The sequence below is a fragment of the Leptosomus discolor genome, chromosome 3, assembly GCF_034619465.1.
Source record: "Leptosomus discolor isolate bLepDis1 chromosome 3, bLepDis1.hap2, whole genome shotgun sequence".
NCBI lineage: Eukaryota > Metazoa > Chordata > Aves > Leptosomiformes > Leptosomidae > Leptosomus > Leptosomus discolor.
In genome coordinates this window covers 41,686,631-41,830,809 of record NC_141393.1, presented here as the reverse complement: position 1 = coordinate 41,830,809, position 144,179 = coordinate 41,686,631, and the positions used below count along the sequence as shown (strand labels likewise).

Sequence of the window (144,179 nt, the reverse complement as noted above, 5' to 3'; positions counted from 1 at the left end):
CCCAGGTGAGCCTACAAGGTGTCATGTGGAATTGCCGCCACGTGATGCCTATGTTTATGCTGGAAGGAAATAAACAGGGTAATCACGTATCATCAATTATATTGCATGGAAATCAACTAACCGGTTTCCCTTCCAACCCTGACTGTCTTGGAAGGAAGCGAAAGGACATCCTTATGTTGTACATCAGCCCAAAAGATCAATTCCCAGATATCTGGGCACTGTCTCCAAAACAACTTCAAACCTCCTTCTTCGACGCGTATAAAGTGAGACTGTAAGTTCATCAGAAAAGTTGACGCCTTTCCTTTCCAAACACATACAAAGTCCAAGTAACAAGTCCTAAACGCATACCTAGAGCCTCTGCGTACCATCCCAATACAATCATCAAACGGAAACAATATAATGCAGAGAAGCCCACAGACAGCTGTGCTACAACTTCTCCCATCCACCCCAGCTCCTCTGTAAAGAAACAAAGGATAAATTATGTAGCCTAAGAGGCATTTTGGGTACATGTAGCTGTTCTTGCAAGATTGTCACATGCTAACAGAGGCGCAGATGTCATTAGATCACCTTTACATATGCTCTCTTTCAGCAGAGTGGAACTAGAAAACTTGTATTTCCATAGGTACATCCATTTTTAAACTTTTCATAAGCATTGCCACTGTTTCACTGTTCCTACTCTCAGAGTGTCAGCCAGTAGGAACCAAAAAGCTGTTTATATTTGGCTGAGAGGTATTATTAACAGGTCAGGCTTCCTTTGTTCAACCTTAGACTCTCTTGCAGTGGTATGTTGTGCAATCTCACACCTATCACTGGAAAATATTTTTTAGAGAGTTCCTTCCCTTCCATTTAAAAATAAACTAGCTGAAAATAAGTCTTGGCCAAACATTGACAGTGTTGATGCAGATACAGTGGGTAGTTAGAACTGCTGGGCATCTGACGAAACCATTATCAGAGGGAAACATAATGGAAACAGACTTCGAAACAGGCTGCAAGTGCCTCAGATTTCAAAGAAAAATGGGAGTGACAACAAAAGCAATACCAGAAGCAGCTGAACCAGCAAATCAACACTCACGGATTTTCTTTCTTTATAAAGTGCTCCCAAGAAAGTTATGCACGCAATAGAATAGAGTGAATAGAAGGGGGAATAGAAACAAAAATGGTTTTAATGTTTAGCTAAAACTATTTCCCCCTCCCTCACCTTAAGCATTGGCATTTCGACTCAGAAATGCCTCTGGCACGCTTTTTATGTAGTTATGGTACTTTTTCTCACATTCTTCTCCAGGATTTTTCTGAAAAAGCAGGAGCAATACATCATGGGAGATATAATCTGCAGAGAGACTGAGATTAAGCTGCAGGACTGACAGTGAACTGCAGCAGTAATTCTGTTTTGGATTTTCCAACTGAGGTTCAGAGTTTGGAAACCAAAATTTTGCTACTGAATAACTAAACTTTATGGTAGGGACACTTGCCCTAGATATCTTTTCTTTCAAGCAAACTTTGGTACTGAATGGGGAGCTACCAAAAATCTGTAGCTCAATATAATAGTGAGGACAAGGTCAGCTGACTGACATGAGGTGTTCTCCTTTCGCTGGGACTGATGTCTCAAAACCCATATTTGCAAATATGATGACTAAGGTTAAAAATGTCCCAAAGTCTCTGTCTCTCAGGAAGAAGCTAGCACTGATAATCTGTACAAATTTACTGCCTAAATATACACCTAAATAAAAACAGATACCTGTAGAGGTTCTTTGTTTTTATGGTGAGGACGGAAGAGTTATGGCTAAGCAAACGGCACAGAAATAAAACACATTGGTATAACTAAGTAACAAAAGTAGGGTGCAGTAAGTTGCTTCATTCCCTCATAGGATGGTTTACAGCAGCCAATTTGAAGGAAAGACGTTGATGCTGCTCAATAACTCCATAACATACAGGGACAACTCACTGGAAGAGAATTTTTACACCACACTGTAAATGGTTCTTCATGTGCCTGAGAATTCCGCCCAAAACCTGTAAACCTCAGCCATCGTTTTCTGAATTAAATTCTGGACCTACAGGGCATAACACGCAGGTGAAGATTACGTTTTGATTATTTCGGTTTATTTGTTAAGCAGAGCGTTCATTCAGCCTGGATTAAAAGTTTACGTTGCAGCAATGGTTTATCCTGACATAAATACTATGACTCGGATGTGCTGCCAACATGCGCTTTGCTTTTGGCAGCCAAGTCTTCGCTTTTTACACATCTTTTCTACAAAGATGTCACCATTGGTTTCTCTCACATCAAAGTAAGCCACAGAAAAACATACAGCCTCCAGACCGTCTTTTATCACAAGACTACAACTAATCCTATTTTCACAGTGAAATTAAATGAACTCATATTCTGACTGGAGTCCTCCAGGACTCCCAACTGATCTAGCAGCCTGCAGCAATTTTCCTGTGAGTAAGAATGAATGAAGGCATTAAGAACAGAGATATCTGACTTACAAGGAACAGTTATACCCAAGATCCCTTTTGTCTAGTTTTTATTCTTGAACTAAAGGCAAGTCTTTAAAAGAAGTTAGTCAAGATTAGTCCTGAACAAACAGGAAGAGATTAACACCTTTGCCAGGGAGGCATTCAAAAAGATTTGCAATTTAATAGCAGAACACAATGCAAACACCAGTACTAACATTTGTGAGTGGACTTTCTCTGGCTACCACTGGAGCACTACTTTATTGGCCGCTGCTGAGGATACAATCATTCAAAATCCCTGGGAGAGAAGCCGTAGTCTCATGTGGACACTCTCACATGTCTTTTCTGAATGTGGACTATCATAGCCACGTTAAATCTAGCCTCTCTACTTTACGTTGGCCTCCCACATAACATCAAACTACATCTTGATTCTTGGTCCTTATCTACAAGGTAATCAATGTCCTAGGTTCAGCAAAAGGACTTTCTGAAGCTCCTCTCTGGAGACCATCGCTGATAAAAGTTCTCAAGCTCTGTGAATCTTGCCTGTGGGCCAGGCTTTCCTTGGCATTACTCGGACTCTTCAGACTGAACCTCCATGGGAACTATGACGTACCGCAAGCCTTATCGCATTGAACGTACAGCTCACCTCAGCAGCACTCATTTAGACATGTGTAAAAGGACACAGATGCAAAAAATGAAACAGGTCTCTGTTCTGAAGGTGCAGGAAAGAATGAATCACCGCTTACAAGTATCAGTCACACTGCTTAATGCAGAACTGGATGAACTGCAGATACTGCTGTCTTGATGAAACGAGAACTAGAATATATTCTCCAGGTTCTGTAACAGTGCATAAGAAAATCTATTTGGGCAAAAATGCATTTAAATGTATTTTCCACGATAAAATGCTGAAGACGAGACGTTGTACCTTCTTCTCATCAAAAGAATATCTCAACAATCCTGGAGCAATTCCTGCAATAAGCAAATTGATCTCCATGGTATTTATGAACTACTTTGAATGTCCAAATTCTAACAACTAATAGTACTGTAAACACAGATCTGCTAATACTCAATTTGGCGTTACTGTTCAGTTCAAAGTCAAGCAAAGTATACTTTGGTCTTAAACTCAACACATCGTTGAGCAACAGTACACAGGATATTGAGTAAAATACAGTCCTTACCGAGGATGATTAAAATCACCAAGGTACGATAACCCTTGAGAAGATGTGGAGGACTGTAAGCATGGGAAAAGGGCAATGCTCATCTTCCTAAGCGGTGAGAAGGTATCACACAGCCCAGCCCAAGGAAATTTGTAAATACAGAAAGCCTATTGAGAAATCAACACACATACTTCATCATCATTATCTGTTGACAACTGCTGAAGTTGCTTATATATACATTTGAAAAAACCGCATGCTACTCTTGTGCTGTGTTATTTATTGGCACAGCACTTCATGAAACACATCTCAGCTCTTGCAGAAACATCCATCCAGCTCTGAGCAGAGGCTGTCACCGCCATTTAACTCTGCAAGCCAAATGGCAGAGGAGTGAAGGATCGTGAATTAGTGCATGGACGTGTCTCCTTTCAAAGCACCATGTGGTTCCACATCGCTGCCATTGTCACCTATTCATTCCAGTCCGTCTTCTCCCTTGTTATTTCCACTGTCTCTATCCTTTCAAACCTGTTTTAAAACAGGTTGTGACATTTTCAAAAATCGTGAAACATTTTAAAAGCTGTTTCAAGCACTTGTTAGGTGGAAGCCTCCAAACAAGAGGCTAATGAAGTCTGCTAGGAACACGTAGTACCATCATAAAAGGCTTTAAACATCATCCCTGTTCAATGAAGGACAATAGCTGCAATACTACCTGTGCTTTGCCTATGAGGCAGAGATAAGCCTAACGTTTACCTAAGGTTGGTTTCTCCTTTTATCAACCCTTCAGCCCGTAATGACTTCATTCTCCTAATGCCCCTGCGAGGCTCCTAGTGACCTTGTTGAAGTCCTTCTTTTAGAGATGAGGAGCTAAGGTTTTGAGGAAACTCATCTTCCTCAAGGTTACACCAAGAATCTGAAGGAAGTCATGAGGGGACATAGCACATCATAACTTTCACCACCAGAACAGCTTTCTGTTCTTGTACACAGAAGACAGCATGGCTGCAAGAAGATGCATGGTGTACTTACATACAATCACTGATACCTAGCGGTAGAGATGCAACTATTTCCACAGCTGTAAGGAGGTGTCCTGACCAAGAACTCTAAGCAAATAACATACTAATGAGCTCCTTGGATAGACGTAGCATTGTCTTTTCCAGTGGTGGCTTATGCGGCTATGAAGGCACAGAATAAGCTTTTCGTCTCCACATTTCTTACCACTACTATATAATGCGATACAACACACTTTACACTACGCTCTGTAAACTGCACTCCATCATGGCTATCAAAGACTTGAGAGAGGGGAAAAAAAACCCTGGAAATAATCTCTTAGTCTAGAGAACAGAAAATGGGCAACCTGAAGGAAAATAGGTTTTGGCGTGTGTTTAGATGGTAGCAATGAACTGAGGAAGAGCAGGGACAGACTTGGATAACATGAGTAGATGAAATCAAAAAGAAGATTGAATAGGAAGGAACAGAGGTTGTTAAGAACTGCAGCTGTGAAGTTGATTCACATAATATTCACTGAGTTTATCCATTCATTTGTTACTCGTATTATTAACTGCGGTTATGACTGTGATAACAAACATTGGTCAGAACCAGGGCTCCATTTTGACAGGTATATTAGTAGTTGTGCAACTAGATCTTGAGTTAATCGGCTTACAATTGGAGTAAGAAAAGCCTCATTTCAGGATATGAAATCACAGGGAGGCGCTTTTGGTGATTAACAGTTGCTTTTATACATGTTTGTTTCAGTTTCTTAACCAGTTAGGAAATCTTTGTTTACAGGTCTTGTTGCAACTTGGCAGCTATCCACATAGCTGCTTCTCTGTCCTTCTGCAGATTCGTGTTGCCAAGCATGTGCCCTGGGCTGCTTTCAGAATGTCTCTCCGTTAATGTAAAGGCAGCCTCCCTGAGCAGCCAACGGCATCACGAAAGTAGACGAGATGTCCTGAAAAGACATCGATCCTCTTTTTCGAAGGACTGTGTCCCAGGATTTCTCTCAACCACGGCAGAAGTCAGCGGCCATAGTCATTTTAACAGGGAAAAGTTTTCACCCTAAAGCAAACATGCCATTAGCCCTAGCCAGCCCCGGCAGCTGCCTGATGGGACTGCCCATGCTACCTGCCTGCCATCCCTCACATTGGTGCTACAGTCAGTGACAAAGGTGAAGCGAAGTACACCTGGCTTCCTGTGTGTGCCCTCTTCAATCAGTCCTTTCCACACACAACAGTTTCCTTTGGCGAACAAGGCAATGAAAGGGAATTCATTATTATGATGGTGTTGCACAGGATTTAGGGGGACACAAGGAAAACAGTAATTCTGCCTTCCAACCTTTAAAATCAGTGGGCAGTGTAATACTGGGAGTTTGCTATGAAATTACATAGCAACAAGGCCCAGATTTAACAAGTACCATATTTAATACTGTAATTAAAGACAAGCCTAAGGTTTTATCTGATGAGAATGTTGATTGAGACTAGCTTGTCATACTAAAGAAAACAAACAAGTAGCTGTAGGCCATTCGAGGAAAAACTTTCTGGAGCCTTGGACTTTGCTAAATACAAAGTAGGGCAAGTCAATATTTTTAAAGACTTTTTTTTTTTTTTTTTTGTCTCCTGAAGTGAACATACATGCATGGAGAAAAATGTTACTTTATATTTCACTTGCAGCCCATGAAAAAAACAGGTTTCTTTCCCATAGGTGCCAATTTGCAGAAGATACTTATTTTCCCTCCTGCAAGACCAGTGAACTGTGCCATCAAGAAAAGGGCCGTGCTAAACCAGATTTGCCAGCTGTGTGAGGCAGCCCGCGCCCTTCTGTGACTGCAACAGCGGCCTCTGGGAAGAGCAAGCGCCGGGTGCACAGCGAAGCAGGTCCAGGCAGCCACGTTGAAAACAGGAGCTCTGGGGAATTTACACAGCATTGGTCTAGTTCTTGTCATAATTGGCACACGGCGGGGGTGAAACGCCGTGGTACTTGGCCAGCAGAGCAGTCCCTCAGGAAAGAAATTCTCCCATGGTTAAATGGTGGAAATGCAGAGCCCTGCATGACCATGGCTTCAAGGGGAGCTGTGAAGAAGTGGGTGGGGAGCCCTGAAGATAAAAATTAGTCTCTCTCTCTCGGTGAACTTGGCTGGTGGACCAGCCCTTAGCAAACAAGAGTCTTGCAACAACCAGTCTCTTCCCACATATGGGAAGCCTTCTGAAAGTCAATCTCCACTACACCAGCTGACAAGGAAAGTAAGGGAAGATCATGGGAAGTCACTGGATGGCAGAATAGATTCAAAGCCTTTCAGCAGTGAAGGCAAAACTGATTTCTGCCACTACAAGGATGAGACCTTGAAGTTCCAGCAAAGGTTTTTGTGACATGAAAACCAGAGGCTGGACGAAGACTGCTGCTGATGCACAGTTTATGTAGGTTCCAGAGTAGACTGGAAGTGTTGCTGCATTCATAGAAAAACTCTGTTTGCCCTGGGAAGTTACCAGCTCTGAAGTGATCAAATGCTGGGAGAGCACATCATGCAGCGAGCACTTTATGTTTTTGCCCTACTGTCATACTCCTCCCCCCAAGCACCTGCCTCTGGCCACTCTCAAGCACAGGGCAGGACAGACCTTTGGTCTGATGAAGCACAGCCATTCTTGTTTCCCTGGGCACTGCAATGGGGACGCAGGAACATGGGGAGCCCAGTCACCTCTGCTTGCGACTCTTGCTTGTGAGGCTGCCAATAGCTCCCGATTTTGTCTATGCCTCAAAGCAGTCTGGTTGGATAACCAACATTCAGACTACGGGCCATTAAACACTTCTCTCCAAAAATCTCCTCATACCATCCTGTACAGTTGCAGAGAAACAGCACCATCCAGGCCATGAATCCAGATTTTTCAGGACTGGTGGATGCATTCATGATTTGTGGCAGCCACAAAGCTTCCGGTTTTAAAGCAAGAGACAGCTGCAGTCATGCAGCTGTTAATAATAAGTTTTCTGCTGCTTTTGGACTAAATATAAGGGCACAGTTGCCTTTGTGCAAGGGCTAACCCTAACTATTGTGCAGAAAAGGCCTCCTCACACCATCCTGAAAAGGGCCAAATCTTCTCAAGTGGGCATTTCTGCTGCCCATGCGAGTCAAAGACGAGAAAAAAGAAATATCTGTAGCTATTTAATTAGCAATGTAAGTATATAGACCGCCCTGAAGAATAAGACCCTAAAACTGGGCTTTGTGTTTTCCTATGACACTGAGAAAGACTATCTGGGTTCCTGTCCAGTGCAAAGTGAGCTGGAAGATATCAAAGTAAAATCTCTTAGTGGCCTCCAAGTGTCAAGCATTTTAGGTACGGCAATAAAATGCAAACATGACTTTTTGACTCAGGATCTCTCAGCCACATACCTCATGAACTGCAGATCTCCTGGGAGAGCGGGGCAGGGAAAAGCATGACTTGGTGTTTGCCTTGCCTGGTGATAAAGATCCTTTCCTCTTTTGTAATCTGCTTTGACATCCCATGATTAAAAACATTATGCAAAAAATAACTACTGTTGGTCGTATTTCCACATGACCCACAAGAAGAGAGTGCCTTATCAGTAATTATGTTATTCTTTCTCTACCAGTCTCTTGGTTCTCATTCCACACTTCATTTAAACTTGTGGTGTAACCCGTGTGGCAATGAATAGCTGTTGCTTAAAGCAATCTGTGCAATCAGGTCATGTATAATTTATCTGCCACATCTTCTGATCTTGTCTGAACATGAAACATCTCCAAGTTTTTCCAGCATGCATTTGATAGTTTCTCCGTTACTGTCCATAGCAAGGAAGAAATTACTTCAGCATCGCAAATGCAGATGTCTATAATTTTTGCAAGTAATATTAGGATATTTTTAGACTTACTACTGCAATTATAACATGCAGAATATGTGCAATGTAACTGTAGATAACAATTTATTGTTAAAGGAGGTGATAAAAACGTTTCTTTAGCTCTCTCTCCCACGATATTTTCAACAATTATTCCATTGATTTTTAACATTTGAAAAAGATAATATTGACTTCCTCCGATGACACCAGAGAAGCAGGTAAGAGTAAGAATATGTTTCTTCAGCAACCGTGTCTGTCACTAATGGACTACTGATACATGTGTAGTTTAGGGAATTTGTTCATTCTGGGATATCTCTTTGTTGTACATACTACCTATGAATCCTGATTTAGAAGACAGGCATTCAGTATTTTCAGAGTATTAAAGAAGCTCTAAACTTGCGACTTACAATCTTGTGTCTAGAGAGAGCTGTGGTGGGATCTTCGTTCAGTCCTTCACCCTCTCTGAACACAATAGACCCATAGCCAACTTAAGACGTTAGTCCAGTCTTTAGCAAGGCTGCTCATCCTTAATAAGAGCAAAACCAAAGTCCTGCAACCTGCTAATCCATATCTAATGCCAGCTTAGTTAGCAACCAGTGAGGCCTCAGTCTCAACATAGCCCAAGACAAGAATGCAGAGGCAAAGATATTTGAATCTGAAAACAAGCAATTGCAGCCAGACCACTGCAGGAAGAATAAGAAACTATGCTCCAGAACTACTATGTTGCAGGACTTACCATAACTTATATATACAGCACAAATTTAGATAAATTTTGGACCAGATCCCAAATACACAATGTTAAAAGTAAGTGCAGGTGATTATATTTAGCACTGAGATCTCTTTGCATACAGTCCCAGCCCTGGGCAGGAACAAGTGGATGCTCAGTGTCTTCTACGTTGCAGTCCTCTTCCACTGCCTTCCTCCCTCCACCATAAAAGGCTTTAACTGTTAACAGCTGTTAAAATGAAACAGGTCCAGATTGAAGAGTATTTACTTAGCCTGGCATATGAGAAAGAGCTGAAAGAATTGAGTTTGCTGCTTCAACAACAACAACAAAAAAGACTGTCAAACGACGGTTCTGTAATGTCCCAATGCTCGATACAAACAGGACAATGATCTGTGGCTCTGCCTGGTCGGAGGGAAATAAACAAAGAGGAATATTAGGGAAACTGTTCCAGCTCTAAGAGAGTTAGCTCTAATGAGAAATATTTTATAAATTTTCTAGGTAACTCGTTTCAGACGGTATTGATACCCAGATACGTATCAAAGAGGGACAAACAAGGTAAACTTGGTCCTCCTTCAGGAGAAGAGCAGCAGCCCAGGTGAGCCTACAAGGTGTCATGTGGAATTGCCGCCACGTGATGCCTATGTTTATGCTGGAAGGAAATAAACAGGGTAATCACGTATCATCAATTATATTGCATGGAAATCAACTAACCGGTTTCCCTTCCAACCCTGACTGTCTTGGAAGGAAGCGATAGGACATCCTTATGTTGTACATCAGCCCAAAAGATCAATTCCCAGATATCTGGGCACTGTCTCCAAAACAACTTCAAACCTCCTTCTTCGACGCGTATAAAGTGAGACTGTAAGTTCATCAGAAAAGTTGACGCCTTTCCTTTCCAAACACATACAAAGTCCAAGTAACAAGTCCTAAACGCATACCTAGAGCCTCTGCGTACCATCCCAATACAATCATCAAACGGAAACAATATAATGCAGAGAAGCCCACAGACAGCTGTGCTACAACTTCTCCCATCCACCCCAGCTCCTCTGTAAAGAAACAAAGGATAAATTATGTAGCCTAAGAGGCATTTTGGGTACATGTAGCTGTTCTTGCAAGATTGTCACATGCTAACAGAGGCGCAGATGTCATTAGATCACCTTTACATATGCTCTCTTTCAGCAGAGTGGAACTAGAAAACTTGTATTTCCATAGGTACATCCATTTTTAAACTTTTCATAAGCATTGCCACTGTTTCACTGTTCCTACTCTCAGAGTGTCAGCCAGTAGGAACCAAAAAGCTGTTTATATTTGGCTGAGAGGTATTATTAACAGGTCAGGCTTCCTTTGTTCAACCTTAGACTCTCTTGCAGTGGTATGTTGTGCAATCTCACACCTATCACTGGAAAATATTTTTTAGAGAGTTCCTTCCCTTCCATTTAAAAATAAACTAGCTGAAAATAAGTCTTGGCCAAACATTGACAGTGTTGATGCAGATACAGTGGGTAGTTAGAACTGCTGGGCATCTGACGAAACCATTATCAGAGGGAAACATAATGGAAACAGACTTCGAAACAGGCTGCAAGTGCCTCAGATTTCAAAGAAAAATGGGAGTGACAACAAAAGCAATACCAGAAGCAGCTGAACCAGCAAATCAACACTCACGGATTTTCTTTCTTTATAAAGTGCTCCCAAGAAAGTTATGCACGCAATAGAATAGAGTGAATAGAAGGGGGAATAGAAACAAAAATGGTTTTAATGTTTAGCTAAAACTATTTCCCCCTCCCTCACCTTAAGCATTGGCATTTCGACTCAGAAATGCCTCTGGCACGCTTTTTATGTAGTTATGGTACTTTTTCTCACATTCTTCTCCAGGATTTTTCTGAAAAAGCAGGAGCAATACATCATGGGAGATATAATCTGCAGAGAGACTGAGATTAAGCTGCAGGACTGACAGTGAACTGCAGCAGTAATTCTGTTTTGGATTTTCCAACTGAGGTTCAGAGTTTGGAAACCAAAATTTTGCTACTGAATAACTAAACTTTATGGTAGGGACACTTGCCCTAGATATCTTTTCTTTCAAGCAAACTTTGGTACTGAATGGGGAGCTACCAAAAATCTGTAGCTCAATATAATAGTGAGGACAAGGTCAGCTGACTGACATGAGGTGTTCTCCTTTCGCTGGGACTGATGTCTCAAAACCCATATTTGCAAATATGATGACTAAGGTTAAAAATGTCCCAAAGTCTCTGTCTCTCAGGAAGAAGCTAGCACTGATAATCTGTACAAATTTACTGCCTAAATATACACCTAAATAAAAACAGATACCTGTAGAGGTTCTTTGTTTTTATGGTGAGGACGGAAGAGTTATGGCTAAGCAAACGGCACAGAAATAAAACACATTGGTATAACTAAGTAACAAAAGTAGGGTGCAGTAAGTTGCTTCATTCCCTCATAGGATGGTTTACAGCAGCCAATTTGAAGGAAAGACGTTGATGCTGCTCAATAACTCCATAACATACAGGGACAACTCACTGGAAGAGAATTTTTACACCACACTGTAAATGGTTCTTCATGTGCCTGAGAATTCCGCCCAAAACCTGTAAACCTCAGCCATCGTTTTCTGAATTAAATTCTGGACCTACAGGGCATAACACGCAGGTGAAGATTACGTTTTGATTATTTCGGTTTATTTGTTAAGCAGAGCGTTCATTCAGCCTGGATTAAAAGTTTACGTTGCAGCAATGGTTTATCCTGACATAAATACTATGACTCGGATGTGCTGCCAACATGCGCTTTGCTTTTGGCAGCCAAGTCTTCGCTTTTTACACATCTTTTCTACAAAGATGTCACCATTGGTTTCTCTCACATCAAAGTAAGCCACAGAAAAACATACAGCCTCCAGACCGTCTTTTATCACAAGACTACAACTAATCCTATTTTCACAGTGAAATTAAATGAACTCATATTCTGACTGGAGTCCTCCAGGACTCCCAACTGATCTAGCAGCCTGCAGCAATTTTCCTGTGAGTAAGAATGAATGAAGGCATTAAGAACAGAGATATCTGACTTACAAGGAACAGTTATACCCAAGATCCCTTTTGTCTAGTTTTTATTCTTGAACTAAAGGCAAGTCTTTAAAAGAAGTTAGTCAAGATTAGTCCTGAACAAACAGGAAGAGATTAACACCTTTGCCAGGGAGGCATTCAAAAAGATTTGCAATTTAATAGCAGAACACAATGCAAACACCAGTACTAACATTTGTGAGTGGACTTTCTCTGGCTACCACTGGAGCACTACTTTATTGGCCGCTGCTGAGGATACAATCATTCAAAATCCCTGGGAGAGAAGCCGTAGTCTCATGTGGACACTCTCACATGTCTTTTCTGAATGTGGACTATCATAGCCACGTTAAATCTAGCCTCTCTACTTTACGTTGGCCTCCCACATAACATCAAACTACATCTTGATTCTTGGTCCTTATCTACAAGGTAATCAATGTCCTAGGTTCAGCAAAAGGACTTTCTGAAGCTCCTCTCTGGAGACCATCGCTGATAAAAGTTCTCAAGCTCTGTGAATCTTGCCTGTGGGCCAGGCTTTCCTTGGCATTACTCGGACTCTTCAGACTGAACCTCCATGGGAACTATGACGTACCGCAAGCCTTATCGCATTGAACGTACAGCTCACCTCAGCAGCACTCATTTAGACATGTGTAAAAGGACACAGATGCAAAAAATGAAACAGGTCTCTGTTCTGAAGGTGCAGGAAAGAATGAATCACCGCTTACAAGTATCAGTCACACTGCTTAATGCAGAACTGGATGAACTGCAGATACTGCTGTCTTGATGAAACGAGAACTAGAATATATTCTCCAGGTTCTGTAACAGTGCATAAGAAAATCTATTTGGGCAAAAATGCATTTAAATGTATTTTCCACGATAAAATGCTGAAGACGAGACGTTGTACCTTCTTCTCATCAAAAGAATATCTCAACAATCCTGGAGCAATTCCTGCAATAAGCAAATTGATCTCCATGGTATTTATGAACTACTTTGAATGTCCAAATTCTAACAACTAATAGTACTGTAAACACAGATCTGCTAATACTCAATTTGGCGTTACTGTTCAGTTCAAAGTCAAGCAAAGTATACTTTGGTCTTAAACTCAACACATCGTTGAGCAACAGTACACAGGATATTGAGTAAAATACAGTCCTTACCGAGGATGATTAAAATCACCAAGGTACGATAACCCTTGAGAAGATGTGGAGGACTGTAAGCATGGGAAAAGGGCAATGCTCATCTTCCTAAGCGGTGAGAAGGTATCACACAGCCCAGCCCAAGGAAATTTGTAAATACAGAAAGCCTATTGAGAAATCAACACACATACTTCATCATCATTATCTGTTGACAACTGCTGAAGTTGCTTATATATACATTTGAAAAAACCGCATGCTACTCTTGTGCTGTGTTATTTATTGGCACAGCACTTCATGAAACACATCTCAGCTCTTGCAGAAACATCCATCCAGCTCTGAGCAGAGGCTGTCACCGCCATTTAACTCTGCAAGCCAAATGGCAGAGGAGTGAAGGATCGTGAATTAGTGCATGGACGTGTCTCCTTTCAAAGCACCATGTGGTTCCACATCGCTGCCATTGTCACCTATTCATTCCAGTCCGTCTTCTCCCTTGTTATTTCCACTGTCTCTATCCTTTCAAACCTGTTTTAAAACAGGTTGTGACATTTTCAAAAATCGTGAAACATTTTAAAAGCTGTTTCAAGCACTTGTTAGGTGGAAGCCTCCAAACAAGAGGCTAATGAAGTCTGCTAGGAACACGTAGTACCATCATAAAAGGCTTTAAACATCATCCCTGTTCAATGAAGGACAATAGCTGCAATACTACCTGTGCTTTGCCTATGAGGCAGAGATAAGCCTAACGTTTACCTAAGGTTGGTTTCTCCTTTTATCAACCCTTCAGCCCGTAATGACTTCATTCTCCTAATGCCCCTGCGAGGCTCCTAGTGACCTTGTTGAAGTCCTTCTTTTAGAGATGAGGAGCTAAGGTTTTGAGGAAACTCATCTTCCTCAAGGTTACACCAAGAATCTGAAGGAAGTCATGAGGGGACATAGCACATCATAACTTTCACCACCAGAACAGCTTTCTGTTCTTGTACACAGAAGACAGCATGGCTGCAAGAAGATGCATGGTGTACTTACATACAATCACTGATACCTAGCGGTAGAGATGCAACTATTTCCACAGCTGTAAGGAGGTGTCCTGACCAAGAACTCTAAGCAAATAACATACTAATGAGCTCCTTGGATAGACGTAGCATTGTCTTTTCCAGTGGTGGCTTATGCGGCTATGAAGGCACAGAATAAGCTTTTCGTCTCCACATTTCTTACCACTACTATATAATGCGATACAACACACTTTACACTACGCTCTGTAAACTGCACTCCATCATGGCTATCAAAGACTTGAGAGAGGGGAAAAAAAACCCTGGAAATAATCTCTTAGTCTAGAGAACAGAAAATGGGCAACCTGAAGGAAAATAGGTTTTGGCGTGTGTTTAGATGGTAGCAATGAACTGAGGAAGAGCAGGGACAGACTTGGATAACATGAGTAGATGAAATCAAAAAGAAGATTGAATAGGAAGGAACAGAGGTTGTTAAGAACTGCAGCTGTGAAGTTGATTCACATAATATTCACTGAGTTTATCCATTCATTTGTTACTCGTATTATTAACTGCGGTTATGACTGTGATAACAAACATTGGTCAGAACCAGGGCTCCATTTTGACAGGTATATTAGTAGTTGTGCAACTAGATCTTGAGTTAATCGGCTTACAATTGGAGTAAGAAAAGCCTCATTTCAGGATATGAAATCACAGGGAGGCGCTTTTGGTGATTAACAGTTGCTTTTATACATGTTTGTTTCAGTTTCTTAACCAGTTAGGAAATCTTTGTTTACAGGTCTTGTTGCAACTTGGCAGCTATCCACATAGCTGCTTCTCTGTCCTTCTGCAGATTCGTGTTGCCAAGCATGTGCCCTGGGCTGCTTTCAGAATGTCTCTCCGTTAATGTAAAGGCAGCCTCCCTGAGCAGCCAACGGCATCACGAAAGTAGACGAGATGTCCTGAAAAGACATCGATCCTCTTTTTCGAAGGACTGTGTCCCAGGATTTCTCTCAACCACGGCAGAAGTCAGCGGCCATAGTCATTTTAACAGGGAAAAGTTTTCACCCTAAAGCAAACATGCCATTAGCCCTAGCCAGCCCCGGCAGCTGCCTGATGGGACTGCCCATGCTACCTGCCTGCCATCCCTCACATTGGTGCTACAGTCAGTGACAAAGGTGAAGCGAAGTACACCTGGCTTCCTGTGTGTGCCCTCTTCAATCAGTCCTTTCCACACACAACAGTTTCCTTTGGCGAACAAGGCAATGAAAGGGAATTCATTATTATGATGGTGTTGCACAGGATTTAGGGGGACACAAGGAAAACAGTAATTCTGCCTTCCAACCTTTAAAATCAGTGGGCAGTGTAATACTGGGAGTTTGCTATGAAATTACATAGCAACAAGGCCCAGATTTAACAAGTACCATATTTAATACTGTAATTAAAGACAAGCCTAAGGTTTTATCTGATGAGAATGTTGATTGAGACTAGCTTGTCATACTAAAGAAAACAAACAAGTAGCTGTAGGCCATTCGAGGAAAAACTTTCTGGAGCCTTGGACTTTGCTAAATACAAAGTAGGGCAAGTCAATATTTTTAAAGACTTTTTTTTTTTTTTTTTTGTCTCCTGAAGTGAACATACATGCATGGAGAAAAATGTTACTTTATATTTCACTTGCAGCCCATGAAAAAAACAGGTTTCTTTCCCATAGGTGCCAATTTGCAGAAGATACTTATTTTCCCTCCTGCAAGACCAGTGAACTGTGCCATCAAGAAAAGGGCCGTGCTAAACCAGATTTGCCAGCTGTGTGAGGCAGCCCGCGCCCTTCTGTGACTGCAACAGCGGCCTCTGGGAAGAGCAAGCGCCGGGTGCACAGCGAAGCAGGTCCAGGCAGCCACGTTGAAAACAGGAGCTCTGGGGAATTTACACAGCATTGGTCTAGTTCTTGTCATAATTGGCACACGGCGGGGGTGAAACGCCGTGGTACTTGGCCAGCAGAGCAGTCCCTCAGGAAAGAAATTCTCCCATGGTTAAATGGTGGAAATGCAGAGCCCTGCATGACCATGGCTTCAAGGGGAGCTGTGAAGAAGTGGGTGGGGAGCCCTGAAGATAAAAATTAGTCTCTCTCTCTCGGTGAACTTGGCTGGTGGACCAGCCCTTAGCAAACAAGAGTCTTGCAACAACCAGTCTCTTCCCACATATGGGAAGCCTTCTGAAAGTCAATCTCCACTACACCAGCTGACAAGGAAAGTAAGGGAAGATCATGGGAAGTCACTGGATGGCAGAATAGATTCAAAGCCTTTCAGCAGTGAAGGCAAAACTGATTTCTGCCACTACAAGGATGAGACCTTGAAGTTCCAGCAAAGGTTTTTGTGACATGAAAACCAGAGGCTGGACGAAGACTGCTGCTGATGCACAGTTTATGTAGGTTCCAGAGTAGACTGGAAGTGTTGCTGCATTCATAGAAAAACTCTCTTTGCCCTGGGAAGTTACCAGCTCTGAAGTGATCAAATGCTGGGAGAGCACATCATGCAGCGAGCACTTTATGTTTTTGCCCTACTGTCATACTCCTCCCCCCAAGCACCTGCCTCTGGCCACTCTCAAGCACAGGGCAGGACAGACCTTTGGTCTGATGAAGCACAGCCATTCTTGTTTCCCTGGGCACTGCAATGGGGACGCAGGAACATGGGGAGCCCAGTCACCTCTGCTTGCGACTCTTGCTTGTGAGGCTGCCAATAGCTCCCGATTTTGTCTATGCCTCAAAGCAGTCTGGTTGGATAACCAACATTCAGACTACGGGCCATTAAACACTTCTCTCCAAAAATCTCCTCATACCATCCTGTACAGTTGCAGAGAAACAGCACCATCCAGGCCATGAATCCAGATTTTTCAGGACTGGTGGATGCATTCATGATTTGTGGCAGCCACAAAGCTTCCGGTTTTAAAGCAAGAGACAGCTGCAGTCATGCAGCTGTTAATAATAAGTTTTCTGCTGCTTTTGGACTAAATATAAGGGCACAGTTGCCTTTGTGCAAGGGCTAACCCTAACTATTGTGCAGAAAAGGCCTCCTCACACCATCCTGAAAAGGGCCAAATCTTCTCAAGTGGGCATTTCTGCTGCCCATGCGAGTCAAAGACGAGAAAAAAGAAATATCTGTAGCTATTTAATTAGCAATGTAAGTATATAGACCGCCCTGAAGAATAAGACCCTAAAACTGGGCTTTGTGTTTTCCTATGACACTGAGAAAGACTATCTGGGTTCCTGTCCAGTGCAAAGTGAGCTGGAAGATATCAAAGTAAAATCTCTTAGTGGCCTCCAAGTGTCAAGCATTTTAGGTACGGCAATAAAATGCAAACATGACTTTTTGACTCAGGATCTCTCAGCCACATACCTCATGAACTGCAGATCTCCTGGGAGAGCGGGGCAGGGAAAAGCATGACTTGGTGTTTGCCTTGCCTGGGAGTATTTATTATTGGTCAGTTCTGGGGATATACTGTCAATCTGGACGAACCTTTTGACCAGTCTGGCATCACTATTCTCACGACTTCTGACAGGGAAAATTTAGCCGAACTCAAACTTGCCTGGAAATTGCAACAGCAGTGTCTTTAGAATAATATACACTACTCAGATTGAAGTTGTCTGATAACCTGCATAATGTAGGAACAAATCCTTCTGATTCATGAGTAAGGCTTTTTCGTATCAGATTACAACACACATTAGCAGCCTAATTCTTGTTCTTAGGCTCACATCATGTGCAAATACACTCTTTTGTCTGACACAAAGGGAAAAGACCATGATTATAGATGATTGCCACAGCTATCCTTTAACAAGAAAAAACCAAGTCCTGTATTATGTGACATCTGCCAAGAGACATGGATGCTGTGGGTTGCAGGTAGCAGTCCTCCTGCACAAGGAGGACACTTTAGCTACTCAGTGACACAGCTGAAGAAAAGCAAAGCATGCTCATCTATGACAGGCAGTCTTCCACGTCTTGGTCTAATCAGACGCTGACTCCAGCAAAGATCATAGAATCCTAGAAGAGTTTTGGTTGGAAGAGACCTTCAAGATCATCGAGGCCAACCTTTGTCCTAGCTCTATCAACACCACTAAACCATGTCCCTAAGTACAACATCTACCCCTCTCTTAAACACCTCTAGGGATAGTGGCTCCAGCATCTCCCTGGGCAGGCTGTTCCAGTGCCTGGCAACCCTTTCAGTCAAGCAATTCTTCCTAATATCCAGCCTGAACCACACCTGGTGCAGCTTAAGGCCATTTCCCCTTGTTCTATCACTTGTTACTAGGGTGAGCAGACTGAACCCCACCTCAAAAATAAAGTCCCCTCATCGAGGACGTATCAGATATCAAACTGATAAGAGCAGACACTACACTTGATCTTAGCCAAAAGGCCGAGAAACGATGATGGCTCTTTGCAGTTTGAATCGTTTCTGGTCCATCTTTAAGCTCTCTGGTTCTCTTAACAACTTTAGGTTTTACAGAACTATTAACTAAATCAAATAACTGTGAGTGGGAAATACAACTGATTCTTACACTAAAATATATTTTGAGCTAAATATGTTTCAAATATTTAGAAATATTTGAATAAATACATGAATGACATGCCAAATATAATCCTACAAAAATATTTTTAAAAAAATAATTTTTGAGCAAAGACTAATTTTAGGAAAGTATCTGCAGAAATACAGCTATGTAAGCCTGACTAGTTATCCTTACTTTCTTCTTAAATCATTGGGCTATGTTCAGGCGCCTCTACGTACAGTGAAATGGGTAGGTTGGGAGTCTCAAAGCTGCTTTCAAAGTCTCCACTTGTCTCACTGCCCACAAATGCTCTCCAGCCTAAACCGCTCTAAAGTTGCTGTAGACTACAAAGTGAACTTTGCTGAACGTGCCAACATCTACTTCTTCCATGGCAGAGGCTTTTAACCTGTGCCTTTGGATCTCTTCCTTTGAGGACTTCTCTCATTGTTTAGGTATTAAAACCTCTCTGCACAATGTTTTCGTCAAGAATGGAAGGGCCAACAGGTACAGGTTCCCACTGCACTCTCACACCGCTTTGCCAATTCAGTTAATACTTTTTGACACAGTCTCATTTGTTGTGATATGTATCACACCAACTGGCATGACTCCACTCTCAAAGAGCATACAGGTATGGTGCAGATAAAATCTCACTGGCTCGCTGCTGTACCACAGGTATCTTGCTCCTGATTCTGGGAGGGAAAACAAAATATGGTGCTCTGGTGCACAATAAAGAAAGGCGACTGGGACGGGGAATGGACAAGACTGCTTCTCTCAGACCCTGGCACCTAGCCCTGTTTCTTTTGGCTCTTGCCAGCAAAGACCTTCTTCCACATCCGGCTTTGGAAGCACATCTCCAGTGATATAGCTTCATACCTGCAATCAGACAGTCAAACATCTGCTCAAAATTGAGATACAGGACAAAGACTAATAAAAGATAAAGAGCTAAGATATAGCTAAGAGCTCTAGACTTCTGGAAGGTCTTCAGTCCTAAGGATGTAAAGACTGTCATTTACAATCATTCCATTCATAAAATGCTGAGAAAGAAATAAACATTCCCGATTTTAAGTCCAGAGGCAGATACTTGGCTAGCAACTCTGTAGGTTGTTATTTATATTAATGCTATCGGCTGTCAGGACAACTTAGGCATTCCCTAGGGCTGGTATCATTTATGCCAAAAAACAGGTCAGCTTAGATTAAAAAGGCAGAGAGGGAACTGAACCATCCCCACCTGAAGACGTGCTGTTTTCAAGAAAAGGCAATATTCCTGTGCTATGCTCCACAGCAGGAAAGCAAGAATTGCATACTAATCTCCATGGAGGTAAATACTCTTGCTGAATTCACTTAATATGCAAGGGTTTGTAGTCACTTCCTTTCCATTGCATTCCTACCTTGTTCTTTCTATCCGAGGCAGATATTTGAGTTGACCTTCAGCTTGCTTTCTTCTACCTGAGTAATTATTGAGATTTTTTTTTTTTCCCTCTCTTCACTTCCACTTCCACCCATTCCAAGTCCCCAGAGACACTTCAACGGTACTGGTTTGCCTTGAAAGTCTGGTATTTCAAATATATTTCATTTAACATTTAACAGAAAAAAAAAAGTTGTTTGTCAAGAAATGCTCCTTTTTTTTTTTTAACGTAAGCAAATAGAAATTCAGAGGTGCCTGTATGTATTTCTACTGTGCACAAAAAACCACACAGGTGCAGAAGATGATACCAAATCTCCCATGTTACCCTACAGGCTCTGGCAGCCACTCTGCATCAGTGCTGACATTTTCGTTGAGAAGCAGAAATGCAGCCTGCATCCCAGTTCATCAAAAATAGCAACTGAAAATTAACAGCCAGCAAAACTGTCTCTGAAGCTTGTTAGCAGTTAAGATACGTTACAGTATACTGCTGTAGACCTTTGATATTTTCACTAATAGTAACATTCTATGAACTGAAAGATATTTTTTATACCAAAATATATTCTAAGAATAGTCCAAATTCAAATACACATCAATATTTGAAACCATGGTGACACTTCATACACAAATAGAAGTTACAGAGCTTGCTTATGATCTCTGCTTTCAGAACTGAACTACTGGGATCTGCAAGGAAAGACTGTGATACTCACACTGATCTGCCTTTCTCAGATTTCTCATTCTTATGATTTTCACAGACAGTGAGCAGCATGGGCATTCTTCACTCTGCAGAAAAATGACAAAGTTATTACCCACATTAATATTAAATTGCTCATACTTCATAAAAAATGACCTCACATAAGCGCGTGTTGCAATTTTCAAAGCTGTGCAGTAAAATTGGAAGATGAACTACTTGCACTGCTTTGGAAATTAAAACCACGTCTACGTAGAGTTAAAAAAAGAAGAAGAAATGAAAGAAATAGTCATCTGTGTAAATATGTCATTGATGGAAGAAATAACAGTAAAATTGATAACACAGTAAAATAGTTTTGAATAACATTAATTCTTGCATCACATGACAGGACATTTGAATTTAAAAGAAATCTTTATCAACAATGAAGCTTAAGTGTAACATGCTTGAGAAGTTCCTCCATTAAACACCTGTAGACAAAGGCAAAATATGTTTCATTCTCTTGAACAGTTGAAATTTCACACAGAAAGCAGATGTTTTCTTCAGATAATTTTATTTAGTGAAAATTCCAACTTTCCTTTTAAAATCTTTATCAGGAGCTTTTCCTAGAAATAGCAAAGTGCAAACAGGTGAAAGGTTGTGAAGTTATGCACAAATACCAAACTAGGACCATCTTCGTGTCCATGATAATAGCTGGTTTTAGTCAGTGACCCTCCTGTGTACAGCACTAACAGGTGGCTGCTAGCACAGCTACCTGGGCACAGCATGTGACTATACTCATAGCTGGCAGATGCTGCCCTGTGGAAGACCCAAACTTACCTAATGCTTGCATCAAACCACAGACTCAGCTCAAATCCGCAGCAAGCTCCTGTGAGGCACCTCAGACTGCTTCCCAGCCTCCACGAGGACCACCCACTGCGGCTGGCCTTCCTTCCCCCACTGCCAAAAGTGCCTCCACAGGACGGCCAATACCAGCAAAGCTGTCAGTCTTCCTGACATAAATAACTAAATACATATGTGAATTTGGACTAACAGCTCCCAAGTCCTCTTTTAGGCACCAGAATCCCAGCCACAATCTCACCTCCGCTCATCTTCAGCTTCTAATGGTCTGAATTTTTGCATTCTTACCTCACGAACACTCCAGTATGATCCCATCGTGCTCCCAGCTGCAGACAGGTGTGGATGCAACTTCACTATTAGAGGCAATAGCTGGCAGTGACGCCCAAAGTGCCTCTGCAAACTTTAAGGAGGCACCTCCTGAGGAGCAAGTGGCTTATCCTTGCCCCACCTTCCTCTTTGCCCGAGAGCATCAAGAGGGAAGGGGAGGGAATATGCTGAGTTTATTTGATAGCTAAACACCAGAGGGGTGTGTTGGGGGAAGGCTGTACACACCAAGGCTGTGCCAAGAGTTATTAGCAATTCAAGATAAGGGCATGATAACGCACAGCACTTATACATGGCTACCTATGATCTGGCAGCCTAAGCAATGCGTGGATCAGTTAAGATAGTAGCAGCTATGTGTAGGCTGGAGGACAACAGCTCGACAGAACCCCAACCAACAACCAAAAGTATTGTGGATGAAATGACTTTAAAACTTCTATTTCAACAAAATTTTATTTGTTTTCCTTTTCTTGGAGGTAGAGGGGGTTGTGCTGTTTGCCAGTAGATGTTTCCCCAATTTCATTCGTATTCTTGTCAGGTTGATATATGTTTTCCTACTTTCAGAACCCTTCCACAAACACAAAACTGAGTAAACGAAGACAAAAAGAATAAATTCTCCTCGAAATTAGGGCATACATTTATTCATCTTAAGTGCTAACATCTAGGAGTATTAAAAATGATGCAGTGTCATCAAATTGTGATATGACACCGAACTTTTCCATTTTCTGGCAGAACACTGTGCAGCAGCAGATATGCAGGTGAATAGCCCTTGCACAGGTCCAGCTACTAACAAGCCCAGATGTCTGATGTGAAATGACCACTTGAGAACTGCAGGAGGTGATACTATATACTCACAGTACATGCAACCTGTCTTCCCTTTACACACACCCCCCCCCCCAGAAAACACACTGGAGAGAGTTAATTCTGGCCTTACAGCTTTTCACTGAACGAAAATTACCTTAGTCATCCATCGTTTTAGGATTAGGAATCTACCCTCGATACCTTTCCAATTATAGATGATGTGAAATGACACAAAAAAGTAAGTGTAAGGTCCTCCCAAATACTACTCTGTGAGGGACTAGTTGAAGCAGCTTCCTGTGGCCAAGAGATTGTTTTCATCTCTTACTTGTGGTATTGCAGTTCTGAAAGACCTGTCAGCCACAAACCGTTGCAAGGAGCAGGTGTTCCAGTGCAAGAGTGGCCGAATAGTGGGGGTTTGTTCCCGTGCTGCAATGTTTGTCACTTGGCTTTTGCCTCACTGATAAACCTGCAGGGGTCAGTGAAATTGTGCCTCACTCATATTTTGAACGAAGTCAGAATTTTTTTAGGTCCGGTGCAGGGAAAGCGCTGGATGTAGGCCACAGATGCGCAGACGTATTAATGCCGAAAGCCATACCAGAGCACCAGTACAGCCTAACACTGTGGAAGAAAGCCCAAGAAGTTGTATCATGGGCAACTTGTGCAGACAAAGGCAAGAGGGATTTTTTTTTTTCCACTGGAGATCCTGTGGTGTAGCAATACTTTGAGCTATTCTGAACGCTCTTTGGAGGAGTTTATCAACGCTCAAGAGAGCCAGGGGACCAGCCTGCTGATCTGGCACCAGGTAGAAGTGTTCTTGTCCTGCTCTGCCACCAACACTAGGAAACGAAGGGTGTGAGGTTAAAGCAGAGTTTGATTGCCCCAGGTGTGAAGTAAGCTTGGCTTACTTGGCCTGTCGTTGATCTTTGTGGATTTCTGGGCTCTGATGTTGATGCTGAGTTTTGGAGGGAGTGGGTGGTGGGACTTGCAAATATTAAGCGCTAACGTTTATCTTCATCATAAAAGCTCAGCTGGTAATCTTTTGCAAACTTTAGCTTTTTGTTGTTGTTGTCGCAGGTCATTCCAAAGGAATAGTAAAAAAAAGTACAGCACTGTGATGCTTCCACTGCTTAGCTCGTACATTTCTTTTACGCTGTTCAAATTACTCTGAAATTCTCACCTTTACTCTTGAAAAGGAAGAAGAGAAAGTGAAAAGTGACAGAACATTCTATGAATAGTTGTGAAATACCTTGGCTATCTTTTATGCTATGCCATAATTCATGCTATAGCCTAACTCTCAGCCTTGTAGCCCCTCACACGTATTTATTTTTATGGTGCCCTACAAACCAATCACACAATGATATCTCTGCCCCCCCCAAAGAAAAACAAATGCACTCTGCATCTTACTTTTACTTGTCTCTGTATCCTGAAACAAAATGTTTCATTCCACACCGGATCTTTGCAGTTCTTGATGGTTTTGGTCCGGACAGTCTCAGAGGAAGCAGTGGGCAAGGACAGGCTTACATAGCAATCAGTTTGGCTAACTGTATTTGAAAAGGTATATTGTAATTAACAAATTACCATAAATACATTAGAGCACAGCCTTAACATCACTGTATAGACAGCAAGCTGCAAAAAGGAGAGATTATTTCTGTTACTTTTCTTACAGGTCCTTATTCAATAGCACTCACTACTACAGCTTCTCTCCTGCAGGTGGGAGCTCTGGTTGTTAACAGAGAGTCAAAGAAGCTACTGCATTAAGTACAACTGGTAAGAAAAAAATATGCAGAGCTAGTGTTATTTAACAAAACCCATTATTTGTATGTCCCCTCTTTGTTGCAAATCAACAGATTTCTGTAACGGAGAAGCAAAAGATTTAAAGTTTAAGACAACCTTCTTAAAGGGTAAAATACTTATTTAATTCTTTGAGCATTTGGACACGGGGCTAACTTTGTCCTTTTCTCTTGAGAGTGGAACAGAAGTGCTAAAGAGAGTCTGGGTATGAAGGATCTTTGCTCTCTGCTCTGTTGCCTCCACGTAGCTGTAGCCTATGTAATTAGCCAACAGTCTCACCCAACATGTGATCACAGCGCTTCACCATCAATAAAAATGCAAAAAGGAGCAATGCACTTTCATCTTACTGATTTAAACTCTGAGCCTTGACAGGGAAGAAACAGTAACAGGTGAGATTTGGGTTTCATAACAGACAGTTTGGTACTGCGGGATGCATGCTGAGAGGCAGCTTGACCAAGTGGGTAAACTGCTGGAAAAGGTCTCATGACGTGCTGGCTCCGGTCTCGGGTCTACTCGGGTCTGCTCCAGGCTGCTAAGTGACTCTGGGCAATTGCTTCCATTAAAATTTATCTTGCTTCTCTGTCTGCATTTCCCCATCAATAAAACAGTGATAAAGATCCTTTCCTCTTTTGTAATCTGCTTTGACATCCCATGATTAAAAACATTATGCAAAAAATAACTACTGTTGGTCGTATTTCCACATGACCCACAAGAAGAGAGTGCCTTATCAGTAATTATGTTATTCTTTCTCTACCAGTCTCTTGGTTCTCATTCCACACTTCATTTAAACTTGTGGTGTAACCCGTGTGGCAATGAATAGCTGTTGCTTAAAGCAATCTGTGCAATCAGGTCATGTATAATTTATCTGCCACATCTTCTGATCTTGTCTGAACATGAAACATCTCCAAGTTTTTCCAGCATGCATTTGATAGTTTCTCCGTTACTGTCCATAGCAAGGAAGAAATTACTTCAGCATCGCAAATGCAGATGTCTATAATTTTTGCAAGTAATATTAGGATATTTTTAGACTTACTACTGCAATTATAACATGCAGAATATGTGCAATGTAACTGTAGATAACAATTTATTGTTAAAGGAGGTGATAAAAACGTTTCTTTAGCTCTCTCTCCCACGATATTTTCAACAATTATTCCATTGATTTTTAACATTTGAAAAAGATAATATTGACTTCCTCCGATGATACCAGAGAAGCAGGTGAGAGTAAGAATATGTTTCTTCAGCAACCGTGTCTGTCACTAATGGACTACTGATACATGTGTAGTTTAGGGAATTTGTTCATTCTGGGATATCTCTTTGTTGTACATACTACCTATGAATCCTGATTTAGAAGACAGGCATTCAGTATTTTCAGAGTATTAAAGAAGCTCTAAACTTGCGACTTACAATCTTGTGTCTAGAGAGAGCTGTGGTGGGATCTTCGTTCAGTCCTTCACCCTCTCTGAACACAATAGACCCATAGCCAACTTAAGACGTTAGTCCAGTCTTTAGCAAGGCTGCTCATCCTTAATAAGAGCAAAACCAAAGTCCTGCAACCTGCTAATCCATATCTAATGCCAGCTTAGTTAGCAACCAGTGAGGCCTCAGTCTCAACATAGCCCAAGACAAGAATGCAGAGGCAAAGATATTTGAATCTGAAAACAAGCAATTGCAGCCAGACCACTGCAGGAAGAATAAGAAACTATGCTCCAGAACTACTATGTTGCAGGACTTACCATAACTTATATATACAGCACAAATTTAGATAAATTTTGGACCAGATCCCAAATACACAATGTTAAAAGTAAGTGCAGGTGATTATATTTAGCACTGAGATCTCTTTGCATACAGTCCCAGCCCTGGGCAGGAACAAGTGGATGCTCAGTGTCTTCTACGTTGCAGGCCTCTTCCACTGCCTTCCTCCCTCCACCATAAAAGGCTTTAACTGTTAACAGCTGTTAAAATGAAACAGGTCCAGATTGAAGAGTATTTACTTAGCCTGGCATATGAGAAAGAGCTGAAAGAATTGAGTTTGCTGCTTCAACAACAACAACAAAAAAGACTGTCAAACGACGGTTCTGTAATGTCCCAATGCTCGATACAAACAGGACAATGATCTGTGGCTCTGCCTGGTCGGAGGGAAATAAACAAAGAGGAATATTAGGGAAACTGTTCCAGCTCTAAGAGAGTTAGCTCTAATGAGAAATATTTTATAAATTTTCTAGGTAACTCGTTTCAGACGGTATTGATACCCAGATACGTATCAAAGAGGGACAAACAAGGTAAACTTGGTCCTCCTTCAGGAGAAGAGCAGCAGCCCAGGTGAGCCTACAAGGTGTCATGTGGAATTGCCGCCACGTGATGCCTATGTTTATGCTGGAAGGAAATAAACAGGGTAATCACGTATCATCAATTATATTGCATGGAAATCAACTAACCGGTTTCCCTTCCAACCCTGACTGTCTTGGAAGGAAGCGATAGGACATCCTTATGTTGTACATCAGCCCAAAAGATCAATTCCCAGATATCTGGGCACTGTCTCCAAAACAACTTCAAACCTCCTTCTTCGACGCGTATAAAGTGAGACTGTAAGTTCATCAGAAAAGTTGACGCCTTTCCTTTCCAAACACATACAAAGTCCAAGTAACAAGTCCTAAACGCATACCTAGAGCCTCTGCGTACCATCCCAATACAATCATCAAACGGAAACAATATAATGCAGAGAAGCCCACAGACAGCTGTGCTACAACTTCTCCCATCCACCCCAGCTCCTCTGTAAAGAAACAAAGGATAAATTATGTAGCCTAAGAGGCATTTTGGGTACATGTAGCTGTTCTTGCAAGATTGTCACATGCTAACAGAGGCGCAGATGTCATTAGATCACCTTTACATATGCTCTCTTTCAGCAGAGTGGAACTAGAAAACTTGTATTTCCATAGGTACATCCATTTTTAAACTTTTCATAAGCATTGCCACTGTTTCACTGTTCCTACTCTCAGAGTGTCAGCCAGTAGGAACCAAAAAGCTGTTTATATTTGGCTGAGAGGTATTATTAACAGGTCAGGCTTCCTTTGTTCAACCTTAGACTCTCTTGCAGTGGTATGTTGTGCAATCTCACACCTATCACTGGAAAATATTTTTTAGAGAGTTCCTTCCCTTCCATTTAAAAATAAACTAGCTGAAAATAAGTCTTGGCCAAACATTGACAGTGTTGATGCAGATACAGTGGGTAGTTAGAACTGCTGGGCATCTGACGAAACCATTATCAGAGGGAAACATAATGGAAACAGACTTCGAAACAGGCTGCAAGTGCCTCAGATTTCAAAGAAAAATGGGAGTGACAACAAAAGCAATACCAGAAGCAGCTGAACCAGCAAATCAACACTCACGGATTTTCTTTCTTTATAAAGTGCTCCCAAGAAAGTTATGCACGCAATAGAATAGAGTGAATAGAAGGGGGAATAGAAACAAAAATGGTTTTAATGTTTAGCTAAAACTATTTCCCCCTCCCTCACCTTAAGCATTGGCATTTCGACTCAGAAATGCCTCTGGCACGCTTTTTATGTAGTTATGGTACTTTTTCTCACATTCTTCTCCAGGATTTTTCTGAAAAAGCAGGAGCAATACATCATGGGAGATATAATCTGCAGAGAGACTGAGATTAAGCTGCAGGACTGACAGTGAACTGCAGCAGTAATTCTGTTTTGGATTTTCCAACTGAGGTTCAGAGTTTGGAAACCAAAATTTTGCTACTGAATAACTAAACTTTATGGTAGGGACACTTGCCCTAGATATCTTTTCTTTCAAGCAAACTTTGGTACTGAATGGGGAGCTACCAAAAATCTGTAGCTCAATATAATAGTGAGGACAAGGTCAGCTGACTGACATGAGGTGTTCTCCTTTCGCTGGGACTGATGTCTCAAAACCCATATTTGCAAATATGATGACTAAGGTTAAAAATGTCCCAAAGTCTCTGTCTCTCAGGAAGAAGCTAGCACTGATAATCTGTACAAATTTACTGCCTAAATATACACCTAAATAAAAACAGATACCTGTAGAGGTTCTTTGTTTTTATGGTGAGGACGGAAGAGTTATGGCTAAGCAAACGGCACAGAAATAAAACACATTGGTATAACTAAGTAACAAAAGTAGGGTGCAGTAAGTTGCTTCATTCCCTCATAGGATGGTTTACAGCAGCCAATTTGAAGGAAAGACGTTGATGCTGCTCAATAACTCCATAACATACAGGGACAACTCACTGGAAGAGAATTTTTACACCACACTGTAAATGGTTCTTCATGTGCCTGAGAATTCCGCCCAAAACCTGTAAACCTCAGCCATCGTTTTCTGAATTAAATTCTGGACCTACAGGGCATAACACGCAGGTGAAGATTACGTTTTGATTATTTCGGTTTATTTGTTAAGCAGAGCGTTCATTCAGCCTGGATTAAAAGTTTACATTGCAGCAATGGTTTATCCTGACATAAATACTATGACTCGGATGTGCTGCCAACATGCGCTTTGCTTTTGGCAGCCAAGTCTTCGCTTTTTACACATCTTTTCTACAAAGATGTCACCATTGGTTTCTCTCACATCAAAGTAAGCCACAGAAAAACATACAGCCTCCAGACCGTCTTTTATCACAAGACTACAACTAATCCTATTTTCACAGTGAAATTAAATGAACTCATATTCTGACTGGAGTCCTCCAGGACTCCCAACTGATCTAGCAGCCTGCAGCAATTTTCCTGTGAGTAAGAATGAATGAAGGCATTAAGAACAGAGATATCTGACTTACAAGGAACAGTTATACCCAAGATCCCTTTTGTCTAGTTTTTATTCTTGAACTAAAGGCAAGTCTTTAAAAGAAGTTAGTCAAGATTAGTCCTGAACAAACAGGAAGAGATTAACACCTTTGCCAGGGAGGCATTCAAAAAGATTTGCAATTTAATAGCAGAACACAATGCAAACACCAGTACTAACATTTGTGAGTGGACTTTCTCTGGCTACCACTGGAGCACTACTTTATTGGCCGCTGCTGAGGATACAATCATTCAAAATCCCTGGGAGAGAAGCCGTAGTCTCATGTGGACACTCTCACATGTCTTTTCTGAATGTGGACTATCATAGCCACGTTAAATCTAGCCTCTCTACTTTACGTTGGCCTCCCACATAACATCAAACTACATCTTGATTCTTGGTCCTTATCTACAAGGTAATCAATGTCCTAGGTTCAGCAAAAGGACTTTCTGAAGCTCCTCTCTGGAGACCATCGCTGATAAAAGTTCTCAAGCTCTGTGAATCTTGCCTGTGGGCCAGGCTTTCCTTGGCATTACTCGGACTCTTCAGACTGAACCTCCATGGGAACTATGACGTACCGCAAGCCTTATCGCATTGAACGTACAGCTCACCTCAGCAGCACTCATTTAGACATGTGTAAAAGGACACAGATGCAAAAAATGAAACAGGTCTCTGTTCTGAAGGTGCAGGAAAGAATGAATCACCGCTTACAAGTATCAGTCACACTGCTTAATGCAGAACTGGATGAACTGCAGATACTGCTGTCTTGATGAAACGAGAACTAGAATATATTCTCCAGGTTCTGTAACAGTGCATAAGAAAATCTATTTGGGCAAAAATGCATTTAAATGTATTTTCCACGATAAAATGCTGAAGACGAGACGTTGTACCTTCTTCTCATCAAAAGAATATCTCAACAATCCTGGAGCAATTCCTGCAATAAGCAAATTGATCTCCATGGTATTTATGAAGTACTTTGAATGTCCAAATTCTAACAACTAATAGTACTGTAAACACAGATCTGCTAATACTCAATTTGGCGTTACTGTTCAGTTCAAAGTCAAGCAAAGTATACTTTGGTCTTAAACTCAACACATCGTTGAGCAACAGTACACAGGATATTGAGTAAAATACAGTCCTTACCGAGGATGATTAAAATCACCAAGGTACGATAACCCTTGAGAAGATGTGGAGGACTGTAAGCATGGGAAAAGGGCAATGCTCATCTTCCTAAGCGGTGAGAAGGTATCACACAGCCCAGCCCAAGGAAATTTGTAAATACAGAAAGCCTATTGAGAAATCAACACACATACTTCATCATCATTATCTGTTGACAACTGCTGAAGTTGCTTATATATACATTTGAAAAAACCGCATGCTACTCTTGTGCTGTGTTATTTATTGGCACAGCACTTCATGAAACACATCTCAGCTCTTGCAGAAACATCCATCCAGCTCTGAGCAGAGGCTGTCACCGCCATTTAACTCTGCAAGCCAAATGGCAGAGGAGTGAAGGATCGTGAATTAGTGCATGGACGTGTCTCCTTTCAAAGCACCATGTGGTTCCACATCGCTGCCATTGTCACCTATTCATTCCAGTCCGTCTTCTCCCTTGTTATTTCCACTGTCTCTATCCTTTCAAACCTGTTTTAAAACAGGTTGTGACATTTTCAAAAATCGTGAAACATTTTAAAAGCTGTTTCAAGCACTTGTTAGGTGGAAGCCTCCAAACAAGAGGCTAATGAAGTCTGCTAGGAACACGTAGTACCATCATAAAAGGCTTTAAACATCATCCCTGTTCAATGAAGGACAATAGCTGCAATACTACCTGTGCTTTGCCTATGAGGCAGAGATAAGCCTAACGTTTACCTAAGGTTGGTTTCTCCTTTTATCAACCCTTCAGCCCGTAATGACTTCATTCTCCTAATGCCCCTGCGAGGCTCCTAGTGACCTTGTTGAAGTCCTTCTTTTAGAGATGAGGAGCTAAGGTTTTGAGGAAACTCATCTTCCTCAAGGTTACACCAAGAATCTGAAGGAAGTCATGAGGGGACATAGCACATCATAACTTTCACCACCAGAACAGCTTTCTGTTCTTGTACACAGAAGACAGCATGGCTGCAAGAAGATGCATGGTGTACTTACATACAATCACTGATACCTAGCGGTAGAGATGCAACTATTTCCACAGCTGTAAGGAGGTGTCCTGACCAAGAACTCTAAGCAAATAACATACTAATGAGCTCCTTGGATAGACGTAGCATTGTCTTTTTCAGTGGTGGCTTATGCGGCTATGAAGGCACAGAATAAGCTTTTCGTCTCCACATTTCTTACCACTACTATATAATGCGATACAACACACTTTACACTACGCTCTGTAAACTGCACTCCATCATGGCTATCAAAGACTTGAGAGAGGGGAAAAAAAACCCTGGAAATAATCTCTTAGTCTAGAGAACAGAAAATGGGCAACCTGAAGGAAAATAGGTTTTGGCGTGTGTTTAGATGGTAGCAATGAACTGAGGAAGAGCAGGGACAGACTTGGATAACATGAGTAGATGAAATCAAAAAGAAGATTGAATAGGAAGGAACAGAGGTTGTTAAGAACTGCAGCTGTGAAGTTGATTCACATAATATTCACTGAGTTTATCCATTCATTTGTTACTCGTATTATTAACTGCGGTTATGACTGTGATAACAAACATTGGTCAGAACCAGGGCTCCATTTTGACAGGTATATTAGTAGTTGTGCAACTAGATCTTGAGTTAATCGGCTTACAATTGGAGTAAGAAAAGCCTCATTTCAGGATATGAAATCACAGGGAGGCGCTTTTGGTGATTAACAGTTGCTTTTATACATGTTTGTTTCAGTTTCTTAACCAGTTAGGAAATCTTTGTTTACAGGTCTTGTTGCAACTTGGCAGCTATCCACATAGCTGCTTCTCTGTCCTTCTGCAGATTCGTGTTGCCAAGCATGTGCCCTGGGCTGCTTTCAGAATGTCTCTCCGTTAATGTAAAGGCAGCCTCCCTGAGCAGCCAACGGCATCACGAAAGTAGACGAGATGTCCTGAAAAGACATCGATCCTCTTTTTCGAAGGACTGTGTCCCAGGATTTCTCTCAACCACGGCAGAAGTCAGCGGCCATAGTCATTTTAACAGGGAAAAGTTTTCACCCTAAAGCAAACATGCCATTAGCCCTAGCCAGCCCCGGCAGCTGCCTGATGGGACTGCCCATGCTACCTGCCTGCCATCCCTCACATTGGTGCTACAGTCAGTGACAAAGGTGAAGCGAAGTACACCTGGCTTCCTGTGTGTGCCCTCTTCAATCAGTCCTTTCCACACACAACAGTTTCCTTTGGAGAACAAGGCAATGAAAGGGAATTCATTATTATGATGGTGTTGCACAGGATTTAGGGGGACACAAGGAAAACAGTAATTCTGCCTTCCAACCTTTAAAATCAGTGGGTAGTGTAATACTGGGAGTTTGCTATGAAATTACATAGCAACAAGGCCCAGATTTAACAAGTACCATATTTAAAACTGTAATTAAAGACAAGCCTAAGGTTTTATCTGATGAGAATGTTGATTGAGACTAGCTTGTCATACTAAAGAAAACAAACAAGTAGCTGTAGGCCATTCGAGGAAAAACTTTCTGGAGCCTTGGACTTTGCTAAATACAAAGTAGGGCAAGTCAATATTTTTAAAGACTTTTTTTTTTTTTTTTTGTCTCCTGAAGTGAACATACATGCATGGAGAAAAATGTTACTTTATATTTCACTTGCAGCCCATGAAAAAAAACAGGTTTCTTTCCCATAGGTGCCAATTTGCAGAAGATACTTATTTTCCCTCCTGCAAGACCAGTGAACTGTGCCATCAAGAAAAGGGCCGTGCTAAACCAGATTTGCCAGCTGTGTGAGGCAGCCCGCGCCCTTCTGTGACTGCAACAGCGGCCTCTGGGAAGAGCAAGAGCCGGGTGCACAGCGAGGCAGGTCCAGGCAGCCACGTTGAAAACAGGAGCTCTGGGGAATTTACACAGCATTGGTCTAGTTCTTGTCATAATTGGCACACGGCGGGGGTGAAACGCCGTGGTACTTGGCCAGCAGAGCAGTCCCTCAGGAAAGAAATTCTCCCATGGTTAAATGGTGGAAATGCAGAGCCCTGCATGACCATGGCTTCAAGGGGAGCTGTGAAGAAGTGGGTGGGGAGCCCTGAAGATAAAAATTAGTCTCTCTCTCTCGGTGAACTTGGCTGGTGGACCAGCCCTTAGCAAACAAGAGTCTTGCAACAACCAGTCTCTTCCCACATATGGGAAGCCTTCTGAAAGTCAATCTCCACTACATCAGCTGACAAGGAAAGTAAGGGAAGATCATGGGAAGTCACTGGATGGCAGAATAGATTCAAAGCCTTTCAGCAGTGAAGGCAAAACTGATTTCTGCCACTACAAGGATGAGACCTTGAAGTTCCAGCAAAGGTTTTTGTGACATGAAAACCAGAGGCTGGACGAAGACTGCTGCTGATGCACAGTTTATGTAGGTTCCAGAGTAGACTGGAAGTGTTGCTGCATTCATAGAAAAACTCTGTTTGCCCTGGGAAGTTACCAGCTCTGAAGTGATCAAATGCTGGGAGAGCACATCATGCAGCGAGCACTTTATGTTTTTGCCCTACTGTCATACTCCTCCCCCCAAGCACCTGCCTCTGGCCACTCTCAAGCACAGGGCAGGACAGACCTTTGGTCTGATGAAGCACAGCCATTCTTGTTTCCCTGGGCACTGCAATGGGGACGCAGGAACATGGGGAGCCCAGTCACCTCTGCTTGTGACTCTTGCTTGTGAGGCTGCCAATAGCTCCCGATTTTGTCTATGCCTCAAAGCAGTCTGGTTGGATAACCAACATTCAGACTACGGGCCATTAAACACTTCTCTCCAAAAATCTCCTCATACCATCCTGTACAGTTGCAGAGAAACAGCACCATCCAGGCCATGAATCCAGATTTTTCAGGACTGGTGGATGCATTCATGATTTGTGGCAGCCACAAAGCTTCCGGTTTTAAAGCAAGAGACAGCTGCAGTCATGCAGCTGTTAATAATAAGTTTTCTGCTGCTTTTGGACTAAATATAAGGGCACAGTTGCCTTTGTGCAAGGGCTAACCCTAACTATTGTGCAGAAAAGGCCTCCTCACACCATCCTGAAAAGGGCCAAATCTTCTCAAGTGGGCATTTCTGCTGCCCATGCGAGTCAAAGACGAGAAAAAAGAAATATCTGTAGCTATTTAATTAGCAATGTAAGTATATAGACCGCCCTGAAGAATAAGACCCTAAAACTGGGCTTTGTGTTTTCCTATGACACTGAGAAAGACTATCTGGGTTCCTGTCCAGTGCAAAGTGAGCTGGAAGATATCAAAGTAAAATCTCTTAGTGGCCTCCAAGTGTCAAGCATTTTAGGTACGGCAATAAAATGCAAACATGACTTTTTGACTCAGGATCTCTCAGCCACATACCTCATGAACTGCAGATCTCCTGGGAGAGCGGGGCAGGGAAAAGCATGACTTGGTGTTTGCCTTGCCTGGGAGTATTTATTATTGGTCAGTTCTGGGGATATACTGTCAATCTGGACGAACCTTTTGACCAGTCTGGCATCACTATTCTCACGACTTCTGACAGGGAAAATTTAGCCGAAGTCAAACTTGCCTGGAAATTGCAACAGCAGTGTCTTTAGAATAATATACACTACTCAGATTGAAGTTGTCTGATAACCTGCATAATGTAGGAACAAATCCTTCTGATTCACGAGTAAGGCTTTTTCGTATCAGATTACAACACACATTAGCAGCCTAATTCTTGTTCTTAGGCTCACATCATGTGCAAATACACTCTTTTGTCTGACACAAAGGGAAAAGACCATGATTATAGATGATTGCCACAGCTATCCTTTAACAAGAAAAAACCAAGTCCTGTATTATGTGACATCTGCCAAGAGACATGGATGCTGTGGGTTGCAGGTAGCAGTCCTCCTGCACAAGGAGGACACTTTAGCTACTCAGTGACACAGCTGAAGAAAAGCAAAGCATGCTCATCTATGACAGGCAGTCTTCCACGTCTTGGTCTAATCAGACGCTGACTCCAGCAAAGATCATAGAATCCTAGAAGAGTTTTGGTTGGAAGAGACCTTCAAGATCATCGAGGCCAACCTTTGTCCTAGCTCTATCAACACCACTAAACCATGTCCCTAAGTACAACATCTACCCCTCTCTTAAACACCTCTAGGGATAGTGGCTCCAGCATCTCCCTGGGCAGGCTGTTCCAGTGCCTGGCAACCCTTTCAGTCAAGCAATTCTTCCTAATATCCAGCCTGAACCACACCTGGTGCAGCTTAAGGCCATTTCCCCTTGTTCTATCACTTGTTACTAGGGAGAGCAGACTGAACCCCACCTCAAAAATAAAGTCCCCTCATCGAGGACGTATCAGATATCAAACTGATAAGAGCAGACACTACACTTGATCTTAGCCAAAAGGCCGAGAAACGATGATGGCTCTTTGCAGTTTGAATCGTTTCTGGTCCATCTTTAAGCTCTCTGGTTCTCTTAACAACTTTAGGTTTTACAGAACTATTAACTAAATCAAATAACTGTGAGTGGGAAATACAACTGATTCTTACACTAAAATATATTTTGAGCTAAATATATTTCAAATATTTAGAAATATTTGAATAAATACATGAATGACATGCCAAATATAATCCTACAAAAATATTTTTAAAAAAATAATTTTTGAGCAAAGACTAATTTTAGGAAAGTATCTGCAGAAATACAGCTATGTAAGCCTGACTAGTTATCCTTACTTTCTTCTTAAATCATTGGGCTATGTTCAGGCGCCTCTACGTACAGTGAAATGGGTAGGTTGGGAGTCTCAAAGCTGCTTTCAAAGTCTCCACTTGTCTCACTGCCCACAAATGCTCTCCAGCCTAAACCGCTCTAAAGTTGCTGTAGACTACAAAGTGAACTTTGCTGAACGTGCCAACATCTACTTCTTCCATGGCAGAGGCTTTTAACCTGTGCCTTTGGATCTCTTCCTTTGAGGACTTCTCTCATTGTTTAGGTATTAAAACCTCTCTGCACAATGTTTTCGTCAAGAATGGAAGGGCCAACAGGTACAGGTTCCCACTGCACTCTCACACCGCTTTGCCAATTCAGTTAATACTTTTTGACACAGTCTCATTTGTTGTGATATGTATCACACCAACTGGCATGACTCCACTCTCAGAGAGCATACAGGTATGGTGCAGATAAAATCTCACTGGCTCGCTGCTGTACCACAGGTATCTTGCTCCTGATTCTGGGAGGGGAAAACAAAATATGGTGCTCTGGTGCACAATAAAGAAAGGCGACTGGGACGGGGAATGGACAAGACTGCTTCTCTCAGACCCTGGCACCTAGCCCTGTTTCTTTTGGCTCTTGCCAGCAAAGACCTTCTTCCACATCCGGCTTTGGAAGCACATCTCCAGTGATATAGCTTCATACCTGCAATCAGACAGTCAAACATCTGCTCAAAATTGAGATACAGGACAAAGACTAATAAAAGATAAAGAGCTAAGATATAGCTAAGAGCTCTAGACTTCTGGAAGGTCTTCAGTCCTAAGGATGTAAAGACTGTCATTTACAATCATTCCATTCATAAAATGCTGAGAAAGAAATAAACATTCCCGATTTTAAGTCCAGAGGCAGATACTTGGCTAGCAACTCTGTAGGTTGTTATTTATATTAATGCTATCGGCTGTCAGGACAACTTAGGCATTCCCTAGGGCTGGTATCATTTATGCCAAAAAACAGGTCAGCTTAGATTAAAAAGGCAGAGAGGGAACTGAACCATCCCCACCTGAAGACGTGCTGTTTTCAAGAAAAGGCAATATTCCTGTGCTATGCTCCACAGCAGGAAAGCAAGAATTGCATACTAATCTCCATAGAGGTAAATACTCTTGCTGAATTCACTTAATATGCAAGGGTTTGTATTCACTTCCTTTCCATTGCATTCCTACCTTGTTCTTTCTATCCGAGGCAGATATTTGAGTTGACCTTCAGCTTGCTTTCTTCTACCTGAGTAATTATTGAGATTTTTTTTTTTTCCCCTCTCTTCACTTCCACTTCCACCCATTCCAAGTCCCCAGAGACACTTCAACGGTACTGGTTTGCCTTGAAAGTCTGGTATTTCAAATATATTTCATTTAACATTTAACAGAAAAAAAAAAAGTTGTTTGTCAAGAAGAGCTATAATGCTCCTTTTTTTTTTTTTAACGTAAGCAAATAGAAATTCAGAGGTTCCTGTATGTATTTCTACTGTGCACAAAAAACCACACAGGTGCAGAAGATGATACCAAATCTCCCATGTTACCCTACAGGCTCTGGCAGCCACTCTACATCAGTGCTGACATTTTCGTTGAGAAGCAGAAATGCAGCCTGCATCCCAGTTCATCAAAAATAGCAACTGAAAATTAACAGCCAGCAAAACTGTCTCTGAAGCTTGTTAGCAGTTAAGATACGTTACAGTATACTGCTGTAGACCTTTGATATTTTCACTAATAGTAACATTCTATGAACTGAAAGATATTTTTTATACCAAAATATATTCTAAGAATAGTCCAAATTCAAATACACATCAATATTTGAAACCATGGTGACACTTCATACACAAATAGAAGTTACAGAGCTTGCTTATGATCTCTGCTTTCAGAACTGAACTACTGGGATCTGCAAGGAAAGACTGTGATACTCACACTGATCTGCCTTTCTCAGATTTCTCATTCTTATGATTTTCACAGACAGTGAGCAGCATGGGCATTCTTCACTCTGCAGAAAAATGACAAAGTTATTACCCACATTAATATTAAATTGCTCATACTTCATAAAAAATGACCTCACATAAGCGCGTGTTGCAATTTTCAAAGCTGTGCAGTAAAATTGGAAGATGAACTACTTGCACTGCTTTGGAAATTAAAACCACGTCTACGTAGAGTTAAAAAAAGAAGAAGAAATGAAAGAAATAGTCATCTGTGTAAATATGTCATTGATGGAAGAAATAACAGTAAAATTGATAACACAGTAAAATAGTTTTGAATAACATTAATTCTTGCATCACATGACAGGACATTTGAATTTAAAAGAAATCTTTATCAACAATGAAGCTTAAGTGTAACATGCTTGAGAAGTTCCTCCATTAAACACCTGTAGACAAAGGCAAAATATGTTTCATTCTCTTGAACAGTTGAAATTTCACACAGAAAGCAGATGTTTTCTTCAGATAATTTTATTTAGTGAAAATTCCAACTTTCCTTTTAAAATCTTTATCAGGAGCTTTTCCTAGAAATAGCAAAGTGCAAACAGGTGAAAGGTTGTGAAGTTATGCACAAATACCAAACTAGGACCATCTTCGTGTCCATGATAATAGCTGGTTTTAGTCAGTGACCCTCCTGTGTACAGCACTAACAGGTGGCTGCTAGCACAGCTACCTGGGCACAGCATGTGACTATACTCATAGCTGGCAGATGCTGCCCTGTGGAAGACCCAAACTTACCTAATGCTTGCATCAAACCACAGACTCAGCTCAAATCCGCAGCAAGCTCCTGTGAGGCACCTCAGACTGCTTCCCAGCCTCCACGAGGATCACCCACTGCGGCTGGCCTTCCTTCCCCCACTGCCAAAAGTGCCTCCACAGGACGGCCAATACCAGCAAAGCTGTCAGTCTTCCTGACATAAATAACTAAATACATATGTGAATTTGGACTAACAGCTCCCAAGTCCTCTTTTAGGCACCAGAATCCCAGCCACAATCTCACCTCCGCTCATCTTCAGCTTCTAATGGTCTGAATTTTTGCATTCTTACCTCACGAACACTCCAGTATGATCCCATCGTGCTCCCAGCTGCAGACAGGTGTGGATGCAACTTCACTATTAGAGGCAATAGCTGGCAGTGACGCCCAAAGTGCCTCTGCAAACTTTAAGGAGGCACCTCCTGAGGAGCAAGTGGCTTATCCTTGCCCCACCTTCCTCTTTGCCCGAGAGCATCAAGAGGGAAGGGGAGGGAATATGCTGAGTTTATTTGATAGCTAAACACCAGAGGGGTGTGTTGGGGGAAGGCTGTACACACCAAGGCTGTGCCAAGAGTTATTAGCAATTCAAGATAAGGGCATGATAACGCACAGCACTTATACATGGCTACCTATGATCTGGCAGCCTAAGCAATGCGTGGATCAGTTAAGATAGTAGCAGCTATGTGTAGGCTGGAGGACAACAGCTCGACAGAACCCCAACCAACAACCAAAAGTATTGTGGATGAAATGACTTTAAAACTTCTATTTCAACAAAATTTTATTTGTTTTCCTTTTCTTGGAGGTAGAGGGGGTTGTGCTGTTTGCCAGTAGATGTTTCCCCAATTTCATTCGTATTCTTGTCAGGTTGATATATGTTTTCCTACTTTCAGAACCCTTCCACAAACACAAAACTGAGTAAACGAAGACAAAAAGAATAAATTCTCCTCGAAATTAGGGCATACATTTATTCATCTTAAGTGCTAACATCTAGGAGTATTAAAAATGATGCAGTGTCATCAAATTGTGATATGACACCGAACTTTTCCATTTTCTGGCAGAACACTGTGCAGCAGCAGATATGCAGGTGAATAGCCCTTGCACAGGTCCAGCTACTAACAAGCCCAGATGTCTGATGTGAAATGACCACTTGAGAACTGCAGGAGGTGATACTATATACTCACAGTACATGCAACCTGTCTTCCCTTTACACCCCCCCCCCCCCCCAGAAAACACACTGGAGAGAGTTAATTCTGGCCTTACAGCTTTTCACTGAACGAAAATTACCTTAGTCATCCATCGTTTTAGGATTAGGAATCTACCCTCGATACCTTTCCAATTATAGATGATGTGAAATGACACAAAATAATATTCCCATTAACATTGAGGTCTTTTTTCTGCATATAGAGAAGCAGCCTTGGCTGTTTATCCCAAAACTGAGAAAAATGATCTGAAAGTGACTAAACCCAAACTATTTTCTTAGTTTCTGCAGTGACTGAACTGATGTATCCTGAGCCATTCCCCTGGGAAAATTTGAGTTGTGGATAAAGGGCAATGGTAACACCAAGACCATGGAAAATGATGTCTGCCCACAATCAAGAAAACCTAAGCGGACAAAGAAACCCAACCAAACCTCGACAAAACACAACAACTCTAGCTAAAAACCACTGAGGAATTGTAGTGGTTTGACCTTGGTCCGATTCCAGGTGCCAACCAAAGCTGCTCTATGACTCCCCCTCCTCAGCTGAACAGGGGAGAGAAAATACAATGAAAGGCTTGTGGATCAATATAAGGACAGGGAGATCACTCAGCAGTTACAGTCACAGACAAAACAGACTCAACTTGGGGAAAATAAAGCAGAGACGGATAATGAGAAATAAAACCAAATCTTAAAACACCTTCTCGCCACCCCTCCCTTCTTTCCGGGTTTAACTTTATTCCCGATTGCTCTACCTCCTCCCTCTGAGCTGTTGAGGAGAGTTCATCACGCGTTCTCTCTGCCGCTCCTTCCTCCTCAGGGGGGGAGGATTCCTCACTCTCCCAAGGAGACAGCTCTCCATGAACTTCTCCAACATGAGTCCTTCCCACGAGCTACAGTTCTTCACAAACTGCTCCAGCGTGGGTCCCTTCCACAGGGTGCAGTCCTTCAGCAATGGACTGTTCTAGTGTGGTTCCCCATGGGGTCACTAGCAGCAAACCTTCTCCAGTGTGGGATCCTCTCTCCATGGGTACACAGGTCCTGCCAGGAGCCTGCTCCAGAGTCGGCTTCCCTACAGGGTCACAGCCCCCTTTGGCATTCACCTTCTTCGATGTGGGATCCTTCACGGGCTGCAGGTGGATATCTGCTCCACTGCCCATGGGCTGAAGGAGGACAGCCTGCCGCACCATGGTCTTCACCACGGGCTGGAGGGGAATTTCTGCTCTGATGCCTGGAGCACCTCCTCCCCCTCCTTCTTCGCTGACCTTGGTGCCTGCAGAGTTGTTTCTCTCACATATCCTCACTGCTCTCTTTGGCTGCAGTTGCACAGGTTTTTCTTCCACCCTTCTTAAATAGGTTATCACAGAGGGGCTACCACCATTGCTGACGGGCTCAGCCGTGGCCAGTGGTAGGTCTGTCTTGGCGCCAACTGGTGTTGGTTGTGTCAGACATAGGGGAAACTTCTAGCAGTTTCTCACAGAAGCCACCCCTGTAGCCTCTCCACTACCAGAACCTTCCACACAAACGCAATACAGGAGTGTCTGGTTGAGGTAGAGAAGGAGGTAGGGAATCACAGTCTTACCCAAAAAGAGCTGAGAAACAGTTCGGGTAGCCTATTTTGAGCTCACCAGTGGCTTCTCAGATAAAACAGAAGACAGGATTTATAAAAGACAAAGTTGAAATTGTCTTTGTACCTCGTTGGGAAATTTGTGGAGGGGAAAAAAAAAAAAAAAAAAAGACTCTTCTCTAGCTCTTACCTGCTTCTTTTAGGCCAGGCTACACAAGGAGGTGAGTGACTCCTGTTAATTCTCTTCCTGGCTGAAAAATTCCCTGCTGCTAGCACCTGCCTGCCTTTTACAATGCTTCTGTCGGACTATGACCAAAAAGACAAAAAAAAAAAAGAACTTCTTAACCAGCTCCTCTTCTAGAAAAGGCCACGTGTCTTTCTCCAGTAACTCACCTCTCAAGAAGAATTCACACTAGAAACAAGTTACATGTCTCTCTTTGCTGGAACTTTCATGGCCTTTAGTGTATTTGAGCAGATGGCCTCCTCCTCAAAACCCTGGCACTTTTTCTATTTTTTTTTTTTTTTAATCTGCACAGTTAACATTTTTTCATAACACCTGAAAAAGTGTCCTAAGAGGCAGACGATTTACTCATAAAATGTCTCATTAGCTGAAGAGGAAGAAATGCAAGATGTTCATTCTGCTATGTATCTACATTCAAGTACGCAACGATGCTTGATCAACATCTATGCTTTGATGGACAACACGCTTGCTTCTTGGGAATGACACACAGTTGTTTCCTTCATTGCAAACTGTTCCCTGTACAGCCAGAAGAGGAGTGCTATTTTTTGTTAATAGATTGATCATCAGGTCTTTTATCAGACATGAGCACGCATCATTTAGTGCATTCTCAGGTTGGGCACTTCTGTTCTTTGGCAACTGCACTGGTGTTTGAGAGCTGTTACGTTTTTGTGCTGTGTGTATAAATGAGGTTGTTTGTTTTTTTTTTCCCCTCAGCCACTGCACTTCAATGTACTTGCCAAATAACTACGCATATCATCTTAATTTTTACTAGCAGACCTAAGCAGCTGAATGTTACGTTTTATAGTTGTTTAACCACTGTGATGCAGTGAACAGAGTATTGATGTGTTACACCATTTCTCCAGTGTGATTCTGTGTGTGCAGTTACCATACATCCTGCAACCCCCCCCCCCACATACCGAAGCAAAACTGCATTTTGGGGAGATAACTGCAGCACACGCACACAATCCGAGACAGAACACAGTTGATTGTGAGAGGAAATGGCAATGGTCCTTCAAAAAAATTCATAGACTTGATTTAATTGATAAGAAGAGATGTCGTCAAAGACCTGAAAGGCCACCCATCCGTACGTCCGTTACCGAACACAAGTTTGAAAAAAATCAAATTTGCTTCGTAAGTCATATATATTTCATGACAGTTCATGACAAAAAAGCACCTGGGAAACAAAACTCTTAAAAGGTAGAACACCATTTGATTTAAGTTTTTAAAACCAAATAAAATTATTTAAATTGATAGTGGATGGTCACCACCTTCTGTGTCTGAAGAGGGCTTTTTGGATTTGCTATCAATAGCCCCAATGAAGTGCCAGAATATTTTGCAGATGAAAAAATACCGGTGACTATCCACCAAGGCAATGAAAGATTGCAGAGATAGAGAGCTAAAACTATTACCCTATCACCACAGCTGAATCTTTGCCTCCTGAGTATCACAGTGAGATGGTGTTGACAACACCGACTGTTGTGCTTGATGTCACAACTCCGGATCAAAAAGCAACTACTGCTTAGTAAACCGAACCATGTGGATTTGAAAGAAATACTTCGAGTTTTCTTTTTTGAGAAATTTACTTAGTTAGAAAGAGACAGCACCTGCCACGAACAGTGAAGTAACTATCACGTATGTGCTCTTATGGTAAGTACTTAGTAAGGGAGAGGAAAAAGTTGTTCAAGCAGAGGTCTGTGCTTGTGATACTGGCTGGCTCAGAGCTTGTTTCTTCCGTGCCACAGCCATGCGCAAGGCCTGAAGAATCATGTCCTCATTGTTCATGATATTGTAATTAGTCAGCTTCAGGAGCTTGTTGAAATCTTCTGCTTTCAGTGAGACCTCCCTCGTTGAGTATGGAGAGCAGAAACTGGAGATATCAACCTTGCCCTGTTCCATTTCAGCAGCACTACGTGACATGCCTGTCAAGGGAAAAAAATGGAAGGTGTTTGTATGTAGTCCCAGGAAATTACAATGCTCTGATAGACTATGTCAAGAATCATTTAGAGAGATCACAGATGCAATTACTATGAAGACAAGTGCAGTGCTATGATCTCTGAAAAATCTACTTTGAACAAAGCCTATTGGAAGCAAGAAAAAAAAAATTGTCACTCAACAGCATCCCGTTACAACCAGCACCTTCTACTGGCCAGCTCATGGCACATCATTTTATGTGGTCACATTCTTGAGCAGAATACATATTAAGTTAAAAAGAATAAAGACGTATATAGGAGAGGAGGAAGCAGAATATTAGTAGCCTTGGAAATCATCATACAAACAAAGTCTACATCTCAAATACTAGCCCGAAAGGATACAGTGACTGTAGTAGTTTATGTACTATTGCTTTGATTTTCCAGCATACGTTAACAACCCAAATAGAAAGCACAGTGGCCCTCCATAGAACCTTTCTATACTATACAGGTAATTATCCCCTGGATCTGACTGTCATAAAAATACATGATCTGAAATACATGCTTTGTTCTACACACTGAAGTAAGTTTTGGCGATCACAAGAAGAAATTAATTTCCATTCCTCTACTTGAGGAACACATTTCTTCTTTCACTGAATTGCACCAAGACTCAAACTAAAATAATGCCCCAGATGTCACCTAATTTTGCAAGCGGTTTGTGTCATCCCATTTTGCAATGCATTCTGTAGTAGGAACAAGCAAACAAACAAAGGACTTTTTGTACTGGGATGAGGGAAAAAAAAAACCCAAACACCCAGGGAGTGACAAAGTTCATTGGGTCAATAAAATTAGCTGCGTACAATTAGCTTACCAGGTGCTACGTATCTTTGGAAGGTGTCATTCACTAAAGGAAAATAAAGCAGCAGAGGAGCTCCTGGAGTGTCTGCACCATCAAACATGTAGCACTCTTTCAGGTTCTTCTCATCGTCCTTCAGCCGAATGCTGGGAAATGGAAATCCCTGCTCCGAGAAGTATCTGCAAGCCTGCTCCAGGGGCTGGTCATGGCCCAACAGCAGCAGTGCAAGGAATCGAAAAGATACGCAGGATCAGGCTGCTGCCAAAGCCCGGTAATTCATGCCAAGGTGGGCAAAATAGACAGATAGCGCTGGACAGCTGGCAATAATGTGAGCACCTGCAGCCCCAGGGACTGTTTATCTCTTGCCTGAGGAGCTGTTTGGAAACAATCTTATTGGAAAACACATAATACCAAGACGGTAAATACATACCAAGGCACATGTCTAAAATACGAATGTGTTTTAGGATCAGACTAGACTAATTTAAAGCGCATAGTGGAGCACCATTAATTATGGGAGAGCTAAGTCAGAAAAATATACATCTAAACAAAACTAAGTTTATCGTCCAAGACAGTAAGATTCGTAGTCACATTATCTGTTTATATAGCAGTATAACTTGTGAGTTGACCTCAACAGACTTTAGCAGCATTTTGAAGACCAACTTACCCACGTCTATAACTTTGAATTTTAGATATAATATGAGATTTCAAGGCAACATATTTTAACCCCCAAAATACAACAATAAAAGCATTAATCAGAAACTCATTTGTGATGACGAACTTCATTAAATGATCTAAGCAAACACTGAAGTACCACCTCAGTTTGTTTGAATTATTTCCAAAAGACTTCAGCATACAAGAAAGAAATGTAGTGCTAGTTATTACATATGCACTTTTTCAGAACAGCTGCAGTAGAGACAAATGGTTTTCATGTGGCACCAGAGTGTAAGAGCAGAATTAAAATATCTTCATCTGAAAAAATGACAAAACCTTTACTAGTGATCTTCATGTTTTCTGTGGTGCCCTTCAGGGGCAGCTTTACAATTACAAGTCTGTATCTGTCTTTTTATCTGGTGAATACCACGTTCAAAATCTATATAACCATTTTAACCAGATCAGATTTCTGCAAACATAGTAACTGCATTTGATATCCTGCTTCAAGACCACTATTTAAGAAGAAAAAAAATTTATTTACTATAAGAGATAAAAATAAAGATGAAGAAATTCTTCACTCACTAGGTCGTTCTTGGACAGCTGGAAAATCACAAGTTAAAATAAGTGTCAAATAAAATCTTATACGTTTAAGGAAAAGGCAGATTAAATTCAGCATCTGAAGCACAGACAAAGTTTTCCCAGCTATATTTGTTCCATTTAATCTTACATATGATGGTAATAGAAGTTGCAGCTCAAGCATCATAACTTCACTGTGCTGCTCTGTATTTCATTGGTGGAGGACTTAAGACTGTTTCAAAAGCAGTTTGAGAAAAATAGAGATATTTTCCCCTCTGGGATTTTCCATTCTTCTTCTAAGGTTCGGAAGCGCCATGTTACAAAATTGCATTAAGTTCCACATTTTACAGACACTTGTCGAAGTTGCGGAAAGCAAAGGAAAAGCTGTTACTAAACAGAGACAATTTTGAAACTTCTCACCAAGGTCTGTGAGCCACCAGTGTAATTTAAGTGTATGATGACATCCACTTTCCGTTCTGGTCTCATAAGGGGTGGGCAGCTGGTTTCAAAGAAGAAAGCTGCATCCACCAACTCCAGGTGCTCTGTGTTGCCTCTCAGGTCATTAGGAGATGTGTCTAGAAAAGTGTCTAAAGAGTAAAAGATTCAGAACTATTACCAAACCGCAGAAGGAAAGCTGTCAAGTTAGAAAGCAAAAGGAATGTGACCTTCCCTCCCACCCAGGATTTTCCCTTTGCTTTAGGATAGCATGCAGGAATCCTTAAGCTCCCTTCAGCCTCTCCCTTAATGTTTGTTGGTGTTTCCAAACTCGTGAACTGCATCAAACCCTAGGCGTTCCATATGTGCAGAGCCCCACCCCAGAGATTTTCATCTCAGTGAGGTACTGAATGACCCAAAAATTGAACAATTGTGTTACTGGAAGCGGAAGATGTGAGGAGTTACTTTGTTGTCCCTCCTCTCCTCTCAGCAAGCACTGACAACTAACCACAAAACCCACTCAGTTCTCTTCAGGACATACATACGCTCCTCGCTAATCCCAGCACCTGCTCCCACCCTGATATCCACCAAAGCACATAGGCAGGAGTGCTGTCCACACCCTTCCATGTTGTGAAATGCTTCTCCTCGATGTACTCATTGTGCATCTGGAAGCCCCTCAGGAAATTCTGGTACTTGGAGACGGCAGGGCGGTCTGTTAGGATATCCCGGAGAGACGTGGAGAGGCCAGTCGTAGGAGTGAACATGCATGTAGCCATCTCGTATGGCTTCTCAGGCAAGTCTGGTTGTTCCTCTGGAGATATGTGTCATAAATTACATGCAATTGAATTATAACCACAATTAAAAGGAGGCTAGGCGCAAAGAGAAGAAATGGTCAGTGACTCTTCTGTACCAAGAGCAGTCATGTATTCACAGTTCTCAGCATTACAGGTCTCCTGTAAGCCCTGATTAATTTCTTGAAAAAAATATAAAATTATTTCTGTTTTCTAAACCCCAATTTACTACATCTGACTAAAGAAACATTTTTCTCATAAAACAACATAATCTCAGTACACATAGAAGTAATTCACTTTTTGAAGAAAATGAAAAAAACAGGGAAAATAATTTTATTTATATATTTGAGAGGATTACTACTTTTGGATTCCATATAGGTTAAATATGAAATTTAAAGCTTATTTTGAAAATAATAGAAAAATGTGAACATTTTATTTTTAAATGAAATATTTTTATTTTTTAACCCCCCAGTTTTTTCCATTTGGTTTGGGTGTGGCCAGCTGAATTCAACACAAAATTGCAAATTATTTATACGAACACAAACATAAGAGTTCAGGGGTTTTTTTTTCCAACAACATATTCCACAGAAATGTGACTCAAGTCTGTTCACTATGAAATCACTGGCTGTGCTTGAATTTTAACATGAAGATGCTCGTGAGTATTTTCAAGGAGTGGTCTTTCAGCATGGAGCTGCCTCTCTCAGCTGGTGTAATAGGGCTCCACTACATTGACTTCCCTCGAACTCTACAAAACCTTTGAGTTCAGTCTGATTTTAAGGGAGGGATATGCTGTGAATGGCAAATAGATATCGGAAAGGAAACACTCCGGCTTCTCTCTGGTTAACAAATAGTTGACATGAAGCTTTTACTGCAGTTCTTGTTTCTAAGCCTTTTAAATACAACACTTTAGGAACTGCTTTATGTATCCATGCCTATCTCATTTCCATCAAGGATTGTCTGATGGTGCCTTTCCTTCAACAATCTCACTATTTAAGCAAGGCACTGGCTAGTCAGTAAAATCATATCACTTGATTTTACCAGTGCCTCCCATACCCTGAGGCTGAGAGTGCCAGGATGACATAAAAACCTCAAAAAATGAGACATGTGAGCACAGTTACCCTATCAGGGGAGCCTGGAGGAGGGAGGTGATAAGTCAAAGGGTACTTCAGATTTACCTATTTCAGTCACTTTGTCTTGGGTCCACCTGCGCCAGAAATCCTCTGAATTGTCAGCTGCATGCCAGGCATCCAAGAGGTTTTTGGAGAAAATACTACTCCACATTCCTAGGGGGGGTGGGAGAGGTATAATAAGTAGTGCTGAGGCAAACACAAGGAAGTTCTTTTAAGAACAGCCTCCTGCACATTCCACTGCTCTTCTCAAACTTTTTCATATTTCTATCCTGGTTTTGCATAAGTCCAGGCATCTATTTCAGTGGTAGAGCTGACTCGGAACATAAACTTATTTCAGAAGAAATTTCAGAGTATTTTCCCTTCCACCACGGTTTACCGGGAACATTTTTTCCTTGAAGAAATTTTACATTGTCATTTTGCTATTTTCTTTTTCCTTTGATAAAAAAGTATATTCAGTCCGGTCCTTCCCTGATTCCCCTCTTTCTTGCCCTATTTATTTCTTCTCAACATTTCCCTCAGCTTTCACAAAGTCTCACAGAATTCCAACTTTCAAAATGTTTTGCAGTCTAGCGGAAATGGTGATCCTTCAAAACCACTCATGAAGGTACATAAATTATTTGTGATTTTAGTTTCATTTTGTCTTAGTCCAAGTGATAAAACCATCTTTATTAACAAGGGCAGCTGAACGAGTCTCAGGAGGTGTGCTGAATTTCAGATGACTGACCCAGTACCTCTGCTGCCACATGCAGAACAACAGGTTTCCAGGGACTAATTTCCAGAACCATTACTGTTTGTATTAAAATCTTTTCACTCCCCCAGGCTGGTGAGTCACCTTGCATGAAGCAGATACGGGACTCTGGAAGCTTCTTCATCAGGCGACCCATGAAGAATTCACTGCCAAAATCCTCTGCACGAATGAAGGCACCATACTTCAGGAAGCCCACCTCGTACGGCGTGAACTCCACCCACTCTGCCAACACACATAAACAAGTTTTGTTCTGCTACTAAAAATGGTTAAGTCACCAGACGTGGAATAAACCTTTCAGGTGTCAGCCCTCATAGGCAGACTGGTTTAGCACATGCTCTGAGAAAACTCTGCTGACATCCACCTCTGAACCAGTTATCACACAGTCTAGAGGTCTCTGAAAGAACAACGTCATGGCTTACAGAAAATTTAAATACTTCTTTCTTTTTATCTAGCAAGTTTTCTCATGGAAGTTGGACTAGAATACAGATTGACTTCTATTGCTTTCGTTGCCTTTAGCCAACAGTGAGAAATATACATTAAGCAAACTTAAATCTCCAGTGAATGACTTTAAGAATTCATAGCATTTCTGAGACAGTGTCACAGATCTATGTTATGTTATTAGTCTGAAGTTAATGTCTGAATATGCACACTTACATGCCAGGAGATTTTACAAAATACCGAACCTTTGCTGTTTATCCTGTGGCTGACCAGTTACTCTTTACATCTCTGAATAGTACTTCTCCTGGCTTGGAGTGAGAATTTAAAACAATTTCTCATTATTTACAGTATCCCCATGCTGTATCTCCCCAGGTAAAATCAGTTTTTTTCCAAAATGGAAACATTACCTCTAAAATCTTTGGTGGCAACTTTGTCCTTGACATTGAGAGCAAGGTAGATGGGCAGCGGGTTCTGGCCCTGATTTACTGCCCGACGTTGATCAGAAAGTCTATGGTGGCATTTCTGGATTTGGGAAAAAAAAAACACCAAAAAAAAACCACAACAAAAGATTACCTGATAATCAGTTCCTTAAAGACATTTCCTGAATTTCCTCAAATTTATTTCCATGCGCTTGAATAACAGAGGGCAAGAAAATCATGGAACAGGAATAATTCTTGTTAAGATAAAAGCCATGTTCTACATTCAGTATATGGCAGTAATGACTTGCTTCACTGCTGTTCTAACCTTGCATTGCTAAATGTAAATGAAAAAACAGGGCAGATCTGGGTAATTCAGCTGTAAAACATACAAGTTCTTCAAGGCAGCATTTTAATGACCCTTGTAGTCAAGGTTTTTTTTTAAACCATATTGAAACTGAACATCCATGGAGGAAAAATCCTTGAACTGTCCAATAATAACAACTTATCTTATACATGAAATGGAGCTTTTGAGTGTAGTTCACCTAAATTAAATTCTAGCAAATTTTGCTACGTAGCGCTGAGGCCAGAAATACAATGTGAAATATGATACGAAATGAGAGTATTTCCTTTTATCTTTTTCACCTAGACAAAATACAAATCGTATTTATACAGGATTTTAAAGACAAAATAGCTTTTTCTCCATCTATCATGAGTCTACCACTTTATATGGAAAGTTTTGCATGTGTCATTACAAAATCAGGAATAGGACGTCCTGAGAGATCAAATCCGAAGTAGCTGAAAAGAACCTGCAAAATCACAGTTTCCGTAGCCAACAAGTCTCAGGAGCTCTGGATCTCTGTACTTTCTCATCACTAAATCATAAAGTGCAGTAACTACATATATAGTACCATCTGCAGTGTATGACTGCAGCTTATGTAAATATTGCAGGAGTAGAGACACAAAAGCATGGGGCCATAAAAAAACTCCTGAGACCCTCAAAAATTTCTTGGACAGCTAGTTACTTCAGAGCGAGTCTGAGCATTTCTATGTTACATTCAATCACACTTTAGGCTCCAGTGTAGATATACACTATGTCTCCAATTCATTAACCTAAGTATGTCGTGTTCTGCCTGCATACCAAGTGCAACGTTATTGGCCAGATGTCTCTTCCTAAGGCTTTAGTTTCTTGTAACGGTCATAAAGATCAAGTCGCAAACTTTATGAGAAGAAAGATGTATAGACATTACCCCGTCATTTAACATGGATTCAATTATAAGCCCCCACAGATCAATAAAAGATGTTTTATGTCCTGCTTGGGTCCTTTGGCTCAGCTCTCTGTAATAATTCCTCAGACTTCTCAAGCAAAAAGCCCCCATCTTGCACTTAGATGCTTGCTTCCGAGCTTCAATAATTATTTCTCCAAGATCCTTACGTGACCAATCAGCATTTTCATACAGTTTTGTCATTGTCCTGCAGGGAGGAAACACAATGGAAAGAGGAAAGAAATGAGGAAGATGCTTTTGAAACTCAGAAGATATCCTTTGCAGAGCTTTGGGCGTTTTTTTTTTTATCTTCAGGTTACTCTCCCGTTTGAGCTTACTTTGAGCAGAAATGTAAGTCTAAAGTCAATCAGTCAAAAGTCGCTTGATCTGGAATCCAACAGAAGCAGCTACACCACCTATCTATGCTGTTTCTGTCCAACAGTAAATAACCATTTTGTATAGGATTAAGGATGTTTGCACTTCCAATGAAGCCTCCTCTTTGGGTTAGGGAAAAGTTACTTTGGTGACACCAAGTGTATGATGCACAACAGGCCTTTCACCGGTGACCCTGGCATTCATAGACCAAAAATGGAAGCAATAACTCAATAGACCCCCCCCATTACGCTTGCTGAGATTCAAAACCCTCGACAAAGCATGGATTTTGCTTAACACAATAAGATCCAAACAACAGTATCAAAATGACTCCTCACCATGTTGTGCCAGATGAGCCACTGATGTATGAAATACAATCCAGAACACGCAACTTTTGAAGACCCAGAATGCTGCCATACATGCCAGTGAGTGCTCTTATCCCACATCCTGCTGTGGTCACAGCCAATATAGGCACCTGCACAACATAAAAAAAAAGCAGAGAGCATAGGTGGAAAAGTGGCAATAAGGCAATCCGTGTCAAAAGGTGACACACATGCAAAAGCAACATCCAGATGCTAGTAAAATAAAACATGTAGATTTAGAGATAAAGCAACATTGCTCTACTAGTTATAAGTAACAGAAGTTGCTAGACACCCCTGTGGGGTATACTAGAAGATCTTGGCCCTGCAGAAGAGATTTTTAAGAAACATGGACCAAACTCATTGCTTTAAGATCCTTCAAACAATTCACTTCAAAGCCAAGTGGAAGTAGAGACTTTGCTCATCTAGACGGAGTGTTGAGCTCTCCAGCTGAGAACCCTGACTGCAAACAGTGCCCTGGAGCAGGAGCTGCTGACAGAGGTCATCACTCCTTATCTGCATGGAGGTGAGAAATCACTCCTCATCTCCAGGCTGGAGGGAAAGGAGAGAGAAAAATCCACAAGCAGTGCCTTTCCTGTTTACCTCATGCTCTTGCAGATCTTCCTCCAGATGAAGAACATCCTTCAGTGCAGCAGCAACCACCTTCCTCCGTTTTTGCAGGAAATCCTGTTCGTCAGTGCACAGGTCGAACCCCAGGCGGGCATCTAGGTTTCTTGGCCTGAAACACAGACCCTGAGTCCTAAGACCAGGGTGCAAATATTATTATATTATCGTTCATCCTGGTCAACTCCAGCTGTGCTTGAGTGTGTTTACAGGCCAGTTCGTGGACAGTATAATGTAATGAATGAGAAAGAGCAACACCACAGACAGGCCTCTGCTAACTTCTATAGCTGCTAGCAAGAATGCAAATGGGAAGGAACAGCAGAACATGACATACTGTCCTGGTATGGTAACAAGGGTCCTACAACATGCTTCTGGGCTTACTTCCTCATATAATTATTTTTTCAAGTTTCAGTAGTTCCTGGTACATGTATCTTTAGCTAGATAACCGCTGTGTTATCTAGCTGTGAACAGGCACCGCAGTTGATTAGGGAAACAGCTACCATGCCTTGGTGTTATTTTGTTTGTGTAGTACAGAAGCATGATTTCTTTGTGGACCTACTCTCTCCATCTGTGCCGTAATAGTGCACACAAATAGAGATCTACTTACTGAGCTGCACTAACAGCTTGGAAACTTGAAGGAAAGGCGACCCATGATTTAATTCTCTATCACTGAAAAAGGAGAACCTGGCAAACAAAAGCCTGCTTCCCAAAGGTGAACACACCTCCGCTTACAACTGAGCCTGCGTGGACCCCTGCTGATTTCAAATGAACTTTGTGTAGGTGCATATGTCTCCCAGTTACAGGATCAGATCTTGCTGGAGACTCACTTACCATTCATTTGCCTTTGTGTACAAGTCAATTGTCCTGTCCTGAAAAATCGCAATACAAACAGTGTAAGCATGCTCAGGTTATTAACCCTGCGCCTTCCTCCCCCCTCCATCTATGGGCTGAGTTTCACTGTCTTTGCAGTCAGCAATGCAGCTGCAGAATCCAGAACCAGCAATAGTCTGGGTTTTGAGTGCTATAATGAGCTCGAGTACAGTCTGGGTCGAATAGAAATGGGCTATTTGCCCAAGCCAGGTGGGCTTAGAGCCCCTCAGCTTTTCATAGCTGAACACCTTGTTCAGCCTTCATTTTCTGGGAAGGTCACTAAAAGCTGGGTATTTGAACCGCAGGCATATGGATGTTCTCCGTTTTATCTTCTGCTTCAGGTTTTCCTTCTGCAAATATAAATCTTAATTCATTGCTGTTAGCTCACATACTGTGTTGATGAACATATCAGATATGTCCGTAGGAAATTAGTTTAAATTCAGAACAGAATTGAACAGCATGCATGGAACCACATGCACAACAAATGAAAAAAAAAAAAATTTTGCATATTTGCAAAGTGACTGTCATTCACACCTTTCACTGTAGCATGCGTCGTGTCTGACAGATACTGAAACACTGAACTGTAAGACTCTCATCACCCACCAAGCTGAACATGTGTTGGGCTGTATTTCTTTAAGAAAGTCTTATTCTCACCTCTGCTATTGTTATTTTCTCTTGTATAGGAAGTGAGTTCAGAGCTAGAGTCACAGACTCGTTCATATCCCTTTCATTTTGACTTGATATAGACTGGAAAAAAGGGTAAATAAAGAATAATTATACAAAAAAGGAGAAACAAGAAGTAAAAGCAGTCTCCCCTGCTTCATTTATATACATGCACTTTACCAGTTCCCTGCACACACAGACCTGCACATGCACTCAGGTCTTAAAGGTCCCCAGGGAAACACATAGCAAAGAACCAACTACATGTTAGCAGCGATCACGTACCCTGCTGAGCCGCCTCCGCCGCGGTAGAGCCACAGTGAGTGTCGACTGATTATATTTGATGTAGTGGAACCTGGCTGGGGAGGCCGGGCAGAGGCAGGAGGTCAGCCTGTGGGTCTGGTTTCCTTCATACGACCCATCGACAGTTAATGCAAACTTTCTCTCTGAAGCAAAGGAGTTTCAAAAAATATGGTTTCCTTCTTTGCACAGTAATTTAACATATGTTTTTCTTATGTAATGACTCCGTCTTGATAGTAAAATTATAGCATAAATAAATAGACTTACTTAGCCTTGGGGTTTCAGATTTAGAACCTGTGTACAGAACGTGCTGTATGGTAACCATCACTGTTGTACCACTGCACTTCTGTATATACCGTTATTGCTAAGGCTACCGCTCTATTTATTAGATAATGATTCACAGCTGATGATAACAATTTTTTGGGGGAGAAAAGTGTGCTTTCCTGAAAGTCTGAAATTTTCAAAGTATCTCAGCAATAAGACAGTATGTGGTACTAAAATATTATTCTGGTATAATAAGGTAGTTTGAAAATTTCAGACTTTTGGAAGAAAGCCTTTTTTCTTTTTTTTTTTTTGTAGAAGAGCACACTTCTCTTTGAAACCAATAAAAATCTCAGTCCTTCTGTCATGTTCCCCTTTACTTCAACCTGTAATATTTCTTTTGAAATAATTTCTAACATTTACAAAAATAACGTTTAGTGTGGTTTTTGCCTTCATGTAATAAGACCAGATATGTCTCTGCAAGTAATTGAAAAACAGTCTTTATAAAGAATAGTATCTACCCAGGTTCAAGGTAAAATACACTCTGTCAATCCAAACACTCAAAGGTGTATAGCCATCCTTTAAAAGAATTATCCCATTCAAGCGTTTTCAGCCCCATCTAGCAAGGTTCTTCCCTGTGACAATTGAGTTCACCTGGATCATCCACATGCTAAAGGTGTTTGCTGGATCGGGGTCATCAGAAAATTTCAGAGCATGGTGTTTTAAAAATTGCATAGGAAATACAGAGATCCACAAGCATGGGCTCAGCACAGTACTGATGCACTGCTCAAAAAGTGCAACAAATATCTTTGGTAAAATACTGTGTGTTTTGTGTTTCACCTAGCGGCATATTTTATATTGTTACTCCTAAAGAAAGGTTAAGTTAAATTGATAAAAGAGGCCCAGTCCCCATCCTACTCTACCATTTTCTTTATCTCTAAAACCAGAAGCAACAGGGATTTGCCCTAGTTTAAGTCTTAGAAAATTTCAATTCCCTGTGCAAATGTTTCGGAAGTTACAAGCATCTGACAAGTTGTTATTAGAGAGGAAAGTATTTTGTGGAGAAACCAGACCACATGCTCATTCTGTAATAATTTGCATATTTCTGACCATTTCTGTCCCCTCCAGAGTCCACTGACATCCATGGGATTTTTGTCTTGCATCTTAAAAAACTTTGAACACTGAGAGCTTTTGACATAAAGTGGGATCTAGCTTTGCTCCGTATGTCAGTGAAAGTCTCACCTGTACTGTCCTTCCTCAGCCTCCCGCCATTCACCTGTACCTCCAAACACGAAACCTCGCGGGACTGCAAGATACAGCCAGGGAAAGAGACTAAGGCAGAGATAGAGGCAGCCTGTAACCCCCCCACCCCCAGGTCTAGGGAGGTGGCCCTGGACTTCCACATGAGAAATCACAGATCATGTAGAGATGAGGAAAGAAGGGGTCTGCTCAGTCCTGTCTGGAGAAGCAGTCGCACATGGGCATGAGAAGGACTGGCAGCAGTCCTGGAAGGATCCCTAGGCAGGGTGCTCAGCCCTGCTCTCCGCCAGCAAATGGTGGGATGCCGTTCACCTGAGGCCGGCTTTGTTTGGGCAGAGGTGAGCGCTGGCAGCAGCTCACAGCTTTCACAACTGCAGCTTCTCCCAGCGTGAGTCACTAAAAGGGGACCACAGGGAAAAGCCAACACCGACGTCAGCTTTAGCCTGCCTCTTGGCCGATGGCTTCATACCAGTGTATGGAGTAACTGACGGGTACCTTTAATTCTAGCTTTGCAATAAGCATTGCTATATGGCGGGGAAAGGATTGTGAAATAAAAGTTACCACTAAAACTCCATTAGTAACGATGTTTTCAGGAGGATCCGGACTAAAAGACAAAATGGAAACATTCAGTTCAAAACCAACACTCTTTTTTTCTGTTTGTTTACTTGTTTTTTAAACTCTTCTTTAATCACTATTTCATAATCTTTATCTTTAGAAGTCTGTCTTTGGACAGGCAGCATGGACAAACAGCATCAGAAATTCTTGCTGGACATTCAATCCAATTTGCCTCTGCCTAGCTTGAGTCGGAACATTAACTATTTATGGAGGTCTGCTAAATGGAGGAACTCCTCACTATCAGACTGGATTGTTTTCTGACACACTGAATTTACACAGGGATGGCATAATAGCACTATTGCCCTGTATTGCTCTGTTCAAACCTGGTGGATCAGAACTGAAAAGCTGGTGAATTCACCCAACATGCCATAACAAAAAAGAAAAAAATATTGCCATTTACCTTAAAAATGAACTAGCAGCACTAGGACTGATTGATTTAATGCTGATTCTTTCCATTAACTGTACAGTCAGCATAGAAATTCAATTACAAAACTTTTTTATAAAAAAGCAAACATCTGGGATCCCACAGTAAGGAGCAAGAAGTGTTTGAAACCTAAAACTTCATCCTATGCAGAATGCCTCTTGCAGCCTGGTGAGCAGCAGCCATGAGGGACATCTCTCTGCTCCCATCAGCACCTGTGGTAGCTTCTCCATGTATCTGGTTGCCCAGCCTAGATCCATCATCACTGTCACGCACCCTTCTCCATTAAATAACCTACACAAGTATTTCCTGAACACACAAAGTTCCCAGTATGTGGTTTTTTTATTTATTTTATTTTATTTCTAGTAGTTTATTCAGATAGTGACAGTGATAGGGCGCTGCAAGTGTAAACTTATGTTTTGTGTCAGTAACATTTTGTCTCTGGCTTACATTTCTATTGATCACCTATTTGACCTTACCCACCTGCTCTCCATTGTGAATTCAACCTCCAGCTCCTCTTTTCCCTGTGAAAGAAAATGAACACAGTCACTACAGGTTGATTCTCCTGTCGAGAGAGATACCCTACAGGAATCTGTAACCAGTGTCCATCTTGTGTTACTACACGTGCAACCGTTTTTATTTTCTTTGTGTCCTATCCGCTATACTCCTGGTATCATGTAATTCCAAAGTCATACCCATTATTTTAGCAGACTCCTACTTTAGGCCTTGCAAGGCCAAAACTAACACATACTGCTGGGCCTCTTGGCGGTTGTTCCCCCTTTCTGCAGCAGTAAGTTCACCCTTCACTGTTTCACAGGCCACCTGCATTTCCCCTCTTCCTTTTTCTCCCACAAGCTCTCTATGTTCCCCACTGATTCCCAGCATGAACAAGGCTGGATTTCTCTGCTGCATCCCAATCACCCTGCTCCTCACCCACAGCCTGTGCAGCTGGGCCTGGTGACACATTAATGTGGTGGCACACGTGGACATACGAAGCCCAGGGTGTACTTTGGTTTGGTGGAGTCTGCACATGTAGACTCATTGCATGCTCAGTCTTCATCTTCGTCGTTTTTAATTCCTCTTCCCTGAGATTTCCTTTCTCCTTCAGAGGTTTTGGTAAAACTCCCATTATCTTGTTGACCCCTAGTGTGAGCACTAAGGAAAATACAGCAGGGAGAGCCAGCCTTTCCAAAACAGGTCTCAAAACAAATCAGTACTCACAGAAGTAAAGTATATCTAGGCCTAAAAGCACTGTCCTTAAAGCTTCAGTATAAAGTTGTCTCAAACTTATGAAACCAAGACCAGCTGAAAAACTCACTTATGAATATTGAGTTTGCAGCTTAAGACTGCAGATCATTAGTTTTGTATTAGCAGAACTTAATGCATGGCTCAGAACACCAGCTCCCACTGTAAAGGGACACCTAAAACTGTTGGGGTAAATAGATATTTTGACATCAAGGACAGCAACCAGACAATCAAGTCCAATAATGTTGACCAACTGTGTCTGTACAAGCAGCACCCAGAATTTGCGGTAATTACAGAAGCAACACTGGGTATCAAGCCCTGAAACAGATGCACATACTCAGGTGGCTAAACAGGCAGCAAGAAAGGCTTGTATATAGGACAGGCAAAAGGAAATGTCACCACATTCTCACCTGATAATGCCCCCTTAGCTTTGTCCTTGAATTTTATCCATACCTGGGGATTCAACTGGAAACTGAGCTGAATGTTTTCTCCAAGCTGGATTTTGGAGACATCAAAGAATACAGTGAGGAGATGATCATCTTCAGTTACCTTGTCCTCATCACAAACTTTCAGCTCCAGAATGTTCTGTAATTAAAAAAAAAAAGATTGCATAAGGATTAACAAACATAAGATGCTGCAGAGATTTCGTTTTAGCTAAAAGAATTTGGGAAAGAAGTTCAAGAATGAAAGAAAAGGCAACAGTAAACTAGAAATTTTGCAGTTGCATTCTACAGACAATTGACAACTCAGGAAGATTCAGTTTTATCCAATCACTGAAAGCTAAATAACTACAGTGAGAGAGTGTGAATGCGCCGTAATGGAACTGAGAGAGACCCACAGCACAGAAGGTTTGATATCTGGTAAGAATACCTGTTGAGGATAGCCACTGTTCTTACCTTAACCTGGCTCTGAATCACGAAGTGGAAAGTTTCATTCCACGTTGGGTTCTTGCTATTCTCCACTGTCTTGGTGCGGAAACGCTGCACTGAAGCTGTTGGTAGGCTTAGGCTCACGTAGCAGTCTGACTGGGTTACTGTTGAGGAGAGGGAAAGCATGAAAGTGATGGACAAATGAAACACATTCAGTGCCCTGTAAGGTGTTGTACTGTGTGAATTTTTAAGTTCCGTACACAGGACAATATGCAGAACACAGGCCAGGATGCTAGCTAAGGTGCCATCAAAGTCAGCGCTAGACAACCAGTTTGCTTTACACTTTGTGAAAGCCTGACAGTTCGCTCTTCTTGAGAACTACTTCTTTTGATTGCTGGAAAAACAATAAACATTCAAAATATGCAGTTACATTGCATTACTTTTCAGAGATACATAGCCAGACGACCTATATGTATCTGACTTCAAAGGCTTTAACACTGATGAACCATCCATACACGCAGGGGCACACACACGCGTGATAACCTCATAGGGCTAGGCACCATTGATGGTTCAGCTGCCTGTCAGGTACACGGAGCAGATAACATTAAGAGCTGTTATGGGGCCTGCTAGACAGACAAAGGCCAGCTCATACATAGTGGCCTTCCATAGGTAAGCATGGACATGTCTTAATGTTTCTGGGGTAGCTCCAGCTGTAAGTTCCATCTTGTCTACTTTTTGGAGCATCCTTTCTTTTCTCTAGCACATCTAGCTGCCAATGCAGTGGCAACAAGATTTAATTTCACTGAAAGTTCCCATGAAGCCCATTTCTGTCACAGAAGTCAGGTCTTCCACCATGGCACTTGATCTCAGTCTGGCTTCTTCCCTTTTGGAGAGCTAAAGAAGGGAACACACACATATACCATAGAGTTCAACAACAGAGCTTTTCAAGAAAAAAATACTCAAAAATAAATTAATCTTCTGTGGAGAAGATGGATTGTATTTAATCGTCTGTGAAGTGGATTAAAATAAGCACACATAAGAAAAGTGTTGAAATATTGAACAGTCTGTTGGTGTGGTATTTGGTTTGAGAAGCAGTGGTCCTGAGGGAGAGTTTTCACCAGTAAAGCTGTATAAAAAAATATTGCTTAATGCAATTATTCACCTGCATCTCTGTGCCTCAGCCAGAGAAGGATAAGCATATTTGCAACACTTGACAGGCAGGTGAAAGCTTGTCTGTGCTTCCCAGCTAAGAAAGAGGTGACATTGCTTCTTTGCACAAGATTGCGTTGCTTTAGTTTTGCTGTTTCACTGAGAGGTGTGTTCAGGTCATAAAGTTCACCTATGAATTTCAATGTTTCCAGAGGTAAGGAGGGCAGTTTTAGTAGTTTCATTTTCCTTTCCCAGATGAAGAGGCCAGTTGTAAAGTTTGGATTCCCACCTGAGCTCCATTGTAGCTGAGGGATGTTCAGGACCAAAGCTTCAGTGTGAAACAGTAATTAGCAGCAGTCTGCACTGCTTACATCATCAACAAGAACTTTCATTCTGAAGTCAGAATAATGCGTCTGCAGATATGTTTTGTTGTAGTTATTAAGAAACAAAAGGCAAATGTGAAAAATGAGATTAACAGTCCTGTGGACCCACACTCAAAAGTCAGGGATGATTATCCTGTAGAACTCGATCTACTAGTTACGGATGACACCGAAGTGCCAAAGATATTGTGGGGGAGTACTGTCCATAAATGTCAATCTCATCATTAACATTGTATTTCCTGTATTTGTAATGCCACCTACTTGAGCATTCCTGCCATTGCATAGCAGACACACCTTCATCTAACTATACTGTCTTGTCCCACTTAGTGTTACTGGCAGATCTGACTTTGGGAAACACAGAGTAACTGACTCGGCCCTTTATCGCACCTTATGTGTAAATGAAGAATTAACAAAGTCAAACTTTTTTTTGTTTTTCTGCCTCCCCTGAGACTTAAGTCATCTTTGTTTAAGTAACTCTGAACAAGCAAGCAAAAAAAGAGTAACTTTGATTAATAGAGTTATGGTATATACAATATACAGTATATGAATTGCAAAAAAGAAAAATACATGAAAACACATACAAATCACCCAAGTTTCTAACAGTCCTAATCACTCCCAAACTTTTGTGTGTATACAGGACATGTCCATATGAAAATCCTTGTTGGCTTTTGGAAATCTACGTTGGTATTAGCACAGACTGCTGTCAGACCTTGTCCTGACTAGGAGGAGGATGAGAAGGACCCAAGTCCTTAAATTTGTGAGCAATCCAAAATTTATTTCGTTGACATTTCCCAAATAGCAATACGTGCACTGACTAGGTCTGTTATGAAAAACAAAGTATTGCTTCGAAAGTCCACTAATTTTTTCTTTTCTGCAAGTGATCACTGTCTGCTACAGCACTGTATCGTACACCTTTAAGAAATAACTGCTTGTCAGACAGCAGAGCTCTGACTTCTCTTTTCAGATCTCTGACTTTCTCTGTGGGACTTCTGGCGCAGCCACTAAACAAGCATGTTTCCCTCTTCCCATCTGCAAAATGTGTTTGGTGACACCTTTTGTACTTCAGAGGTGTCCCCTGAAACCTAATTGCCTCTTCTTCATTAAGTATTTTCCAGATATTATAAGAGAGGCACTTAAAACACCCAGGAACCTTTTTTACGCATCTCAGATACCTCAGGCCTATATTCTGCTGGACCAGCTCCAGGCACAAGTAGATGTGAAAACTGGAGCTCCACAGCACATCCCGTGTCCAAGCCAGTTGGTCGTGCCATGATATCCCACGACCTTGTATCAAGCGCCTCTTCACATATATGCACAAGGTTCCCTTTGCCAGCCACGTACAGGCAAATCGTCATTACTGTGGTACGTAAGGCTAACCACCACCTAACTACAGCGATTATACTTACACATGGTACACACAGCAGAGCTTCAACAGCGACCTGTTGTTTCCCTCCCCTGGACCACTACACGTGAGCAGCCATCAAGAGTGCTTGGGGTGGCAGCTGTGGTATCACTGTGGGGCAATATCCTGCCAAAAGCAGGCGTGGGAGCAGGTGTTTATGAAAGCATGGTCTCTTCGTCAGTTGTTACACTAAGTTTCTAATTATCTTCCAGGATAATAGCAGGACTGGATCTTAATTGGTTTTTACCATTAGAAAGCATTACAGCAACATGACCCATGCATAGCCTCAGCACCATGCTGCATCCCAGACAGCGGGGCACGAGCTGTTCTGTCTCAAGCTAAAATCTCATGGACAGCTCAAATGCAAACAAGGCTAAACCAAAAATTAATCATTTTAATTCTACCTCCTTTTTTTTGGTGCTAACAGACACAAACTCCAGCCTAGTTGTAACCTGGGCAGAAACCTGAACATCCTCCTCTTCTTGAACTGCCTTTTAGTGCTCAGATTGAGGCTATTTATACAGGGTAGATTTTTTCATGACACTTAGGATATCGTTTTTCTTATTGTGCTGAAATGATCTGAACCAAGAATGTGGCCTCAAGCACCATTTGCCGATATAGTCTTCCTGATCATGTCTCCCCACACTCGGAGCCATCCATGTCACAAAATATAAAATATCACCACCAGCTGGGAAAAGGATTTTTTTCTTCCTCCCACACTGTGGAGCTGAGCAGAGATCTGGCTGATGGTGGGTGGACAAGCAGGCACAGAATATTATATCATTTAGATAATTGGAAGTTTTTATAGTCTTTTTTTTTAAAATAAGAATGTGGGTTACTTCTGTGAAAGCAAACATCATCTTTCTCAATGCGCTTCAGAGTCAGACTATCAGAATTCATTCAGTCCTGGGAGACCAGTTCCTGCCTCCAGGGAGCATTCAACATTAATCTCCTAATAGCTGAACTTCAACAAAAAGCTTTCACAGTTCCTCCCACCCTGCCCTTCACATTGGGTGGAGCATCCTACAGGTATCCCTAAAACAGTACCAGTAGTCTCATTTACATCCCTCCCTGAAATATCCTTTACTGAGATGTTGCTAAATAAACTTACTTTTTTTCCCCTGTTTTCTCCCTTGTTGTGCTTTATCAGTCCACATCCTCTTATTTCATAACAAGATTTCAAGCACCACCAAGAACAATAGGCTGTTGATGTGTAATTGCAACTGCTTAAATGGTGAAGTAAGTAATAAATAACAATGAAACAATAACAGCAACGCAAGGTCAAAACACTGGAGGAAGTCTGTGGGTTCCTGCAATAAGTATCACATTGGACCGTAGCTCCTCAAACAATAGTGCATTTCACTGACTATATTTCTTTTCAGGCTCTCAAGGGCCTTTCCATGAATTGATCTCACATGTGGCAGAGCTGCTACTGCAATGCCGTAAAATACGTTTTTTGAAAAAAATGCAAAACATAATAATTTTATAAAATACTGTACCAAAAAAAGTCCAAAACTTGAAAGTTCCCAAAATTAACAAACCTAATAAAAAAAAAGTCCACAAAACCTTCAAAACAAAAAATAATTTTCTTACTAAGAAAATGCTGAAGAATATTTTTAACTCTATGCCAGTCAAGGTCCATTTAGCCCAGGACCCACAGGCAGTGTCCACTGAAGGCTCTTGGATGTTTTCAGAAAGCAGGGAATGATGGCTTAAAATAGCTCAGCTCAGTGTCCCCACGCAGTTGCCTATTTTCATCTTTTTGTTTAACTCTTAACGCTCTGTTTATTTTTCTTTTCTATTTCTAAATTCAACTTAATGGTTTTGTTTCTCTCCAGTCTCTTGTTCTTGAGCTTCTTTGTCTGTTTTTGGGAAGAATCTTTGGTCTTGTAAAGGATGGACGTCAGTGCCAGAGGAGAATATGACTTGTATTTGGTGGTGGGTGTCTAAGGAAGAGTATATGGGGCAAGCATCATATAAAGCACTCTCAGCCCTCACAATTTAAGATTCAGAGACTTCCTAAGCCAGCCTTCACTGGATTTTTCTTCTACGAATTTGTCCAATCTCCACCTGGAACGCACAAAAACTTTTGGCATCCGTGATCTCCTGCCGTGGGGACTTCCCAAGCTGAACCACATGCTGTGAAAAGACGTGTCCTTCTGTTTGTTCTGGTGCTTTGGTGGTTGTCCAAGGACTGTGAGAGGCTGAAATTCGCTGCAGACAAAGCTGCATTTTTCAGGGTGAGTTGGACTGGTGTATATCCAAGTCTTACCCCATTAGGGACTCAGGACACAGATGGGACACACACCCAAATCTGGGAATTGGCAAGTGTTCACAGGTCCAGGAACATCAAGAGCCCCAACGAGTCTGATGGGAATGTGGGTGTGCTAAGTGGGAAGGGGGAATGTGGAGAACACAAACAAGGCACTAAATCCACAGGTGGTATCAATGATATCAGCTATGCGGCAATACACAATTAGAAACTAGTATTATATTTACACACTGATGGATCAGTGGGAAGAGGAGACAGAATAGCACAAGGGTGCATTAAAAAGATACATGGTTTAAAAACCAGAATGAAACAATTTAAATTGTCTTAGATAAAAATACTATCTTACGCACTGAACTGCCATTAAAGATCATATATTCTCTATTCCATGGGAGATGTTAGTGAGGTTTTGAAAGTCTATTGTTATGGATTAATTTTCCCATCTCCATTACCTGGAAAATGGAGCAGATGATAGACCAATAATCTGCAGCACCAGGTTGGGAGACCATCTAAACACTAGGTGAGTATTAAACAAAGTTATCAAAAAACTTTACAGAAACCTAATGCAAGAAGGGATCTTGAGAGGAGAAAATAACAAAACGCCGTTCACTTTGGAAACAAAAGGACGGGCACAATTGGTGTGACAGAAAAGGAGCTGATTTAAAATGTTAAAAATCTGTAAGATGACTGAGAAATAGATGGCACTTACCAGCTTGTTCTATCTAGAAAAGTTTGCAGGAAAGTAATAAAACAACTAGGAAAAGGAAGAATGAGGGGAAAAAAAATATTAGGAAAATGGTACCATAAAGAAGCCTACATTGTTGGTGCTGGAGGTCCACATACTTCCGGGTTTCCTAAGACTGTGTCATGCTAATCTCTAGGGAACTGTAAAGATGACTGAAATGACTGAGCAATATTCCTCTGGTTTTATACATAAACCAGCAAAATTTTGTACATGTGGTAGATTTCTTAAGCCGCCCATTTTGCTGTTTCTCAGTGAAAGTCATACAGTTACCAACATGCGATTTCCACTAGCTTTTACATTGCCAGTGAGTTTAACCAGAGGTTAAATTAATTTCTTAAAACATTTGAAATACAGGTTTATTTTGCACGATAAAGAGTGTGTCATTGAAATATGTGACTTCTACGAGTCTGGCTGCATAGAAAACTATGTTCTGAAATGGTTTAAAAGCAGATCTTTCTGATAAATGCAAGTGACAAAATTTACACTCAGAAAAATCAAATGTTACTGGAATTCAGCAGCTGTCAATCAAAACTAGATTCAACAACTAAGTGTAAGCAAGGCAGTGCCATGACTGGTATGATTTTTTTTTTCTACATGGTGGAAGTACTCAACAAGAAAAGCATTCACCTTTTCCAAGTATTGGTTTTATTTTGTGCATGCAAATTTTGTTCCCATCAATATTGTGACTGATACTACCGTTTCAAACAGATGATAGCTTGACAATGTTGGTGGTGAATGTCTATTGTTCTGTGTTGCGGGCAACACCTAGTATATGCGTCACAGTGCAAGGCAGAACAGCCTCAGCCTGGAAAGCCTGTGCTATGGCTTTACTGCTGCTCCAGACCCTGTGCCGTGCTCCAAAAGCATCTCTGTCATTCAAACACTCCTTTAAGCACAGGCTGGTGTTACATGTCTTGGACTGGGAAGCAGAAATGCTTGACCATTTCAGCACCTGTCCCTTGCCCTAAGAACTTTCTAGTATTGGGAAGGACAGTATCAACACATAGGAACGCCCTTCAGAATAAAAATAATTTCAAGACAAAAACAAAAAGCATTGATATAGACGAGAAAAAGGTGGAGAGGAAGTTTGGTAAACTCATTATCATGCAGATGGTTTAACAGAACATGATTACGTGGGGAGATATTTAAGGGCTGTATTTTTCCACACCTTTTTCTTTCAGTTCAGAGCGCACATTTGTACCTTCAAATAAGCTTTGATTATGGCAAGGGATTTCTCTGCAGCCTATAACACGGGTTTAAATCTCCTTTCTGCACTTTAGTAGTAGTCCAGTGGGACGGTTCATACAGACTCTTCTTCCTCATACATTCAGCAACAACAAAGCATCTTACTTCAATCAAAATTGGAGTGAGAAACTCTTCTTTATATTCCTCTGGTCTCTAGAGAAACTATAGCAGAACTCAAAGCAAATCACTTTGGAAAGCTACAAACAAATGTCTTGTCTTGCATCATTTTAACTGAATAAATTTAGCTTGATCTGTTACTATAGAAGTTTTCTGGATTCAGACCTTCTTATTTGTATAAATTAATAAATGCAAGTCAATCTGCCACCTCCTCAGATTGGAGATGATCATCATTCACACCTTTTTTTTTCTAGTGCTTTGCAGTTCAGATATTTATGGAGCATTAATGAAGTTTTACATATCACTAACGGGCATTTCGTAAAAATAATAAAGAATAGAAAAAGTTAACAGTGTGAGCCCTGAACTAAGTTTTGAAACATGGCTGTTTCTATGGCTGAATCAAATTTGAGAGTCCATGAGAGATATCAAGTACGCAGTCCTGAGCTTACACCAAATATTCTGTGATAGGCCAAAGGGATGCACAGGGTGGATATCACTACAAGAATGAACCACAGATAGAAGTGTCCCATTTAAACTTCTTATTGCAGCCTTTCTTGTGAATAATAATTAAAAAAAAAAAATCTTTCTTTGCAGGTTCAGATGTCAAACACTTTATGCATTCTGTGCAAACCTCTTCTGAACTGCAACTGGTGGCTAGACTTCAGCGTTACACTGACAAAGATGTAAGAATAAACAATATCTTCTAACTATACTACCGCATCTTCAGCATACCACAGTCACGCATCTTCTCTCTTCTCCCCTTCTATAAATACTCTGTAGTGTTTGTAACACTTGGTTATATTCTGAGTAGTTTTACAAGTGTGCTGATACTCCAGCAGTATAGCAAAGATACTCACACAAGTCTGCTTTCCTGGCATTTTTCATCTGTATGATTTTTACAGTAAGCAAGTTGCATGGAGAGGGTTCTGTCTGTTGAGCAGTGTACAAAATGCGTGGGATGAGCATGCAGAGAGAAAGAACAGAAGCACAGTCAGAGATAGCATTGAATTGTTTCAATTCCAACTGTCCAAAACATTTCTGAAGTGAGGTTCTTCCTGGTGTTTTGTCTTCTTATTATTGCCAGAATGTTTTGCAGACAGGTGTGACCAGAGACCCAAAATGTATGTTCAATCACAGACCAAACCTCTGATGTCGTCTATTTTCCATTCTGAGGAAACTTGTGGTAATCCTCAACTTGAGGTGTCTGACTCTTACAATCCAATCAGAGAGAAATGTATGATATTGAGCCTTGCTGTGTTATTAATAGAGCTGACACACACATCTTGCTCTGTGCAAATTGAAAGGATGTCATATATATCCACTATATTTCACAACAAACAGCAGACAATCTAGCAGGACAGGCATTAGTAACGATATGGTGTAACAATGCTGCCCGTCAGCTGGTTTATAGCTATAAACTCCATTGTTATCTTTGATGCAGAGTAGTGCTGGCTCTCAGACAATGAAGACCTGAAAAGTGCCTTCCAGATAGCTATCAGAAGTGGGGAGTGAAAGCAACAACTCTGCAATTATTTCTCTCTGAATGATTTGGCTCATCCAATCTTCCTTTAAGCAAAATTCACAGGAAAGTATCAATGGAAATCTTGGGAAGCCACATAAACCTAAGTAGTTACCAAAAGACATTTAACAAACCTGCCAGGAAACTGGTTTGATTTTGCCATCCTCTCTCATCCTAAACAAGGATCAGACAAACATGGTATGTAATCAAATTATGGGGGCTGAAGGTGAGGTACTTTTTTCCTCTAGGTAATTGTCTTTCTTAAAGGAATAAAAGGAGGAAAACCTGCACATTTAGTGCTCTAAATAAACAAGCCAAAACAAACCCACAAATAATCAAAAAACGCTTAAAACCACAAGCAAAAAAACCCCAAACAACCAACCAAGAGGAGCAAAATTTTGTAGTGGTGCAACAAACACATATAAGAGATTGCTTATGCACACTACCTATAGAACAGGGAACATTACTGCAACGAATACATAGATCAATATATAACAGTGTGTCACCATTCATTCCCTTATACCCAAAACCTCCCACAATTTCTGAGCACATTGACATTAGTGATACCACCTCATTTTTCCTCAGTAGGTTGTTTTGCCAAGTCTAATTGGATGGAAGCAAAGGACATCAGCAATGTACAAAAGGATCTCTTCTTTTTTAATTTGAGATTTTCAAAATAGTTGAATTACTGCAGCATTAAAGTCCTTGCATTCCTGAAGGCCAAAACATAAAGTAGGCACAAAACAGAGGCAGAAGCCTTGCTTTGCTCTCAGCCTTGGTGCTGTGAAGAAGAAATCTCAGAGCTGAAGATACAGCAGGTAGACACCATGTCCTACAGCAAGTTCCCTCTGCCAACAAGGGGCTGCCTGCACAGCGCATCACAGAGCCTCCTCTTTCGTTTTCTTACCTGGCTCTTACTGTAGAACAGCCCCATTGTGGTCTTTCCTGCGTCCAAGCCAGGTGAGAAACGTGGCAGTGGATGGATAAAGAGGAGTCTCAGCCAGGCAGCTTCTCGTGCTTTAAGCTGCCAGGAGCAGTCAGGCAGGTGCGTTAGTGCCTGACTCAGCCCTGCCTCACCCCGCCGCCACTACCACTTGAGCAATCGCCAACTCCTCCTCCTCCCTGCCCAGGAGGTGAGTGCATGGTGCACACCTGCACCAAGGCACAGACACTCAGGCTCTGGCACTGCAGGATGGTCTTTGCAGCTGTAGTTCCAGGGTTATTGAGACCTGAAAGGGATCTTCCCTTCATAGTTACGAGTACTGAGCAAATCTTTTGTACTTTTAAGCATCCCCAACACCTCTTGAGGAGGCCACAGTGATTTTGCCCACTAGAGGGCTGCCAAACTGCATCCACTTGTGTGGAGGAGGCTGATGCCAGCCAGGGTCCATTTGCCTGCCCATGAGTGGGCACAAGGACATCTTTGGCTGAGGACATATGAACAAACCGATGTGCATAAAAAAGGCTTTTTGTAGCTTTTTATTGCCTATAGGGACTAGGTGAGTCTGCTTAAAGATACATCTGAAAATTTTTTTATCCCTGTCTCACCTTCCATTTTGCCCAATTCAGCCAGTAAGCTGTCTTTCAGCCAAGCAGATATTGCAGTGACAAATATTGCATGAAACAATTCCCAAATCTCCTATTGAAACTGTAAAAGAGTTTCCCTTATAAAGGCAAATCTTTAAAAGCTCACTCACTTCTCAAAAACTTTGTTACTTTGTGCATCTGCATTAAGGTGCTTCAGTGAATGATCTCAAAGAAGATATATGTGGGAGGGTGAAATTCATGTTGAAATTAATATTAATTATTCTTTGTGTTCTCACGTATTCTTTACATCCTTGCATTTATAAAGCTTCACGGTACATGGCACTGCACATCATATGAGGTGGTCCCTGTCTCAGCAAGGGAGTACACAAAGCGAGTACACAAGTAAAAAAATCGGAGATTTTTTTTTTTAAAAAAAACATCCATGCTATTATGAAATTTAACATAAAATTCAAATTCAAAATAATCTCATTTTACTTTGCAATGAATTGAGAACTCGTTGATAAAGGTAACTTCACAGACATGATATAATTTGCATTTCATAAAACATTTGGCATTTTAACACACTAGCTTAAGAACTAGATGCAACAAATGTCTCCCAGACAAACTTTAAACATATTAAGGATGGATAACTGACAGATCACAAAAAGCAGTATTCAAAGGAAGGTAGCCTCAAAGGAAAATATTCCTAGAGAGACTGCAAACAGCTCAGTTATAAGCTTATTGCATGTTTTTATCAATGATCTGGAAATTTAAGGAAAAAAAATCACTATTGTCACCCTGTTTCAAAAAGAAGATATTGAAATATTGGGGAAGCTGAAGGAAAGAGCTGCAGAATGATCTTGAGAGTAGAAAGAACTCCATCAGAGAGGGAAAGGCAGGTTTCCTATCAGCCAGGAGGATACAGTGCAGTGATAACCCCAAGGCTGACTTGGAGTCCAGCACACCTATGTCAGTACAGTAATTAGTCATGGCTAGAAGATGGGTTAATTAGCCCTGATGAAAGCAGGGTTAATCAGGCTTAGACTGTGTCATGCGCCTATCTGACTTTTTTCTGTCCTGTTGTGAAGTTCCCTGTATAAAATAGACTGAAACATCTTCCATCCTGCTCTGTTTCATTTCCAACAAAAAGGTCTTAGAAACCATGGGTGTGAAACAAAAGACATCTTTGGAAAAGACCCAGGGGGATCCCATGAGCTGACATTCTAGTGTTCTGGAGTTGAACCATAACTACAACTGCCTCACACATGGAGGGCTAATAATCTAGTTTTAAACATGCAACACTGTACCTGAAAACAGGGTTACACCATGCCCTTTCAAGTGTTTGAGGTGCATGAACACAATGAACTTGCCTATAGGTGAAAAATATGGCCCACTCCTCCTCTTCTACCCCCCAAATTGCTCTAAAATGTACCACCAGCTGTTTTTTCTTTTCCATAGGAGAGAAACTTTTTTCTCCTATCCATTTCCTAGAACTTTGTTCCATACAAACAAATTTGAAATTCTGAGCGTAACGAAGACTCTCCTGATCTCAACAACAATTCTGCCCTGGTGACTCAGTCTGAAGTTCATTGCAACAGTAGGAGCCTTTTATTATCAAAAGTATTATCTGAGCTGCAGTGACCAGTCTCTTCATGTATCACAGCTCCACAGTGCACGGCTGCTGTTGTGAAAGACTGAGCTTATGATCTGCCTGTTACAGAGCTGTGAGAAGAAAGCCTTTGGTAGCTACCTTCCCCTAGAAGACCTCTGGGATTTTTGACGATGTGGAACCACTCTTTCAGGTCAATCCCTGCAAAAGACCATTTGCAGGGAAGTGTTGAACAGACACAAAAAAAAAAAAGTCTGGAAGGACTCTCAGATGGCCTTCTTGCTCTGCCTTATTCTATGCAAACAGCTAGCAGACACTCTCCATCTTATGAAGCGCTGGGAGAAATTGCAAGGCCATCTTTCAGGACCAGTCAAGGCAGGTGAAGATGAGTGAGACAGGACAGCCAGCAGCAACTCCAAGAGAAAATGAAAGGAAAGCTGGGCAACATGACTACTACTTGGGCTGAATATAGGTGGTTCTGTGAATAGCAGCTCAGAGGACTCATTTGACCACCTGAAACAAAGATGACCTAATTCAGGTGTATTTTCTATTGATGGTGAAAACTATATAGATTTTTTACAACACTGATAGTAACTTCAGAAACTTTTTTCAAAGATTAGTGAAGGAAGCCAGTTAAATAAAACCTTTATAGCGGATAATCAAATCAGCGATGACAACCTTCGATAATTAAGATAAGACCAACACAATGGATTAGCAATTTGCCAGAGAAACTGCAGTTCAAGTTATTGCTGTTCTATCAGACAGAAAAAACCCCAAACCTATAAATACTGGTTTGATTCACATTTTTATTTGCTACATATTCCATACTATCTTACACAACACTATATTAATTTATATGGAATAAATATGTATCAATCGGTAGTGTAACAAGGTAGCAAAACTAAACACAAAATTGCTGCATTGAAGTTTGTTTTGGATTAAACCACTGGTAAATTCCAGTCTGTTCGGCTGAACAGTCCTGTAAATAGGATGAATTGGATCCATGATGATGTGATTTCTACTGTAAGTGTTGCTGGCAAGCATTAGACATCTTGATCTTACCAGATAACATACAACCCAAGAAATCACATGTAATGATGAAGTTAGTTGGCAGTGCCTAATAATTCCGCTGCTTCCTCAGTGCCACTGCCAAGCGCAAGGCCCGAATAATCAAGTTCTCATTATTCACAATGTTGTAATCAGTCAGTTTCACCAATTTGTCAAAATTCTCTTCACTGAAACACACCTCCCTTGTCGTGAATGGGGAGAGGATACTGGAGACATCAACTTTGCCTTCAGCCATCTCTTCAGGACTCCTTTCCACACCTGAGGGGCAAACCACAAGGAGATGTACCAATAAGGTTTTATTGCTGTACATGGCTCATATCAGTCATTTAAGTAATTACAGGTAGAAAAGGGACATTTGGAGGGAAAGATGATTTGCCAGAGGGATGTAGAAGTAGTCTAGTAGCACTGTATACTTCAGTCTCTGGATCAAGCCTCTGTCCAAAAATGATGTAAACCCAAACAGCTGGGAATGAGAACAACATTGATTACCAGCAGCAGCGCTTATAGTCCACTCCTTGGACAATAAAGTCTTTTTTACCCAAACTAGGAAAGTACAAGCGAGAGGAAAACAAGATACTCTTGTACTGGATGTTCACTGAAAGTTCAGGAGAAATGATGGCACTCAGAGGACACAGTTCATATTAAAAACTAAGATCTCTGTCCACTCAGGCCTTAATCTGCGAGATTTCTTTTGAATATCTGAACAAAACCCAGATGAATGGACTACCATGAAAACCTCCAAAAGGTTTTGCCTCCAGCTTTTCAAGCAGCAGTGCACACAAGTCCATGTCTGTACAGTAAACAAGCTTGTGTCGGAGACCTACCACCCATGCTGTACATACTTTGGAAGTTTTACCTTCATACTATCTCTAGTAAGTGCTGTGGAGTAAATGCCTACTTTCATCTCAAATGTATTAGGAAAGCTTCTGGAGTTCCCACAGTTCAGACATACTGACAGAGACCAGTTATTTTTGTCAGTAAAGAGACAGATAATCCTGGCATTGGAAAAAAGTAAGAGATGACAGTGAGATGTTAGATATAAAATGGAGAGGACACACTAGGCAAGTGACTTTTAATTAAAATTTCTAGCCACAGACGACTCACCAGGAGCTTTATATTTCTTGAAGGTGTCATTTACTAGGGGGAAAAAAAGCACTGTTGGAGCTTGTGGACTGTCAGAATCTTCAAACACATAGCACTCCTTCAAATTTTCCCTGTCTTCCTCACTTATCTCAATTTTGGGGAACGGAATTCCTTGCCCTGAGATGTACTTTGCGATCTGATCCAGTGGCTGGATGAATGAATAAAAGAAATAAAATTAATACAAAGAATCAAAACTCAAAAAAGATCCAGAGACCTGGAATTTTTAAACTCCAGCAGCTAACATGAATATTCTAAGGCTTGCATCTTCCTCTGAGAAGGTGGTAAGTTTCAGACTGAAACAGCCATAATCACACCAGACATTGCTCCTTATCTTATTGTCTGCATTGCTTTAGGCAAAACAAGAAAACAGTCACTTTCTTTGAGCTTCGAAATGGAGCCAAAAGCCACAGGACTGATTTTGTAGTTCAAATTAAACAAGTTCAGAAGGAGAAGGCAAAGAAACTGCAAGAATGGAAAGGAGTACCTCAGCCCAGATTATTCTGAATCATTGTCTTGACTTCATTATTTACCACTTTCCCAATCTCTCTGTCCTCTGCATAGATTGTGATAATGACTCCCTATTAACAAATACATTTATCAACGTATCTTATGACCGCATAAAAAAACTTTAACAACTATATTTACTATAAGCCTATGTTTATTTCTATATTGTTCTCATTATATATGAAACACTAATTATAGTATTTTTAATTATTAATCAAGTCTGGCATCAGCCAGTACATTTCCCTAAGACCGATATGAGAGAAACAGGCTGAGACACACATAGGTTTTCCCATTTAATCTGTTAAAATATTGTCAGGACTTTCCGTTGCTTCTGTGACTTGCTCAGTTCAAGGACAACCAAAATCAGTATCAGAGCTCCAGAGCACTCCTCAGTCAGCTCTTCAAAAACTCAGATCCACTGTAGTGAAGACCTTGATGATTTTAAAATGCCTACATCCATCACTGTCTTCTAATGTCCTTCTTAGTTACTGAGAAATAAATCAACTAATAATCTAAATAATAAATCAGATAATCTAAATGATAAATCAGATAATCATCTAATTCCCACTCCAGTACTGGAAAGTTAGTTGGTTTAACTGACGAGTGCTAGAGACCAAAAGACCATGAAGAAAAAAAAAATCTCAGATACCATGGCTTTTCTTACCAGTGTCTGGGACCCTCCACTGTAATTTAAATGCAGGATTACATCAACCTCCCTCTTCGATCTCAAAAGTGGTGGGTAGCTGGTATTGATGAAAAAACCAGTATCAACCAGGGAGAGCTCATTGTCTGCTGTTTCCATCAGTTTATTTGGGAAGGAGTCTATCACTGTATCTGAAAGACAAACATTTCTCATTACAACAAATGAAAACCAAGATTGTTTTTCCGCAGAAAGTTAAAGAGGGAAGAATGGAGAATTTTGCCCCCCCATTTTCCCTGCCTTTCTTTGACTCATTAGCAGCACTGTTTTACAGGAGTAAGTGATACATTGCAGCTTTTTCCTTCCTTCCTGAACACATCAAGCATCCTTTGGCCCTAAAGGGAAGATCCTGCCTGCCTCCTCAGGCTGAGCTCACCTTGTCCACTGGAACGCAATCCACATGCAACCAAACTCAATTTCACTCCTCAACACCCCCCAGAAAATGAAATGCTGTTCAAATTTGGCTTCCATGTCTTCTCTTTGTGGAAGGGAGAAGTGGAATTTCAGAAGCAGTCAGTCTTGTCTCTTCTGCCCCATTGGAAATCCTAAATGAATTCCCAAACCTAAACCTCCTCAAAATGTTACAGAAAAACATGCTGTGTTACTGTGCCTTTCCAGGTAGAAAATTCTTCACTCTCCAGGTACTTGTTATGCATTTGGAAGCCTCTGATAAAATTGGGATACTGTGCAATGGTTGGGCGTCCTGTTAAGACATCTCGCAGAACAGAGGAGAGGGCACTTGAGGGAGTGAATAGACATGTGTCTACCTCATAGGGATTCATGGACAGACAGGGTTCTTCCTCTGCAAGAAGGAAAGAAGTTCTGAGTTTAGGACAGTTTTCTGAAATTATCAATATTTTAAAAAAATGGAGTAACTAATAACCACAGCTGTCCACATGGCCCACCCCAAAGGTAAATCAAACATATTTATAAGAACCTAAGGTTTATGCTATCGAATAAAACTCAGCATTTGGCAGTGAATTAAATGACAGCTACCTGCAGGCAGCAAGCTGCCAGGCAGTAAGCACCACCTCCCATTCTAGGCTTCTTTGAATGATGTCCACCTCTACTGCAGCGTGTGGTGGAGGGGAGAGCAGAGTCCCAACACACCAGGAGGGCAACACTGGCCTTTGAACAGGACAGCTTCAGAATGCATGTGAATATCACCCAGCTGCAAACATTAGCTAAGTTAGGAGGGCAGTCACTCCAGGTTCCCTGCACAATTAACAGCAAGAGGGAGCTTTCTCCACAGGCAGTTTAGTGTAGAAAACAGCCTTCTGCAAGAGCCATTTTCTCTACTGATGGCCAAGGAGGACCATATCCTAACTTAAGAAGACTTCTTAAGATTGTTAATACAACATGATTGTTGTATCTATTGGAGACTGGTTTTTGCATCTGTATGTCGTTCAGAAAAAGGCACAGCTTTGCAAAGGCTTTGCTAAAGAAGCACGGTTTAATTCTTTTAAATTAGGCAGAAAAATTTCTTAACTGACATCTCTGCTTTGCTTTCCTCACCCCTCTCTCTCTGACTTTGACAGCATCTCTTTAGACATTAGACCTCTGTATGGACTATAAGCAATATATACTGGTGGTAAAGAAAAACCACAAAAACGTCTCACCAATATCTTTTACTCTGTCTCTGGTCCATCTACACCAGAAGTCCTCTGAATCAGTAGCCAAATTCCAGACATACATCACATCTATGGAAAATATACTGCTCCACATGCCTGTAATGTGAAAGAGAGAATAGAAACAGATTGATGGAGTAGCCTTGGAAGAATTTTAATTGATACCTACTTTCAGTCCTTCCCCTTGGATACTTCCTTTCTGTCTGGATGGATATCTTTGTGGGCATACTTCCCAAGTATGTCCTTGCTAATGCAAACTCACACCTGCTCAACCTGTTTGCCGGTGTCTTCCCCATGCTGTCTACCACACGCCACATGCTCACTCACGTCAGCTGCCTCTCGAGCAGGCCACCTTTCCCTCTAGGACATAGTCACCTTGCATATAGCAGATTCGAGTCTCTGAGAGCCTCTTCACCATCCTTCCCATGAAGAATTCACTTCCAAAATATTCTGCACGAATAGATGCTCCATATTTCAGGAGACTGACTTCATAAGGAGTGAACTCCAGCCACTCTACAGGAACAGCAGCCAGATCATGAAAAGGCAATAATATGTTAAATATTGCTAAACAGAAGAGCACTAAAGAGCAGGAACAAGTCATGAGAAAGACACTGGTAGTTCATAATATGCCGTTCACCAGCTATAGCTGTATCTATATTGCTTGCATAACTAATGACATAAGGTCCTTTCACATCAAGAGAGGATGCTCCCAGGCTGTGATACAGCATTCTCCAGCAAAAAAAAAGCCCTGATCTGAATGGTACAGCAGTTAATCTTAGCCAAATCTTAGTCATAATCTTAGTTCCCTGCAGTTAATCTTAGCCAAAAGTACGTATTGCTGATGTATAACATGTTCCCTTTAGGGCATCAGTGACAGAGAGCTTAGCACTCACTTGGTGTCACATACTCAGCTGTTCATATAAATACTGTGAAAATTAATACTAGAGGAAATAGTGTTTTCTTCCTGGCACTGGACCCAAAAATCCGAAGTTTTTGCTTTAATTGCTCAAAATAAAACCACATGGAACCATCTTCAGAATTAGCTTTGTTACAAGGCTTTTTTGTGACCAGGATAAATTGTGAGTTTGTCATCTTCTGTGGTACAATTATATTTTTTATGTTTTCGTTTCTGGCAATGTAGAAAACTCAAATTCTAAAGATTAAACACGTTTGGATTTTTTATTTTTAAGTGTTAGTCACTATTATCTGAAACTTTAAAAGGTTTTTTTTGCCATTAGAATGAAAGAACTATTGTATTATTAAAGCTGATTACATGCATGTAGTCTTAGTTTGGATTACTTTAATTATAAAGTTGTTAAAAAAACTAAATCATAACAATTACCTCTGAATGCTTGAGCACTATAGCTGGACTTGAGGTTGATGGCCACATAGATGGGCAACGGATTCTGACCATTATTCACTGCCTGCCGTTGGTCTGAGAGTCTGTGCTCGTCTTTCTGGTTTTGATTAAAAATGGTTAATGGAATGAGGTGAGAACCAGCTTGTGCTTGAAATAATATAATATGAACCATCAGCTTTATCCAGGTTCTCCTTCCCCTTCTCAACTCACTGGATTGTTCAGAAATATCTGCCATGGGATATTCCAAACTTGGCAAGGATCCCTTAAGAAGCAACTACACGCTATATGGGTTCTCAGATTTTGAGATTAGCAGAGAGGTTGATTGTAGATTCGGCAAGAAAAAAAAATTCCCAGGAAGAAATCTATGTCTAAGTGAAAGGTTAGATACTTTCCTTGGCTGGATCTCAGCAGAGTTGGTCATATTTTAAGACTCTCTGCACATGCATTCATATGCAAGAATATATTCTATAGCACACGACAATTTAAAGTTTCCTTGTATAAACATAAACCAGAAGAAAACTAGTTAAGTTATACTATTTTTGAAGTACCAAAATTTCTATCACTCTTTCCTAAAACTTGATAACATATTTAGAGAATGGTCCTTCCTGCTATTTGAATCATCTCCATATGCAGTTTATAACTACGTAACTTTATAAATGCATATCTTCATTTATGCTAGTGAAGTAAATTATTTCAAGTTTTTAAGTACCTCTTTGAGTCAGAATATTTAATGTCCAAAGTGATTAGTTTAAGTTTCAAAATATTTTTTCCCCCTCAGGATTTTTCTTTCTTTAAGAAGAGAGAACACCTTTGACAGCAATGCCATGGCTCCTTAGTTCGAGGTCAACCTCACTTGAAAGCAAAAGCAGTGTTTTAATAATGGGTCAGAATATACAGAATTTAGTCAACCACTAAACTAATTATTTGCATTAGTGGTACTGAATGGCCTCCCAGGATTTATTTTCTTCTTTATAGCTATAGCAGTTTACCAGGTTTCTGGAAAAACAGAGTAATACCTTATCATGTAGCATGGATTCAATGACAAGCCCCCAAAGGTCTATAAAAGAAGTGTTATGTCCCTCTTTAGACCTCTCCATCAGGTCATTATAATAGTACTTCAGACAATCCAAAGAAAAACAGCAGATCTTGGATTTGGTTACTTGCTTGCGAGCTTCCTTGATTGCATCCTCCAGGTATTTCTGTGACCAATTAGCATCTTCATATAAGTTTGCCATTGTCCTGAAGAAACGTTAGAAGAAAATAATGAGAGGAGTAATGCTGTGGTTTGGCTTCAGAGAAGCAACCTGTTTGTCTAGTTCTTAATTATTATGGGGTTCACAACTAAAAGTTACACACACACTTAAAATACTTTCATTTCAAAAGCAAACAAAATCTCCAAGTTTTTGCACTTCTGATGATAGAAGTTCATGTGGGCTCAAAGGAGAAGGAGGAAAAAAAACAACCACCCAAGTCTACTAAATATAAAGACTCCACAAGTCCCCAGAAAATCCATTTCTTGGAAGGTGGGAAGTATCCTAAGAAGCAGCCACTACTACTTTGTTCTAGTCCTATATTTGTTCCCAAGTATCTGTTGATAGCTTCTGCCAGTGAGAGAACTGGGCAGTTCTTGGGTCTTGGGCATGTCCTCATACATCCTCTCTTACTTGTCTTCTTGAAATCATAACACAGACAGGTACATGCAGATCTCCACATACATACAGAGAAGTTAAAAGAATATTGTGAAATACGTAAAAAACCCTGCCATTAGGGTTTGGACTTATATAAAGGACTGACACAATTCAGTGCAAAAAACTCTCCACTTCCAACCAGGTGTAGAGGAGCGGAGCTACCTAGAACTCACTTGATTAAATGTTTATTTTAAGTATGGCATATCTGCTGTATGCCCACTGGGAGAAAAGATCACTTTATAATGAGCAACCATAGCTGCAGTCTTTCTGAGGTCAGTAGCTTGGCGTCATTTGTTGGACTCTTTGTGTCAGTATTAATTCCACTACCCCCAAATACATCTTTTACCAGTTGGAGATGCACTCTAAATCCAAAATGGAAGTGACAATAACCAGCAAGTGGCAGGCATAAATTCTTCTTCCCATCTTTCTTCAATTTCCAGTCTAAAGACAAATTCGCTGCATTCAGTCTAAAGTATAATTGATAAAATATGAAAAGGTAATAAAACATTTGCACAAAAATATCAGGCATAGACTGTGTCAGTGTGCTGACAAAAGCAGCTGATGAACGTCATGATTGATCCATTATTCAGTATGTTTTGTTTCTTTGCTCTAAGTGGGCACAGAAGAGATTGTGGGGAAAAAGGAAATGCTTTTGCTTTACTAAGAGCCATGTAAGCTGATGGTGCTGTAAAAACAGTCAACTGAGCAGAGAGTACAAACATAAACCTTGTTTGGTCTCACCATGTAGTACCCGATAAACCCCCGATGTAGGAAATGCAGTCTAGCAGATTGAGTTTCTGGAGACCCAGCAGGCTGCCGTACATTGCTGTCAGCGATCTTGTCCCTCCCCCAGTTGTTGTGATGGCCACCACCGGCACCTGTTCAACACAGCAGGGCAGAAGGAGCAACAGCCATGCGTGTATTAGAGACAAGTGATCATTCTTACTGCAGAAATCAGATAACAGGTTACAGGCATTGATACAAGCAGCGACGTGACTTCATGCAAAAAGGATGCAATTGTTGCAAAAGGCTTCTGTTGCCACCATCTGAGTGATGTGAGAAGGAAGGCTTATGTCTTACCCACTCAGATCAGGTGGGTGGGAAGCTGCTTAGGTAATATATAATTGGAAGACAACCTCATCACCCTGGAATTCTTCTCGAAGTGTATTATTAGAAGCCATCACAGAAAATACAGGATTTACCATGCTGGAGCAGATCAGGGATCCGTGATTCTGCCTCTAACAATGACCAGTGCCTCAGAAGAATGCACAGCACCCTGTAATCAGCCAGATCACACAACAGCCGAAGCCTTCCTGGTCTCAGGCCACTGATTACTTTATGCCCTGAAGCACGATCGTCAATACAGGGCTTCCCCCCCTCCAAGGTCAGAGTGTAATTGAAGAGACAGACTATTCTTAATCTTCTCCTGATCTAGTACACCCTTTGCTTCTATTAGCATCTTGAGTTGCGTGAATGCTTACATGCCCTACTATAAAATGTCTATTTATGCCTTTCAATTATTACCTTATAATTTCATCAAGCTATCTGCTGTTCTAAAGTCAATGAATACAGCTTGAAGAAAATATTTCTCCCATTCTATGGAATTTAAAAAAAACCAACCAACAAACACAACATAGATGTTCTTCCTGTCCTAAACTCAATAAGAACTTAAAATCTAGGAAATTTTATAAAATAATGAAGGAAAATCTTAACTAAAATTAGAGTGATTTCAAAATGTTATATTTTGGTTTTTATATTTTCTAACCTTTTCCATTATGAATTAAAATTGTAATGAGAAACCTTTTTTTTCAGTTCAAATATAAGTTAGTTAACAAGGTAGAGGGGATTTTTTTTTTCCACAGTTTTGAAGTTAAATATGTGAATAAGAGAGACAGAGTAAATAAAGCTTTTCAAAAGACAGCTTTGGTCCTCTCATTTTGGTCTTACCACCTCAACCACTTTTATATGTGTCAGGAAACTCTTAGATGGTTATGTAAAACTGTTCTTTCCAGCTTTCTTGAAAACATTATTTCCTACATTATTCTCTGCTCTGAAATCCAAAATATGATTTTTTCTTTTTTAAATCTGTACCCTATCCGCAGCACTATCTCTTTTAATTGTCGGCTAAAGAGGGTTCCTGCTGTTGGTATTTCTGTACTTCTCTGATTTTCAACAATCCAGCTAGGCATAAGCAGTTACAAAACTTAGACCGAATTACGCAGCAGGGGCTACAGTGATACAGCTACGGTTTCATTCAGCCATTTCATCTGTACAATTCAACAGTGTTGTAAGATTCACTCTTCTTTTCCAGCTTAACAGTTTTATTCTAGTAGTCAGTTTTCCCAACAATGCACCTCTTCTGCTGCAGAAACCATCCAAAGTATTTTTACTCAGCTGTATGTGTGAAAATTTTTGATTCTTCCCCTCAAAATCCTTTACAAATGCAATGAACACATAACTTGTCTCTGTTACTGAGATAAGGCACACAATTTCCCAGGCAGCATCCCCCAGCTGTTCCATGTCTGTCCACTATAAATTTTCCTCCTAAGACCCATGAGTCACATCAGGAATAAACAGGAATGGGTTGAATTGAGATGTTGAGAAGTTTTTGGGACTGTAAAGGCATTATCCTGCCTTCACCACATAGCTGCATGAAGCAGCTTCTCTTGCTCATCTCTTGCCCTAGGTGGCCAGCCCTGCTCTGGAACAGCAGGATTAATTAAGCTGGTTTTTTACTCATGGTTTCAATTTGTGAGCCAGGCCCCGATCACAGAGAGGAGTTGCTACCAGTACCAAGGACTATATTGGCTTGCCTCATGCTCTTTCAGATCCTCCTCCAAATGAAGAATCTTTTTCAGAGCAGCAGCAACATATTTCTTCCTTTTCCGCAGGAAGACCTGCTCTTCCACGCATAGGCTAAACCCCAAGCGCACATCCAGGTCTCCTGAGCTGGAACAGACAATTGTACAAATCAATCACATCATTTATAGGTGATTTCAAGACCTGTAGAGTAGGTAGTCAGTAAATTCCACAAATCATCTTTAAACAAGCTATTTCCATGTCTGCATATTGTTCAAGAAACAGAAGAAAAAGGAGGATTTCTATTGCCAGCAAGAAGTAGTAGTGAGGATGAGAGAAGTTTCCAAGGTGCTTTAGATTTCTTGTGAACATGAGCACAAAGACAGGACACACAAGCCAGGGAAAGGTCACCAAAAGGGGTAATTTCAGGAGTAATTTTTTCTGTAGCCATTCCTTTTTGTCACCATGACATCCTGGAAAATTCAAGAGATGCCACCATCACCTGTTCTCAGGTTTTGACAGCTCACTAACAGTATTTAAAGTGAAGGTCCTAATGAGCTGTGTGATGGAGCCCACATCACCCAGATCCAGAGCAAATGCCACCTTCTGCTCAGCCTCTGTCCTGTGAAATCCAGTCTTTCACCTGTACTCTGAACAGATTTCTAGATAAGCATTTGCAAGCTTCATCCTGCAAATATATAAAAATATCCATAATTTTTTCCACGTGGGCAGCCGCACTGAATTTTCTCCCTTAAGAAATGCGAAGCACAAGCCAAAAAATTTGCAGGAAAAAAAAGGTACAAACTCAACCAAATGGCAGCTAATGTTTTGTGCCTTCGACCACAGAAATACACTTGTTACTTAGAAGAGCATTCAACATTGACCAAATCTTCTGAGTCACATCACCCTCTGGTGGCTGCAAACTCTATCCTGAACATTACTTCCACCACTATTTCGCAACATGAATGTTTCAAGCATTAATGTTAGTAACCTCTGTTCTCCAGCAAATTTGGTATATCACAGTGTAATTATGAAAACAGAATAAGGTCAATTTGATTTGCCTTATGAAAACATACACCATTTTTAGTGGTATATTAAATTTTCTCTTGCTCTCTCTCAATCCGTATCTGTTAGATTTGTATTTCAATATATTTTGCTATGGGCTGAGACTGAGCAGGTAGCTCTTCTTGCTGTGCTCTGAGTTTCACCTACACAAACTGCTCCCATGCTATGAAAAACCACCTTAATTCCCCTTCTGTGTATCACACAATAGAAAGGATACTGTGAACCATATTACGTTTTCAGCTGTACCGTAAAACCTCATTGTCTTCCGTTTTACCTATCACTGGTGCAATTCTGTCCCCGCGAGCGGGTTGGCAGAGATGCAGCTGGTCAGGCCTCAGCTACCATTCTGCTCAGTGAAGCAGGAGAAGGGGCAGAAGCCAGGCTGCCTATGTTTGTTTTGGTGATATTGACAAGTTAAAGAGACTTTAGGGTTTATTTCAGTCATTATGCAGATCTGACTATTGGCATAAATGGGCAACTAAATTAATGTGTGGGTAGTGCAGTTTTTTAAGAATAGTAGTCATAAAATAGGCTAATTTACTCTGAAGAAACGTATCAAGGCTCGTAAACTCATACTGAATTGCACAGTTCTGCAACTGCAGCAGGCTTGCACTTACCTCAGGCACCACGTGAGTACAGGACAAAGCACTCACGCGGCATGTGTTCGTGTCTCCACCTATCATAGAAAAAAGCCTAGATAACTAGTTTACAGTAATCCTGGATGATAGGACAAAAAGAGGCTCTCTTACCATTTTCTTGCTGTCAAGCACAAGTGAAAGGAATTATCCTAGAAATCCAGAAAATAAAGATAATTACCACCAAATTTTAAAACATTTCATTCCTTCAAACTCAAGCAATGTTCATTCAGCAAGAGAGGAGATTCTGAAGTAACAATTGATATGGCTAAGGACATTATTTTGGTACAATTAACCAAAGCCTCACTCGCTCCTTCAGAATGAAGTGATCTCTTATCTAACAAGTCTGTTTGGGGCAGTTAATGCACCACGAGCTTGCATGTTACACCAGCTCACAGTGTGCACACTTAGAAGGAGCAACAAGAATGAGACAAGATACCTTATTTAAAAAAAAAAAAAAGTACATACAAACCCAGTCTCAATATCAGTATTTAGACAATCTCAATTAAGCTCATATTCTGGGTTGTTTTGTAATTACTAGCCATGCTGGAACCACCCTAATAGCAAAAAATAAATTTTTGAATGCCTGTGCATATGATAGTCATTTTTGTTCCTTGAAACCACTTAATTCTAATTTTAGGATGCAGGTTTGCAATGTTTTTCCTATTATTATAATTATTGTTAAGTCCTGCATCCTTAAAAGTGAATATGACAGTCTTAATTTATTTTTAACATTTTCAATGAACAGCTGTACAATTTTACACAGTGATTTTGTACACTTGATACCTTTATTTCTAGCAGAACAATATCAAGCACATTTTGAAAATATTTATTTCAAAAGGTTCACAGCACCCACCTCTTCTACTAATATTTCCTTCTGCAGAGGGAGTGAATTCAGAGGGAAAGAAAGGACCCCGGTTTTCTCTGTTTCATTTTTGTCTGCCAGCTGAAACAATGCAAAAAGTGATAGGGATGCACACATGAAAGGTTTGTCAGCTCTAGAACTTCTCCTACTAAGAGGGCTAGTTCAGTTCACTGGTTACATTAGTTGCTTCTCTAATTTTGTTGAGGTTTAATGATAACATAGAGAAAGGGAAAATACCTCTTCTGGTAGTACAATATCCAGTCTTGTCTGGTCATTTATGACACAGTGAAATACAATAATCCTAAGGCTGGGGTCAGAGTCCAGGGAAATCTTCTGGCTTCCTTCATGGGATCCTTTCACCGTAAATGTAAGCTCCTGGTCTAAACATAGAGGCAGGGAACAAAGAGAATTTTGACTATTCCAAGCAAACACACATAACTAACTAACAAAATCCACTTCTTCTCTTCACGCTTTTTTGCCTGATTTTCCTTACACCATGATGATTAAGTAGACTTTGGGTGGCCAACACAAATTGAAAATTGATATAAAACATCTTGGTGGGTCTGTATAAATCATTAATATACAGAAATCACATGTTTTTTAAATACTGTAGCATATTATTTGGTAGGTGCTTTCCATGAATAAATAAAAGCAAAATTTGGATTTAAAGGACTGCAAGTTTGAAGGCATTTCAGATTATTCACATTGAGTAAGAGAGTAATTTGTCTGATGTCAGTATGTTCTGGTTCATCACGTACATTTTATTGTATGTTGTGTCTACTACAATAGTCAAATGATTCAAACAAAATCAGGCACACTACTTGACACGTGCTCTCATGTCACCGAAACTGAAACGACCTGTCAACCCAAAAGCTGTGTTCCTTGTATGGAAAAACCTTTATGTTTACAGAGAGATCGTATGTTGTTCTCTTGCAAGATCAGGGCCAAGAGGCACATAATTTTATGTCACTAACCTTTCCTCCCCATGTGACATTTCAGTCAAACTTCCTATAATACTTCCCAGCCATTGCTACCATTTTCTTCACAAAGATCAATTTTCCATTCTTGGATTATCTTGAAACAGCCACAATTTTTTGATTTACCCCATGAGCAGCTTTACACAAGCTACTGAATGAACTTAAAGACTAGTGAAGAGTCCTGCTATATTAATTAGAGCTACATTTTACAGGCAAACTCCCGATTTGGTGGTGGTTTGCACTTTTTGCAGATCCCTTTGATACAATTTTACATTTAAACTTGAGAGTTTAAGTTTATTATTTTTTGCACAAGCAACCAAAAAAAAAAACCCAATCTCTTTCAGAACCCTGAACGAGCAGAAACTTTTTACATACTTAAACCCAAGTTAAACATACAGGATAAGATTGCTACATATTAATTTAACTATAAGATGATTTTAAAAGGTCCAACTTAGTTAAAAATTTCCATTTTGAACAAGCAATAAAAAAAAGGCAATTAATTGTTTTTTCCAAGTTTTTAATTCTAATATATGTGTCTCTATTTTTGCATCAATTTAAGATTTGCCTTGGAACTAAATACTTAACTAAATTGGATTTTGACAGGTGCAATCCTTCTGCAATGCGAGGCACAGCAAAATTAAGAATTATGTGACACAGCTAGAGTAACATGCACAACAGATTATTAATTTTTTAACATCTGTTATAATGACTGAATCACAATACAAAAACAATAGGTTAATGAAGCAATAACCTCACTTGTGGATTGCTGCTTCAGCTTCCCCGTATCCACTCTAACCTCTAAACAGGAAACCTCACGTGCCTGTAGCAAGAGAGGATAAATGACGATTGAGAGAAGTGTAATTGTCATTGCAAGTGATTCATACTGTTCTCAACCAACCCCTCTGGTTGATCAATGAGTGATACAGTTATTATCTATTACTATGCCTTCAGATAATATGAGGGCAATAGTGAGATGGGTTTTTTTTCTAAGTTTGAAAGTGAAGAACATCAACTCATAAGCTGCTTGAACTTGGAGAGTTAAATGAAGATGATGAGACCTGTTCAAAATACTGGGCATAATGAGATACAGGACTCTTCTTATGAGCATTTTATCACTTTCTTCATTAACTGATAGTTCTGGGTGCAATGTGGGAATAATGGGTAGGAAATTCAAGTTTTTAGAACTAATCAGGTGGCACATGCATGCCAACGGTAGACTCACAGCACGCCTTTGTAGAAGGTGGCACCCGCACTGGAGTGATGAGAAAACAGAGACCCTTAGTGCCAACAATGGATCCTTTTTTTGATAGGACAGTGTGACTGATAGTACTAGTTTCAGTACACAGCTCAAAGTTTCCGGAGTTAAAAATATGAATTCTTGTTAAGCAAGAACAGGAAAGATTATAAGAAAATACATTACCACTAGTACTCCATTAGTAATAATGCCATCAGGATAGTCCAGACTGAAAAATAAAATGGAAAATAAAATGTCGTGGGTGGGACAACTCAGATAAATATTTAAGTCTATAAGTTAACACATTATTTATTTCCCCCCATCAACTTTGACATTTCTGACTTTAACACTTTCACTCAAAAATACTTTAACGATTTTATCAAGCATAGCTCTACATGACAAGCCGAGTTGCAAGTTTTTTTATCCATCCTTGATAGAATATGAAGCTGGGCTTTTACTCCTGTGGTTTTTCATACTTGCTTTAGTAAACTATGTAATGAATTCTGATGTGACATACTGAATTTGAGGAGAGCTGGAGGCTGTTACAGCCATCTTGATTGTTTTATTCATTATACATTATTCATTATACAGTTTGGCCCAAGGTTTTATACTTGAAAAACTAATACACTTGTCTAAATTTCCACAATTTTCCAAAAATTACCATATCAGCAGAAGAAATTGTACTCACCTCTATAAAGTGATTTGCAAAACACACACGAAATTTTAATATATCACTATATGTGCAGTCGTGTTACCACTTAACCATCTAGGGGCAGAAAGGGATACATAAACTGCAGACATCATTTTTTCTTTATGTTCTTAAATATTTTTCCTCTCAGGAAAGTCAGGCAATGTCTCATTAAGTATATCTTATAATTTACTATTTTGTTAAATTGCAGGTGTAAATTCATACAGTACCTCTATAAGGCAAATCAGTCCAAAGGGAATACATATATAAAACTATAAGGACTGAGAACCACCTCTCCAACCTCCTGCAGACAGTATGACCTGTTTATTCAGACTTTGCAAGCTATGGATTACACACCATGTGGTCTCACATAGTTGAGATACATATTTTATCTCAGCTGAAACCAGGCAATATGCTTCCTTTAAAATCAGATGGACGACACTGTTGTTATCCAATTTAAGAGAAGATTTATCACAGCTATTTGATTTCAGTATAAACACACAAGAAAATAGCTTTGTAGAACTTCCCATGACAAAGAATTCTCCCAAAATTTCAAAGTTCACAAACAGTTTAAAGTTGAGGGTTTTTTTTTTGTGTTTGTGTTCTGTTTTGTTTTTTTAACATGGTGATCCATATGCTTGTTTTAAGAAGAGCAAAGGCACACACCTTTCTCTGAAGATTTGGAGATCAGCTGTAGCTAGAAACACAGCTGAGCTGGGTGCAGAAGAGCTTTTACTACCCAGGTTGGCAGGGATCTTTGAATATCTTGCCTGTCTTTGAAGCACTGAATAATGTCCACTTCTCAGGACTAGCTGGTCATTTCCCTGACAACCAACCTCATCACACATACTAACACTCCTATCCTCTCCTCCATCACAGTTTGTAATTTGCAGCCTTTTTAAATGCAGACCTCAGTTTTACTATGGGAATTGGGAGCATATTATGGCCTGTGGTAGGGGAAAGCCAGGAACAGAGACCTTGTGCATCTTTCTCCACTAAATGTCTATTGAAAGGGTGCCTGAGACTGCAGTAGACTTTGTGAGCCTGGGAATCACTTCCCAACACCTGGTACGCATTAAACTGCCACCTTCTTTTTATATCATGCCTGACTTATAATGAAACGGGCAATATTTAATGTGAAGTTACAGTCACACAGATTTTCATATTAAAATTTGCGTTTGGAGTAGACTACTGCGCTCCATTTCACTAGAGAATCTGTATTTTTTGATACCTACCTACAAAATTTTAATTCTTTCATGCCAGATCCAGCTTCCCCTTCTTTTAGTAGCTTCCACACATTGCAGGCTACTTTTCTGAGCTTTCTGACAACCCAGGAGAAGCGTGGGGGATGGTACTATTTCAATAAAGAAAACTGTATTCACCCAAAGATTCTTTGGTTGTCATCTTTCTTGACTTAAAACTTTAGCCTTCAGTGCTCCTTGAGCCCTGTAACTTCCTACTATAAACACAAATACGAACAGTACATTTGGCCCCCGATGGATGGAGACTCAGCCTACTCAGTTTCCTCAGCAGTGCCCAAACCAAATGGCTAGCATTATCTGCTGGTCCCCCCGCAACATGGGGGTAATATCTCAAAATAACACAGCAGAACTACAGAAAGAAAAAAAGGCTTTTATTTTCTAAAAATCATGCTTTTGCCATATTTCAATAATTAATATTTAACTTTTATACAATTTTTGTACACCTATTTACATTTATTTGTGTTCAGTGGGCTTTGTTTTAGACATGGTCTTTCACATTTGAAAGAAAAAAAAAGAAAAGGGAAGGGGGAGCTGAGATGAAAGATTGTGTAAGAGTGGTCCTTCATTCTTCTAAGAGTTTTTTGAGATGCACCTCCTCAACTTAGGACATCTGAAAGATAGAAAGAGGCCAAAAATAAAATCAGCAGAACCATCAAATACCCCAGGTCCCTCAGATTTCTCCTTGGAAACTCAAAGTACCTTCTAGTTCATCAGATGTCTCTTTGTGGCCCCTCAATATCAGGTGTGGGCTTCAGAGGAAGTCGGAAGGGAGGGGGATGTTGAGTGAGCGAAGCCACCTAGTCCAGCGGGACTCTGTCCCTGTAACAACTCGTAGAGGCTCATTCTCACGCTGGACCCTACCAGTGGAAACAGAGGGGAGAAAGCCCACATTACTATTGATAGCCACCAGAAAATAACATAAAAAGCACTAAAGTATGCAAATCAGCAAGCTGTGTACAGCAACCTTACCTTTTCTGCCAGTGCTGCTCAAGGGCAGCAGCTCTCATGCCAGCTGGGCTTGTGTTATGGGCCCATAAAACACTGGGAAGGCGTTTGCGATCCCTTGGCTCGGTGGCTGGTGAAAAGGCAATCAGAGGAAGGAGCATGCCTTCCTCTCTGTGTTGTTAGGATCAAACGTCTGGCTCTCAGTGCCTGCCATGGGCAGTGGCAGGAGAGACGTGAGCATTTGCAGGTACAGCGGGAGTGGCATAAGAGTGAGGCAAAACTAGAGAGGGTATTTGTCTTGCAGTTGTAGAAACTAAGTTACCAAAATGAAGATATTCTTTCATTTTAAATAAAAGATATCAGAAATGAATCTAGGAACAAATTTCATACAGCCTACCAGTGTATCATGCGGGAATTTTTGCAATGTCCTTTGGTAAAAGTAACACAAAACAAAATTTTTGCAGTGAGGTCAATAGGCAAACAACAATAGGAGTGACAAAACCACTATCGTAGGTGCAACCCAGGAAAGCTTCTTGGCCTGGGGTTACCATTCATGTGTGATATTATTCATCTGAAATGCTGGAAAGAAAGAACAGGCTAATACAGTGAATTTTGCAGTTGGTAAATTCTGGAAGGGAGATGGGGAAGACTACTTCAGATAAATAGTGTCAGACAAAATGCACTGGTGGGAATAACTATTAATAATAACTATTAATAACTGCCATATTTACCCCAAAAAAGTATATTTTCATTGTTCCCATCACAATACCAGATTTATAGAAACTGTCCCCCATGGTTAGCACTATGGTTGGCTCTTCCTCTGTGAAAACTGTCTCTACTCTATGCCAACACTTCTTGCATCCAGCAATGCCAAAAATTCTTACCAAAACCTGATGAACTTGCTCAACACAGGAGAGGTTTGGTCCATAGCTTTCTGGTGACCTATCTCAGCTACTTCATTTCAGTCTTTCAGATGTTTCAGGGCTCTTTAGTTTATCACAGGTCATGTGATCCTTTATTTCCACACAAACACTTTCATTAATTGCTCCTGACATCACACTTTTCTATGTTGAGAGGGAAAAAAGCCTCTCAATATCCTACCAAGATCATGACATTTAATCAATTCAGATGTGCTTACACTTTTATTCCAGACTCAACTGATGGGCAGAATAGCATTGACTGCCACACATATGCAAGAAATGCATAGTAGTAGGCCATTTTCCCAGAGGAGGGCCTTCCCTTTTCTTGCTCCTGCTGGGATCTCACAGAGACATTCCCTGACTTATGAAGCAATTTCTGCCCTTTGCATGTGGAGTTCTTCAGGCCACAACTATTACATTGGTCACGCAGGAACCATACCATGCAAGAAAAAAGTTGATCAGATGTGTTCTTGCTGTAGCAACTGAGCCATGACTATGATTCTTTTTAAAAACCTTTTCCTTTGGACTGCCAAGGGTCTTATTTATTTGTACAGTCCCAATCATCATCTTCCAACATGCAGAATTCCTACTCAGACAGCACCTGCAGAAATTGCTAAATTTCGGGCTTTATCTATTGAACATGTCTCCAGGAAAAGGCAATTGGCTGCAAGGTCCAAGAGAAGGGTTTGACACAGAGCTGGTGTGCACATGCTCTGAGATGAATTCCAGCCTCCATCCCCATATGCAAACCCACTTGTGCACAACATCCAAGCCAGATGACCCACCTGGACCTCCCACATCAAAAGACAGGATTATCAAGAGTATGAGTCTATGTACCAACTCCGTATGTCATCCTCTAACTTACAAAGGAAGGAAGACCCTAGACAGGCCATTAGGGACATCTACTGGAGCTCCCTTCCCCATTGCAATTACTGATGTCATGACACTCCTAAGCTGTGATAGGCACCATTTGTCTTGCTGTTGCCGGGCCTTCTGACAGTTGTGGTACACAGTAAACAACAAACAATCCATCCTGGTGAGTCTCTCTGAGTTGTAATAGGAGATTCTGGAACTGCTTTATCTCTGATGGCTTTTTTGCTTGTGAACAGTGGGAGATCTTTTTTTCTCCATTCATAACACTGGGCTACTGCCCTTTCTCCAGCAAGTCTCAATTTTCCCTTCTGTCAGGAATAAACATGTTATTCAAAGTCTCCACCATCATATCCTGCTAGATCTCCCGTTATGCCCCAAATGCTTTAGGAAGGTCCCAGCGACACCATCCCTTGTCTAAGGTTGTTTTAACAACACTTTCAGTCCAATAACATGCATCAAATTCATAACAGAAATCCTTTCAAGTAACTTCCTCATAAAGCATGTTATTTATGGAGACAGACTAGAAAACCCATGATCTTGCACCAGACTCCTTCTCCAGTTAAAGCAACAGGCTCCCAGATTTCTCCACAGCATGAATTACCTGAAGCAAACACGTCCCCTAAACAAACTCCACCAATATCTTTCAACCCTATCAAGTGAAGCTAGTGCTGCTCCTCCAGTTTTCCTGGTTCCTCAGTCCTCAGCCTCCCACAGTGATCTCTGCTCCTTGCTTTACGCAGAATATTTAGTTCCTCTCCCTGCTGGAGCTGATACTCATGTCTACCACAGTTCTCCACATGCAGCCAGATGAGCTGAACAGATCAACTTACAGGAGGGCATTTTATAATGTCATGGACTTGAAAAGCCAGATTCCCCAAGAAGGGGGGCACATAGGACATTTAGGCTTGGCACCCCTTCTTCTAAGGGTCAAGTTGGTGCCCAGGAGGTAGCAGCCAAAGAGGGCAAAAATTATATTTTCAGATATTTAAAATCTAAAAATATGTATTCCGAAATTCCAATTTACTAGAATTGAATGAAAACATCTAGATACTGCTTTCAGAGACTGTATATTTAAAAGAAGCACTGTCACGTATGAACCAGATTTCCAGACTATTTTTATACTGAATATAACAGTTTATTTAGAATTTAAGAGTCTACTCACGTGTTCTGCAATGTGAATTCCACCTCCAGCTCCTCACGTGCCTGAAGAGAGGGGAAAAAGAAAGAAAGGTTTATTACTTATTTTTCTTCATAGCTTTCATCATACCAGTTACATATAATATGTAATATATATATGTACAATAGCACTTAGGAAAATTCCCAGAATATAAGAACAATTTGAAAAAATAAAACCACAAATCAAAACAAAAACCAACACCATGGGGCCAACTGAAGATATTGGATTTTAAGATACTGAAAAAACAGTTGCCAAAACTAATTAGTTTTTGACGAATCCCATATAAGCATACAGGTGTAGCTATTCTGCTAAAACATCCATTTACAAGATTTTAATTCCCAACACAAAGAATCAGTTTTTTCAATATTATTACATTTTAAAGTGGCTGAAAATTCAGAACTTATACCAAAAGCCAACAAACATGCAAGAAATATTCAGAATTAAGGCACTGGGTAATTAGTTCTAGTTGGTTCCATCCTAGATTTTTAGTACAGAGATTCGTTTTTAACAAAACCTATCATGGGGCACTCATACAGGGATTTTAAGTCTTTCTTGTAATAGCAGTAAAATACGGTTTAAGTAGGTTTTTTTCCTATAATGAAACTCTGTAAAAGGATTTATTTAGATAGAAGGAAAGAATCTGCTTTTGTTCTCACCAGTTGCTCACCTGTGGATTCAGCTGAAACTTCACTCGAACAGTACGTCCTACAGTGAGTTTATCTATGTCAAAGAGAATTGTGCAGAGCTCATCATCCCTGGTGATTGTGTCTTCATCACAGACCTTTAGCTCCAGCACATTCTGCAAATAGAGGTTAAGGATCTCATGGAGTTACTTCTGTATCTAAGGGTTCCGTAAGGCAGGAAAATCTCAAGACTCTGTTTTCCTCCCTCCCTGTCTCCTGTTTTAGGGGAAGAAGGAAAAAGGAGAAAAAACGAAAAGGGACAGAGATTTGGGAATATCAGAATTCACATTACTGATAACAGTACATACACAAAGAAGTAGGCTTGACTGCCTGGGGAAATGAAACAAGACAAGCAAGTTGTGCAGAACATTCATGAACTTGTGATAAATAACTGTATTAAATGTTCCTACATTTGTTTATGGCCTTTGGCTCTAAATGTATAAAACAGATGCAAGTATATAAAGAATGTTTAAAGGATTTCCTTTCCACCATACCTAGAACTAACTGATCTTACCCTTATTTTTATGTGATCTTTATCTTGGGTTTCACTTGTATATGTCAAGATTGGGAATAGGATAGTAAGGCCATATTCTGCAGGGCATTTAATTGCTTCTTACTACTTCAGTATAGTAGATGTTTAAGTAACAAATAACTGGAACAGAATAACACCAAGGAGGGTGTGAGCAACAGAGTTTTTTCTGAGGATCCTTTGACACGTCCAGTGTTTGGAAACTAGCTATATACTTATTGGTTTATTGTAGTTTTGCATAATCTACTGACTATCTGCAGACAGCAAATGATGAAAACCATTTTTCACTACCTTGACTCGGCGGTCAATCTTATAGCAGAAAGCTTCATTCCAGACGGGATTTTTGCTGTTCCTGATGGTTCTGGTCCGAACCTTCTCAGTTGAGGCAGTAGGCAGCCACAGTGTCACATAACAATCTGAAAGACTGACTGTATAACAAGATGATAAGCAGAGTGGTAACATATCCAGAGAAAGTATTACTGCCTTGTACACATTTAACCTTATTAAGACAAAGATAACACGGTAGGGGATTCTTCCTAAAATGTACAGGGTGAGGAGTAAATAACACACCAAAACACTCACAGGGAAAACAGAAACATCCTCACACATTTGCTGTGTTTATTCCCACCTTTCCAATTTAGTCAGACTTACTTTTCTTTTGAAACATTACTTTATATTTGAAATAGCACTGTACTCCACATGCACACCTATCCATGCTGCATTTAGCTTTATATTCATGACTATCCAAACGACTGAGTAATGTTGTCAAAACACAAGAACATCTACCTGTACATGCCCTCCGCCATGTACACTCACATCAGCTCTAGAATGGCTCCTCTGTCGTTCAGGCAACACACCTCACAACCTGCAATCTGGGCTGCAGAGAGACTTGTTTTCTAGCATTTCCTCCCCAGATTTGTACCTTAAGTAATTGAAAGCCTTTATCAAAGTGCTAGCTTAAATGAAGAACATCAGATTATTTTTTTTTGCCAAAAAGTCTTCCTCCATCAAAGCTGAAAAGTTTGATTTCCTTATCACAAAACAGAATGTGCCAATTTTTTATTCATTCATATATTTGACAAAATTTTAGAAGTTGTGTCTTTCTCAGCAATCATTTTGAAAAACAAAATCAGTTTCAGCACCATGGCTAAATGACTATTCATGCTATTCCTTCCTACTACTCTATCTGCAGACTGGAGGAATCCTGCTGTCACTGATGTCTGGGGAAGGAAGCTGTGAGTGCCACCAAAGACATCAGCTCCTTCTATATTCTGACTCCCCATGTTTGGAGGGTGAACCACCAGGGAGTGAGACTTGCAGAAGCTTGATGAAGGCATCAGTGGCCTTTCTCTCATACCTATAAAGCTATACATATTCTCATTATTTCACATTAGCAATGCTCAACCAGTCATCTGGTTCTTACAGCAACCTTGTGAGTCAAAAGGGGTCAAATAGTTCAGCCCATAGTCAATCCCTGCATCACGCTCGAAACCTGTAACAGTGTTATTATATCATATTAAGTACAATTTTCTTCATCTATTTCCTCTTTATCTTTCAGTAACAACTGCAGATTTAGGTTTTTCTACCAGCCATATTTTATCCAAGCTATGCCTTTATCATGTAGTTAACCATGTTGCCACAATCAGCAAAACTTTAAAAGTGTATTTATTTCTCAATGGTGAAGTAAATAATCAAAGACCAAGGAGAAAGCAGAAACACATCACTGACAAGAAAATACAAAAAAAACCCCTCAAAACAAACAACAAAAAACCCCAAAAGAAACAACAAAAAAACCCCAAAACCAAAATTGACACGGGGAACACCAAGCTTTAATCAGAAGAACAGGAATGCTAAAGTGGAGGAAATAAATGCCAACTCTGAATTGTAAAAAGCAGCATAGTGTTACCATCACAAACAGGTAGAAAAGGAACATTTTCCCATAGGTGAAAATACTGAGATTTCAAGGAAACCTAACTGAAATGTTTGCCTTTTCAATGCCTCAGAAATGGTAAAGACTATGTGAAATATCCTTCCCACTGCAGACAAAAAATGAACAGGTTTTTCATAATAATTTGAGTTTCCTCAGAAACAAATTTTCTGCTGAGAAAATACTCTTGCTGAAAAGTTTTCAAATCTCTCTGCCAGAGATACTAAACAAATCCTTGAGATGCCCATGTTCTGAATTTGAGGCATCTCTAGGGGGTAAAGATATGATACTCATCTGCTCTTGAGACCAGAATACAAGGTAGTAAAGCAATACAATGTGTTAGACGTGCCAACAGGCTTCACTGGTAGTGGTGAGGAGGTGGTAAGGAGCAACTGTGAGCAAGTGGTTCCTGAGAGCAACAGCCACAGTGAACTGAAACTTAAGCAGGTGACCTACTAGAGTACAGAAATGCCACACAATTGTGCATACAGATCTGTAGATGCAATTGCAGTGACTGCCTGGTCAGATCATATATTTGGCTGGTGCAAAACACCACTTAGGCATCTGAACATCCGGATTTCGTTAAATAAAAAGTCATATACACAATTACAAGCCCACAATGTGTTTGCTTCTGTACATAAAAATAGGTCTTTAATCTGTAAGAAACCCAGAACTTTACATGTTATAAGGTGCTCTCACTTTGTCTGATGAACTATTTTTCAGAATGACACAGTAAATATCATAAAACATAGCAGTTTGATCATCTGTCATTTCTAGAGTAAAAAACATTAAGACATATGCATAAACAAGGCATTCAGTAAATCACAGCAGATTTTTTTAAAGATGGAAAATAAAAGGGAAAAGATAAATAAGCACACTAGTATTACATTGCAGAAGATGCAGGAGTAAGTAACGCAGAATACCACAAGTAAGTGAAGCGGAGATTTGTTCCCTGATAGTAACCATTCATTCAAAAATACTGTTGTTGTTAAGCACAACTTTCACATGTTCTAACCACATCCCTGCTGCCAGAAACCACCAAATCCAACCTCAGATAAGTTTTCCCTCTACTCTTGACCCATTACACTAGTTAAAATCTCGAAATATATAGTAGGTTAATGAACATTTACAGCTGGTTTCCTTAGAAACTACGATGTGCCGCATGAAATTCTGAGTGTACCAAAAGAAAATTAATTTTGAGTCATGTTCAGCAAGATTTTGGGCAACACACTGTGGACTTTTCCTCTTTGTTTTATGTCTTACCATTTTATTCTTGTGGTCTTTAGATTTGAATTTTCTTATTCTCTTTGTCTTTATTTCACGCCTTTCCAATCTCTTTAAACAAATGTTTTGCCATTCAGATTTCACAATGAAAGTGACTCAGTGGCATAATTGCATTTTGAAAGGCACCTGAACAAGCCTCAGTGCACCCAGAAGGGTGGGTTATTGAGGACCCATGTCTGCAGAATAGAAGCTGTGAGGAAGCTTCTCAATGAATCAGAAAATTCAGAATTAAACCAGTCTCTCCCCTGTGTGAGTCAGTGCCACATCTGGACAGTAAACAAACTGTTCCCTCCACCTATTACACATATTCTCCCACTAAGGATTTTAATTTTAAATTTGCTGCCACACTGGTTCAACAAGCCAATGTCCACTAGTCCGTACAGGCAGAGAAGGTGAATTGTTGCAAGGCTTCTACAGTTGGATATCAGCAAACTCTGCAGACTTCCCTACTGCAGAGTTTTCTTCCATCTTGGGCTCTTCTCACAATCAACTCTAGTTCTGTGATCTCACTGTGACATTCTTCTCTTGTAGTCTCTATTCTAGATAAACTTTTCTCACTTCCCTTTGCTATCTCTCACTTAAACACCTTTAAAACTCTCAGAGCACACCTCTGTTCAATTTTTTCTGACTTTTCAATTGCTCCATACTCTAGGTTAAATACATTCCCAGGCACACTGGGTTTTTATCATCTCTTCTTGTGTATTTATAAAATCTGCAGAAGTCATAGAATGCTTTTGCTTGTACTTCTATTATTTTCGTAGGCTTTCCTACTACTGCTGATTTTACATTTGCATCACCAGTCCTCTCCTTTCTTCTGTCCAGGAATTCTGTAAGGAATACTCAGGTTTCTTACTCAAAAGTACAAGAATTTTCATCATTTAAAGAGCAACCCTCAGATCAGCAGCTGAGTCTGATGTCACAAGGATAGGAAATAAGTCTCACACAGTGAGGTATGAAAGCAAGAGATCAAATGCATCACCTTGCTTAGGTTAGCCTCTTTACACTTAAGAGCAGAAAGAAATACTTTAGTATCACAATAAAAATAATTCTTGCAAGCTTGCAGAAACATATCTTTTTATGCCTACACAATTTAAGAACAATAACATTGACAAAATATTTTCTTTACTTTAAATAATTATAAGAAACATCCAACAATAGTAGAAGTACTCACGCAAGTCTGCCTTCCGGACATTCCTCACTCTTAGTATTTTTACAGTGAGCAAGTTGAAAGGAGATACTGGTCTCTGCACAGCAATTCAAAAAAAGAAAAAAAAAGAAAAAGGATAACATTGAGATTAATAGTATAGTCTGTGGTCACAGACTACTGTAACTCTAAAGTTCTAAGGACGTAGATCAAACAAGGTTTTTAAGGTTGAGTCAATACCATTTATCAAACAAACTGGAGCAGCTGGAAAAACTACACAAAGTTTTGGCACAGAACCCTTTTCAGGTCTGAAAGAGAAACAACAGATTTCAAAACCACCTATGAGTTGAGAATAGGTGCTGCAAGTTTGATTTGATAAAGATCACTTCTTTCTAACACCGTTCCATTATTATCAAAATAAACACACCCACCACACACACATGGGTGTCCTCGCCTCTTACACACTGCTGCCTGCAATAGAACAGACTGCCTCTGGGACACCAAACACGGTCACAGTTGCTGTGCAAGTGGAGCTAAGTGACCACCACATACCAACAAAAGCTTCTGCACCAGCACAAGCTCCCTTGCACAGCCTAGAAGGACAGAAATGCACCTGACAGCAACGAGTTACTTCTCATGAAGACTCGGATCCATCTCTGATCTTCAGCCCTGATCCCCAGCAGAAAGCTACAAAACTCTTTCCCAAGGTGATCTTGGGAATAAACTCACAACTGCACTAGATACCAGACACCTTGGGCTCAGACATAATAATTCTATAATAGCTCATAACTTCCATGGCTCATACTAATATTTCGTTATATTCCTCAGGCTATAAATTAACTCACAATTTCACCTTGGAGATAACTACTTAATATCTTTCTCTCCTCTCCCACACTAACATCTCCTCTGTTTCACAGGTACCATCTTTCCTTTTAAAACTAATGTATGTACAGATAACATTTCTCTCAACACTTGCTTAAAATTGGTATTTAGCTTTGAGTCCACCTATTCTGTTTTAGAACAGAAACAGGTGTTTTACACCCAAAAACTTGTCTAATCTTTCTGTCTATACCGGTTGGTAAGAATGGATATTAACTCCACCCCATAAACCCTCTCACTCCTGCATTCATAGACATACTATAACCTAGTTTGTTCTAAAACAAACACATGGGTTTTATTACTTTGCATCTGAAGTGCCTGTATTAATCATAAGCAGCAAAATTAAAAACGATGTACTAATGTTAACTAATAAAATGTACCTTGCTACTATTTCCTTCATATACGCTATATATTTTGCTGGACAATTTGTCTTTCCAGCTGTAGCGCAACACTTATCCTGAAGTGTTCCACAATGCTTTGACAAAGTATCAAGCAACTGGTACCATGATGTGACACTGGACACTAACACAGTGTAATGAAGCAGCTCCTTGTTCTCACCAATGAAAACCTCAACACCTCTGAAAATGCAGCAGAGGTGAAGAACAGCCTCCAAGAAACAGCCTGGGTAATCCTCAGCATACCCACTTGCACTTCCCTTTGGGGAAGGGGCCTGAAAATGCAGACTTGAAGGTCAGAGAGACAGCAACAGGAGTCTCAGAGCAGTCACTGATATGGGCATATTTGTTCTACATTACCTTAACCTGTGTACCGGATTTGTGTGGCAAGGTTTTGGTAGTGGGGGGGACTACAGGGGTGGCTTCTGTGAGAAGCTGCTAGAAGCTTCCCGTATGTCTGACATAAACAATGCCAGTCAGCTCCAAGATGGACCTGCCATTGGCCAAGGCCGAGACCATCAGCAACGGTAGTAGAGCCACTGTGATTTAAGAAGGGGGGAAAAAAACCCTTGTCCACACCAATGCAGTGCAACTGCAGCTGAAGAATGAGAATATGTGAGAGAAACAACTGTGTAGACACCAAGGTCAGTGAAGAAGGAGCGGGAAGATGTGCTCCAGGCACTGAAGCAGAGATTCCTCTGCAGTCTATGGTGAGGCAGGAGGCTGTCCACCTGCAGCCTGTGGAGATCCACAGTGGAGGACCCCACACCAGAGCAGGTAGATGCCCAAAGGAGGCTGTAACCCTGTGGAGAACCTGTGCTGGAGCAGGCTCCTGGCAGGACTTGTGACCCCATGGGGGACCCACGCTGGAACAGTCTGTTCCCAAAGGACTGCACCCTGTGGAAGGGACCCACGCTGGAGCGGTTCGTGAAGAACTGAAGCCCGGTGGGAGGGACTCACATTGCAGAAGTTCTTGGAGGACTGCCTCGCGTGAGAGGGACCCCAGGCTGGAGCAGGAGGAGAGTGTGGGGAGTCCTCCCCGTGAAGAGGAAGGAGCTGCAGAAAAAACATTGTGATGAACTGATCGCAACCCCCATTCCTCATCCCCCATGCCGCTCGGGGGGAGTGGGTAGAGAAATTGGGAGTAAAGTTAAGCCTGGGAAGAAGGGTGTGTGGGGGGGAAGGTGTTTTAAGACTTGGTTTTATTTCTCATTACCCTTCTCTGATTTGATTGGTAATAAATGAATTTCCTCAGGTCGAGTCTGTTCTGCCTGTGACAGTAATTGCTGAGTGATCTCCCTGTCCTTATCTTGACCTATGAGCCTTTCGTTATATTTTCTCTCCCCTGTCCGCTGAGCAAGGGGAGAGAGTGATGGAGCAGCTTTGGTGAGCACCTGGTGTCCAGACAAGGTCAAGCCACCACAACCTGTCCAGACTTCAGCACAGGGCACAGTTTTATGGGGCAGTTTGCAAGCAGTTGAATTATCAACTGTGAGATATTTCAGCTGTCTCAAAGAGTATATTACACCTCTATCTGCTCTGTTATCCCAAACATGTCCACAAAGGAGAACTTGGACAGATATGCCTTGATAGGAAAAAACCTAGTTGCCGGGGGGGTGGGTGGGGCAGGGCTGGAGAGTACAGTCTCCAATCAAAAGCAACCAAAAGACATCATGCCCAGACTGTACAGTTGAATTGCCAGAACTGCTTTTCTATGCGCATTAAATAGAACTGAGTAAAGCACAGAAGCACTCCTAGGCACAGGGACCAAGAGACAAAGCTTGTCTATCCCTGTCAAATCTACTGATGTGTTTGCTACATTTATGCTTGGTCCCTGCTTTCCCACCCAATAAATCCTAAATGTTTTTGTCCTCAGCAGAAGAGGTGGAGCATATCTTTACCCAGGAAGGTTGGGGTTTGCATCCCTTGAATACAAAATGGACTTGAGCAGAAGATCCCCATCCCAGGGAAGTGCTATAACCACTAGGCTGGACACCATTTTAAAGGAATACTCTTTGCCTAGTTCTTTGAAAACAAGCATCTAGACCTCTGCTTTGTGTACCTCAAGTGGACAGTGGTCTCTCCCTCCAGCCCCAAGTGGCACACAGAGACAGGATCCAAGAAGGGTGTTTCTGTGCTCAGCTGTCCATATTAGCTGGATGCACCTATTTATGCAGTTCCCTGCTCAACTGTTACAATTCCCATTCTGGTATATCTAGCTCTCCAAATACATCAGATCAACCCCTACTGCTTCACTCTGGGTTGTAGAGTCCGTTCCCATACCGGAGACTTGAAGGCCAGACCTTACAGCTCCTAATTTTTCAGTGCCTGAATGCTTTGTCAATTCTAGCTGTCAGCAACTTAAGCAAATTTTTGATTGAAAAATTATTTAGGGGCGTATCTTAAACTGGATAATCAGCTAGTAATAGGCAATTACTTCCACATTTTTCCCTTTAATGTGATGATGACCATATCACAGGCTGGTTAAGTTCTGAAGCCAGAAGCCTCCCAGGTCAGTTATTACGCAAACTTCGACTTTCAGCTTCTGTATTTATTTCGTCTGAGACATGATTACTACCTCATAAACCGGAAACACAAGCCAGGCATTTTAATAACCACTGTTGAAACTACTTAAATAGATGAGATTGCAAACGCAGGACTTGGTCACACTATCCTACGTCAGATAAAAGTTCAATTAACTCCTGCGGCACACTTGTGCAATCCTTGCATCTAGTCCCAGGGAAGTCAATAGGGGTGTTCACGTATGTGAGTACTCATCCATATGAATAAGAGTTACCTAACTGGTCTCTAAGACTGCCCTATTTCAGTAAAATTCCAAGCTTCAAAGTGGTTTATAGATTTCTTTTTTTCTTGAGGAGACTAGAGTGAAACACTTACAACATTCCCAAGTTACATCAAGAGAAAAGGCAGGTCAGAAAGTAAAACATGTGAGATCTATTTGGAACAGAGCACTCTTCCTTTAGCTTTCTCTTCAGAAAGAAATAGAAATCTCACCACTACTTCAAGAAACATGAAGACCAACAAAGAAAACACTCAGCCCTGTCAGAAAGAGTTGCAGAGCTTTAAAAGATCATTGCCTTGTTTCTGACCTGGGTCAGGTGTGTGGCACCTTTTAACTTCAAAGAGTTTTGGAGCCTAAAGGGCAGGCAGGATTTCATTACATTACCATGTCTATCACCTTAGGCAAGGTCAAATGCATAAGAAACACTTTTCCTTGTGTTCGATGTTTTGTATTTATTTCAACCATTTTAAAATATCCTATAGCTGGGTCTTATTAAGTCAGTAGAAGTCACTGAGGTTGTTCCAGAATAAAAACATTTGGAGCAGCAGTGACTCAATGCTTGTTTCTTTCCGAGAGGTATGTAAAACTTGTGTGACTTCAGTTTGCCATTTTCAAGTGATTTTTCTTCTCTTCCTGTTTGCAGCTCCACAGCTGGACTTGCATGTTAGAATAAATCCAAATCTTAGAAACCATGTCAAGCATTCCCACAGTTCCACATGGCTTTTTCTCAAGACCATGTTAGCCTATATTATTTTGATATGATATAGTAATTTAAAATCTAAAAAGTATTACTTTTTTGCCTGTCAGCTTAAGGGCACTACCAACATTTTCTCACCAAATGTTTTACATATTCCTTTTAATTTAAATGGCCGCTCAAGTTTAAATCACACACATCCCACAGGTTGCTCTGAAACTGACTCTGACAATGAAAGCTGATTTCCTTAACTAATACATTGAGCAACAAAAACAAATCCACAAACAAACTCACAAACTCAGATATACTATGCTTATATATTTATCATCGTAAATACGAACTTTCACAGAAAAGAAAAAGCTCAAAAATCCTGCCTGATTTTTGCCTCTGTGAGCCTTGAAGAGTCAAGACAGAAGAAAAAAGGGGCTCTGGGTCTTACTTTAAATTGTATGTACTGTATTCATGTCAGTTCTACCACTCTAAATATGCTACAGACAAGAAGCGCAATCTAAAGGCACTGAACTGTACAGGTCTCACAACTAGAGACCTATTAACATGTAAAAAGCACTAAGGATAAAAAGCCAACTTGATCATCTAAACACAGGCTAAGCTTACAGGACTAAAACCAACAATTTTTATGATCCAAGCATACTCCCTTAGGGCTACAAAACTATATGCAGAGGCCTAAACATTATTTTAGAAGCTACTTTATGGAGAAACTGTGAAGTCTTTGCTCCACCACAGCATTTCACTTTGAGCAAAGGTAAGTGGCTCTCAGGCACAATCAGACATCAGATACTATCAAAAACAGCAAACCTTCCTGAGGCAGACCAAATTTACCACCATTTGGGAGAATCTCTGTATCACTGCAATCCCCGATGTGGAACCAAAGCCCAAAACAAACCAGGCTGCCCCACGTCGCTGAAGCAGGTGCAAGAGCCCATCTTTCCCACTATGGATCCCCAGAGAGTTGCAGCTGGTATTGGCAGCCCCAAACCCATTGCAGCTGTCTGAAGACAGCCCCCTTGTGTTGCCACTGCTGTTGTTCCCTTTCGCTGGCTCATAGCAGCATATCTGATATATTTTCCTTTATGCTAATACCTGTTCACATGAACGTCTGCTAATTGCCCAGGGAGTTTTCATTTGCCTGTGCAAAGAATTCACCCTCAGTTCAGTCTTAACAAAACACCTTGTCATTCTTTTTTCATGTTCAGAGAAGTTTGGGCACTGCTCCCACTCCTACCGGGCTGGTGAGATTGGGCTTGTCGGGAGGCTGAACACAGCACATTTATTGCACAGATTTACCTGTTCTGATGCTGTGTTTTTAAACAAATCATTACAGAGCAAAGATAGAATACAAGGAATACCAGAGCACGGAGAACAACTGAAAGACTCATTTAAACTGAGTCTTCTTATGAAGGAATAACGTATAAGACAAATGGATTTCATCTGAAGAAATCAAAACACAAAAAAAGGCAGGAATTGAAAAATTAATATAGGTAAAGTACAAACCAGCCCAGATACAACACAACACCTACTCGCACCATCATAAGCCACAGACACCAACAGACAGCAGACTATTTAGAATTTACTGAAAGCCAAGGCAGTATTTCATTTACAGAGTTGAAGACACAGCTCAGCTTTTCAGTGTTCAGTAAATATCGCAGTAGTTTTCCCCCGAGCCATTGAATTCCTAACATTTTTTCTAGTGATCTACATTCAGCACTGGACAGCATTTAATGAAGGGCCAGCTAATTACCACCTACCGTTCTCACCACTGGTGCTGAGGTGTTCGCAAAAGTCTAGGAAAAACAACACAGGGTGAAGTTAAGAAAACTAAGCTATGTTAAACTCTTGTTTTAGGTTGACATTTAAAAACATCTCACATTCAAAGCTGTACTTAGAGCTATATTCATTAATGACACTCATTAGATGCTTTACCAGCCACCAAACCCGTCACAACTCTGTGCCAGCTTCTTATTTGTTTGACATGAAGCTTTTTTTTAAGGAAGCACAATAAGCAACATTGCTAGCCCTAAAACATAGCTTGAAAATGCAGACATGCCACAAGATTCTGTAAAAGGCTAGATTAGAAAAACCATCCTTGCAATCACAAGATCTGAGGAACAGCAAACTCTTTTTCCATGGATTACCCATACACCTCAAACAGCTTGTTCTCCTCTGTTACTGGCTTCACTGGAATATCAGACAACGTTATCCGCTTTGTGCTTGCTATCAGTTTCTTTTGCTTACCTCATTTGAACTTAAATTTGATCCCATTGCAGCCCCAGTTGCATATAAAAGAGACAGAGTCGTACAGCTGGCAGGAACTCCTCATGCAGATTAGGGGTAGAAGAATAGGGATTTTATGACAAGGCTCTCCTGCCCCACCCCTTTATTATTTCCAGTCATTAGGCAGTCTCCTCCCTGCTTTCTACAGCCTATTAGAGTACCTCAACTGAGTCAGCAGAACAAAGACTGATTTCTTTTCTACCTACTGTGACGTTTTGGGGTACACACTGAAGCAACTTTCTGCCTAGGGATTGCTTTCTCAAAAAAACTATTGCTAATAAAGTGTTGCATTTATGCAACAACTCTAAACTCCAAGCAAAGCCCTTGTGTCTAATTACATCATAGCTCTCAGAGTATCTCTATGCTGCCACCATCATACTGCAGGGTAGTGAAGAGAGATCTCAACAGCTTCTGTCCAAACCATGAACTCATACCTGTAGCAGTCTTCCCGCAGCAGCCTGCAGTTCAGCAAGGTAAGTGACCCCACTGCAGTGCCACAACTGAGTGATTGCAGGACCCATGCTCCCCTGAAGCTACTTTGGGCATCTCCGTGCTATACACAGTGACCTTGCCATGTGCTCAGTATTCTTTACCTGGATATTTAGCGTATATCTAGAAACAAAAAGTGAATTCACGTCCAGAAATCTTGCAGTTTGATTTCAAAGGCAACGAGAGGGAAGGGAGGAGCTATAAGCAGTAGGTGAAACTCGGAGGTGGAAGGGTGAGGCAGGAGAGAGGGTTGTGCTCTCCTGCGTGGGACCAAGAAGTGCAGCAGTTCACCCATCCTCAGAGCTTACTTCAAAAGAATCTTTGCGCTTGCTCGCACAGCAGGCCCGGCAGGCACCCTCTGGGAAACACTGGGACACAAAACCTTCCCTGATTCCTCTTCACTCTGGTGTGCAGTGACTCACTGTCTGTGAGAGCAGTGTATTATAGTAGCCCTAAATTAGCATATATGTGCAGGCTGGTAGATTTTGAAGCGGCTCTGCCACACTCTTTCCGGCCTCCCTGATGACAGGAGGCAGCTCATACTCACTCTCGCATCATGAGATCCAAGTGATTATTTTTAAACCAATCTCATTCACATTGATGAATAATTCATCACGCAGGTAAAGAAAGTAACCTTGCAAACTGCAGTGGATGCCACCTAAATGCACTGCCCTGTGCTATGGAGGCCAGCACCAAAACAATTCTGCACAGAGGAAGAGAGGAGGTGTTGTCCAAGGAACACCGCTAGAGTAAAATCCTCTTTTTACACACAAGTCACTTCATTCTATGTTGATGTCTGTGTGATGCACATGTGATGATTGTTCAGGTGGTCTTATCCAAAATGTGCGGTGGTACCATCTGGTGGTTTCTATCTAAAGCATTTAATAGCCTGCTGCTCACTCCATAAACACACTTTGCAGTCTTTTCAATAGATATGGAATCAAAGGAAAATTGCTCAAATATAAAGCTGTAGAATCTGAAATGCTCCTGAAAGAACAGACAAAAAGACATTTCCAATGGATATGAGCATCTCTACCCCAAAGACAAAATATCTCTCAACTTGTATCTTATTAGTTTCTACCTGTGTTAAATACTTGTGAACAAATTTAGGTGGAGCAGTCACACCTGAGAATCACTTACTTGCACTCTTGCAAAGCTAGTCTTTCCAGCTTTTGAAAGAAGAGTGCTTCCCTGGAAAAATTCCAGTATTAAAGTGGGAATCTGCTTTCATTAAAAATGTTTGTAAAACATCCTCTATCGAAGGAAAGAGGGTAGGTTATCCATCTCAACTTCCCCGAGTTGTCCCAGAAGATATATGTACTTATATACATTTATAACATCCTAGTTTTTTCACAGCCAACACAAGACTCCCTGACACCACATTCTCTCACCCATGTCACTTAAGATCCATAAGTGAGATACCACTTCACAATTTCAAACATTATTCCAGGGTCAGCGCATCTTGCCCACTGAATGTTTTCCTGCTGTTCAGATTATGTTTTCCCCTTCTCAAAATAATGTCATCATCGCCATACCCAAAACATGTTTCTAATAATTCTTCCTCATCTGTTCATGACCACCACTCAGTTTTGGAGCTGACATTGTCTTTCCTCAACCACTGCTTGACCAAGCCACACAAGAAGTCTTTGGAATACAGTCTCTTTAAAAGCTTTGTGCAAGTCAAGAATTATTATCTCAACAGTTTTTCATTCGTGCAGTAAGTTCATAATAGAACTAAGCATAACAGTAATTCCTTGTCATCACTGAGAAAAATGTTAACTGTTGATGGCTTATCCACTGGTGTCTATAGGGACTACACAGTCTGCTTCAAAATAAATCCTGCTTTTGCAGTTTCTCTCACTGGCATTTTAGAGGCAGAAATCTGTCCCTCTGATTACAATTTCAAAAAGATTACTTCTGCAAAGGTTAAGTACCATGTTGGGGTTTTTGCCTTTTTCCTTAGTTCATCCACAATTCAAGGAGAATTTCAAAGACAACCATCAGGCATGCAGTAAGTAAATTCATAGATGAAGTTACCCAAAGTCTAAAGAGCCATATAGTGGCTCTTTTTAGCAATCACATTTCCAGAGTAAATAATTTTAAACCAGTAGTGATCTTCATATACATGCTACTTACACTCTTACTTTGCTTTTTAAAGACTAGAGAGACTGTGTGACTGATGAGGGAATGCACAGCAGTCTCTAAAGCTCTGAGCAATAACAAGGAAAGTAAAAAGGAAAACATACTTTTCCTCCGCTCACTGTCTACTTTGTAGTGCACATTTACCTGCACATGATTTTGCATCTGTGTCTTAATTAAGGCGAAGTGGAGCAAATAAATATTTTGCTGATTGGAGGCAGTCGAAATTAATCTAAACTACCCTGTTGCAAGCACTAGTTTCCCCAACATGACATTCAGATAATTGTGTATTTAAGAGCAATAGGTTGCCAGTAGCAATAACAGCTGCATCCAATATCCCACAACTATCTTATGTACCACCTTCTGATAATCCAGGACTACAGAAATGTATGACTAATGGGGGATTTCATATTATCGCAAGAGTAAAGTATCCTTGTACCTCCTTTGGGATGACAAGGGGAGCTGGTCATCATTTAAACACCTTGAATGTAACGAGAAGGGTAAATATCCAAAAACATACTAGAGGTGTTACAAAATGATAGCCAGATATCATATTAGAAAAGAAATACTCAGAATTAACAAATAAAGCAAATTAACAAATCAAATATTGTGTGAGATCTGTAGTTGGGGATTCTCCCTGGCTCTAGCCTTTCAGTTTGCTTTCTTTTTTCTTTTCTTTTTCTTTAATGATTCTATAAGCTACAAAACCTACACAGACTTCATCCTGCCAATCAAACAAGAGAGCAAGCAGTCTAAGTCAAATTCCAGTTACATAATGGACCTAAGCTCAAAGTCTCTGCACACAAGAAGATTTACCATGGATTAAAAATGTCACTTCCTTCCTCATGGTATCAGATTTCAGTCTCTGAAAAATTCAGCTTTGGCTAGATAATTTTTTGGCGTGCCACTAATTTAAAGCAACTGTCTGGCATAACAAAAAAAAAAAAACAAACAACCTCTCTAACTTCCATATTAATATGTTGCCATCGTATCTTCATGTTTATACACACAACACCTTCGATATGCCCATCCTTCAATAATCTACAATATCCTTGATGTTTTGTATCACATAAGGTAAAAAAAAAAAAAATCCACATAAGATGCAAAAGAAGACTTCCTGAGAAAGCATACTTGGAGAATGTAGCACAGGTTAGAGAAAAAAGTTTAAAAATTTTTGTATCATCCATTTGTAAGCAGGAAAGACCTTCAATCTGAATCTGAATTTAAATTCCTGACAATGAAATGTACACAAAATCAATCACTGGAGAGAAAGATCACACTAGCTGATCGGGGTGGGGGGAATTGTAGTTTTACTTAGTGAACTATTCTGATTATGACATATATGAAGGAGGACTTCTGCCTTCAAAAGATTATTGAGAAACTTCATTAAGATGATTCCACATGCCTTTGATATGTTTTGAAGAGATAAAATCTCACTCCTACTCACTCAGCTGAAGGAATTGGGCAGCTTTGCCATCTGAAAATCATCAGTAAAGTATTGGCCTAGCTGCTCCAAATATATTCAATCCTGCCTTCAGTTCTGTTGCAAGAGAATTTCAAATGCAATCCCTACCTCAAAAAGCAGTAGCTCACAACGTTTGTCTCTGCCTCTCCCTGCACTCTGTAGATCTGGGCATCCAGCAGCATCTCTCTTTACCTTTGCAGGAACAGTCTAAGATCACCTGACCTTTCCAGGTTCGTTCAACACTTCAGACACTGTTCAAGCAGCTTTTTCTGTTTCCTAACTCAATCAGACCACAGGCACGAGGAATACGAACACCAGCCTGTGTCAGCTAGTTAGCCAGTAATTCCTTTGGTATAAATGTGGCAAGACACATAGCCCAGGACTTTTACAAGGAAATCTAGAGCCAATTTGAATCTGAACCAATTCTCAGAATATCAGGAAGTCACCTCATGTCACCAGCTAATTAAGGGGGTAACTTCATCTACAGCCAGCCTGAGAGCTGTTTGGGTCCTAACAGAGACTATAAAGATTCACAGCTAATTGCTTATAGGACCATGTCATTACATTTAGCAGAGCTCGTATGACAGGTCACAAATGGGTGTTTTCAAAAAAATAATTTTTTGTTGACCTACCTGAATCTTAAATAAAACAATTATGCCAAAGCTGAATCATTTTGAAAAATGCAGCTGATATGTCACTGAGCCTCATCTCCTTCCTTAAAAAATAGCACTGGTAATACTGAACATCTCTTCTTTGTTATTTTTACTAGCTGGCAACCCACTTGAACAAACACGTCTTCCCCTGTCCTTTTACACTCCCTTTAACCATCATGTCACAGGCAGGATTCTGAGATATTGCTGCAATGTGAACAACATGAACAAGTTTTAATAGGACAGAAAAAGAAGCCTTTCCTTCCCCAGACAAGAAACAGAATGAGTCCATTGTGGAGAAAACTCACAAGCCACCAAGGTAAGACCACCAAGCTTGGCAAGCCCAGGGAAAGTGTTAGGCTTATGTAGTATTAGATCCTTGAAGCCAGGTCCCAACTCCCAGAATTTGCCTGACTTTTCTTTGAGTCAAAATATCAAGCTGCTAAGCTAGGCAACTTGGGCAGCCTCAGATTTTTCAGTGGCTTGCTCAACAGGCCCAGATTTCTTAAAATGGACTCCCCTTCCTCAGCTCATTCTAAACCATCCTAATTTTCTGGATCTGCTGCCAAAAACACACATCATTACCACACCTTGAGTGAGTAACACTGAAGGCCCAGTGCCAAGTGTTGCAACCACCAAAAACCAGTCGGTGGAATACATCAGGCACAAACTGCACTGCCTCTGTTACATCTCCCTGGAGCTGTAAAAATGAATCTTGAAAAACTTTAAAATACTTAGCAAAAAAAAACCCAAAACAAACAATGACATTTTTTAATTTCTTTATTGTTTAAAAATAAACTTATGGACACAACTGAGCTGTCAGAATGACATCTTCCTTTTTTTCTTTGCTCACAGAAAACTATTGCAGTCTTATTCATGAGACAGAACACCAAATTATCCTAACCAAGGGCAAGAAAAGAAGGTGAAAAACTGGCTTGCTGGTTAAAAGAGCAGAGTTGAAATAGAAAGATTTAGCAGTAACTGAGAAGAAGAAAAGAGTTGTTGGACATGACCACCGTAGATCCATGAAAAGGAAGTGCAAAGGTTACTGCCAACAGCTTCCTCTTATGAAGGAGACATTATTGGTTTGATTCATATTGCAGCAAAGCTTGACAGGAGACAGATACCTGCTAACATTATGTCCTGTTAATTGAACTGATGCACAAAAAAAAGGACTGTCTTAGAGGTAAAGAAGTGTGGTGTTATCTCCTGATTAATAAACAGAGATCCGTAAGATTGGATGACAGAGCCTAGTACCTTCTGACCATGGCATGTGAGAGGGAGACACAAGATGCCTCACTCCCAGGGTAATGCAGGCATACTGCTGGCATACAGGTGGATGCACTTTTTTTTTTTTTTTATTCCCACTAGTGTAATGAATGAGATGACTGCAAAAAAAAAGTCCAGTATTTGGACTTGTAAACCTCTCATTATCATCCCAGTCATATGCACTCTTAAAGGCAGAGTTTCCTTCCATCTTTCACCTTCCACCGTTGAAGTGGCAGCTTTTCTTTCATCCTTCCTCAAAGGTCATTAGCAAAGCTCATGGATGCTGTTGTTCCCTCAATATTTGATTTCTTGATATCAGAAGCAAGAAGCATTTTTTCCCAGATCAACTCACTAGCTGAGCTGAGTCTGTAGAACTTAATGAAAAAACCCCACCCTTCAATGACTGCATCTATTAGACTCTTATTTTAAATAAGATTATGCATAGGTACTTAGTATTTGAAAGGTAGCTATTACGCTGTATGTGTATTGATATATGCAAGATAAAAAAAAGATCTAAGAAAATGGATGCCGTCAGATGGTTTTTAACAGAGAGGTGGCAGAAAAATCAGGTTGTTATGTGTTGATCACTCTGGGGTAGTCCATCAAAAATGTAGACAGTGCAATGACAGACAGGCAAGTAAATTCACCGAAGGTTAGACCTCTGCCCCACAGAAGGATACTAAGGAAATAAAAGACACCATATGCAGTTCCATTCTTCAATTATCAACCTTCCTTTTCCTGGTGCAAACATTTTTAGTATCTGGTTAACTCCTTACTGTCACAAGCAGACTTCTGTGAACAAGACAAGGCTTTGCTTGATCTTTGCTTTGGTCTCTGGTTCAAAGACCGCATACCACCAAGATTTGCATTCAAATCTGGCATAAACTTTTGTGAGGTTGACATCTCATTCTTATAGATATTCAAATAGGACTATATAGCTCTACAACTGCCTTTCCATTCCCTAAAACAGTGAAGATAATTTTTTAAAGTAATCATGATGTGCCAATGACTTTAATGCCAGAACCAGCATGGTCCTCACACACAGTACTGAATGAAATACGTAATTTTCTCTTTTAACAAGCTAACATGGATGTTCTTTCTGTATGGATTCATATTGCCTGAATATTTATTAGTCCATTAACAAAGCATTTGTACATCTCCTTCTGATGAAACTCCTCGAAATATACTTCAAGAGCGTTTAGATGACGAACAGTTTTTAAACCGCTTCTTTCTTTCCACTGCAGTTCGCAAAGCCTGAAGAATTAAATGTTTGTTGTTCAGGATGTTGTAGCTGCACAGGTTCAGCAACTTGTTGAAATTCTCTTCAGTATATGTAAGCAGACCAGTGCTGTAGGGACCAGAACAGTTGGACACATCTACTTTTCCCTGCTCCATCTCTGCAGGACTGCGCTCCACATCTGAAGTAAGAACATAGCGAAGTTCAACACAGCAACATTACTGAGGTGGAAGACTCCTACCAGGCAATGCAAAATACACAGTAACAGCCATAAGAAAATGAATTCTCCCAGGAAAATGGTTCAAGACCTAATTACTGTATAGATACTACATCTGCTGCAATAATAAAATCCACTACTTTGCTCTTTGACTACAGTCACAGCTGATCCAGAACTAACTGGCAGAAACACTTTTTCACGCAAAATGCTTTCCTCTCTAAATTAAAGGTTTCCATCAGAATATTTCACTTTTGCAGGTTTGGAATTTTGTACTTTTAACATTTCCATTGAGTATTGAGATGACAGCTCCTTATCTACTAACTGATAGAAAATGACACCAGGAAGCTTCTGGATTGGGAATTCTCCCTCTCAGGTGGCCGAGATTTAAGTGCATGCAGCAGGACAAGCAAGATGATCAACTACACGAGGTCTTTTCCAATAAGCTGGTACATGGATTTTTGTTAAGTTTTTGAGGAAAGTTTCCTGGATTATACTAAATTAGCAACAAGAAAACTGGAATTGATGCATGTAAAAGCATTTTTAAACTGAAACTGAATTTACCATGTAGTTTTTCTGGTGAAGCAAAAAAAAAAAAAAAAAAAAAAAATCACTATTTATTCTATTGCTGAACTAAAGAAAATAATCCAGCAACTCTTCAAAAATTAGACATATCAAGGCAGCTTGTTACCCTGACAAATCCTTCACTTCATTATATGTTCTCAGCACTTTCAATCCTCTTTTTTTTTTTTTTCACGTAAAAAAAGTAATGAGAGGATTCTAGCTTTGTTAACAAAGTAAACGTAATATCTCATTACAAGGCTGTTAAATGACAGTGATATACCAGGGGATATAACTTAGTAGCTGTCCTTTATTATCAAAGGAACTCAAACTGTCCCAGAAGCCAGATAAGGGGTTTTGCCTCAAGCCACAGCTATTCATGCTTTTAATTTTGCAGATCTTCAGTTCAATCCCTGATCAATTGGGCAACACTATATTCATCACAACAGGACTGGGAACACGATAACTTAGCCAACTGAGAAGCTTGCCCACCTCTTGTTTTAGAAGAAGAATGAAGTCAATGGATAAACTGTATGTCACGACCTCAAAAAGTGATTGATTAATGCTGTTAACTTACTCGGTGCCTTGTATTTTTGGAAAGTATCACACACCAGTGGGAAATAGGCCAAGATTGGTGCCTCAAAGCTGTCCTCAAACACATAGCACTCCTTCAGGTGTTCCCGGTCTTCCTGGCTCAGCTCCGTGCTAGGAAATGGAACCCCATGCTCCAAACAGTACTCTGAGAATAGTTCCAGTGGCTGGTTCAGCAGAAAGGAGAGTTGCAACACAAAGGCAAGTTGAATAAGACTACCAAGGCCCATAACTGATATTTTGCTGCACTGGGCGATCTGTGGTTCATTTATATGTTTATAAATAAGGCTAAGTATGCACTGGAACCAGCATACCCTCTTGATTTTAATATATCTGGGTACCAGAAATTTGCTTGATTTGGTAACACTGTACATTTTTAAAGCAAGATGGCTGTTTTCTGAAATTTATATGAAATTCAGATAATTTGGGGGATTTAGTGGGCAGAGTAGAGGCTTTGGATCAGGAAATTTTGATTACACGTATTATATCTCATATCACAGGCTCTTGAGTGTTGCATTGAGTGCCCCTAACAATTTCTTGTCCTCCTACAAATAAATTACATTAATTTCAATCATATATGCCCCTCAATGTTTCTTCAAACACAGCAAAACAAAAACCCAACTGAAATGTACCCAAACACCAAGAGTCAAACATAAATAAAACCCTCCAAATTTTCATTCAAAAATAGCAGAATTACGTATTAACTAATTACATTGTAAATGTTATTTAACTAACTATGGAGAAACTTGGTACCACTATGACAAATCTGTACATATACACACTATGTGTCTGTGCATCCCAGAAAGCTACTGAATATAGCCCTGATAAAGACAGGGACATTATGATCACAGTGTTGAATAGTATCACTGATATGATCATTTAACTTAATAGAAATCAGACCATTTTCCGGAAAAAAAAAAAAAAAAAAAAAAAAAAAGAAAAGTGGTAGTTCAGGTGCTGGAGTCATACAGATAAAGAATCACTACTTCAAGAAATCACCAGAGTTTGTGAGCCTCCGCTGTAATTTAAATGCAAAATGACATCCACTTTCCTCTCTGGCCTCAGAATGGGCGGGCAGCTGGTGTTGATGAAGAAAGCTGTATCTACCAGCTTGAGGTAGTCACCCATTTCATTCAGTTGGTTGGGAGAAGAATCCAGCACTGTGTCTGAAAGTCAAAAACTTGGATTATCAATTAATTACAGCAGGAGCAAGCCCATTTTTTTTCCCCAAATCAGCATAACAAGGAAAGAAAGAAAAGACAAGTGACACTTACATTAGTCTTTGACACAAAGCCCACAGTTAAATGTTTGTCTTTGACACAATTTTAGAATCTATAGTTCAACTCTGAGATCAGTAAGAGGGAGCAGTTTTGAGACTCAGCTTCATCCAAAGTGATCTATTAAGCTGCTTTTTCAACCGGTGTAAATTTGTGACTATTTGGCTTCAGTGGAAGCTGTAAGTCATCCTTTTTCTGCTTTTGCTAGGAAGAACAGAATTCAAGCAAGCTTGCTGTGGCTTCTCCAAGGCAGAAACAAGACCAGCAGTAAATCATCTGTGGCTCAACAAAACCAATTCCATCGAGATATTAATCAAAATTTGCCTTTATGCTAAAACTTATCAAATACTTGTCCTTAGCAAGTATCAACCTTCAAAATCACCTTCAAAGATGTACCTAAAACAATTTACTATTACCTTTCCACATGCAAAATCTCTCATTCTCTAAATACTTGTTATGTAGCTGCAAGCCCTTGAGGAAATTATGGTAAGTTGAAACCACTGGCCGTCCAGTCAATATTTCTCGAAGAGTATTGGAAAGGCAATCTTTGGGAATGGATAAGGAAGTTGCGTCTTCATGAGACTTCCTGGGCAGAGCAGGGTGTTCCTCTGTAAGAAGAACGAGAAGAGGATATACATCTGCATCTGTTTAGAGTGCCTCTCTGATACTAATAACAATAAAGAAAGAGGGGCTGGGCAGCCAAATCACCACGGCTCCATCTGTGATGAAGTGCACGCAACGACATGCAGACTGTTCTGGGCAGAGGTGGGCTTCAGTGTCACAGCATCACCTTGTGGTTCCCTGCCTGGCCTCTCCCTCCCCAAAAAATCATGGTAGTCCTCTTATGACTAACAAAACTCCCCAGGAATGTTGCACAGTGAGCAGTGTGATGTTTTTTCCTGTTTTCCAGCACAACTGTTTCTTTCCTATGTTTCCTTCATTCCCAAAGGCTTGGTGGCCCCTAACCCAGAGACAGGACACAAAAACAAACCCTTTACCAAATGTCAGGTTTCACATTTCGGAGAGGTGTGAAGACAATACAGATGCAAGTGAAAAGTAATCCAAATAACTAACCAATGTCATGCTTAGTGCCTCGGGTCCATCTGTGCCAGAAGTCCTCTGAATGACCCGAGAGGTAGACGGCATCCATAAAACTCTGGGAAAATATATTACTCCATGTGCCTTGAAAATGTAAAAAAAAAATTTAAAAAAGGCATGCTTAATATTTCTAAGAATTTTTAGAGCACAGCTATGACAACTTGCTTGGATTCAGTCTCTGTGATTGTTTAAATTAGCACTGTTTTAGTTATTAAATATGAATTTTAGTATGAATATCAAATGACATGCTATTCCACATAACATCTGGTTTATGACTAGGTCATTTTAGAAACTTGGCTGTTTATAAAAGTCAAACTGTTATTTTAAATACTTCAAAAGATCAGTTATAATGTGTGTTGTGTTTGGGTCTAACCTAAGAAGTTCAGCAAATTATTTGCATTTGTCTCAAGAATTTGCCTCCTTCTTTGTCACTTTTGGCTCATTCATTTGAGATTTACATTGCATCAGATACGATATCTCGTGTACTGGTATTGCTACTTGTAGAACAGTAATTATTAGATGCCAACTTGTGTAGCCAACTATATGGTTATAAAGGCAATGTTTTTCTGAGATAGTAAATCACCTTCCAAGAAGCAGATGTGGGACTCTGGGATCTTCTTCATCAGGTGACCCATGAAGAACTCACTACCAAAATCCTCTGAACGAACAAAGGCCCCATATTTCAGGAAACCCACCTCGTAAGGTGTGAACTCCACCCACTCTGCAAATAAGGCATCAAGAAGGACTTAGTGCAGCTACCTGAACACATGTAAAAATAACAGCTTAGAGAATCAAAAGCTGGAAGAACAAGGCCTGTAGCTTCAGCATGTTGGTGACAGACAGTTCAAACCACCATGTTTTGAAACAACAGGTGCCCTTCAATGTATTGCATGTTAGACCGGTGAATGCAGAAGCTAAATTCACCTTCTTCACTAACACTGTGAAAATCCATTCAGCTTCCATTCAGGTCCATTTCTGTACTAGGAAGCAAAAAATTGGGACTGAAAGTCCACCAATTGCTAAGGCCCTGCACAAGATGTGGTGGTTTTAGTTCTTCTAGGTCAGCAATGACACCAGCTACCGTTCATTCTTAGACTCTGATTTCACTGCCTTGTGAAGCTAAAAAAAAAAACCTCTGAACAAAACCCACTCAAACCTTGGCTGAAGATACTGGGACTGCAGATTGTGCCTAGAAGCAGATGTTCAGGTTCAGTTGCAGGACCTTCTGCTTCATTTGGGCCAGAAAATGTGATGGAAATAGTTAGCAATCAGCATCATTGATCAGGGCAGAGTGCTGCCCCTCCTCAGACCCTTCTCTGGCTGCTGGGAGCTGCCACCCACTCTCACCCCCCTCCACATCTTCCCTTCTCCTCCCTTCCTTGCCCTCTTCCCCCAGCTCTTCATAGCTCTCTTGGACTACTGCTGCCTGGGCAGGAACTCCAGCAGCTGAAAGAGACGGTGAAGAGTAGGTGGGGATAAAAGCAAGAAAGCAGCAGTGGTGGCTCTCAAGGCTGCCAGCAAATGGCACCTCCACCCTTCACAGGGCAGTGTCTTTGCACAGTTGTCTCCCTATCATAGTGTTAGGATGCATGTTTTTCATCAAAGTCAGAACCCAGATGTGAAGACAGGGGAAAAAGAAATTATTTAAAATATTTATTAGCTTGTACTTGCAGTAAAAGCTTTGGCATTCACCCAGCATTAAAAGAAAACTTCTTAGATTTACAGAAGTGTATATAATAATCATTACCTTTAAAATCCAGAGTGCTAAAGTCATCCTTGACATTGAGGGACACGTATATGGGTAGTGGATTCTGCCCCTGATTTACTGCCAGTTGCTGATGAGACAGTTTGTGAGTACTTTCCTGTTTATAAAGAAGTTATTGTAAAAGTTGAATGTGATGCATGGACTTAATACAGTATCTAAGCATGGACTATCAACGAAACATCTCCTAAACCTCAGCAGATCTTTTTCTGTGTCCTTCAGTTTTTTGACCACACAAATGTGCTCACGTGTTATCTGTCATCAAAGCATTATCACTGACGCTTCTGGGAATTTTGGAATGCAGGCAAGAGCAAAAATGTGAGAAACTTGCCTGTGCAGTTACTAGGATATGACCTGCTTTAAGGAAAGATAAAGATATTCAGCTATCTTGGAAGTGCCGCAGATTAAAGTCAGCCAGGGACCATTTCATTCAATATGGCTTTGTTTGCCAATACAGCTATATACTGCTATGCCTGAACTTAGCTCTGACAGAGCTACCTCTCCTCTGTATGTTACCAGAATGCTCATTTTACCTAAAATTAAAGATGGAAAATCGGTTTCATTAACACCTTGACTTTTTAAATGCTCAGACATTTTTCATGGATGTTTACACTTTAGGCTTATTGTGTTATTTTTCTTCTAAAAAGCCAAACAAAGACCCCTCAGAAGTTTTGATAGCCTTTCCTATAAACTAATCCAGAACTTTAGACATGAAAAGTTAGAAATACTCTGGAATAAGAGATGGATATATAATACCTGATGATGTAGCATACAATCAATGAAGAGTCCCCAAAAATCTGTAAAGGACACCTTGTGCCCCTCTTGCTTTCTTTCACAAAGCTCCTTTACATAGTATTTCATAAGATCCAACGAGAAACAGTGCAGCTTGCTCTTGATCACATGTTCCCTGATATCATTAACCGGCCCACTGAGATCCTTCTGTGACCAGTTTGCATCTTCATATAACTTTGCCATGGTCCTGGTAAAAAGAAACATACTGTGGTTCATCGCTGAGTACCTGACAATTTGTGGGCTTATACCACACATAGGCATTGTGTTTCAGGTTACACAAGGCTCTCACCCTCCAACTTTTACCTTGGAAGAACTATTCAAAGCTCAGGCAGAATTCAGACTATACAAAGATATTTTTGCTGCAGGAATAGAGTCAAAATCATCCTAGCTTGTTTCTTCTCAGAATCAAGAGAGTAATAAAGCAACACCCATAAATTAACACAAGCTTTTATTAGAATTACTCTTTGATTGCCCAGGTTCAAGCTTCTGTCTGAGGCCAGTTCCCTCAGGTGGGTCAGATGCTGCATGAAGCATTAGGCAGGAGTTTAGCAGGAAACATTGCCCCAGACAAGTGCAAGAGCTCCCCTCCTCGGGCATGCAGCAGGCGGGTCACCTCAGACTCTTGGCACAATCAGGGCCAGTCTGCTTGAGGTTTCAGTTCCCAGAGTTCAGGCAGATTCCAGTCATCCCTTCTCATGCCCACCCCACTTGGTCTAGTTCTGTCTCATTTACCTTTTAAGACCAACCCTCCAGAGGCAAAATGTTTTGAAGCCCTAAATCCCTGTTAGTCATGCAAGGCGGTCAACACTATGTGCATGACACTCTATGTTTCTCGGGGCTTTTCTTTTAAATTCTCCTTTTCAGACCTGTGTAAGAATTGAGCCAGACAAATATTTCCCTGCTTTCATTTCCTCATTGCTCTCAAGCATACTTGGTGATCGGGTCTGCATCCTTGCAGAGATTCAAGTCCCCAGGACTCCAGCTGCATTGCTTCTCTTGCACATCTTCAGCACCTTCTCCAATTCATGACTAACATCTCATTTGTCTGACTGGCAATCAAAAGGTGTTCTCCCCCAGGAAGCAATCCTCATTTCTTACGTTCCCAAGAAAATGCCAGCTTTTTGGCCCACCAGGCTCTATTCAGTCCCTTGTTGATAGCCATAAATAACCACTTTTCATTCAAAGTGAAACACCAAGACACCTCTACCCTCATCTTAACCCTCATTCCTTAATAGGAATCTTTTCTGCCAGGTAACTGGGAAATGAGAAATGGAGCTGTCACACATAATTTTCACCAAGAAATAACCATGTTTCCCACACATTCTCCAGGCACTAACTTGATGACAGAAACATCTGAAGAACTCATGATGTATGTCATGGCAGAAAGGCACATATCCGAGCCGCAGAAAAGCTGCGGGTGGGTTTGTCACCTACACTGAACTGCAGGGAGATACAGGTGAACCATCTTGGCTTGTGCTCTTTTCTTTTAGTTTCTATGAACAGTTCAGTGCAATTATAGAAATACAGTAGTTCTCACTCAACTTGTTTCTTGTAGCTGGAAGAAATAAGGGCTACAGCACTGAGCGATCCCATGAAATGGGTGAGCATCAAAAGAAAGCCAAGTCCCAGCATCATGCTGAGTAAAATTTGTCAGCAAAGCAACGTTCTTCACCAGGTTATCAGTCTGCTAACACAAACAGCAAGCACAAGCCCAGATCTCCTTACCATGTTGTGGCAGATAAACCACTGATGTACGAGACGCAGTCCAAAACACCTAACTCCTGGAGAGCCAGAAGACTGCCAAACATAGCCGTCATGGATCGCACTCCCCCTGCTGCAGTCACAACTGCCACCACTGGCACCTGCTCAACACACAAAGGCACAGAGTCATTCATCACCAGATGAAATAAAGTGATGGGCATGCAGAAAAAGTAACAGCAACACCCTGATTCAGGTAGGTTTGGATTCAATTCACCCTCTTCATAGCAGCACTTAGGTGTGTGAGTTGTCTAAACTTCTGTGGGACTTAGCGTATGCTGAAAGCATCTTCCTGATCAATGATGCTTTGGTAAGTCAGAAGCTGTAAGCATGGTTCTGTATGGCATAATCTGTTTTCAGATTTGTAAAGAGTCTTTTCTGGTTTTTATTCTTCCTCATGCCTTTTCCTCAAAACACATTTTAAAATTCTAAGCAAAACTGAGGTCAGAGGAGCAAAGCAAAAGCTGCCTGCGTAATTATTTCTTCTTCTATGAAGAAATATATGCAACATTTGCTGTTCTCCAGGCAGATGGTGCCAAGCTTTATAGATTTATTTTAACAGCCTCTTTCTTATCCAGATTACCTCCCCCTTCCCTGACATCAATGCTGCATGTAATGTAGTCTTACTTTCCTCAGGGATGCAGGAATTCTGTTAGCCATCCTACCTTTGCCCCATAGGTAGCACTTAAAAACTGAGAAAACATATTTTTTTTCAGTTTTAGGAACATATCTTGACATTACCTTTAATCTTGTCTTCACTGTATTTTACCATCTACTTGTAGGTTTTTTGGTTTTTAATTAATATGACTCAACAACCTTCTATTCTCATTTAATAATAACAAATCCTATTCTACTTCTTATTTAAGTTCATAAGCACTTTGACTTGGTTGGCAAATGCTGTCCTGCACACAGCATCAAGGCATGGGTGTGCTGGGAGCTGAACAGAGAAGTGGAGGAAATCGCACGCAGGCACATTCTCCCAGTTGCAGAAGAGTGTCTCCCTGACTCTTGCTCCAAGAACCACAGGCTCATAACAGGTCCATTACTGTCCTCCAGTGACAGAGCAGCTAATTCTGAGTCCTGAGATGCCCAGGAGAGGAGAAAGCAAGAGGTATGACACTGAAAAATACACAAGACAGATGCTGCTGTACCAGTGTGACACAGGAGAGTCACAGCCTTCTTCTGTGAGCCTTGTGTAGCAGCAGAGAAGGGGAGAGGTGCCAAACCAAGGAGAAATGGTCTCAGTCCAAGCAACCAAATTTCACAAAGCTTGGTTATGCATAAGATCATCTTAACAAATATGTTCTTTGGGTCTCCCTGAGCAAGGATGGAGGTTGGCAGAGAATAAAGGAGCTATAATTGAGCTCCTGACAGTTGCTCTTTCATCCTCTGTGCCAGAAACTCCTGGATGTGGTCTTAGGTGCAAGTGACAATCCAGCCTATACATTTTAGTCTAGAAGACATGGAAGACCTATATGGGTAGTCATGCAAGTACACCTCATCCACTTCGTTCAAAGTGGGACAGAATACTTTAAGTTCCCAAGATGCTGTCCTACATACCTCATCCTCCTGCAGGTCTTCATCTAGATGAAGAATATTTTTCAGAGCAGCAGCAACCACCTTCTTCCTTTTACAGATGAAATCTTGCTCCTCTGCGCATAGATCAAACCCCAACCGTAAATCTAAACTCTTGCAACTATAAGAACAAACAATCATGAGGAAGTTAAATGAATCAAATTCTCTGCTGACGAAAAACAAGGAACACAACTAAATTCAAGCTGTTTCGCATTGAGCTCTGAAATCTGGACACCTCTTCACATTCCCTTGCTACGTATGTGTTTCCTGAAGAGCAGAGGGGTCCTGAGCAGCTACTCAAACTTAACACACTTTAGGCAAAATTACCCTAATACCATATTAGGCTTATCTTTACTAAGTACTTGTGCTGTAAATACTAGAGTCAGAAGACGCCTCTTAAGTGTATCCCCTCATATCCGTACATGGTTATGAACATCGTGTGCATCATTAATTCTATACCTTCTATTTTCACAGGGCTACTGTTTCAGGGTTTTTTCAGCCAAAAGGTTGTTTTGTCCTTTCTGTGACTTATAATCAATATTCAGGAAAAACGTCTGATTTATCATGTCTGCAACTAGTGTTTGCAATGTAGCTAGTTAATCAGTAGGGGGTAATGTTGCCCTTTGGAAAATCACTGCAAGCCAGTTAATAAATTACTTGCTGTCTGCTTATTTCATTGAAAAATGACCTGTAGAGGACCGGTAAATGCGTGTTAGAAACATGTTAGAAATGTGATACACAAGAACGTGTATGTATTATAGATAAAGGTTACAAGACAGAGGGATTCTTAAGTATCAAAATTAGAAAGCATCAACATTAAGAAAAACATTGTGACTGGTTATATCCCATGACTACCTATCCAACCAATTCTATGCTGAACTCTTACCAACCAATTTAAAAAGCATGTATGATTTTATTAACCCTTCCCCATATTTTAGTCATCTTTAATCAGTCACAATCTTTACTCCTGCTTTTGAAGTGACCTAGTTTAAGCTGTAGCTTCCTTTCATCCAAAGATGATACTATGAAAGGATAGGAGATGGCCTGAGTAATCATTCAAAAGAAATAAAAGATTTACCCATCTTCTTCCTTCACAGACACCTCATAAGATTCACCCTGCGAATCAAGAATGAAAACACCATAAATTTTGAGTAGAATTGAAAGTTAGCAACAGTTCTTGTACAGTATTAGCAGTTGTTTGGATATATAGTCTAATGATAAATCTTTGGTCTCTTCTCAGGCCTTCTGCACACAATGATCACTAGGATCCTGCTTTTAAAATATTTTTAAAGCAATCAGCAATTCTGGATATGCTACTTTTTCCCTGAATAATAGTTATACTTTCAAGTGCATGAAGATCCAAGCTTACCCATAACTCAGCTAGTACATTTTTAATAACAAAATTAGTAATGGACCAGGCATCACACAAATATAGCTTACACTTGTTGAAATAATTCCAAAAGCTATCAAAGGTTACTCACTCTCATCACTGTCACTTTATTTCTCAAGTCCAGAGAATGGACAGGCAGAGCCAGGGGACTACTTACATCTGTTTCCCTCCTAGCTGAGCTGTGCTGAATTAAAGTAGAGGGGGGGAAAAAAAAAAGTTAGAAAGAGAAAATTATGTATAACCCATAGGTACAAATCTACCACAGAGAAGGGCTAATTCATCATGCTTCTCCCAAAAGTTAGTTTAGCTGTTATCAACGTCCACAAGCAAAACATACACCACAGAAAAAACGCTCCTTTGACAGCATCATGTGCAGTCTGGGTTGACTGTGCTTGATGTAGTGGAACACAGCAGTCTCACTGCTTCCCCGTCTGCAGCAAGGACCTATGGAAACATCCTGGGTTTCTTCATAGGATCCTCTCATTGTGAATGTGAATTTTCTCTCTAAGAACACGAAGCAAACCACAGAGAAATGTTAATTGCATCTAGCCGTGCAAACATCAAATAAAAATGCCCCAAATAAAGTTTCAGCCTTAGTACAGTCAACATTAATTTGAGCCACAATGTTTTTCCTCCCCCATAATCAGTGTGAACAAGGGCCAGACTGAATAAGCAGCAAAAGGCTGAGGCACCTTTGCAACTTCTCCCCTGCCAAGTGATGGAGAGCATGTGTTAGACCAGTGGATGCCACCAGCAGTGTTCACACCCCTGAGTTTCCACCGTAGTCTTTCCACTCCTGATAGTTGCATCACCCTTCTTTTGCATCTCCCTTCTTTTACTTTCTGTTCTCACCACAGGTATTTCAGTTCCATCACACTGCAGTGATGTTTCTGAGTCTCCCAGACACCTCCACAGTTTCCCTTAAGGTACACAGTCATGCCATTCCCAGAGGATTCTCACTATTAGCAAGTAGGTAATTCAGGAAACACCTCAGTATGCAAGCAGCTCTGATACAAACAGAGACTAAAACAGATCAAATATTTATCTAGATTCAACTGCATCTCCCATAGCACAAAAATCAGTGAAAACCATTTAAATCAATAACCTCACTTGTGTAAGGGCCCTTCATTTTTATTTCATTCACGTGTACTTCCAAACAGGATACTTCACGAGACTGGAAGAGATAAGCAATAAAGTCATCAGTCACAGAAACAGCTCAGGATCCTTGATGAGGATCTAGGTGTCCTGTAGAAACATCAAGCTTGGCCATGATATCCTGTGAACATGAAGAAGTCGCAGAGGCTGATTCCCTTGTATAAATCATACAAACAATACTGTGGTCAAGGCAGCTAAGACAGCTGGGGATCTGTCCCATTACATTTAAATACCATTCAATCCCCAACGGTTAACACACGAAATTTTTCTGCCCATCTAGTCTATGCTTTAACTTTTGTCTACAGAAGAGTGAGCAGAAGGATATCTACAGTTCTGCAGAACAACTGGACAGATGGGTCTGTACTTTAATACCTGTGGGATGAAGCTGTAACTTCCCAAGAGAGAGCTGCGTAGGAGGAAGTAGCAGCACAGGAGCATCACACAGTACTTTGGACATGATGTGAAAATAGCCTTCAGCTCCAAGGCAGACATTCAGTAATAAACTGCAGTAACACTGGATTCACTCCCTTCCCAAGGGGGTTTCCATGTTTACTGCCATTTCATCAGTGAGCAGCTCACTGGCACTGTGGCAGAGTGCTGGTCCAAGCCTATTCCAACACAGAATGCACTACAAGCATGACCAAATTCAAAACCACACCTGTGTCTCATCTGAAAAAGAGTAAAGGCTATGCCTAAAGGCACAGTTCTTCCAACTATACTCTTCAGTTCTGCCCTACCATAAGAACATAAGCATGAAAAAATAAAACAATTACCACTAGTACACCATTAGTAACGATGTTCTCCGACACACCTGGACTGAAAAGCAAAAAAGGAAAAGGTTTATTTAAGAGTGGGTATATGAGCAACGATCTTTTAAATGCAAACAGTTCTTTGAGCTGAGTTTTTCTAGCTGCCAAGTGCCACCAGCATTTCTATCTTTCACCTCCATCTCATGCTCACTGCCAGGTCACAGTCCCATAGCTCCTATGGACTCTCCTTCTTTATTACCTCCCCTGATCAGCATTATCTCTTCTTAGGCTGAATAACAAAACAAACACCCACACTCAGCTATAAATAGTGAAACTGTCACTCAAGATTTCACCAGATTCAGGAGAGAAAAGCAACCACAAGGAAGATGCTGAGAGATGTCCGAGCAGAGTACATGAAGCCACTTTCCCAGTGCTGCATTATCACTCCATGCGGTTTTCTGATGACAAATTCTGCAACATTTAGGCTTTACTTACATATTTTCCAGTAGAAATTCCACTTCTAGTTCTTCCTGTTTCTGAAAATAAGATTTATTTTTCATTTAAGGAAAATGAACAAATAAACTTTTTCCTTTGATTGAGCTCTGATGATTTTGTATAACACTCCCTTGCAAGGTTTTGCTATTCTCACACCCTCTGCATCATAATGTAAATAGATGGAGACTTCTTTGCCCACCCTTTCATTTCATGTCTCTCCACTGCTCTACTGTTTACAAACCAACTGTCCCCCCAAATGGAAGAGAAGAGTAAGTATCATGGAATAGAGAGGTGGAGGTACTGATATTCATTTGGTAATAGGATAAGATATGTGTCAATCAATGCCGAGAAAAGGAGATATAACAGGTGAATGATGTAGGAGAACATATTTGAGTATAAATGGACCTAGGTGGTGAGTATGTCTGGGTTTCCAGAGTATAATGACTAAACAAACAAACAAAAAATCGACTGGGGAAGAGTCCAACTTGAAAATTAAAACTGCCAGGGTAAAGGGAAGAAGAGAGAACAGGGAAGACTGAAGCTGTGAAAGGGAATGAGGGAGAGAGCTCATAAGGGCCAAATCAAGATGAAAAAGGGAGAAGACTAAGAGCAGGAAACAACAACAGAAAAGTGTGACACGTCAACAACATAAGAGGTACTGAGTAACTGTATTACTTCACTGCAGCCATTTGCTGGATCAGTCTGTACGGGACCTAGCCAATCCAGGAAACACAACACAAGAATATATATCAGAGCAATCTTCTATATCACCCACAGGGAGGAAAACACTAATTAGTGGAAGATATAAATCTCTTTCTGACAAGTGATGGTAAAATTTTTCATTCATTTTCAGAACAACTGACCGTTACTGACAAATACCCCTTCTGTCTGGCTGCACAGCATGCTTCAACTTTGTGAAGACACTGTGAAAAGTCTGATAATATAGCTGCCAAGGTAAAATCATCACTATGGCAAAGGTGAAAAGTGGGTATTTTTGTATTTACTAGTTCATGTCAGTAAATGAGACATCTTAGGTGGCTTCTCTGATAGCTGGATCTGTGGCATGTAACCCAGCACTAGGTGGTCCTGCTTGCTTACTTCTCCCAGAGTCTGTTTCATGAGGTTTGTAATAGAAGACTGAGGGATGGATTTTAGAAAGCAGTCACCTTACAGAGATGCGAGATAGACTTTATCAAGCATCATATTGTGACCAGCCTGTACTATCCAAACTCACTGATGATCTGTTCCAACTTTGTCCAAAGAACAGCAGGGACAATGTTCAGGAAACCCTGGCTTGTAACATCTGCCTAACTGTGTCTGTCTTATGTTCCCATCCTTCTTACACTGTTGTACACATATTCATATGAATTACATTTCTATTAAGTCCCAATTACATTTTTGCGGGTGAAAAACCTGCAGCAAAGCAATGGAAAGACTTGTCAGACCACACGGTGAGTAAGAGGCACAGCAGGAAGCAACCCTGGTGCTCTGAAATTACCCATCCAGTCTCCTCAGCCTTCCTTTTGAGATACTGTGGTCAATGAAAGAAGTCATTATGGGCAGAGGTGGCAGTACTGCCTGTTATTAAGGTTGCCCAGTATGTTCCATTACTAAATTACTTTAAAAAAAAAAAACCCAAACCCTAAGTGTTCTAAAAATCCATGTACAGACCATAACCTGTGATGCCTCACAGGCACCTGAGTAGGAGTTATGACCAAATAAGGATGGCTTGACCAAGACGTTCCCGAGACACAGCTCACCTTGTCTTATCTCCCCAACTTCCACCTTGCCAAGCCAATGGGTTAAGCCGACTCTGAACATGCCTCAGAGCAAACTCATGGCTTGAATCACACTTCAAATGATCTCAGTCACACAAGGCTTTCTCTAAGGAAAGCCATAGCCAGCTGAAGCAGGTACATTGAAATACTTAGTAAGGACTGGCTTTCTAGAAGAATAGTTAATAAACACACTCTCAAAGCAACAGTAATATAAAAAACAGGAAAGTGTTTTATGGACAGTCTGTCTGACACAGCAGTTTAGAAATAACCACACAATTTAGAGCACACACCATTCCTAGGAGCTGTAAACTCCAACCCTTTTTGGAAGTGTGAAAAAGCTCTGAAGTCTCGTTACTACACGGCCTCCAAGCAGAGAAGTTGTTATATTTTGTGGAAAGCAGAGTACATATTTTGCTCTTTTAAATGATGGGTGTGATTTCTCCACCTGTCCTCTTGGCAACTTCATCCACCAAACATTTCAGAAGAAACTCCTTATCCACTCTTTAATACAACCAAACACAATTTTTGTTGAGACATATGCAGCAAATAAAAGCCATAAGTCACACACTGCCCTAGACAAAGACAGTAAGATTCTGAGGAGATTCTCATTCACCAAGCCCTATCAATTCAGTGCTGCTGAGCCGCCCCAAAAGAAATTTGTAACCCCACAACAAAAGATCATAAACAGACTTGCTGAGAATTTTTAATTTTTTTTTTTTTTAAAAAAAAGGTTGTTGTTTATCGGAAGGAAGAAAAAAATGTGAGAAATTTTCATATAAACATATAACATATAAACATTTACCAAGCATATTGCCTGAAAGCACAGGACAAAACCCCTGGTGAAGCTGAGAGGAAGTACTCCTAGTGAGCTACTGGCCAAAGGGTCAGGGCAGCTGCCCGGAAAAGGTGCCAGGTTTGTTCCCATCCCACTCTGTCAGTCTGCTACAACAGTGACAACAGATCTCTAACCATCAGCTTCTTCATTTTTGACTCTTGCTCTCTCTGGTTTTTTTTAAAGTTATTTTTGAAATCTCAAAAAATAAAAAACAGAATAGGAAAGCCATTTTGCATCTAATTGCAATCACAACAGAGGGATGACCATTTCTGACCTCTCCTAAACTCTAAGCATTTAACTTTGTGCTTTAATAAGGTCTTTTTAACAAAGTCTTTGCATGTAAGAACAACTCCAATGTTTAATACAGGTAGTAACTTGGGACAAAATTCAGATCAAGACTATTATTTTATCTATCCACTTAATTCCACACATCTTTTCATTTCTCACCTCTGGATTCAACTCAAAATTCAGGTGTACTTTTTCTCCAGGTTGGATTTTAGCTACATCAAAGTGAACAGTCAAAAGCTGGTCATCTGGTGTAAAAGTATCCTCATCACAGACTGTCAGCTCCAGGATGTTCTGAGGAGAGAGGCAGAGAAGGATGTAAACGCCATATTCTGGGACTACTGAGCCCAAAAGGAAGGTCTAGCAAGAGTCAGCATGCAACCCTTCTGTTGTTCAATGTAGACAGAGTTCTGTGACAGCTTGGAGCTCAGTTCACAACCCCTGGGACTCAGACTGCAAAGTCACGGACTAACCCTAGAAGAGGTCAATCACCAGATTTGGCAATGAACAAGAGCTCAGAAGAAAGGCAGCATAAGTGACATACATGATGGTAATATGCACTGGACAGGGTAGAGATTACATATCCTGTTCATCAGATCCTTTGTGGATTCAAAATTGCTATCTTGAGAAATTTTGGCCTATCAGCAGAAAGTAATAATAGAGGGAAAACTCTTAGCCCTTTACAACTAGAAGATAAAGCACATTAACCAACTCTCTTAACAAGGTTTAAATTGTAATGATTCCCCTTGCAATTTCTCAGGGTTCAGATTACCCGCAACAGCACGAGATGCAGCACTATTAAGCTGTGGGAAGTTGACCCATATCTGGACCCTGTATCACTCGTGCTCTAACTGATAATCTATTTCTGCTAACTCTACAAACATTTTAACAGATTTTTACAACTGTTCTGGGACAGAAATAAGCATTCAACTTTATTCCAGATGAGCCATAACCCTCTGAGCTGATACTCATTCAAAGCACGGGATAGGCATGGTTCTATTATAAGTCTGTCAGACGTACATTTTGTTTTCTTATAGTCTACTAGGCTTTTGAAAATGTGCCTGTTTAAGAATGGAATGGTTGGTACTAAAAAATATTTCTAAATTTTAAAGAAACAACATTAAGTTATGGTACCTCTAATGATTTACAAATGGCGTGACTTACTGTATAAAACAGGTGTTACAAGCCCATGGCAGCATACAGCAAAATGCCTTCACAGTTGCATATAAGAAAATATAACCAATCTTCTAAAGAGTTTATAAAACCTCCCAGTCAATTCATGGGGTTCTAGTGCTCAGAAGATGACAGAGACCAGTCAGGGCACCATACCAAGGCTTGCATATATACTTGCTGGTAGGAAACAGCATCTCTCATGCTGTCTGCGACGCTTTCTGTAACTTTCTGTTACCATCCTATTTCTCGGCATAACTGAATTCAAGCCTCTGTGTGAGCCTCAAGGCTCTCATGAAGAGTCTGCAAGCAGCAGCTGAAGATGTCCCTTCTAGAAAGGGTCTGCTCACTGTCACAGGTGCAGGTCCTACCTTTACTTCACTTTGTATCATGAAGTGGAAAGTTTCATTCCAGATAGGGTTTCTGCAGTTGCGTACAGTTCTTGTTCGGGCTTCCTGACATGAAGCTGTTGGTAGCCACAGCTTGATGTAGCAATCAGTTTGGCTCACTGTGTTGACAAAAAGATGCATAATTAGTATAGCAGTACTTTTTTATTATTTGTTTTGTCCAGTCAGGGGAAAAAAGATTAACCTCTGAGGAGTCCTAGATATTTCATTAGACTCAAAAGAAAACATTCTGGGTTTAGAATTCTTTAACTTTTGTATCTACATGTATGACAACTCCAGACAAAAGGAAATTTTAAACCACTAATTCTATTTGATAACAAAAGCCAAAATATTAAACAGGAGTGAAGTATTAAAGCTCTTCTGATTTTTTTACTTCTATTCTAAAATATTTGCCAGTCTTCAAGCAAATTCACATACAACTACACTTCCTGAATCTTCACTTTTTCAAAAAAAACCCAAAGAATTTAGTTTTGGGGATTTTTTTTGACTTGATTCTAATTGTAACACACAAGTCTTCCACAGAGATACAACAGTGAAGATACAAACACAGCAGCACCCAACACAACTACTGATTTTTCTTCTACCTTTCACGAAAATGCTCCTTTCAGAAAGGAAATGGGCAATCTGTGGATAAAGGGGCACTGAAGAGTTAGGGGAAAGGGAAATATCACAGAGCAGCCTGTGAAGGGAAGGATAACTTCTTTCCTGACACAGAATTTCTATTCTATTTTGAATTTCTATTCTATTTTATTTCTATTAACTGTATTCAAAATTATTTTAAATGAGTCTGAAAATGAAAACAGATAGAACTTCTTCAGCCAAAAAAACTGAGACATTACTGTAATCCAAGCAACAGGTGTACAAGAGCATTAAATTCATGTGACAGGGATTTTCTTGCTAGCCTATAAACATGTCATCAGTGATACTTACACAGATCTGCTTTGCGGAGATTTCTTATGCTTATAATTTTTACTATAAGCCAGCACAACTGAGGCACTTCTGGCTGCAGAACAATGAGAAAAATACCTCAATTATTAGCAAATTACATGGATATAACTAACACAGCCTATCCTATAGCATAGCAAATGCCATTATCTCATTAATGCAATTAATATGGTTTCATTTTAATTGTTTGAGGCAATTTCTGAGAAGAAATTCTTTCTTGTGATTTGACATCATAAAATGTCAGATTCCAGTTCTGTTTACTAACCAGCTGTGTTTAAGTTTTCTAAAGATTTAGGTTTGGGGGGTTACATTTGAATGCAGGGAGTAGTAAGAAATATCACAAGAAGATATTTTTAACAAAAAAAAGTCATTACATAATTGCCCCTGTAAAAATCCAGCTACCTTTCAACTACAGGGTTTGCTCCTCAAATTTCAGGTTGAGTGCAACAGATTACAGCACAGCACTTCCCAGTGTGCCAGTGTGGGGATCACATGATGCCCTTCTTCCTCCGGCAGGGACTGCTGCCCATCTGCCACATAACATGACTGTGGAACAGGACAGCTATCCTCCATTTTATAATACCCTGGTCAAGATATCACTGCTACTGGCCAATATAGAATATGTAACACCATGACATCCTTCACCATACCAAAATACCTGACCTTAAAAGGAAATACATTACTAATAAAGGGAGAGAATGGTTCTAGGAGTGAACAGCCCTGTATGGAACTCCAGAGCTCTTCAGTTATAGCAGCAGGAGTAAGGCTGAAATCACAGACTCAGGGTAAGCATTCTTCCATTTCGCACATACGTCCAGCTCCCTATAAGACAGCTCTAGCATTTCAGTGCAAATTTGACATGACATAAAGCAGAAGCAGATGGATTTTGGGTGGTTTTATTTGGGTTTTTTTTGGTTCTGTGTCATACTGAGTAAAGATAACCTGTCATACATAGATAGGGTCTAATCAATCAAAATGAAACCACATTACCATGACCTGCAGAACTGATACATGTACATAAACCAGGAGCTGGAGGAAAACCAGAACTGAAGAAAGCACGAAGAAGAAGAGAAGACTCCGGGGAGGCCTTGTAGCAGCCTTCCAGTACCTGAGGGAGGCCCACAGGAAAGCTGGGGAGGGACTGTTTACAAGGGCATGCAGCGATAGGATGAGGGGCAATGGTGTTAAACTAGAAACACGTAGATTTAGATTGGATATTAGGACGAAGTTCTTTACCATAAGGATGGTAAAGCACTGGAACAGGCTGCCCAGACAGGTGGTGGAGGCCCCATCCCTGGAGACATTCAAGATCAGGCTTGATGGGGCTCTGGACAACCTGCTCTAGCTAAAGATGTCCCTGCTCACTGCAGAGGGGTTGGACTAGATGACCTTTGGGGGTCCCTTCCAGCCCAATGCATTCTATGATTCTATGAATCACAAAATCTCTAAACAATGTAAAACAACGGAAAGTTGTAAATACAAACCAAATTACAGATTTGATAGGATGAGAGTAAAATTGCCAGTGTGTTAGATTATGCAATTTAAATGAGAGAAGTAAGAATAAAAGTTATAATTACATACGAATGCACATACATACAAAAAACCCTCGAACCAGAAGCACAAATAGGTGATTCATAATGCCCTGGCTTATTCAGGACTTCTGCATATTAAATTATTTTTAAAATATGTTCATGTGGAAAAACACTAGGCTGACCTGATTGATTTACTAAGGAGAAGCACGGTGGTATAGCAATATATTGACATCCCATAGTATAGGGCTGTACAGGGGAATAGCTTGAAGGCTCCACAACCCTCTCCATTTTCTGTTTACTCCCTCCACTCCCACCCAACCCTATACTTGGTTAGTCTTGAAGAACATCAGAAGTAAAATACTACATACAGAAGTAGTATGTCCATTAATTAAATTGAAATGAGTAATTAAATCTTCAAAGCATCATGATATCTGATAAATGTCACCTTAGGACCTCCTTGTGTACCTCTTATTTTGATATACCAGTGTACTGACAAGAGCAGATTCACCTTCTAAAAAAGCAGTAAGTCACCAGGCTAGATGCTATTTACACCCCACTGGAAAAATTCTCAACCCAATAATTTTCTCCCAGAAAGTGCCATTTAAACAAAACCAGCAGGTTTGGAATAAACCATCAACCTCAGCAGAATTCTTGGCAGCAATATTTCTGAGGAGAGAGAGATAATGACAGGAGTAGATGATTCAAATTGCTGAAAGCTCAACTCTTAATCCCAAATACAGAGGATTAATTTTTTTCATCCTCAGTTTAGTACCATCCATATCCAGAAGTTGGGAGAAAACTTATTCTTGAGATGGCTGAAGTACTAAGAAAATATGCAGACACAAACCCAATTCTATAGTGCTAGCAGGTAGCGAGTTTGCTGCTCTCCCAGATCTAGCAAAGAGTTAGCCTCGTACTTCTGCACTGAATACAGGTAGGGAGCAGATTCAAGAACCTCGGGTGGGGGGTGGGGATGACAGACAACATGGACACACATCATAAAAGCAAAGGAAAAACAATTTGAAGACTGAGCCTCAGGTGTTATGAGGTACAACCATCATAAGATAGTGATGTCACAGTAAAATCAAGACTAGAATCCAGCTCTCCCGGTTCCTTGCCCAGCATCTAAACCATAAGTTCATCACCTTCCTCACCTTCCCAACCCCTAAGTCATAGCAAACATTTTCCACTCTAGACAGCACACTCACAGAAGAATGAAATATTCCCTTAACTAACCGTTAAAAATATCACCTCTCAAAATAACAGCTAAGCTTAGAGCGAGATGGGAAAGGCTGATGGAAGACTGCAGGCAGCACAGCCATTGTTCATACCCCGCAGCCTTCCTACAGCCCAGAAGCTGCCCCTATACAGTACCTCATCTTCAGCGCTGTGTGGTCTTTCATGATCCTTCCTCCCAACTCCAATCTTCCTGTGAGGGTTTGCTCGGATGAACTGATCCTGGGGACACAGTGTCAAAAAAAGGGGACAGTGATGAAACCAGCAGTCAACAATTCCTAGTTTTCAATTTCTACCCGGATTTGCCATAGCAGTAGCAGGGAGCCCTACCATTTCTCCACCTCATGATGGGACACATCTCCATCTCACTAAGACCATCTATTTGCTGCTCTTACTAGTAAATCTGCCCACTGCAGATCCGTTTGACATTTAAGGATCAAAATTCCCCAAGTATTTGCTTTTGATAAGCTCAACCAAGATAGCCAAACAGATTCTTCCTGCCCCATCGCTGATTTTCTCTTACCAAAGGTGAATAGGCTGACGATCCCATTAGTATCTCTGTTTCACAAAAAGCAATACTATAATGGTCCAGTCTGTATGTCTCACGGGTGGCAGGTGCTCCTGGACCACAGTATTTTCAGGCCAACTGAGGCGGGGAAGAAGAGCTGTATAGATTTACTCATAGCTCCGCCTCCCACTGATTTCAAAAGCACAAATTATGCACTTGTTCTGTGCCACATGAAGATTTTTTTTTTTCCTTTTTTAAACACCACAGTGATTTAGGGGAAAGGAGGAGACAGGTCAAACATTTTATCGTAGGTTAATCCCAAAATGAAGTAGTTGTCCAGCACCATAAGGTGGGACAGAGGGATATCCTGGGACAGTTGTAACCCTCAAAAACTGGAGAAGACCTAACAGAACACTGCAACTACCAATATCTACTGTTACTTTCTCTAGTCCTAAAATCCATACCTGTGCTTTACTAGCACCAAGTGGGGTGATCTAAACATCCAAAGAGCAGCGTTCTAGCTCCCACTGACTCCTCCAGCTAGATGCGCAACTGCAAGATTTTCACCAACTTCACTGCAGATTACAGCCACAATGTGGAGGCTGGCTCTTATGGGCAGTGGTAAATAGTTAAAGAAAACAGCTTGTGGCTTTTCTTCTCTTTTATTTCTGCTGCATAAGGGATATTATGGGGTAAGCACAGCCAGGAGAAGCTTTTGTTATTGAAACGTTTTTAGTGAAAGTGCTGCTTACAATTAAATTATGTTAAGAAACCCATATAAGCTTTAACACAAATAACTACATATGATTTTTTTCCTAAAATATTTAAACATTCATGTTAAAGTTGTCAAGTCTGAGTTCTTTTTCATTTTAGAATAGTTTCACATTATTTTTCTGTAATAGCACTCAATACATAACATTTTACTAAAATACTAAAATATGACAGAAGACAGCTATTGCATTAAACGTTTTTAAAATCACTAAAACCAGCTGTTATTCAATAGTGAGAAATTGCAGTTGAAATAAATTTTTTTTTAAACCACTTATTTCTCAGAATTCCCAAGTTTCTAAGACAGAAAACCCTTTTTTGAAGCCACAGCACTTCTTATAAAAAAAATAAATCTGACTTTCAACCATTTCTAATGACTATTCAAACTGTCCTGTAAAGGACAGCTGCCTTAGACAAGCTTCAGATAATCATTATAATTAGTCTGGTCTTTCATAGACTCAGGCATTAAATACATAAAAGTACCTCCTTTAGGTTGTACTATTATTTTTGAAAAAGAAAAAAAAAAAGCGTCATGAGTTCCCAGCTACAGGTTTTTTGTTGTTTGGATTTGGTTTGTTGGTTTTTTTTTAATTTTATTATTTTGTGGAGCAGTCTTATTACAATAAATATCTATTTCACTTTGATTATATGAAAATGCTTTTGAAGTAACACTCCCTGATCTGAAACAAGAAATTCAGCTCATGCTGTTACAAGAGGCTGAACACAACAGCCATCACATCACTTAGCTCAGGCTTTGAAGTAATTTTACATCTCAGTTTGATGGCAGTGGATTCTCTTCAGCTCTTCAGGAATAAAAATTCCCCATCCAGTTAGATAACACACCATGCTCCCCCCTCAACTCCCACAGTTTTCACAATCTCCATATTTAGGGCTTTTGTGGATTTCATAAATAAAACTAAGCAATATTAACTGCTCAAGCAGCTATGCCTCTATACTATACATGCTTGATCTGCACATCATGAGAAAGAAGAAATCCAGCTAAACAGCTGTCCCACGCAAAAGCAGACATAGCCCAGCAATAGTTGGAAGTTACTTGATAACATGATGTCGGGCATCATGAACAGTGGTGCAGGTGAGTCAGAAGTCAGGCAGCTGCAGGCCAGAAGACAAGATAGTATTTCACCAATGCCATTATAACAACAGAAACCTTCAGCAGAACTAGTTGCATGGCAATCAATATGAGGTCCTGAGTCACACAAACACTTAGAATGAACCACGTCACTTGCAGCACGGGTGCCTGAGGTGGCAGAGCAGATTGCTTGCACCAGCACAGGCTCTGCAGCCTCTTGAGCAGCAGCTGCAAGAGCTGGAGACTCCCATTTGCCACCAAGATCCCAGATCAATTTTGACACAGGCTCAGAATCACTTTCCTCTCACAGAAATTTGAGACTGATAACCAGTGATATCTCCAAATTCTAGCAGGTTTTCTACAGCTTTTTACCATCTAATAAGGCAAAGGTGGAAAAGTCCTCAAGAGCATGGGTTACAAGCCTTGCAAGACTGCTAACTTCTGACAGAAAGGTTCTGTGATAAAGAGCCAAAGATACTTCTTGATCTGAGCTCCGATACACCAATGCAGCCACAGAGTCCAACTTTATTTCTAAAAATACTAATGGCTTTGTTCTTTATAACCCCCTAAACAAAAGCTGTCAGGCACCATCTCTAAACATCAGACTCCATTTACATGACCCAAATAAAGCATCCCAAAACTGAATCACTCGTAATCCCTTTTGACTTAGATTCTGACAAAATCTGAAGTGACAGTGATTGAAAACCATCAGAAATTAAGTCTTCATGCAATTTTCAGAGCATCTGTTTAAAGCATTTGGGGAAGATGAAGAACAGGAGACATTAACCGCATTTCCTGCTTTGATAATACAGAGAAGACCACAGGATACATCTTTCTTGTGGGACAATAACAATTAACCTGTTTGACTTAATGTGGTCTGTTGCACTTAAGTTGCACAATTGTGTTCGTATCCTGTTAGAATTAAACTTTTGTTCTAATACACGATTCAGTAGGACTAGTAAAAAAATATTCACACTCACATTGTCAATTTAGGCTTTATTTACAAATTAATTGTGTCAGTTTTCTCAGGTAATTTCATAAGTACTTCAACACAATCTGAGGCGAGTTGACAAGTGATGTCAAGAGCACCTTCCTCCTGAACAGCACTACTGGAGTCACCCCATTCACTGCTGAAGGAATGCTAAGTCACAGCACCCTATCTCCTATGAGTTGCTGATAAATAGATGATGTCTTCTGGTCTGAGCTGAAGATACAGGTGGACCCACACTAGAGGCTCTAGAGTGGGATCTACACCAGAGTCATGCGTGTTATTGTGCACATGGGCTAACAGCCTCCAGGTAATGGAATTTATCATGCTCTTAAAGCAAAAAAAGAAAAGCCCTCAAGACATCTTCAGTGCTTGTTTTTTACTGACACTCGCTTCTGTTACTTTCTTGATTGCAGTTGTGGGCTTTTCCTACAAAGACACAGGAGGACAGAGGTAAGTATTGAGTATGAGTTTGTAATTGCAGCTGAGTCACCACTGCTAGCTAACGAAAAGGAACAGGCTAAAATGTTCTCTGGTAGCCCCTAAGGGCTGAACTCCTCTTTTGAGGTGCCCACCTCTCTCCAGTAACTATGATTATCATCCTACACCACTCTGACACATTACTTACGTACAGCTAGAAGCTTGCTTTCATCCACTATTTTTATTTTGGAAAGCATTTGTACACAGTACAGCAAAGGAGGGCAGCTAGTAGGTGTGCAGCGGCAGCATCTCTGAAGCATTAAAAAAGCCCACTAGTGATGACCTAACTATTCATATACTTTATCTGGACACTTTTTTACTCATGGCCAGCAGTGTGCCCAGGTGGCCAACAGCATCCTGGCCTGTATCAGAAACAGTGTGGCCAGCGGGAGTAGGGAAGCGACTGTCCCCCTGTGCTTGGCAGTGGTGAGGCCACACCTCGCATACTGTGTGCGGTTTTGGGCCCCTCACTACAAGACAGACATTGAGGTGCTGGAGTGTGTCCAGAGAAGGGCAAAGAAGCTGGTGAAGGGTCTGGAGAACAGGTCTTATGAGGAACAGCTGAGGGAACCGGGGTTGTTCAGCTGGAGGAGGCTGACAGGAGATCTTATCACTCTCTACAACTACCTGAAAGGAGGCTGTAGTGAGGCCAGTGTCGGTCTCTTCTCCCAAGTAACAAGTGATAGGACAAGAGGAAATGGCCTTAAGTTGCACCAGGGGAGGTTTAGATTGGATGTCAGGGAAAACTTTGCTGAAAGGGTCGTGAAGCATTGGAACAGGCTGCCCAGGGAAGTGGTTCAGCCACCATCCCTGGAGATATTTAAAAAACTTAGGGATATGGCTTAGTGGTGGACTTGGCAGTGTTAGGTTTACGGTTGGACTCAGTGGTCTTAAAGGTCTTTTCCAACCCAAATGATTCTATGGATGTAAAAATGATTCTATGATTCTATGGATGTAAAACTGGTTGGGGTCTTCTGTCAGTTGACCTTGCAAGCAAGACTTTGAATCTAGCAGCAATACTCAGGCAGGCCCGATACTTGAACTCCACCATGGATATAAGAGAAGTGTCATAGTGTCTCAAACAGAGGGACTAGGGCTTGGAACATTTAGACTGCTATAGAAAAATCACAAAGAAAATTAAGCATAAGGCAAAGCCTAGATTGCAGTCTATGGATTTGTTGCTCTTATCTGACTTGCAAGTAACTGAAGTAAAGGGATACATCAACATAATGGTAAATGAACTGCGGCGGGTTGACTCCAGCCAGCAGCTAAGCAACCACAAAACTGCTCGCTCACTCTCCCTCCAGCAGCAGTAGATGTGAGAGAATACAAAGACCAAAACCAAGAGAACTCTTGGGATGAAAGAAAAACAGTTTAAAAAGGGAAGGAAAGTAGAAAAGAAACAACTGATGCAAAGGCAATCACTCATCATCTCCCAGCAGCAGAGTGATGCCCAGCCACTCTCAGAGCAACAGCTACCTTGCAATACTTCACTCTCAAGCAAAGACCTCAAGACCGGAGACTGTCTTAACTTGACACTGAGTCAGATTGTCTATTTGACTTGAGAACAGATGCTCTCTAGCACTGAAGAATTCTCCAGGTGACAACCATTACAGTAATCCAGATAAGATCTACATAAGACATCTAATGAAAAGACAACTGCTCTGAAGTAATAAGTAACAATAACATTTTGGCTTGATATCCAACCTTAGATATCCAATATAAAATGGAGAAAGATACAGTTTTAAACTGAAGAAGTGTTTTATTCACATCTGGTGTGAAATGACACATCACAACCCCCAAACCCTTCTGCTTTAGGGTCAGAATGAAGAAAATAGATCATCACTCGAGAAGATTCAAGTCTTCCAGTACTGATTTCAGTTATTGCTACATTTCTTCCATTCAGAGGCCATGCAGAAAGCCTGCAGAATCTGGTCTGTTATTCCCGATATTGTACTTATAAGAAGCAGTTTCTCAAAATCATCCTCACAGTGCTTCATGTTCATCCACTTATATGAAGAGCAGCAACCAGTGAGAAGTACCACTCCTCCCCATACCTGCAGCGCTGTGCTCCACTCCTACGAAATGGAAAACACTCCTATTAGCAAAGTTTCAGACTTCAAAGTGGTTGCATAGCTGGCATCAGTCTTGACAGCACTCCTACTTGTGACTGTTATAGACAATGCTTTATAAAATGGCTGCTTAGTGGAAAGAGACTTTAAAAAGAACAACTTCAAAAGCTGCTCAAGGAGTCATCAAAAAACCAAGATGATGCTCATGCTTCTCTCCTCCTTCAGGAGCAGTGGGTGATGGTTGTTGATGAAAAATACAGCATCAACAAGGCAGAATTTGTTTCCCAGTGGTGTCAGTTGATCAGGGAGCAAGTCCAGCTACCAGTCAGGAAAGCAGACAGTCACTAGCACAGTATTCAGAGGGTTGGTCTGTACCTATCCTCATTATGCAACGGAATTAAGAGATTTCAGCCCTTCATATATGAGGAGCCATGATTGGCTGTCTCCATCATTGTTCCTTTACCCCATCCTAGAATAATTCCCTAGTGTAAAAGAGAGGCTTTGATTTATCAGAGCAATTTAAATTTTACCAGAGTGGAATAGGTGCCATAAAAGAAGAACGTAAGGAAGAAATTCAGATAAACTCAGGTGATCCTGTAATTCTCCCTTAAAAAAAAAAAAAAAGGCAAAAGCCATGTAGAATTTCCAAAATGCCACAGTTTTTCCCATGATTCCATTAGTGTTTAGTATATTGATAAATTCTTGTGAGATCACAACAGATAATGACAGTTTGCCTTTTCTATGTAATTTATAGAGCAGTACCTCAGACTGATGAGCTCATCCTTTTTCAGAAGTGCCCATTTTCTTCATTTGTTAAAGAATTATCACACTTCAGCCCCAGCTCAACCAGAAACTGCTTAATGAAGTCACAGTGTGATGTCTCAATTTTTTTTGTATTTTTTGTTTTTAAAGAATTCTTGGGAGATGCAAACCTCCACTCTTCAATCCCCAAATACATCAGCTTTACAGAACTGAAGGATAATACAAACAGTGTTTGTCATAGGAGGACCATCTGGATTAGATGCACTGGACAAGCAGAAGCATCAGACCTCCAAACCAAAAGCAGCATCTCTGGGGTGGTGTTGAGACTGAAGATGAGGTGTCTATACACAGGTGCTGTACTCTTCTCTGAAGGAGTGCCACCTGAAGGGCTGACTGTAGGAAGAGAAGGAGCACATAGAAACAACAAGCATTTACACGGGCCTCAAAAATCCCACTGAATTACTTATATCATGAATGAAGTAATTTCATGATCATTGGGCTGAACAAAATAAAAATTAGTGGATTCACCAGTATTTCAGAACCATATGTATTTCAGACATACCATAGTGTTCTCCTTGGCGGTGGGTCATCATCAGTGAGAGGGGCATTAATAAAAATCTCAATCATCTATCCAGTTCTCTATCTCCACAGAAATTCTAAGGATTTGTCTTTGATAAATAAGTCAAATTCAGTTGGGATCAGCCACAAGTTAAAAGAGATATTAGAGCAGAATACACATGCACAAGGAACATGATCTTCTAAGTCTTGATGCCTTAAAAAAAGTGAGGAGAAAAAAAATTATAATTTCTTGGGAATTTCTTTCAAATTAATCCTATCTGTATTCCTAAGGGAAACTGATTTCTAAGGGTCCACATAATAAGGCTTCTTGGGATACTGGCACAACACAGCCTGGGATTTTGCATTGACCTCCGAATCACAGTTAACAGCATAAAGCAAGGGGCAAAAATCAGGTATTAAGGTTAAAGGCAGAGGGTAAATGTACAGCTGACTGATAAGTGCAATAAGCATATGTCCTTGTGTGCCACTCAGAACAGAGGAGGATCCATAAACACTTTTGACTTCCTATGCTGCTTGCACACATTTCCAGAAAAACAGTAATGTAGGAAAGAAAAAAAAAAAAAAAAGCTGGTTATTGTTATTTCTACTGACAGCCCAATGCTCATTTCCCCAAGTATTTCCATGTCTTTCTGGCACCATGAGAAATACCTTAAAAATGGCAGGATTTACTAAAGAATGCACCTTTTAAAGGCTATCTGAGCTTCCCAGTGCTTCTGCTAAATACGAATACCAACTCAACCAGATAAAAACACAAAGATACCAAAGTAGTCCTCCTGTTACACAGACCCTTTGAATTCAACATGTCTATGAAAGCAAAGGACAATTATGCCTCTAGAATAACTATATTTCAAGCAGCAGCAGATACCTGGTTCTCTGACAGTTAAGTAGAAAGGTAAGGGATTTTACCCCCAACACCTGACCAAAGAATAAATACCCCACAACAGTCAGGTAGAAAATGGACAGCAAACTGTAAGAGAAAACCTGAATTAGCTGCTAATTGAATGGAGCTGACTTCCATTTCCTGATGTGTGCTGTGAACTGTGAACTCTATAGGACAGGGACCTCTGTATATAACCCCAGGTATGTGCCATCTGGCATCAGTTCAACCAGAATACATGTTTTTCTTATTTTTTTGCCCCTCATTTCTTCCTGACACACTGCTTTAATGCTATTGATACATTTTAAACAAACCCATGGTGAGATATTTTTCTTAAAGCATCATATGCGTCATTATGAAGATTCCAGTAAAGGATCCAGAGTAAAGGCCAAAGCGAAATTTGCAGATAAAACATGCTTCAACCTGCTGGGTTTCACAATGGAGTAATGAATACAGCTGTCCAGACATAATTTTCTAGAACACCTCATTACAAAACAGAGGCTAACTTCTGCAGGCAAAGCATTTATGAAGCACTTGGAAAATTCAGTCCCATCAAATCTGAAGCTACTCCCCTGCCAAGCCTCTCATTTCCAGCTCTGCTTTTCAACTTCCCTGACACACTAGCAGAAAAAAAAAAAAATAAAAAAAAAAATCCCTGGTGAGTTCTGAAATCATCTCAACACCAGGGGAGCTCCACTGCTCTACAGTGTTAGTGACTGTATGGTGGTATGATAAATGAAAAATATCCCTGCACCCTATGTTTAAAACATGGGCATGCTTGCAATGAGTCTACTAACTCTGACAAGGGCATAACAATGCTACAGGTGTACAATGGTTGCATTACATTTAAGGTTTAGATGCGTGTAGCCGCTTTGCAATAGGAACCTTTTAGCAGTGGAGATGGAAAAGAATGTATTGCAAAGGTACAGAGACTGGTTAACCTCACTGCAATGCAAACCTACTTTAATTTTCACTTGTTACAAAGCAGAAGGAAATGTTTGTCGTGGTCAGGGTTGGTAGGGCCAGTAGCCATAATTAGCCTTTTATAAAGATTGCCCCCACCCCCCCGCTGGGGTTATGCAATGATATTTTTTGTTTGTTTTAAAGCTGAAGATTGCATGTAAAATATAATTACCCATGATATTGCAGGACTTTTTTTTTTTTTTTTTAAGAGAAAATAATTTGAATTTTCACCTATAATTTTCTGAGCCACTTATATTCTCCTCCGAGTTATCACATCTAGTTAATCGAGCTTTGCAGCTCTACACGTTTACCCTAAAGGTAAACTCAGCCTGCTATTTACATCAACACCCTTGGCTGAAACTACATGAGGCATGAATCATAGTTTCTGTGGAATTCTCATGACAATGTATGGTTTGTAGGACATTATACAACTTAGTAAATATGAGCTGGCTTAACTGTGATGGTCTGCAACCTAATAACCGGTTCACAAAATAAACCAACCAGCCAACCAACCAACCTAAAAAGACCACACACCCCAACAGCACAGCCAAGCTTAACTGTGATTGTGGATAGAAGAGCAATAGTCAAAATCGTAACCATGATTACCCACCTACAAAACTACAGCAGGGAAGATGAGTTACACAACAAACTTGTAGTCAGTAATTTACAAAGCTTACAGTTAGTAACAGAAAGTCTCCTGTATTACTAACCTCAATTCTAACTGACATATTTTGCCCTGAAATTAAAAGGTCCTTCTGTCAGATACAGTTCATTTCAGAGACATTTGCTCAGACATTTGCAATAGGAAATAGGATAGTAATAAATATAGTTTTATGGCATGCCCACTAAACACAGCGGCCTACTCTTGCAACAGGATAATGAAGTTACTGTTCCTGTAGCTCAAGGTCTTGTCTCGTGATATTTTAAGATTATAAATACAGCACATGACACCT

At 40.6% G+C, this 144,179-nt stretch overlaps 3 protein-coding genes and 2 pseudogenes across 3 annotated transcripts; all 5 read right to left on the bottom strand.

Annotated features, from left to right (window-relative positions):
• Window positions 1–18,635: 18,635 nt before the first annotated feature.
• LOC147415821 (U2 spliceosomal RNA) lies at window positions 18,636–18,756 on the bottom strand (annotated as a pseudogene).
• Window positions 18,757–35,923: 17,167 nt separating this feature from the next.
• Window positions 35,924–36,035, bottom strand: LOC147415820 (U2 spliceosomal RNA; annotated as a pseudogene).
• Window positions 36,036–43,773: 7,738 nt separating this feature from the next.
• LOC104347356 (cytosolic phospholipase A2 epsilon) lies at window positions 43,774–68,922 on the bottom strand. Its single transcript, XM_086463505.1, has 20 exons — window positions 68,896–68,922; window positions 67,327–67,399; window positions 59,190–59,326; window positions 58,747–58,878; window positions 57,532–57,572; window positions 56,574–56,616; window positions 55,995–56,058; window positions 54,477–54,637; window positions 54,186–54,278; window positions 53,493–53,530; window positions 52,641–52,797; window positions 52,017–52,153; window positions 51,292–51,514; window positions 50,033–50,147; window positions 49,272–49,409; window positions 48,485–48,592; window positions 47,138–47,329; window positions 46,504–46,670; window positions 44,872–45,055; window positions 43,774–44,012 (listed from the first exon to the last, which is right to left on the bottom strand). Exons 1-20 carry the CDS (start codon window positions 68,920–68,922, stop codon window positions 43,774–43,776), a joined length of 2,469 nt encoding a protein of 822 aa, XP_086319631.1.
• Window positions 68,923–72,241: 3,319 nt separating this feature from the next.
• Window positions 72,242–105,273, bottom strand: LOC104347353 (cytosolic phospholipase A2 epsilon). Its single transcript, XM_086463507.1, has 21 exons — window positions 105,247–105,273; window positions 104,760–104,795; window positions 98,250–98,322; window positions 94,159–94,295; window positions 93,323–93,454; window positions 92,641–92,681; window positions 86,977–87,019; window positions 86,313–86,376; window positions 84,817–84,959; window positions 84,571–84,660; window positions 83,829–83,866; window positions 82,029–82,164; window positions 79,957–80,093; window positions 78,544–78,766; window positions 77,510–77,624; window positions 76,543–76,680; window positions 76,159–76,266; window positions 75,150–75,341; window positions 74,504–74,673; window positions 73,297–73,483; window positions 72,242–72,450 (listed from the first exon to the last, which is right to left on the bottom strand). The coding sequence occupies exons 1-21, from the start codon at window positions 105,271–105,273 to the stop codon at window positions 72,242–72,244; spliced, it is 2,439 nt and encodes an 812-aa protein (XP_086319633.1).
• Window positions 105,274–112,230: 6,957 nt separating this feature from the next.
• LOC104347355 (cytosolic phospholipase A2 epsilon-like) lies at window positions 112,231–134,645 on the bottom strand. The gene is made up of 21 exons (XM_086462989.1): window positions 134,535–134,645; window positions 134,278–134,361; window positions 131,357–131,429; window positions 130,391–130,527; window positions 129,012–129,143; window positions 125,952–125,992; window positions 125,481–125,523; window positions 124,663–124,726; window positions 123,890–124,056; window positions 123,644–123,736; window positions 123,241–123,278; window positions 122,148–122,283; window positions 120,555–120,691; window positions 118,794–119,016; window positions 118,023–118,137; window positions 116,859–116,996; window positions 116,252–116,359; window positions 115,594–115,785; window positions 114,900–115,066; window positions 113,887–114,067; window positions 112,231–112,715 (listed from the first exon to the last, which is right to left on the bottom strand). Exons 1-21 carry the CDS (start codon window positions 134,643–134,645, stop codon window positions 112,486–112,488), a joined length of 2,610 nt encoding a protein of 869 aa, XP_086319115.1. The 3' UTR covers window positions 112,231–112,485.
• Between the last annotated feature and the right edge of the window lie 9,534 nt (window positions 134,646–144,179).

Bases quoted from the DNA above. Each gene is read 5' to 3' on its own strand.
- LOC104347356 (XM_086463505.1), bottom strand. From the start codon at position 68,922: ATGGGGCTGTTCTACAGTAAGAGCCAG. The intron at 57,573-58,746 runs GTATGGATAAAA...TTTCTTTCACAG, and splicing joins GTTTCCAGTTGAATCCCCAG to GGAAAAGAGGAGCTGGAGGT. The intron at 52,154-52,640 runs GTAAACAGGAAA...TATGTTGTGCAG, and splicing joins AAGATCTGCAAGAGCATGAG to GTGCCTATATTGGCTGTGAC.
- LOC104347353 (XM_086463507.1), bottom strand. From the start codon at position 105,273: ATGGGATCAAATTTAAGTTCAAATGAG. The intron at 104,796-105,246 runs GTAAGCAAAAGA...TGTTTTTCCTAG, and splicing joins CAAATTTAAGTTCAAATGAG to ACTTTTGCGAACACCTCAGC. The intron at 92,682-93,322 runs GTGAGCAACTGG...CCCTCTCTTCAG, and splicing joins AGTTTCAGCTGAATCCACAG to GCACGTGAGGAGCTGGAGGT.
- LOC104347355 (XM_086462989.1), bottom strand. From the start codon at position 134,645: ATGGGGCAGGAAGAATCTGTTTGGCTATCTTGGTTGAGCTTATCAAAA. The intron at 124,057-124,662 runs GTGAGGTTATTG...TCGTGTTCTTAG, and splicing joins AATGAAGGGCCCTTACACAA to AGAGAAAATTCACATTCACA. The intron at 112,716-113,886 runs GTAAGTTAACAG...TTCTTACTTCAG, and splicing joins CCAAAAATACAAGGCACCGA to ATGTGGAGCGCAGTCCTGCA.